The sequence below is a fragment of the Pseudoliparis swirei genome, chromosome 9 (assembly GCF_029220125.1).
Source record: "Pseudoliparis swirei isolate HS2019 ecotype Mariana Trench chromosome 9, NWPU_hadal_v1, whole genome shotgun sequence".
Taxonomy (NCBI): Eukaryota; Metazoa; Chordata; class Actinopteri; order Perciformes; family Liparidae; genus Pseudoliparis; species Pseudoliparis swirei.
This window is the reverse complement of record NC_079396.1, coordinates 8,069,578-8,185,845: the sequence shown is the minus strand read 5'-3', so window position 1 is coordinate 8,185,845 and position 116,268 is coordinate 8,069,578. Positions and strand designations below refer to the sequence as shown.

The window sequence follows — 116,268 nt, the reverse complement described above, 5'->3', positions numbered from 1 at the left end:
TTCTGAGCTCCTCCTCCTCATGTGCTTTCATCCCATCCGGAGTAGCATCTGTTCAGGATCAACAACGTTTATGGCCATCCATCAGGAAAAAACAAAATGTTCTGGCAGTCATTGGCTGGTCCGGTGTGTCCGAGTATATGATGTAATCTCCTCTATGGAGAAGTAATAGCTGCAGCCTCTCCTTAATTCCCGTCCGGCCCTTCACACATTATTTCGATGGAGTCACACACAGGATTTTTTTCCAAGAGAGCCTCATCCAGAGGCAAATTGGTTGATCGATTTGGAAAAGATTGATCACTTCAGATGTCCCCAGCTTCCCTCCCACAGTCTTGCCTCTCAGTCAGTCACATCATTCATCATGATGAATGGATTCAGGATCCATGGATTTCATTTGACAATGACATTTCATTCTTATTCTCTGACATAAAGTTTTTTTGGAAAGAAAAGGTCAGCCTGTCATCAGGATATCAGTCAGTGTCAGGTCAGGATAAATGCAGTCTGGACCAAGAACCAGAGACTAGAGAAGCAACTGACGTTGTCTCGCTCTCTTGTCAGACCACCCACCAAGAACACTGGGTTGCCCACAATACCCTTCCACCCCCTCCACCTGGGTCTCTCTCCATTCCATTGTCTTGTGTCCCATTTCCCTCCCTTTTTTCCCTTCGAGGGAAGAGGTAATGGAGAGGAAGAGGTGGCCATGATCAGACGTGTCATGCAGATTCGACGTTGTCGTCTGGTGGCTCTCTCTCTCTTCTCTCTCGGCTGAGCGGTTGCGGGGCTGTGTTCATCGCGATCATCAGGGTCGCCTCCTCAAACAGTCCAGGCAAAAAGGGCACTCTCTACCAAAGACCATCGCCTCAAAGAAACCTCAAAGAAACTGGGATGGAGTCCAGTCCATCAGTTCCAGTGTCCAGGGTGTCAGCCCCGCTCCCAGGCAACCCCAAGGACGAGACGTTTCACGTTAGTAAACCCAAAAGATTGCCGTGTGAGAGCACACACTTGTTCCGCCTCAGCCCCCTCCACCGCGGTATTTTGAAAAGGTGAAGTTGGGTAAGGTAAGCTCAGCTACTGAGTAATGGATAGGGGGCAGGCAATTCCTCCTAGACTGGAAGGAACGGTCCTCTGGAGCTAAGCTGCTGATCTTCATTTATTATGAACAAGAGACTTATACCACTTTTTTACAAACAATCAGCCTGGGCCATCAGCCCCTAGAGGAGTACTGTTGTGCACCGCGACAGAAGATATGCTAGAGGTTCATGTCATTTGTTTTCTTTTCTCTCATTCCAGGCTTCCTGTGTTTTCACCTGTCATCACACCTGTCTCTATGCTCATCAGTGTCAGCGCCCCCTGATTGGCCACCTGTGTCTGTGTCTTGTTGTGTTGTGCCTCCCTGTCTCCCAGTGTTCCTTGTCAGTCTGTCTGGTCTTTGCCATGCCAGTCGGGTTATGTTGTTGCTCTTGTTTTTGAAAGTTTCACTCGTGGCTAACTTTCATTTTGTTCACTGCAGAAAAAAAAAAAAGTACTTACAAATACTTTATCTCTGTCTCCCGGGTCGTGCAATTGGGTCCTACTTCCTAAGTGTCTGAGTTCGTAACAAATTTGTGCATGGCTAAATGGGCAGATCCATTTCCTGATGCTTGTTGGAAATGAAATCACATTATGCAAATACGTAAGCTTCAAATATCCTCCAATATTCACTCACCACCGTCAATACCAATGTATATGTGCCGGCTGGGTGGTGTATAGTTGTTCTAATGACACGGCTAGAAATGAACATGATTTCTTCCTGGGACTGATGGGAGGAGATACAAAAGGCGTGTCAGTCGGGGAGGCTGAGGAGCAGCCAAATATGAGCCCCGGAGCTGCGTGACCAAGCATGCGCGTGCACGTTCGCATGCGTTTTAACCTCCGTCCTCTGTTTTTGCCTTTTCTCTCTATTTAATATTGTGTCTCAATATGTCTGATTTCTGTGTTTTGTTTATTATCTCATTTCAGTGTCTAAGGTTTGGCCCAACGAACCACTCCTTAAAATAGGACCAGGCTTAAATATTGATCAGGTCTATAGCGGTGCGGTCTAAAGAAGGGCTTAGTATCGAACCTGAATACTCTTTGGTGTAAAAAGGTGCCTTTAGCATCATGTATCAAAAATGGCATGGCTATTCTCCTGCTTTTATTTGGGTTACGTTCTTAGTATTTGTAGAATTATTTTTTTGGCATTATTAATATTCCTGAACATATCAAAATAGACTGCTTATTTGTAGAAGATACATTGTTTTGTGTATAGTTTCATCTACTATTAGTTGATGTATACTTAAACAACAATTGTTTTTTAAAGTGTGTTGTATTGCCTGGCACAGTTAGTTGCAGCCAACTACTTATGACACACAACACAGTGTGGTAATGTGTGTGTCCCAATCCTTTTGGATCCTCGCCACGGTTTTATTTGGGGAGGAAAGGGGTCTCTTTCCCATGAGCTGGAGCTTGGAGGACAGCCACAGCAATATGGTGCTGCAAAATGCATACCCCCCTTTTCCAAATAGGATTTGAATGCATAAAAGAAAAAGGCCCTCCCTCCCTCCCCTGGGTGTCAGCAGCTTCCCTCCAACCTTGTGCTCTGTCACCAGAATTTGTTCGCGTTTGTCGACCGTTTCTCCGACACCCTCACACGCCTCACTCAGTCAGTGATTACAGTAGAATATAGGTTATTGTGGCACAGGCTGGCGGCGTTAACAGGATTTGGAATGGGTGCGTGTCGGGGGAGCTTGAGGACGTCTCGACAAGTTGTGACGAGGCAGCGTGTGAAACAGTCCGACAGGTATTGCCCCGTTTACCCATTAAGTAATGATACTTTAGATTTAATATTATATTTTCAACCACGGAGGGGAAGCTTCCCTTTTCTCGGTCACCCATCAGAGAGGTCAGACGTCAAAGTAGCCGTCAAATTGGCCCCTGCGGCTGTCAGTTATTCAATGGCCCTTCATTGGGGTATCAAACTTAAATAGCTCCGGTTGAATCAAGGTATTTCCTCTTGCTGGTCCTCCCCCAAAAAGTCAATGGTAATAATGTTTCAATGTTCTAATACTCTTACACTATTACTGTTTCAATTCCAGTGTATAGCAACATTACCTATAATTAAATCTCATTCTTCTCGAGGAGTAAGAGTTTAATTCAGTCAGGCAAAAGCTGCAGTACCCTTAATACGTCACCCACTGAAATGAGAAAAATGGCTTGAGAAATATTGCGTATTGCTATAATAAGCCAAAAAGTGATTGTTTTCTCTGGCAAGGTATACTGAGAACCCCCCCGCCCTTTTTCTTTTAACCAAAAAGTCAAAAGAAGGTGTCTTTGTATGTGGAGGGTGTAATATTGTATATAACAATATATAATAGAGATAATTACACATTTACCATTAAAACATATTCCAATTCAACATGAGAGAATATTTAAACTAGTCTAATCCTGATATGCCCTTGAAAGTCTTTGGGATATTAATAGTTTTTGGTCTATCAGGGAAAGCAAAATCCAGACATCAGTGAATCCGCCTGGGGAACATTTCTGTCATGAAGTAATTCTGATTCCTGTTCTGTAAGATGGACGGTTAATTAGACTGGATGGAAACTCTAATAATGTGAGAACGGGAAAACCTGAACTCTCGGTCCATTTAGGAGTCAGATTGTCACCCCCAATGTACATTAATCCCATTTGCAATTTTGTAGAATAGTGTTTTTTCGAGAGAATCAGTAGAAGTCATACATTATTAATTGCAACTCAAGACCCCAATAAAGAGAACTCATCTGGAAATGCAGCCTTAAATCATCATTAAATATACAGCACACATATGAAACACAATCCCAGTGAACACAAATACAATCTGTGAATGCACATGAAGGCTGGGAGGCGAAATGGAGAGCCCTCAATATACTTATTCGTACTTGACATTTGGGAAGTAGTTGCGAACTACATCACGAACAATAAGGAGGAGAATCCACAATTCACCCTTGAACATTCTTCAAAGCAATTCTGTCAAATCCAATCAAAATCTGCCATAGATCTACTGGGGCTGATCCCCGCTTGTCTGTGCTGCTCTAATTAAGTACACAAAACAATTCAGCATGCCTGATACACACACACTGACACACACATTCATATGAGACTTTTTCTTCTCTTATTTTCTTTTTTTAACTTAACCATAAGAAGTTATTAGAATTTTACATTCTGGATGTATCTGTTTCATATCCACCTTTATTTAAAATCTGAGCGGCTGGTCAGATTAATTAGGTTGAGTACGAAAGTCTAATAGACAAAGTGTTGAGTGACAGCGGTGAGGGAGTGCTGTGCCACTTTTTCACTATTTATAATGGATCAGAGTGGATGGACGGACTAGAGACACTAAACGAAGCGGACTGACAGGTACTACAGTACCCTGGTGGGCTCTGACATCAGAGGGAGAGAGAGAGAGAGCATGATGGGAAGTGAGTGTGGGAGAAAGAGAGAGAATGGGAGAATAGGGTGAGTGATGAGTGACGAGGAGAAGGGGAGGTGGTAGCGGAGGAAGAGAGAAGTGGGAAATAAGTGAGGAAGAGAACGTTACTGTAAGCCACCGCAACACATGGAACTTGAACAATTACAGGTGTGATTTAGTTTCTCTGCTGCAGGTGAGTTTTACATCAAACAATCAGGAAATACATCTGTTTCCTCTGCTCTTGGAACACATGCTGCAGGAGGAAAGACACTGAGATACACTTTTTTAGATACACAGTTTGTTCCCTGTTTTTGTTTTATTGAATATGAAAAAAAATGGCATGCGGTTTAAAGCTAATATTCATGAGAGGGGAAATATGCTAGATCCCCTTGATAAAGAACGTACAGAACATTTTGCTTTTATTTTACTGCAAAAAGAAACAATGACTTAAGGTAACACAAATTCAATAAACGCAGACATGCTCAGAGATTGAGATGGAGGTAAAGAGGAGGGAAAGCGACAGAAGTCATTAGAATGAGAGTTAATAGAGACTAACTTGCAAGTGTCTGAAGCAACTTCTTTAATTACAAACGCTAATCTTACAGTCAGTCCATCGACATCAGCCAAAGTGCTTGTCAGCAACCCACAGGCCATCTCATTCAGCTCTAATTACATTAGGCTATATCATTAAATTCCAAGCTATCAAACTCCCATTTACAGATTGAAACCTTGACAGGTGTGTATAGAGACCAGAGCAACCCCAAGACTTGATAGGTGAAGCAGGCTTTGACCTATTGCACAGCACCACTGCCTCCATAAAGGGAGAGGGCTGAAGGCTGAGGTCATGTTGGCCAGCAGACCCATGCAGTTATGGTGTTGTATCACCAGTTTAACTTGTTCAACTCCCAGTGTGGATTTCCAGCAGAATATGCATGTACTCCAGTAATACTTGTGAACACACTGGCCTGACCTCGACCTGCATGTATTTGTTTACTTCAGCGAGTAATTTCCAACATTACCCCTAAATGTGTTTCATTGCTTTCTCTTTACAAATGTGGAGAGAATAGAGTAATAGCGAGGGAATGTATTCTTCGCTTTTTATTTAATTTCTGGTCTATTATCTCACATGTCAGTGGAGTAAAGTGTAAAGTACGGTACTGCGTACACGGTAGGTACCTGCTTTTTATTGGGTTGAAAAGAGTTGGCTAGTTCAGGACCACGGACAGCTACTTACTGCAAAGCTCTTTTAAAATGTGATTTTTGACTTTGTCTTTCCTTCCAAGTGCAGTATATACAGGACTCTGTTCAGAAATGCGGAGAACAAAAGCAAACCGGTGTGGCGGAATCTATACAGGATGTACTTGAAAAAAAAAAACCTTAAGAGCCCAATTAATTTCACGCTTCTAAGTGCAGCGTTTCATGCAACTCACTATGGAGTCCTAATTCAAATGAGAACATCTTATTCCCAGTCTAGCTAAAGTAATGCGGGTCAGGAACAGCTGGATCCTGCTGCTGATCCACTCATCTGCCTTCTGCTCTGCAACCCATTAATCGGCGGGTTTATGCGCACAGAACCTAATATTGTTCTCGAAACAGGAAAATGATAATGCGTCCATGAAACTTTGTCTGACTGTGTGACAGGCTTAAAATGACAAGATGTATTTCTAACTCTGAGGACCTGCCGACTGCATCTGAAATAAAGGCATCTGATTAAAACTGTTACATCCTGAATGAAACAAACTATTTTGGAATAAAACTGGTGCAACTTTCTTGATGCTTAAGCTGCTGCAAAATATGAGTCTTGTGCGTTCACAGTAAACCAGAGGAGGGGGAGAACAGGATTTCATCTGCATTTTAGTTTTTTAATCGCTCAGCTTGGGGGAGCATGACAACATTTTTACAATTTCCTGTGTGTCACGCAAAAATGTCTTTAATGCTATGAATTGGATTTACACAAGGCCCCAGGGAAGTACTCGTTTCATTTCTCAACTGTGATGCTTCGTAGGATTTCATTGCGGGAACATTACAATGTTTGTTTACGTGTTGATTTTCCCAGAATTATCTTGCCGCTGTGTTTTTACATTTCTTGAACAGCAAAGGGCATTGAAGGCTTTTGCTTGTCAGGTGTTGCACGGTGCACCTGTTGCTTTATTTTCCTTCTTTTTTTCCAATAAAAGCGACAGTGTTTCTATTCAATGTTTAATTTTTATTGTCAATTGGTAAAGCCAAAAACGGAACTGTTTTGGTGGATTACCTTCTGTGTGTATGTGACTGTGTTGTGTGTGCGTGTGCACGTGTGTGTGTGTGTGTGCGCGCGTGCTTGGACAGTGAGCTCGCCTCCGTGTGCTGAGGGATCAATAACCGGCTGACTCCTCGCGGGAAGTCTCCTCCCTGCCTCGAGCCTCCAGGCAGGGGCCCGCGTGCTTTCTGTCGGTGTGGGTTTCCATGGGAACAGTCTGTGAAAGAGTGTATGCATATGTGTGTGTGTGTGAGTTGAGGGGGGACACTGTGAGACCGGGGGATTACTGCTGCTGCTGCTGCAGTAGTGTGTGTGTGTGTGTGTGTGTGGGGGGGGGGGGCTTGTTTGTTTGTTTGTGTGTGTGTGTGTGTGTTTGTGTGCTTGTGTGTGTGTGTGTGTGTGTGTGTGTTTGTGTGTTCCTTATCTGGTGGCCACATTATTAGATGAGAATGGCAATTTATTCGTTAAATTGTTGAGTCGCTGCTATTCTGCTGTTGCAAAAGCAAACCGACAAAGAAACAACAAACAAGCAAATAGTATCCCCTCTGAATCTGTCCTGCTGCAAAAAGACAATCAGTAAATAAAACAATCAAAAAAAAGTGAAATCAATGGTTCCGACATCCAGAAGATCAAACTCCCTCAGCAGATATTTTTGGAATAATAAATGAATGCAGGATGTTGAATCACTCATGTGTGTGTGAAAGAGAGAATGAGAGAAAGAGAAGAAAGGTGAACATAGAGGTTGAGGGAGACGACAAACAGAAATGCTAAAGAGAGAGAACGTGAGTAGAGGAAATGCACACACTTTCAAGTTTCAAGTTTTTATTGTCACATCCCCTTTTATACAAGTATAATCGGTTTGTGAAATTCTTATGTGCAAAACACCCGACAGCAGTAGCAGACTAAAAAAAGAATAAGAATGAGAATAAACTATACAATATCCACAACAACAAAAAAAGAAGAAAGTATTAACAATATATATATATAAAACAATGTAATAGAATATACATCATGACAATATATATATATAAAACAATGTAATAAAATATACACTTTTTTGAGACAATATATATATATATATGTATATACATACAATATATATATACAATATATATATATATAAACAATGTAATAAAATATACACCATGGCCATAGATATTCACAGAATATGTTCTGGTGTATAGTGTTAATGAGGGTCTCAGTCCTTGTTCAGCAGCCTGATGGCCTGACTGAAGAAGCTGTCCCTCAGTCTGTTTGTGCGGCACTTGATACTGCGGTATCGCCTGCCTGACGGTAGAAGGGTGAACAGTTTGTGGCCGGGGTGGTTATTGTCTTTCATCATCCGTTTGGCCCTGGCCACGCACCGCCTGGTGTATATGTCCAGGATGGAGGGAAGCTCACCTCCAACGATGTACTGTGCCGACCGCACCACCCTCTGTAGTGCCCTACGCTCCAGGGCGGTGCAGTTCCCGTACCAGACGGTGATGCAACCTGTCAGAACACTCTCGATGGTACTGGTGTAGAATGTTCTGAGGATGCGGGGGGCCATGTTGAATTTCCTCAGGCGTTGTTGGGCCCTTTTCACCACGTGAGTGGTGTGCGTGGTCCATGTGAGGTCCTCGGAGATGTGCACGCCGAGGAACTTGAAGCTGCTGACCCTCTCTACTGCAACTCCGTCTATGGAGATGGGGGTGTGCTCTCCTCTCCGCTTCCTGTAGTCCACGATCAGCTCCTTGGTCTTCTTGACGTTGAGGACGAGGCTGTTCTCCTGGCACCACTGTACCAGTGATCCAACCTCCTCCCTGTAGGCTGTCTCGTCGTCGACGGTGATCAGCCCCAACACTGTTGTGTCGTCAGCAAACTTGATGATGACGTTGGAGCTGTGCATGGCCGTGCAGTCGTGGGTGTACAGGAGTAGAGAGAGGGCTCAACACGCATCCCTGAGGGGCTCCCGTGTTGAGGGTCAGCGGCTCTGAGGTGGTACTGCCCATCCTCACCACCTGGCGGCGGCCCGACAGGAAGTCCAGTATCCAGCTGCACATGGTAGAGTGCAGGCCTAGACCTCTGAGCTTGGTGTCGAGCTTGGCGGGAACAATAGTGTTGAACGCTGAGCTGTAGTCCACAACCAGCATACGCACACAACAGTTCCTCTACTCCAGGTGGGAAAGGGCGGTGTGAAGTGCCATGGCTAATGGGTCGTCGGTGGATCTGTTTTGACGATATGCAAATTGCCATGGGTCCAGCGTGGCAGGCAACATGGAACAAATGAAGTTCTTGACCAACCTCTCAAGCATTTACTGACAATCGAGGTGAGGGCTACGGGTCTCCAGTCATTCAGGCAGGTTACCTTGGGGTGTTTGGGGACAGGCACAATGGTGGACATCTTGAAGCTCTCAGGAACAACAGCCTGGGACAGGGAGAGGTTGAAGATGTCTGCGAAGACTCCTGCCAACTGGTCTGCACATGCTCTGAGGGCGCCCGGGATGTGGTCGGGACCTGCCGCCTTCGGATGTCCACCCGCTTGAAGGCTCTGCGCACGTCAGCCTCTGAGATGATCAGCAGGCTGGTCTCCTCGGCAGCGCTGCCTTGGCGGGCTGCCGTTCACGTCGAACCGAGCAAAGAATGTATTTAGCTCGCCTGGGAGGGAGGTAGAGGAGTTCTCTTCACCGCTGGTTCTCCCTCTGAAGTCCGTGATTGTCTGTAGCCCCTTCCACACACCTCTCACGTCATGGCTCTTGAGCTTTTCCTCCACCTTGTTCCTGAACTCCCGCTTGGCAGAGCCGATGGTCTTACGGAGGTCGTAGCGGGCTCTTTTGTATTCCGCCATATTCCCGGAGTCAAAGGCGGTGTTACGCGTGCAGAGTGCAGCGCGAACATCGCCATTTATCCACGGTTTCTGGTTGGGATAAATCCGAACCGACTTGGTAGGAACAACGTCATCTATGCATTTCTTGATGAACCCGGTGACTGAGGACGCGTACTCACTGACGTTGTTGTCCGACGCGACCCTGAACACATCCCAGTCAGCACGTTCAAAACAGTCCTGTAGCATAGACTCCGATTGGTCCGACCAGCGTTGCACTTCCTTCACAGCGATTGGTTGCTGCTTCAGCCTCTGCCTGTAGGCGGGGAGTAGTTGGATGGAGCGGTGGTCCGATTTGCCGAACGGTGGGCGGAGGAGGGCTTTGTATCCATCCCGGAAGGGAGTGTAGCAGTGGTCGAGAATCCGCTCCCCCCGCGTGTTGCTTGTTATGTGTTGGTAGAACTTCGGGAGAACTTTCTTCAGGTTCGCTTTGTTGAAGTCCCCCGCCACAATGAAAGCAGCCTCGGGGTGTGCCGACTCCTGCTCGCTGATCGCCCACACACACACACACACACACAAACACACACACACAGATGAATACAATTACACTACATAGAGAAAGGACAAGAATACTAAAGGGGAGTGTGGCGGTAGAACGACAGGCCACAGGCTGTCTGTGACCCCCCCCAGCTAACCAAAAAACAAAACAGAACAGGGAGATCCTGAGCGGCAGGCCAGCAGGTGGCCGTTGGCCTGCTGCTCATCTGTCCGGTTTGAAAGCAGCAATGATGCATATTCAACACATGCAGGGTGACGGAGGTGGGACAGTGTGTGTGTGTGTGTGTGGGTGTGTGTGTGTAAGAGAGAGAAAGAGAGGGGGCAGACACATCCTGCCATTCAGACAGAAGAGCTACTTGCCGGAAACCGACCCCTCTCTTCACACATACACACACACACACACACACTCACAGAGGATGACATATGGCGGCAGCTGCCCAGCACGTGTTGTGATTCTGTGAATTAGAAGCAGCGTAGTGCGCGCACAAATAATGAGCCTAGCCTCTCGGCGGGGACGAGCCTCACGCGATAAAAAGATGAAATAATTATGGGAAGGAAGTAGGTGAAACCCTCCTGTAGAGCAGCTTCTCCTCCTGTGATCCATAACTATTGATTTAACAGCTGGCTACTCATTTCATTATTACAGTCTCCATTCGCAGCTCCTCTTCTCACACTCTCCGTCTTGTTCATATTCAATTTAAATGTGCTTAAGGAATTAAATGGCTTAAAGGGATTAAGCCATTTAATTCCTGTTCCATTTGAAAAGCAGGAACTTTTTACCATTTTCAATTATTATCATTATTTTGTTTGTCATTTTCAGATTGATTGCGAACAGTGTTGGAGAATGTTTTAATTTTTCACCCTGGAAGAAGTAGTTTAACAAAGTAAGCTCATGTAAAAATGTAAATACCCTTTTATTCTATTATATTGTCACACAAATGTATCCAGCACTGCTCAGTGAAATGTAATCTCTGCATTCACGGCGACTAGGGAGCAGTTTAGGGGTTTAGTTTCTTTGCTCAAGGTCAACGGGGCAGTGCCCATGCAACCAGTCCACACTCTGACTTACACCGGCAACCCTCTGGTTCCGAACCGAAGGACTGAGCTGCTGCCACCCCAATCTTCATAATCTTGATTTCACTAACAAAGAGCACGCTAATAGCGATATGGGTTTCAAATGGTTTATTGTGAGATGGAAAGAGATGATTTAGGAAGCAGAACAGGGTTGAGAGAGGATGGGATGTGGGTCATGGGCTGAAGGGATGTCGGGATGAAGGGATGTAGGGTAAGGGATGGATGGTTGTAGGGGAGAAGGAACAATGAGGGTGGAGGTGGTCGTGGAAAGAAGGTTGGAGGGGTTTGCGATGAGAGACTGGTGGCGTCCGGTGGCTGGTGGGAATGGTGGGAATATAGACTTGTGAGTGGGGGCCGTGTCTTCAGAAGCTCTCGTGGTGCAGAGTTCCCCGCTGATCCTGTAGTCCTGAGAGAGAGAGAGAGAGAAATAGGAAGACAAGAACCGGGTTAGGGGGAGGGATGTGGAGTCAAAGTAGAAGGGAACGGGTTTGTTGTTGTTGTGCTTTTAAGTACACAGTGAGTAAATGATGATACCACTTAGAGGAAAATAGACCACAAAGAATAATATGCTTTAAGTCGTGGCGACCTTGTGATTGACAGGTTTCTAACAGGGCGTTGTCTGGTCCTGAGTTGTTCTGTTTTTGCCTGTTTTCATGAAACCATCTGGACCCCTAAACGTGTCTTATTTAGAGCTCAGTTGTGGACTTGTATACCAAAATCCAGAGTGGCTAAACCAAAACGGGTAATATTGCAGAGCTTGAGGCTTCGAAATGTCAGTCGACAAGCCAATATGTCATGTTGATTATGTCCACTTCTTATGTATCTAGTTTATGATCTCAAGCAGATGGAGTTTGCTCAGTGAGCTCTTTTTGGTCTACTCACATCAGGTCTTTAATCTGGAGGAAATTAATAGCAATAGTGCTTTCCCATTACACACAATGTTATTGATTTTCAGTAAAAATTAATGCACATGAGGTCATATGTTTGGCAAGCCTTATTGGCTTCAACAGGTTTAAGTTGCTAAGACTGCTGTTGCTAGGTTACAAAACAGAACTCCTTGTTCCCTTCTCAAGAAGGACTAAATGATTGTGAGCTCCCTACATTCCATCTTCAGGGGCAGGGTACATAACAAAGGGAATTATTAACTATAAAATAACCATATTAAAATCATCAAAACAGCTCTCGTCCACATTTGCACCACGCAATGTTATTAAATTGGAAAGATTACATGCAAAAATAAAATTAATAAAATGTTTTTTTGTCAATATAGGACTTGTATTTCAACAGATGTTGACTGAGCACCCAGTGGGATGTTTCTCCATTTCTGCTATATGTGTCAGTAACTTGATGCCCTATACTGAAGCTTGTTGTAAGTTTGTTTTGAATTTTTCTTCCTGATTTTCTTTCTAATTAAAAATAATTTAATGCAGGTTATATTTGTGCTGAAGATTTTTATTAGATATTCCAATATCACATCTCAAAATGAGTCACAAAACCAAAGCATCTTATTACACATCTCCAACCTCTCTGTTTCTGTATCGCCTCTCCATTTCAACCCTTCTGTCTCCTTCGCCTTCCCTCTTTTCCACCAAACCCCTTCCTCCCTTTTCACACATGCTTTCTTTGTTCCTCTTTTACTATTCTCTCTCTCTCCCTCTTCATTACCTCTGGCGTCTAATTGGCTGGCATTGTAGAAGCTACAACCAAAAATGATCTCATTAATTATTTTGGTAGAGTTTATGTGATTAAGCTTTGTGACTGTGTGTGTGTGTGTGTGTGTGACTGTGTGTGTGTTTGTGTGTTCCTTATCTGGTGGCCACGTTATTAGATTCAAATGAGAATGGCAATTTATTCGTTAAATTGTTGAGTCGCTGCTATTCTGCTGTTGCAAAAGCAAACCAACAAAGAAACAACAAACAAGCAAATAGTATCCCCTCTGAATCTGTCCTGCTGCAAAAAGACAATCAGTAAATAAAACAATTTAAAAAAGTGAAATAAATGGTTCCAACATCCAGAAGATCACACATCCTGACCTCAGCAGATATTTTTGGGATAAGAAATGAGTGCAGGATGTTGAATCACTCACATTTTTTATATGGCATACTTTTAATTAGGTCACATGAGTTTTGTTTATGAAAAGACTGATGAGCAAGAACAGTGAAGGAGGAGCGGCAATAGAGAAATAAAAATAATTTTTTTTTAAATGAGGGGACAGTTTTGCCTAAATGCAAAGGATGGAGCAAATGTCAGGATATTTAGTGCTAGATCGTGATTCATCATAATGTGATGGGTGAGGGGAGGGGCCTGGAGAGGAGGGCAGCGTGTTTTTTAGGCCAGCTGTGTGTCGCCGTTTAGTCAGTCGGTGACCTAAATCACTGAATGAAAACAGAGGGATAGAATGAGAGAGGGAATGAGTGTTTGTCAAAGAGGATGGATGGGGGGAACAAAGAAGTGAGTAAAAGGCAAAGAGAGGAGGAGGGAAAAAAGGATGAGGGACAAAGGTTGAGGAGGGAAAAGGATGTTGATGGAAGGAAGGAGGGAAGGATGGGAGTATGAAATGAAGAGTTGGGGATGAAAGAGAAGAGGAACGACAGAAGGTGAACATGTATGAAACTGAAATTATGCAGCGCAGACATAAATATCTGGGCTTGTTATTCGTTCTTCCCTGCTTTACATTTCCAGAGTCCAAACCGCCACGCTGCTCACTACACAAATGTACACCGGCTCCCTGCAGCCACATCCTCCTCTCTCTGTGCGGCTGTTTACTAAACATAGCATCCCACCACAACATGCATAATGGAAGAAGGACTATTCAGGGCATGCCACGCTGCAAGTGCCACACAAGACAGAGGCATCATTAGCTGCATCGGAACGTGTCACTATGTTGAAAAAGTTACATTTATATGAATTACATTTCTTGAAATAGAGTTAGGAATCGTTGTACGGGCACACAACATACACCACTGAGAAAGAAACATAATCTGTTCTAGTTCCCCATGTTATGAATATTATCATGGTCAAATTATTTCATGTTTGATTCAGAGCAGAGAAGCACGCTAAGAGGGATCAGACACAAGGCTAGATCCATTAGCATCACTTTCAGGCTTCACATCTGTTTGCTGCCCCACCAGCTAAGGACCACAGCAGTGCCGCGGCTCCGGCACCATCAATAACTGTTTGAGATTCCACTCTGATGTCGACAAAATAAAAGATGTCAAATATTTTTGGTTTGAGTTTGGTGGTTTGTCAATAGTTTGTTGTGCGCTGCTCTCCACAGAGGCTGTTGTCAGGGTGGAGTCGTGTCGGTTACAGTATCAAAGTATACATCATCCAGAAAGAGATGGATTCAACAACATTTAGTCTATTAATTTTGTTATCATTCTGATCCCATTGGTTTCTTTTTCTTTCTTTTTTCATCACAGACCGACATTATGCCACTGTTTGAATTGTTTTGTTCAGGCGAATCTGGCGACGGTTGCCAAGTCATTGCATTGACTTTTTAAAAGAAAATGCTAATACAAAAGAAAGTCATGAAGTGAGAGAAATTACTTGTATTTGTTCTCGATAATCATTTGTATTTGTTTCTACCAACGCTGTGTTTTCCCTGAGGAAATCTGGGCAGCTGCCAGATGTTTAACTGTATGGAAATAACAAGCTGCTGCTATAAAAAGAGTTTGCTTCATCGGCAAAACCGTTTCCACCATATCATACCATAATAAGCTATAAGGAGTTTCAAATATTGTATTAATGTTGTAATCAGCCAACTCTCTCAGCGCTTAGCTTGATGAGCCTCGTCTTGGTTCCTTTTCTTCTCTTATGGTGCAATACATTCATATTTTAGACCCGTTACGGAGCTTTGATTTTTATGGGAATCCGGTGCTTGCGGATGACCACTGCCATAATCCATACCTACTTTTGCTGGGCTTTGTCATGTTTCCAGTTGAGCAGTCCACATGTTTGGGGGCATGGTGTTGACGATGCAGACAGAACCAGATCCAAGACACAATGGAGAATCTGGATCATTTGACTTCTTCCAGCTTCTGCTATCAGGGTGGAAAACCTGTTCGAACAGCTTGTGAAATACTTATGACCTCATATTATGAAGTCGGCATTGTTAGACTTTTTATTTAACAATACTGTGGTTCAAGATAAGAGAAGTATTTTTCAGAGTGGTTGGCAAATTCATGTAATTGAATGGAAACGTGTTAATTTAAGCCCTTGGCAATTCACACGACACGAATCAACCAAAACTGCTCGTCTAATTCAAATGACTCAGAAATCTGTTATTTGAAACCGATCCAGGATCTCAAGTGATGCAGACTTACCTAATTGTAAAGATTTCAATAATTGTCCAGTAAAAGGTGCCAATTGAGGTCATCTCCAGTGTGTGTAATGCTTTGTTTGGAATGAGTCCATCAAAGCATGTGAACACAGATGGATTGTTAAACTCTCCAACCAAATCTAATCTGAATAATGCAGTAAATTAATAGCTTTATTCATACGATTACATAAATGGTGAATTTTTAAAAACATTTTTACAATAAAACGTCTTGCAGGCAATAGAAATGCTTTTAGCTCGGTGGCATCTTTCTATAGCGACCCACATTACTTAATAACGAGATGTTGAGCTATAGATAATAAGTGATGGATTTGTTTTGTCTAAAATGTAATGATGTTTCGCTTATGCAAATGAAAATGAAGATAAACCTGATGCAATAAACGTTCATGAACTATTAAATAGTATTGAAGTGTATCAATTTTATTATCTTAAAGTACAAATTTGAATGCTGGGATCAAAATTCTTAATGGCAGATAAAGAGATGCCGATTTATATTCTTTGTTTGCATGGTTTTAAATATTGATTGCCAAAATCTGGACAGTCAAGTCCTTTTGTATTTGTTGAGCCTATATAGTTTTCGGTTTTTACAGGCCCATAGCAATGGTTTCAAGTTACACAATATGAACAAAAAGTTTTTCAAAAAAGTGTGAACATTGATATAAAATACCACAATTGTAATATTATCCAATAACACAATTTCTTAAATCCAGTGGTACCTTTGTAAATCCGACACAGAAGTCGTAGGAATTACCCTCCGATTGCATCGTCCAGTGCCAATGCAGGAAGGACTAAACGTTGATATAGTAAAGCAGAAAAGGGTCATATAGGACGGGACGGTTCTTTCATATCCATATTTATTTTTTACATTTTTCACCACAACTCACTTTGTCACGGTTCGCACCACGGGTAGCGAGGGGCAAGAGCTCATGTGCAGACTGTGCTGCTGCTACCCATTTTGGTGCCCTAAGCATAGCTCCTTCATGATGCCCTACACACAGCCCGTAGTGCGCATTATGCACTGTGTGCAGAGGAAGGAACAGGACTCGGTGTGGATAAATACAAAAAACAACAAGTTCCAAAAAGGGGCAAGCAGAGGATCGGAGGTCAGGGCAGCAGACACAGAACAGAGCCTTACACACTTCTAATAATCTTATCCATATCTCAACCATACTTGTAGTTGTAGAGATTACCGTGCATTGTCTGGGTTGCTGAATTTTGATATCAGAAGGTCCGATGATAGACCAAGAAAGAGGAGAAGATTGTTTGAAAGGCACAACATATTTTCCATCAAACTGTTTCCAATCACTGTGAGTATGCGACAGACATCGTCTCCCACTGAGCCAGCAGGACATCCAGGAACCCAGATTGGTTTTAAACTCGTTACAATGGTTACAGGGACAGACCTCCATGTTGGACAGAGCAACACTCAACAAGGAAATCTTTACTGCAATTATGGTTATGACAGTGATGCAGTTTGATATTCTGCAGAACTCTGCATATATAAGGAGCATCTTCAAAGTCCTAGTGGCCTTTACACAGTGGCATATCTACATAGCAATGCATGTGCACATACTTTCTTTATAGAAGGAATACTTTTCACATATCTGGATTAAAGTAAAAACATTGGATAGGAATTTACGAAAACAGCAGCAGGGACACTTTTGCTTTGGGTTGTGAATAAAAAGCCTCTCTATAAATAAACTTGCTTTAGTTCCCCTGATTACTACTGGTATGTCCCGTGTGTCAAAATCGGGTATCTTGTCTTTTATCTCCCTCCACTCCCTTCAGAACAAAGAATTGCACAGATCTTTTTTATTTTAGATTAATTTTTTATTTTATTTGGGGACCCACAGTCCCCAAAAGCGAAACTCTATTCACAATGGGAAACAAAGGCAGATGTGCACAATGGACCAGATCTCAGCCAATCTCTATCCCTCTCTTTCTCCATCACACCACTTTTGGATCAGCCGACTCAGTCTGGATTTCATTCAACATTGCTCCACATCCCTCTCGCTGCACACACAATATTAGCAAAGAGAGACACTCAGCAGTTCAAACAAATCAAATTGGTAATCAACCTCTAAACCAAATATGTAATCTGACTCTAAGTACCACTCATCACTGGATCCCGCTCAATTTTGATCTGGTTCAGTCTGGACTTGAGTCAAACTGCATTCATATTCAGATCAGCATATATTGTGTAGCTCTGGCTCTGCTTCCTCCATCCATCTGTTTGGCACCAGGCGAGTCGGTCTGCAGCCAGAGCTCAGATGGAAATCACACCTAATGTAATCAAAAGTGAATCCAGGAGGAAGAGCTGTGTCTTATTACAGCGCAGTATTGAAAAGTTGTGCTCCTAATTACCTGCTAACAATAGGATTACAGTAGCATCCAGAGAAAAAAGGCAACACCACTTCAACAAAGTCATTTTACTCACATGTTTCTACAAAAAGCAATAGGTTGAAATCACTCTGTATTGGTTCAGTATTTTGTCCAACTGGAGGACTCTGTCTTTTAACTGAACTGCATTAGGAAGTCACTCAGTTTGTGTAATTAGGATTACAAGATTATGGAAATCTGGTTCCAAAAAATGGTATGATACATTTTTCATAATAGAACTAAACAGCCCAATGAGGCTGATATACACAGCAGAAAACACAATTTTTAGATGTATGAAAAATTAAAAGACAGTAGCTTTTTTTACCACTATTGCGGCAACAAATGTAAAGTTTGACCCCAGAGTGACCCAAAAGGGGAGGTCATGCCACCTACTTGAAAGCAAGAGGGTCAGTATGTTGGTACTTTTAGGACATCTCACACTCCACTTGCTGTGAAGTCATGTATGACATTCACTAGAATTGAACTTTGCATTAAAGTCCACAACCCATAACCTTGGTCTCAGCAATTCCATTTCCACTTATTAGATTGTTATCCAAAAATGCATTGTTATTGATGTTGGATAGGAGATGTTGACAAGTTAGCCTCCAAAGGTTTTGCTCAACTAGAGACTGAAGACAATCGCAGATGTCGTTGCTAAAACTGGATGGAAACAATTATAGAGTTAAGAAGAAAACCAGCAACAAATCCAAAGTCTTAAGGGCGGCCCTTCATATTGGGGCAGAATTTGCGTCCTAGTAAAAACCTTTTTGACAGAAACACATGCACAAAACTGTTGCTCTCTATTCTTGGGCCACCAATTACTACCCCTTACGTCCCCAACCATGTAGACAAACAGTTGTGATTGGCCTGTCCACACCCAGGTCATAAGGGTTGGAGGTTTGTTGGCTATTCTCTCCGTTGATCTAGCAACAACTTTGCTTTTAGAAATCCCCTGACAATCTCCGATCTGGTGGCGTGAGACCAGAGGGACCTGGCCCTCAGACTCAGGTTTACTTTGTCAACAATAGCTGTACATTGTTTCAGCTGAAGCAGTAATAATTCAAACTTATATAGCACTTTCCTGAATACACAAAGATGCTTAAAGCAGTGAAGTTGTGGTATTTCCCTATACTTCTGCTTGTGTGGAGTAAAAAGTTAGACTTAAGTGAAAGAGACGTCCATAAAAGCTGCTTTAGATCAACATTTAGCTGTACCGGGTATTATGTCACTTCAAATAGGATGTGATTTGTGACGTGAAAAGTTTCATTTGCGCCGTCCACTTTTATTTCAATCCTTTGTGTCAAGCTGTTCTGACACAAATATAAAACATCTGATATTTAAGTCTTTGTGTCACAGTCGTCAAGGGGCCTGAGAAGCTGAGGGTGAAGTCTCTTTTACTCAGCAGCCAATGACATTCAACAAAGCACAAATAACTCTCCAACCCTCTATAATCCCACCTGTTCTGCTTTTTCTCCTATGGATGAAACCCTAACTATTATAATTGTCAACCTATTTTATCTATTGTTGTACACAATTTACATACTAATCATTCAGCTGCCAGGCTAATTGAAACCAATAACAGTGATCTTTCTAAAGTGGAAATGAACCCTCTAGGTTTAAACTTAGAAGGAACCAATTTATCTTAATAACATAATCACTGAATCAGTGAACATGGCAAGGCCTTGAGTTGTGCATTAGAGCAGAACAGAAGAGAGTACTCACCAGAACAGAGGGAACATCTCATCTGGTATTCTGTGTAGGTGTCTCCAGACTGCAAGGCATTCAACCGCATTTACATTTCTACATTTACATTTTAGCCCCATTACGCCACACAGCCACTTATCATAAGTGCATCAGCAGGAGTTTGGGGAGGATGCAAAGATCGTCACGTTATCATAAAACCCTTTCAGACAGATAATTGGGGCTCGGATGCAGACGTGAGTTCTCCTTAAAATATTGACAGGAGGTGGCATTATTTATCTCTCAATTACCACCTTTTGTCCCATGAATCGTAGAATAAAATGTGCTAACCACATCTGAACTAGAGTAACAGAACTCGCTTTGATGTGTCCGATGTGCAAGAATCAAACTCGTATGCCTCTAGAGCTCAGCAGTTTTATGGGTGACCTGCACCGTTGGCAGCCATTCAGCCGATTGAGCATGTTGAATCAGCAGTGGAGAGAGAGAGAGAGAGAGAGAGAGAGAGAGAGAGAGAGAGAGAGAGAGAGAGCTGTCTGACTGGCCAGTCAGGTGGTTTCTTCTTACCTTTTTAGTTTACACTCTTTTTTTCTTTCTTTCTTTTGCAAATCGTTTGCCGTTTGTTGCTTCTAGGTGTTTGAGACAACTACAATGTGGAATAATGGGTACAGAAATCAATAAAGGCAAATAAAAACGAGTCGATCCTGGAGAGACATATTTGGGTGCCGGTGTTTACAATAAGTAGAGAAACACCACAGCTACATTCGATGATATATTTGAGGAGCAAAATTATCAATTTGTAAACTTTTTCTTAAATCACACAGATCAACTCACGGAAGTGATCTAAATACTGATCTTTCTATATGGGCCACATACATGTAGCCAGGACAGGAGTCAGATGCCCCATAAATAACTGCAGAAACTAGGTTGGTGTACTGTACAGAAGCTGTGCATGCTGACATCCTCCAGTAAATATGTGTGTGACTCATCGCTCATTATGAGCGTATGAATATTTGCTCACACTTGGATTCACCGTGAAGTCCTCCGCGGTCCTGTGTAAATGAATGTGTATGAACATCCCTGCAACCAAATGAAATGCAATGAGCTAGAATAGATGCAAATCTAGAACGGTGAGTTGTTTTTTGATGTAATACAGGAAGAGGAAATATGAACATTTTGGTTGATGTGTGTGTTGTAAGGAAATTAATAGCTATTTTGATAACAGTTTGACATTTTAGATGACTTCTGAAGCAGAATTGAACAGTTGTGTGTGTCGGTTTTTTAATTGAGCATTTTTCTTTCCTCTGTTTTGAATAATTCCTGATAATTCACAGCCAACACATTTGAAGATGTTTCCTTGTACACTGGGAGAGTTCTAGTACCGTCCTGTCCACAGGATTCATCCTTTCCATTAATTGTCTATGTAAGCAGTCCAGCATTGCATTTCCAGAGACTGCGGTCATGTTGGCCGCTCCTCATTTTTATAACGTTGAGGTTCTAAGCTTATTCATGTAATCAGGGGCGTCTTGCGTGACTCTGGAAACTTTTCAACCTAATCGTTGTCAATCAAAAATCACGATGTATGTGTTTCTAGAGACACATGTCACACAAGTGAAAGCCTTTATCCAATCAGGTGCCCAATGCTTAGTAACCAGTGGCAGCCAACCAAGCACCCAATGCTGGGAACAGCTCGACCCCTCTTGCCCTGTGAAGAGAAGGGACATATTTGAGTCAGGCTCAATGACAACACAACAGTCACATCACCAGACAACATTTGGCAGGGCCTTGTCTCCACCCTACTGTGAAACGGTTGGCCCCGCCGTTCCTTCCTGTTGCTTAATATTTGCTTTGTGTCACTCGGACCAATGAGCATTGTCACTAACCAATATGCTGCTACCTGACTGCTGAGTTATATCTGCACCAACAACCATAATGGGAAACACATTTCAACAAGTGTGTGTACTCACACGCAAAACACATTTCTATAATATGCTGCACCATGTTCATCACTCTTCTCCCAGTTTGCCCATTGCTCTGGTATTAACATGTATGTTTTACTTGAAATAGGACCTGGCTTCATCTTCTTGAGTAAAATTTGTGTTTGTTTTTCCGTGTGTGTAAAATTGGTGATAACTGTACTGTATCCCACAGTCTTGGTACCGTTTCAGAAGTCACCTCCCCTTGCACACACTCGCACACACACACACACACATACTCACCCAAACTGTGAAGAGCTTTCAGCTCCATGGGAGTTTGTTGCACTCACACACACTCACACACACACCCCTCAACTCCCTGCTGCTTGTTCCAAATCCCTTTTGCTGGATATGCACTTTGAGAGGTGTATTCTGTATATGATGGCAAACGAGATGGAGAGAAAACCTGTCAGCTTGCATGTTTAAAGAGATTGTCTGTGCGTGTATGTTTGCATTTGTATGTGCGTGCGCTAAATGCCGTTCCATTCTGACATTAACTTATTTTTCCAGGTTAGATGTCAATATATAAAGTTATAACAATGAAATGGAAACAAGGATGGTAGCTGCTAAATATTGTATTGGTGTCTCAAACTTTCCCTTCAGCTGCTTTGCCTTTACTTTGATTCAGATGTCTATTTCCAGTATTTCCCTGCCTGCTGAAGAAATGTCTGCAGCTATTCAGACTCAGGATCTTCTGTTTCTTGATGTGTTCATTGAGCTCTGTTAAAAATAAACAAGTAATACATTAAAAACAGTCATTGTTACTCTGAGACACAAACCCTTTTTACAGGAGTTGTGAAGGACTGTATATTTTCCAGCATGATGTGCATTCTTATTGTGAAAACCAATCATTAAATCATATTTTACTGTACAACCACTGAAGGTAGAGAGATGCACCACGTCTGGGTCAACCTTTACATTTGAATACAATTTGTGTTTATGTACTGTCTGTTCTTTCATATGTAGTACATTTCATCAAAATGCCTTACAGCAAGCTTTACTTGATATTTCAATATAGACATTCTTTGCTGGTCTTTGAGTGAAATACATATGGTGAATATTCTAGTCAAGGTCCACTGACTACATTGGCAACAGACGTGCCATCTGATGGTGTAGATGTTGACTCCTGAGGAGCTTAACAGGTAGAGAGCCCCCCTTAGGGGCCAGCCAGCAGGGGAGGATGTTCCACACTGTGGGAAAAGGAGTGCACTTCATTTCTAACAAAAGACATAATGAGAGCATCCTTGCGAAACGTAATGCGGCACAATAATTGTTTTATCTTGATTATCTTGTTTTCATAATCATTGGAAGCCAACATTGTAATTTAAAATACAATTAGCTAAACGTACCCATTGTATGTGATTGCAGAAGGCTTACATAGATATATAGGCTTGTTTATCTATACCAGTGTCTTAAGAAATACAATGCAGTAGTGAGATGCATAAATTGATAGATATCCTTGAATCTGGTTTAATTAAAGGCAACAGCAAACAGAAAAGTATTTTCTATCTGGATTTAACAGTGCTGAGACCCTCAGAGACCTGCAGCTTTAAGGGACCTTGTTCCAGATATGTGGAGCAGAACAAATGAATGCTGATTCTTCATGTTTAGTTGTAACTCTTGGAACAGGAAATAGACAAGTCCCAGACGACCTGAGGGGTTGGGATGGCCGTAAGGTAGCAGCAGATCACAAATGTATTTAGGCCTTAAATCATTCAGTGCTTTATAAATCAGCAGGATTAAAAAGTCAATTCTTTGTGGACAGGAAGCCAGCGCAAAGACCTCAGAACTGGAGTTAAGTGATAACTTTCCTGGTCTTAGTGAGCACTCGAGCTGCAGCTTTCTCATTGACTTTTTACAGAGACCTGTGAACGCATCGTTACAGAAGTCAGGTCTACACAAGACACATGTATGGACAACTTTCTCCAAATTCTGTTGAGGAAGTATTTGCAAAGAGAGGGTTAATAAGTACGAATTAGTATGTATATGCATTATTGTGTGTTGGTTAACCACAGAAACACAAGAGAAATTAGGACAATTCACTATGATGGGCTGTGAAACATTCATGTCCTCGGATCACAATCAGCAGTTAACAGATGGATCGCCACTTCCCATGTCAGGCGAGGTGTGTAACATCAGTACCATCCAGTTACAGTACCATGTAACGACTTGGCGGGGGAGCCACGTGAAGTAGGACTCAATCTCAGACAGTAGAGACGAGGTAGTCAGACTTCAGGAACAAAAGATCTTTACTTGCCAACATTTAGAGACGAACCGACACAGACAAGAGGTCGACACAGAACTAAATACACAGGGGAATGAGGCACAGGTGGAAACAATGAGGGCGGGGTCTGCAATCACACAGGAGGACGGCACACAAGGGGGGAGGAGTCTGAAACGAGAGACAAGGTGAGTGTGGCAGCAGGGGTGTTTAGGCTCGGCTGCAGAGTGGGTGGAGCGGGGGTGGTGGTTCAGGGAACGGTGTCTGATTGTCATCAGCTGGACTGATTGGTAATCAGATTGGTAATCAGTCCAGCTGATAACGATCTGTGTTTGTGTATCTGAGTCTGTCTCCATAAAGGAGCTGGACAGAAGGAAGATCGGAAGCGTGGAGAGCAGAGACACAGTCTCCGGTCGGAATAAACTCTATTACTGAATATCCCTCTGGCTGCTGACTCCTTATTGGTGCTTAGGGGGGGGAGAACCTACTAGTGACAGCTACACACTTGTCACAGTGAGTGACAGACAGTGAAAACAGAACTACCCAGAGGGTCTGGGTGTAACAATCCGGGCCTCTGACACTTTCACGTGAACAGATCATGACTCATGATTCAATTCAATTCAGTTTATTTTGTATTGATCAAAATCACAAATTACAAATCTGCCTCAGAGGTCTTTACAATCTGGACACAAACGACATCCCTATCCCAGCACCTCACATCAGATCAGGAAAAACTCTCCCAAGAAAACGTGAAGAAACCCTCAGCAGAGCAACAGAGGAGGATCCCTCTCCCCGGATGGACAGAAGCTATGAATGTCATGTGTACAGAACAGCGTTACAGAGTTACAACATATTCAATGAATATTGCCCTTAAGGCATGAGGCACAAAGAAGGAGGCAGGGGCATTGGGAAGAAGGCCAGGTCCAGGCCAGGGGCGAGAAGCAGGGGCAAGGAGTAAGAACCCAAGAACAGCTTCAGACACAGGTCCAATTGACCCAATCAGACGAGAAGCCATGATCACACGTTGCTCATGTCTTGTCAGCATGTCAGCTAAGAAGTTTTATTTAAAGCTGTTTTTATTCGTCCCCCACAAGCCAACGAGTTCCTTGTTAACTCAGCAGGAAGGAAAGAGGATGCTGGGAAGGCTGGTCAGGCAGGTGGTTAACCTCTGCTGGTTTGGCCAGCACACTCACTTTGCATAATAGATGTAGCCTACGACTTGTAATTTTCTTCCGAATACCTAAAATTATTTTCACCTGCAGATGAATACAAATTGTACGCACTTGCGAGTTTTCTTGTGGGTGCAGGGCGGTGCGAGAGATTGACTCATGGGATTGGTTGAACAACATTTAGAATGGACATGTCGTTGAAAAATACTCCGCTTTGGATCCAAATTATGCTCTGATACCGCTAACTTTTGGAAAAACAAAATTACATGATTAAAAATCAGAATCCACAGTATGAATACGCCACTATTTGTTTATGTTGCAATCTTACTGCTGGACACAAGATGTCACATATACGACCGTAGTCCGTTCTCAGATGTTACCGCATCACACCATGACAGGCTTCTAAACTACTTGCAATGTCACAAAACCTCACACATCCCCTTCCACTAAGACTTAAAGGTGAGCACAGAGAAGCTTTCCTCCTTCAGCAGAATAAGAAAACAAACAGTTACATACAGTAATTCAAACATCCTTGTGATGGAACATTAAGCAAAACACATGTCTGAATGGAGTGGGGCTATAACATATGATTTTTCCTCATTGATGTGTGGCCAGAATATTCAAGATTCAAGATTCAAGATGTTTTATTTGTCACATACACACACAGGGTGTGCAGTGAAATGAAAGTGGCAATGCTCAGCAGGAATGTGCAAGGGCAACAAGTACACACTATTTACAAATAAAAACAACACAATATTTACAGTAAGTGTGTGTGTGTGTGTGTGTGTGTGTGTGTGTGTGTGCCTAAGAGGGGCAGTTGTGTGGGTCTATGTGGGGGTCCTGGTGAGGTCGGAGTTCACAATCCTGATGGCCTGAGGAAAGAAACTCCGTCTCAGTCTCTCTGTTCTTGCAGCGTGACTACGGAGGCGCCTGCCTGACCGCAGCAGCTGAAACAGTCTGTTGTTGGGGTGGTGAGGATCCTTCATGATCCTGCGGCTCTGGTTCTGCACCTCCTGGTGTACAAGTCCTGCAGGGTGGGAGTGTAGTTCCAATAGTGCGCTCAGCAACGCACTACTCTCTGCAGAGCCTTCCTGTCCTGAGAGCAGTTGCCAAACCAGGCTGTGATGCTTCCTGTCAGGACGCTCTCTACAGCTCCAGAGTAGAAGGACTGAAGGATCCTCTGGGAAACTTTAAATTTCCTCAGCTGCCTGAGGTGGTAGAGGCGCTGCCTTGCCTTTCTCACCAGAGTGTCTGTGTTTGTTGACCATGTCAGATCCTCGGTGATGTGGACTCCCAGGTATTTATACCGCTCACCCTCTCCACAGTAGTCCCGTTAATCCCCAGTGGTGAGTATGTCCTCTGTTGTTGTACTCCAAAGCAAACAGATCACACGTTGCTCATGTCTTGTCAGCATGTCAGCTAAGAAGTTTTATTTAAAGCTGTTTTTATTCGTCCCCCACAAGCCAACGAGTTCCTTGTTAACTCAGCAGGAAGGAAAGAGGATGCTGGGAAGGCTGGTCAGGCAGGTGGTTAACCTCTGCTGGTTTGGCCAGCACACTCACTTTGCATAATAGATGTAGCCTACGACTTGTAATTTTCTTCCGAATACCTAAAATTATTTTCACCTGCAGATGAATACAAATTGTACGCACTTGCGAGTTTTCTTGTGGGTGCAGGGCGGTGCGAGAGATTGACTCATGGGATTGGTTGAACAACATTTAGAATGGACATGTCGTTGAAAAATACTCCGCTTTGGATCCAAATTATGCTCTGATACCGCTAACTTTTGGAAAAACAAAATTACATGATTAAAAATCAGAATCCACAGTATGAATACGCCACTATTTGTTTATGTTGCAATCTTACTGCTGGACACAAGATGTCACATATACGACCGTAGTCCGTTCTCAGATGTTACCGCATCACACCATGACAGGCTTCTAAACTACTTGCAATGTCACAAAACCTCACACATCCCCTTCCACTAAGACTTAAAGGTGAGCACAGAGAAGCTTTCCTCCTTCAGCAGAATAAGAAAACAAACAGTTACATACAGTAATTCAAACATCCTTGTGATGGAACATTAAGCAAAACACATGTCTGAATGGAGTGGGGCTATAACATATGATTTTTCCTCATTGATGTGTGGCCAGAATATGCCTCTGTGGCAGCGGGGGTGTTTAGGCTCGGCTATAGAGTGGGTGGAATGGGGGTGTGGTTCAGGGAATGTGTCTAGTCTAATCTGTGTTTGTGGTTTGCTCCCATGCAAAGTCAACGTACAGACACGCGTGGTTGCGCTAGATGCGTCATTTTTCCGGGCAAGGCGTTTTGGGCGACGCAAATTTCGCCTGAGTTGAAATATGTCAACTTTGAAGCGATAATTTTACAATTCAGAACAAGATGGAGGACAAATTTATCGTTGCGGTTTGCTGGCACCCGGAGCTTTACGACACGGCCTCTTACGAGTACCGGGAACGTCCTAAAAAAGATGCTTCATGGAGAGCAGTCAGCGAGGTCGTGGGACTATCGGTTAAGTTTTTATCGTATGTATATGTGTTTAGTTCTAGCTATTTTTGGTACTTTACTATGAACCAATCGCCGGCATATGTGTTTCATGTCAGTGGAGTTATGGAAAAGGTGGAAAGGGCTGAGGGACACTAACCTCCGAGAAAAAAAGAAAGGAAACAGAGAGAGCGAGTGGTGCAAGAGCAAATGGCCATAAGAAATGGAAAGACTCTGCGGTACTGTCTTTCCTCAACCCCTTTATTACCCCGAGGGAGGCGAGTGGGTAAATGGGGCGGAGGGTCGAGGAAGACAGGACTGCAGAGTTGGAGGCAGGACCCGTCCAGGCCGGGCGACGGTCCAGAGGCAGCAGCAGGGACATCGGAGGTGGGCAGGGAAATTCAGTTGACAAGTGAAGACAGAAAATCACAGTCAGGTTATTATACAGAAAGGATTACTATGGCTGAAAAAGTAGCACCAGACCAACGTTTCTGCTGCTCTTTTGAGCTAGGTTAAGTCCAGTGTTTATAGTATCCTCCAGAGATCAGGGTCAAAAACTGTTATAGACTAGGGAGTTTTTTATTTATGTGGCTCCTCGATGTTTTAACAGCAGTCTATTCTGCACCTTCACCATCTCAGGATGAAATGTTCCTGAAATGCATGGTTCCTTCCCTGGAAAGGCTACCACCCCAGCAAAAGGAATATGTACAATTTCTAATTTATAAACTAATTTATGAAACCAGCACTGTGGTGCTGAATTTGGAAAATCTGGAATAAATGTCTGTGGGACAATCTTTCCAGGGAACGAACCAAAGAATTAAATTATTATGTTGTCATGTTATATTTATCTGTTAATAAATGCACTTTATTCGTAACATTTGTTCATGTTCTTTATTTTAGTTTTACAAGAAAACTCTTAACAAACAAAGGAAAATGTGATCATTAGTAATTAGAGCCGTTTTGGATGTGCTTGTGTTAAGGGGTGAGCAAGGCAGGAACCCAAAAGCAGCACAAGGAGTCTTTCTTTCCAAATAAAAAGGTTTCTTTTAATTGTTCACTGAGCAGAACCACAGTCTGGCAACAGGAGAGAAACAAACGATCCAACAACATAAAGGGGTATGAGGGCAGTTTAAGTAGCCAGCGTCCTAATTGATGATCAGTCACAGCTGCTCTGGCAATCACCGCCCAGGGGAGGGAGGAGACAGCCACACCTTCTTGGTGAGCCCTAGACAGACAGGGTAAACACACAGGAGACAGAAGGACAGGGAAACAGAGGAAACACACTTGTCTTGACGACAACATGACAGTACCCCCTCAACGAGAGCCTCCAGGCGACTCTCTGGGCTTGACAGGGTGCGTCTTGCGAAAATCTCTAATTAACTCCGCATCCAAGATACGGGAACGGGGTTCCCAGGACCTCTCCTCTGGGCCGTATCCCTCCCAATCAACCAAATACTGAAAGCCCCGGCCTCGTCGTCTGACATCAAGTAGTCGTTTGACTGTATATGCTGGATGGTTGTCAATGACCCGGGCGGGAGGAGGGGGATTGGTTGGAGGGACCAAAGGACTGGTGAGGACCGGTTTCAGTCGGGAGACATGAAAGGATGGGTGAACCCGGAGAGCCTTGGGAAGGATGAGTCTGACAGTGGAGGGGTTAATGATGCTCTCAATCACAAACGGTCCAATGAAGCGTGGTGCCAATTTCTTAGAGTCAACCTTCAATGGAATGTCTCTTGAAGACAACCAAACTTTCTGACCTGGAGCGTAGTCTGGTGCCTGGGTTCGGTGACGATCAGCAGTCCTCCTGTTTCTCTCGGTTGTCTTTAACAGCGCTGCCCTGGTGTCTCTCCAAATCTTGCGACAGCGTCGAAGATGATGTTGCACCGATGGGACAGCCAACTCCTCCTCCTGTGCCGGGAACAGTGGAGGCTGATAGCCTAATGAAACCTCAAATGGAGAAACACCTGTGGCAGAGGAGGAGAGTGAGTTGTGTGCATATTCAATCCAACTTAGGTGAGAGTTCCAGGAAGTAGGATTAGAAGCGGCAACACAGCGCAAGGCGGACTCCAGATCTTGATTTGCTCTCTCAGTCTGTCCATTGGTCTGTGGATGGAAACCAGACGACAGACTGACAGTTGCTCCCAGAGCGTGGCAGAATGCTTTCCAAACTTGAGAGATGAACTGAGGGCCACGGTCTGAGACGATGTCTAATGGAATGCCATGAAGGCGGAAGACATGGTTTGTCAAGAGGACTGCTGTTTCATGAGCTGAAGGGAGCTTGGGAAGACCAACGAAGTGGGCGGCCTTAGAGAACCGGTCTACAATGGTAAGTATCGTGGTCATACCATCAGAAACAGGGAGACCGGTGACAAAGTCCACGCCGATGTGAGATCAAGGACGGCCAGGCGTTGGCAAGGGGCGGAGCAACCCTATAGGTGGTTGATGAGAGGCCTTAGCCCGAGCACAAACAGAGCAGGCAAGGACGTATTCCTTAGTGTTGCTACCCATGGAGGGCCACCAGAAGTGTCGTCTGAGGAGGGACAACGTCCGACTAATCCCTGGGTGACAAGCGAATCGAGAGTTATGTCCCCACTGCAGAACCTGAGAGCGGGCAGCCTCAGGAACAAACAACCGATTTGCAGGTCCTGTGCCCGGATCTGGTTCCTCCTTTTGCGCCTCACGGACCGCTGACTCAACCTCCCAGGTTAGAGCTCCCACAACCAATGATGCAGGCAGAATGGTGTCGGGCCCACTCGGGGTCTCCTCAAAGGCAAACTGGCGAGACAGGGCATCGGGCTTGATGTTCTTTGAACCAGGGCGGTAAGTGATTGTAAAGTTGAAGCGGCCAAAAAATAATGCCCACCGGGCCTGGCGGGAATTCAGTCGTCTAGCTGACTGGATGTAGGCCATATTCTTGTGGTCTGTCCATACGATGAAAGGGGTCTCCGATCTCTCCAGCCAGTGTCTCCACTGATAGAGGAGAACCAGCATTTGAGTTTCTCAGGTCTCATTTAACCCACAAACATAACAAACATATCGGCGCGTTCGGCTCAATCTTTCCTCTATTGATTCTACTATTTTGGTGATTTGATCATGGTTTTTTTGACAGGGTTTAACAAATGCTTTTGTAGAAAATCCACTCGGTGTTTAGATCGTCTATCCTTCACTCTGGTTTCTCCCTCTCTTTCTTTATTTATCTTTCTCCTTCTGACTCTCAATTTCTTTCTCTCTCTTGATCTCACGTCTGACTTTTCCCCCTCTCTCTCATTTCTTGGATTGTGATTAATATCTTTGAATATTTAGAAGTTAAAGTTTTGCTTATCTTTTTCAGTTATACATTTCCACCCAATATGTTTGTGCTTCAACATTTTCAGCAGGAAGTTTCCCTTTTTGATATGTTCAGATGTTTAAGCTATGTTCAGCCTATTATCTGTTGGCAGCTATTTTAAGCTATGTTCAGCTTTAAAACATTTTTTATTTCAGCTAAATTCAGACATTTTCAGTTATTCATTTCATATTTCAGCTATTTCCAGACATTTTCAGTTATTCATTTCATATTTCAGCTATTTCCAGACATTTTCACTTATCCATTTCATATTTCAGCTATTTCCAGATATTTTCAGTTATTCATTTCATATTTCAGCTATTTCCAGACATTTTCAGTTATTCATTTCTTATTTCAGCTATTTCCAGACATTTTCAGTTCTTCATTTCATATTTCAGCTATTTTCAGCTTTAAAAAAAAGATATTTCAGCTAATTTCAGACATTTCCAGCTATTTCCAGACATTTTCAGTTCATCATTTCATATTTCAGCTATTTCCAGAAATTTTCAGTTATTCATTTCATATTTCAGCTATTTTCAGACATTTTCAGTTATTCATTTCATATTTCAGCTATTTTCAGACATTTTCAGTTATTCATTTCATATTTCAGCTATTTTCAGACTTTCAGTTATTCATTTCATATTTCAGCTATTTTCAAACCTTTTTCAGCAATTTTGTTTTTATTTTTCAGCTTCAAGCTTTCAAATGTTAGCATTCCAACGCATTTTCAGAAGGAAATGCATTTTCTAGTTCATAATTGTTTCTTGAGTCTGACACAATCCTCACTAATTTCACAGTAGTATTCTGCATGTATTTGATTGTAATGAGCACATTTATTCGCAATAACTAAACAACCGTCAAAACTGTATTAATATTTAAGAAGGCTAAGGTCAGCCAGCTCTCTTGATAATGTTTCCTATCATCAGGAGGTGATACCCTTCCTTCTCCTATAAATTCCTCATTCCAGTGTCTGTCGAGTGCAGAGCGCTGAGGATGGCGCGGCTGTGTCCAGTCGCCGTCGCGGCAGCTCCGCGGAGATTGTGCGCTCTTTTAGTTTTTGTGTTTATTTTTAATATTTTCTTTGCCACAAACACATCGGCACTAACAACATACGACCGCAGCACACTTTTGGACATAAACTTTTGCGCAAAACAAGGGTTTTTGTCCACTTTTTCCATCGATCCAGCGTGGCCGGCAGAGATTGTACGAGCGAACCAAAACAACAACAGTGGAGCCGCTACTACGGGGAGACGACGAAAACATCGAGGGAAACGGAGCGGAATTCGGAACAGACTGAGAGTTCAAGCCCACCGTCCACCTTTGCCCAGCATCCTTCTTGCTAACGTCCAGTCTCTGGAAAATAAGATGGATGATTTTAGGGCAAGGATCAGATTCCAACGGGACATGCGGGATTGTAACATCTTTTGTCTGACGGAAACATGGCTGACCCTGCTGGTGCCGGATCGAGTCATATGCCCAACCGAGTCCTTCTCTGTTTTCCGTGCAGACAGAACGGAAGAGTCTGGTAAATCTAAGGGTGGAGGGTTTGCTTCATGACAAACAACATGTGGTGTGACCCCAAGAACATTAAGACTCTTTCTCGTTCCTGCTCGCGAACCTGGAACATCTGACGATCTCATGCCGTCCATTCTACCTTCCCGGGAGTTCAGCTCGGTCATCACCACAGCCGTCTACATTCCACCACAAGCGGACACCGACGTAGCACTATCGGACCTACATGATGTGTTATGTCGGCATCAGAACAAGTATCCCGACGGCTGTGGTGGTGGCTGGGGACTTTAACAAGGCAAACCTAAAAAGTCATGCCGAACTTTCACCAGCACATTACGTGTGCTACCAGAGGAAAGAACGTTGGACCACTGCTATACGCCATTCAAGAGAGGCTACAAGGCTGTCTCTCTCCTCCGTTAGGAAATCAGACCATGCCGCCATTTTTCTGCTTCCGGAGTATAAACAAAGGATCGCGGGAAGCGGTAGTGACGAGGAACGAATGCGGTGGTCTGACCAATCAGAGGCTGAGCTACAGGACGCTCTACGTATCGTCGACTGGGACATGATCCAATCCAGTTCCAGTGACGCCAGCGAGTTTGGAAGTAGCAATGAGCCTCATAGCAACGCTTAGCGGACACCATCGTCCCCACGGTAAAAGTTAGGATCTTTCCTAACCAAAAGCCGTGGGTTGATAGATCCATCCGTGAAGCTGTGAACGCCCCATTGCTGCCTATAACTCCGGTCTTGTATCCTGCAACATGGACGAGTACAAGGCAGCGGTCTATGGACTGAGGAGGGCGGTGAAGGAAGCCAAGAGGAGGTACCGAGACAGAGTGGAATCACAGATGGAGCAGCGCGACACCAGGCGCCTATGGCAGGGGCTACGGACTATCACAAACTACCAGAGCAGACCCGCGCAATGGTGAGTGCCGACGCATCCCTAGCGGACGACCTGAACTCATTTTATGCACGGTTTGAGGCTAGCAACAACAGCGCTAGCTCGCCGGCTAACAACAACACCGTTAGCGTAGCCGAGGTGAGTTCTACCGCTGGGGACGAACACACACTCTCTGTGACCGAGCACAGTGTGAGGAGGGCTCTGTTGAGGGTGAACACCAGGAAAGCTGCAGGTCCAGATGGCATATCTGGGCGAGTACTGAAGACCTGTGCTAACCAGCTAGCTCCAGTGTTCACCACAATATTCAACCTCTCCTGGCTGAGTCCGTGGTCCCCGCCTGCTTCAAGAGATCCACTATTGTCCCTGTGCCCAAGAATGCTTCTCCAGCATGTATGAATGACTACCGACCGTGGCCCTCACCTCGGTGGTCATGAAATGCTTTGAGAGGCTGATAAAGGACTACATCTGCGCCTTCCTCCCTTCCTCCATGGACCCGCTGCAGTTTGCTTATCGCCCAAACAGATCCACGGATGATGCTGTCTCCCAGGTACTGCACACCACACTCTCTCATCTGGACAGCCAGAGGGGGCTATGTGAGACTGCTGTTCATTGATTATAGTTCAGCTTTCAACACCATAGTCCCTCCAGACTGGCCGGCAAGCTGATTGAGCTGGGACTGAACACCCCTGTGTGCTTGGATCCTGGACTTCCTGACCGCCAGGCCACAGGTGGTCAGGGTGGGCAGACACCTCCAAATCCCTCACCCTGAACACAGGATCCCCCAGGGTTGCGTCCTCAGCCCCTACTGTACTCCCTGTACACACATGACTGTGTGGCCAGGTTCAGCTCCAACACCATCATCAAGTTTGCGGATGACACAGTGGTGGTGGGCCTGATCTCCGACAACGACGAGAAGGCCTACCTGGAGGAAGTTGCTGATCTGTCACTCTGGTGCCAGGACAACAGCCTCATCATGAATGTCACCAAAACTAAGGAGCTGATTGTGGACTTTAGGAGGGTACAACAACAGAGGACGTACTCACCACTGGGGATTAACGGGACTACTGTGGAGAGGGTGAGCGGTATAAATACCTGGGAGTCCACATCACCGAGGATCTGACATGGTCAACAAACACAGACACTCTGGTGAGAAAGGCAAGGCAGCGCCTCTACCACCTCAGGCAGCTGAGGAAATTTAAAGTTTCCCAGAGGATCCTTCAGTCCTTCTACTCTGGAGCTGTAGAGAGCGTCCTGACAGGAAGCATCACAGCCTGGTTTGGCAACTGCTCCGCTCAGGACAGGAAGGCTCTGCAGAGAGTAGTGCGTTCGGCTGAGCGCACTATTGGAACTACACTCCCACCCTGCAGGACTTGTACACCAGGAGGTGCAGAACCAGAGCCGGCAGGATCATGAAGGATCCTCACCACCCCAACAACAGACTGTTTCAGCTGCTGCGGTCAGGCAGGCGCCTCCGTAGTCACGCTGCAAGAACAGAGAGACTGAGACGGAGTTTCTTTCCTCAGGCCATCAGGATTGTGAACTCCGACCTCACCAGGACCCCCACATAGACCCACACAACTGCCCCTCTTAGGCACACACACACACACACACACACACACACACTTACTGTAAATATTGTGTTGTTTTTTATTTGTAAATAGTGTGTACTTGTTGCCCTTGCACATTCCTGCTGAGCATTGCCACTTTCATTTCACTGCACACCCTGTGTGTGTATGTGACAAATAAAACATCTTGAATCTTGAATCTTGAATGTGAATGGCATCCGCTGACAGGAAGTGAACATGTACACAAGCTGTTTCCTAACAGTTACATTCAGTTGAAACTAACACTTGCCACCAGGCCAAACAACTTCTCTGGCAGAAATCAATGAAATGTGATGCAATGATCTGCCATTGTATTAAACGTGACAGCGACAGGAGAAAAAAATAACTTTTACACATGTGAGCGATCATGACCTCAACGCTTCCCCTTGACGGCGCTGATTGGAAGAGACGTCACAATGTGACGTCGGTACACACATTTCATCTTGGAAGGTGGAGGTGAAACCAGACTATCTATGATTCGGTTAATATGTAGTGTAATTCACTCTTGATGATAGGTTATTGTTCTTTGTGATTTATTTGATTAATCATGTGAAGTGTCTTTGGTTTGGCCAAAGCAGCTCAAAGTATGAAAGTGTGTGTGTGTGTGTGCGCGTGTGTGTGTGCGCGCGTGTGTGTGTGTGTGTGTGTGTCTTTGGGGCATCAGTTAAGTGGGTCCCTCTCTCCCACAGCGGAGATGGTCAGATTTAATCTGATAAACTCTCGATGCAACAGCTGTCACCCAGACCTGGCCTGTCTATGACCCAATCTGTGTGCCCTCCCTCCATCCCTCACTCCCTCCCTCCTTCCCTCCCCTCCCCCCCCCCCCATCTCCACTTAATGCCCCTTTCAGCCTCTATACCTCTTCTGTGTCCAGACCTCTGTCAGTATGTTGCTGTGTGCATGTGAGTGTACTTAGGAAAACACACATGCACACACAGGCAATCACACACACAAACACACCTATATAGGCACCCTCCATTATCCATCCCAGTCCCTAATTCAGCAGATGAGGATCTTGTTTGATAAAGATTTATTTTTAACAAACAGAAACAAACACGCTGACCCGCTCACGTATTGTTGGATATTTTAACAGATGTTCTGATAGAATTGATACGAGTGGGCAGCGAGGACATGCCGTGTTCTGCTGAAAGACACTTTGACAGCTGATGAACACAACATTAGGTTGTGTGGGTATCGAACGTTTGACCTTTTCATCGCGCCAGAGTGTCAATGGATCGACCTGTTTCCCCATCCTCCCAGTAAGCTTTACTTTGAGTAATTAAGTACTCTACTGTATCGTTGTTATAAGGGTCAAGGGCCTTAAAAGCAAAATTATCACATTATCTGCACTGCAACTTTTATAATGTTTTGCTTTTTGACTGTTTCTAATGTTTAAATGAATGTTCTTAATTGTTCCTAAATCTTGTTTACTTTCACATTATGTTTTAATGCTTTAATGTGAAGCACTTTGAATTGCCTCGTTGTTACAATGTGCTTTAAAAAAATTAACTTGCCTGCATGGCCTTTCACTTTGTGGGCTGATGCCACACTTCTACTCTCACCCTTCCTCTCTTTTAAATGTGCTTCTTTCCAGCTAATTCCTCGTCACTGTCCCACCATTTCCACCTCATGCATTTCCTCCGTCCTATAGTTTCTGTTATCCTCCTTTCTCTCACTCTATCAAGCCGTCTCTCTCTTTATACTCAGGGGCATCCCTGACCCCATTCATTCATCTCTCTTCAAGACAGTGGATACACTCTCAGCGATTACTCTACATTCTCCGCTCCCTCTAACAACCCATCCCTGTGTTTATTAACCACTTTCACGTCCGTCCCCCCCTGTGTATTCCAGTCCTCCTTTCTCTCGCTCTCCTTCCTCTTTTGTCTCGCTCCAACCTATTGCCCGAGGGGAGTGATTGACAAGCAAGTGGGGGTCTTGTAAAGGGGAGTTTCTGATTGGCGTAGAGGAAGATGAGAAGGATGAAACCTCCTAAACCTGCACTGACTGCACTGCAACAACAAAACAGAAAAGATTAATTCTAATTTATCTTGTGCTCAGTCTTAATGCACACTTACATCAAACAAGTCTGTGAGGTTAGCAGTGCTTACTGCTGTGGTTTGCTGTGTTTGTCCAGGTGAGAACAATGCCATCGGAATCTGAGACGGCAAAGTGATCAGCATAAAAGCATGAGAGTTACTCCTAGAAATTTATGGACAACATGGAGAGAGCCACTGAAAAGTACAAATTAAGCTTTGTCTTTGCAACCTGAGCAGCTGCTAATCCAAGATTATGTGTGTGTGTGTGTGTGTGTGCGCAGGCACGTGCACAGATAGACCCCTAGTGGTGCTCAAGCACCTGCCCTTTGCCCTGGATGAGACAAGTGCCCTTTGTCAACTCTGTCACAAAACATTTTTGGCAATAGGTGCCCTTTTTTGGGATTTGAGCACCTGCCCCCCAAAATGTGTGCGTGTGTGTGTGTGTGTGTGTGTGTGTGTTTTAGAACTCGGAGTGTTTGTATTTTGTGCACAAAGAATTGCTCAATTAACTGTCACACTTTTTCCATTGAACAGTTTCCCTGTTTTTTTAATGGGTTATAATTCACCCAAATATTTCTCATCAGGAACTTGTTTTTGGTGTGAAACAACACAGATCTAAATTGCACATACATCCTTGTATTGCTTAAACCTATCAAAAAGAACACTCTGCTTTAGTTAAAGTGCATATACAGTCAAAGTAAGCTATTGCAAAAGGCACATAACACATTCGGACAATAACACAGCTGAATGTGAGTTAGTTGTGGTATAACACTTGTAAAAAGGGTCATCTGCACTATTTTTGTACAGCTGTGATGTAGTTGATTAGTACTGATGTACTGACATAATAAACAATAGAAAACCCTAAAACCAATGCTGTTTTGTTACAATTGTTAAGCCAGCATGTTAATACGTTTTATTTTGAAAAACTGGAAATGTCCCGTAACTTCCGGTAGCTTGTAATCAGGAAGTAAACAAGAGCATGGCTCAGAGACGCTTGTCTTCATTAGTTTTGTAATCCAGTGGAATCTGCATACATCTTGTACCTTTTGATAGCATCGTTGTTTTACACTTTCCTATGTCAATAAACCTGTGGACAACGGACAAGGGTCTTCAGAGTCATGATGTCAGGAAGGAGTTCGTCTAACTGCCGAGGTGTATAACAGCACATATACTGAGGGCAGCACAGTAAAACAACGGCTTTCTAGCGGGCAAGATAACGCAGCCAGCTGACAGACGCTACGAACAACGTCATCACACGCAGCCAGTGGATGACCATCACAGCGGTTTCTAAACAGGGGTACGTCACCAGACAACGCCATGGCCGAGAAAGCAAGTTCATTAAAGACGCAGTCCCGCGCTACATGTTCCGCTTCACACTCACGTGCATCATCAATGGGGTCTGCTGCAGCAAAGGCAAGAGCAAGAGCAGAGGCAGCAAAGGCACGCATGTCCTACGCCGAAGAGGAAATCAACCTAAAGCTAGGAAAAGCTAAGCTAGAAGCCTCAATAGAAATGCTCAATTACAAGAAAGAGACAGCCGCAGCCGTAGCTGAGGCTGAAGTCCTGGAAGCTGCGGTAGATGCAAATAGTGAAAGACATTTCATGTTAAATTTGGACTCCAATCCTTTGGAAGCTGCACAACGCACAGAACAATATGTGATTGACCAAGCTAAATCACAAAACACAGAAGCTCAGCTGTTTGATGATGGTGTTGTAACAGAAAGAGGCCCAAGCCCTAACTACGAAACTCCAGCTGCATCTATCAAATCAAGCCAACTCATTCCATCCAACCCAAGCCAATATAGCTTCCCATCATACGCATAGCCACAAAGCAGCTTTTCAACCAACTCGCCTCACCTCACAGCAGCCTTACATCTATGAAGATGAAAATGTCGATAAGAAACGCAATGTGCGGTTTGACAACCATAATGCCACTCCTGAGCAGAGTCTTGGACCTCAAAACGGCAAAGGTCATCCTGCCCTTAAATCCTATGCCACATTTTCAAACACCAATAATGTCAATTCCAACATAAGCGACTTCGTGAGATACTTTGCTCGTCGTGAGCTTGTGGCAACAGGCCTACTCCATTTCAATGACAGACCTCAGAACTACAGAGCCTGGAAACGTTCTTTTCAGAACGCAATCAAAGGTTTAGACCTGACACCAAGCGAGGAAATGGATCTCCTGTTTAAGTGGCTCGGCAAAGAGTCAGCAGAACACGTCGAGCACATAAGAGCGATACACATCAATCGTCCAGCAGCAGGTTTGGCTATGATATGGGACAGACTTGAACAATCTTACGGCTCCGCAGAAGTTATAGAAGATGCTTTGTTCAAACGTATCGACGCCTTTCCAAAAATAACAAACCGAGATTATTCTAAACTAACAAAGCTGAGTGATCTTTTAATGGAACTAGAGTCAGCCAAAGCTGAAGGAGATCTACCCGGCCTCTCTTTCCTTGATACAGCGAGGCGTCAACCCAATTGTACAGAAGCTCCCCTTCAATCTGCAGGAAAAGTGGGCATCAGTTGGGGCATCCTACAAACGGCAATATCACGTTTCATATCCCCCATTTGCCTGCTTCGTAAACTTTGTTAGCAATGAAGCTAGTGTCAAAAATGACCCAAGTTTCAGCTTTGTCTCTCACTCAGACATGTCTCCCAAGACAGAAAAAACAGCTTGGAAGCCAAACAGACAGCGAGAAGTCTATATTAACAAAACAGAGATATTCCCAAAAGCCATCTCTGATTCTAGAGAGCCTCCAACGAAATTCGATGAATGTGACAAACTGTGTCCAATCCATAAAAAACCTCACCCTCTACGCAAATGCCGTACATTCAGAGAAAAGCATATCGAAGACCGAAAGACATTCTTAAAAGAGAATAACATCTGTTTCAAATGCTGTGCTTCATCATCACACATTGCAAGGAACTGCACATTTAATGTTCGATGTTATGAATGTAAAAGTGAAAGGCACCACACAGCGCTTCACCCTGGACCTGCACCCTGGGTTGAAGGCATGGACTTGGCTCCAGAGCATGGCGGGGAGCAGGATAGCTCTCCACAACCCCATGTCACCATCAAATGTACAGATGTCTGTGGCGGAGACGTGGCGGACCGATCCTGCTCTAAAGTATCCCTTGTGAAAGTGTATCCAGCCGGCCACGCTGACAAAGCAGTGAAGATGTACGTGATTCTGGACGAACAGAGCAACAGATCACTAGTTCGTTCACAGTTCTTCGAAGTCTTCAATGACCAAAGTCCAAGTGCTCCTTACTCATTGAAAACGTGTGCTGGAGTAAAGGAAGCGACAGGAAGAAGAGCCAGTGGTTACATTGTGGAATCTTTGGATAGGACCGTCAGCATCCCACTACCCAGCCTCATAGAATGTGATGACATTCCAAATAACAGAGATGAGATTCCAACTCCCAATGCAGCTTTTCATCACACGCACCTAAAGTCAGTTGCACACCTCATCCCAGATATCGACCCACAGGCCCCAATTATGCTTCTCTTAGGTCGGGATATTATCAGAGTCCATAAAGTCCGCAAACAGGTCAATGGCCCACACAACCTACCTTATGCTCAGAAGTTGGATCTGGGATGGGTCATCGTGGGTAATGTATGTTTAGGCTGCGTTCACAAACCACAGACAGTCAGCACCTTCTTCACGAACACCACGGAACGGGGACGCCCTACACTCTTTGACCCGTGTCCTAACGTGTTCAATGTAAAAGAAAAATACAGTGACACCCAGGTCACAAACCACCTCCAAACACATCCTGAGGAGATATCAAACTGTGAAGTTGATAGCCTAGGATATAACATATTTAAGCAGACCAAAGATGACGACAACATGGCTCCATCTATCCAGGACATCTCCTTCATGAAAATAATGGAAGAAGGGCTAAGAAAAGATGCAAACAACAGTTGGGTAGCTCCATTACCTTTTAAATGCCTACGTCAACGGCTCCCCAATAACAGGCCACAAGCTTTAAACCGTCTCAAGTCGCTCAGGCGCAACTTTGATAGGAAGCCTGAAATGAGAGACCACTTTCTCATTTTCATGGAAAAGATGTTCAAGAATGGTCACGCTGAGCTAGCCCCTCTCTGCAGTGAGGATGAAGAACAGTGGTACTTGCCAATATTTGGTGTGTACCATCCAAGAAAACCAAACCAAATACGAGTGGTCTTGATTCCAGCGCCCAGTACAACGGTGTGTCGCTCAACGACGTGCTGTTGACCGGGCCTGATCTGAACAACACACTGCTCGGTGTACTGATACGCTTTAGAAAGGAAGCAATTGCCTTTACAACGGACATAGAACAGATGTTCTATTGTTTTCAGTAAGGGAAGACGATAGGAACTTCCTACGTTTTCTATGGTTCCAAGATAACGACCCCTCCAAAGACATTGTGGAGTATCGAATGACGGTCCACGTCTTTGGAAATAGTCCTTCCCCCACAATAGCGATTCATGGACTGCACCAGTCTGTTCAGGGTAGTGAGCTCCACATCGACCCTGACGTCCAACGTTTTGTGATGCGCAACTTCTATGTCGACGACGGGTTGAAGTCTCTGCCCACAGTCGAAGCTGCCGTCAACCTGCTGAAAAAGACACAGAATGTTCTCTCCAAATCAAACTTAAGGCTGCACAAAATCGCAGCAAACAACAAGGAGGTCATGGAGGCCTTCCCAGCCGAAGATCGTGCAAAAGACCTTAAAGACTTGGACCTCAATGCAGATGCGCTGCCAATGCAGCGTAGTCTTGGAATCAATTGGGACTTCCAGGCCGACTGCTTCCACTTCAGCGTCTCTGATGAGATAAAACCCTACACTCGACGGGGTGTCTTGTCCACAATCAACAGCCTCTACGATCCTCTAGGGTTCGCAGCGCCGGTCACAATACAAGGCAAGGCTATTCTGAGAGAACTCACAACTGAGAACGGCGACTGGGACTCAACTTTACCCCAAGAAATGGAGGAAGCATGGACATCTTGGAGATCATCTTTGAAAGATCTGTCCCAGCTTTCTATTCCCAGAGCTTACACTACAACTTCACCCACAGCAGCTGTCAGACGGGAATTGTGCGTCTTTTCTGACGCATCCACGAAAGCTATCGCCGCTGTGGCATATCTAAAAGTAACTGACTCTGCTGGAAACAACCATGTGGGATTTGTAATGGGCAAAGCCAAGCTGACCCCTCGTCCTGAACAAACAATTCCAAGACTGGAACTTTGCGCAGCAGTGCTCGGAGCGGAGTTAGCAGACTTAATCTCGTCAGAACTAGACCTTCAGCTCGATGCTACAACCTTCCACTCAGAAAGCAAGGTAGTCCTTGGCTACATTTCTAATGAAATCAGGCGCTTTTATGTATATGTAAGTAACCGGGTATTACGTATCCGAAGATCCTCTCACCCAGATCAATGGCGCTACGTGTCAACAGAACAGAACCCTGCAGACCACGCTACACGTTCTGTTGCTGCAGGCCATTTGAACGACACAAACTGGCTGAGTGGACCCAAATCTCTGTACACACCGGAGACAAGTGCTGCAGAGAGCACCTACGAGCTTGTCGACCCGGGTTCAGACCCAGACATTCGCCCTCTGGTGTCCACTTTGAGTACTACAACAACGTCCAAGCAGCTTGATTCTCAACGATTCGCAAAGTTCTCATCCTGGAAGTCTCTAACTCGGGCCATTATTCGTCTCATACACATAGCCTGTCTTTTCAACATGACCTTGAAGAACAGCCCTTGTAAGGGCTGGCATCATTGCAAAACAGGATACACTGTTGAGGAGTCTGATCAAGCGTCGCACATCATCATTAAAGCAGTACAGGAGGAAGTCTACAGTCAAGAGATCAAATGTATCCAAAAACATGAGCAGATCCCTAAAAGTAGTCCTCTCAAAAATCTGGATCCTTTCATTGACACACACTGCCTTCTGAGAGTCGGAGGCCGCCTCTACAATGCAAACCTTGATCAGAGTGAAAAGACTCCGGTGATTATTCCTGGTAAACATCAGGTTGCAACCTTACTCATCAAGCATCACCACGAACAAATCTATCACCAAGGCCGTCTCTTTACAGAAGGGGCTGTTCGTACAGCTGGCTTTTGGATAGTTGGTGGCAAAAGAAAAGTGAGCAGCATCATCCATCAGTGTGTAACCTGCAGAAGGCTTAGAGCCCCACTTACAATTCAAAAGATGGCCAGTCTTCCAGCGGATCGTCTCTCGACGGAACCGCTTTTTACGAATGTCGGGCTTGATGTGTTCGGCCCTTGGAATGTCTCTTCACGTAGAACAAGAGGAGGCCATTCCCACAGTAAACGATGGGCCGTGATCTTCACGTGTATGAGCGTACGAGCGGTTCATATTGAAGTCATAGAATCCCTTGACACATCCAGCTTCATCAACGCGCTAAGGCGCTTTCTTGCTGTGCGCGGTCCTGTCAAACACATCCGCTCAGACCGTGGCACCAACTTTGTTGGTGCTTGCAAGCAGTTGAAGATACCTTCAAACATTGACGACACAACGATAAAGACTTACCTGTCAGGCCAAGGTTGTTCTTGGACCTTTAACCCTCCGCACGCTTCCCATTTTGGCGGTGCATGGGAAAGAATGATTGGTCTTGCAAGGAGAATCTTGGACTCCATGTTCCTTCGTCTGAAGGACAAACTTACTCATGAGGTGCTAGTGACTTTCATGGCAGAAGTGACAGCCATTATAAATGGCAGGCCTCTTGTTCCAGTGACAACTGACGTTGACGACTCATTTATACTTACTCCAGCTGCTCTTCTCACTCAAAAAGTGAATGTCCTTTCTGCTCCTACTGGAGAGTTTGGAGTTTCAGACCTCTACAAACACCAGTGGCGGCAGGTCCAACACCTGTCCAACACCTTCTGGGACAGATGGCGAAAGCAATTCCTCCCGACACTACAGGCACGCAAGAAGTGGCAGTCCACTCATCCGAACATCAACCCAGGAAGTGTTGTTCTCCTCAAGGATAGCCAAGTACCAAGAAATGAATGGCCACTTGGACTGGTAACGCAGACCTTCCCCAGCGAAGACGGGAAGGTGCAAAAGGTCGAGATCAAGGTCACACGAACAGGAGTGACTAAACTTTTTCTTAGGCCTGTTTCTGAGATGGTGCTTCTTCTCCCCCCAGAGGCCCAGTGAAGAGAACTGTCTAGGATTTATTGAGTGGCGTGTATTCACGCCAGGCGGGGAGTGTTTTGTTACAATTGTTAAGCCAGCATGTTAATACGTTTTATTTTGAAAAACAGGAAATGTCCCGTAACTTCCGGTAGCTTGTAATCAGGAAGTAAACAAGAGCATGGCTCAGAGACGCTGTCTTCATTAGTTTTGTAATCCAGTGGAATCTGCATACATCTTGTACCTTTTGATAGCATCGTTGTTTTACACTTTCCTATGTCAATAAACCTGTGGACAACGGACAAGGGTCTTCAGAGTCATGATGTCAGGAAGGAGTTCGTCTAACTGCCGAGGTGTATAACAGCACATATACTGAGGGCAGCACAAATGCAATTGTGGGAATGAAGAGGCAGATGTTCACATCTGGCAGACAGAAGTTCCTCGTGTTTGGAAAGCTGAGCCAAACAAAAGGAGCTCAGGATCCGAACCAGTGATGCTTATTTTCCTCGTGTGTCCTTCGAGGAGAGTTGTCCAAGTACAGCTTTAGTCACAGGAATATATATATATATATAAATTATTGACAACCTTTATGATTATTCGAAAAAACGTTAAAAACAAGACATCATTTGACAAAATTACCAAATTATACAGAGAAAAAAAGCCTTTTTTGCATTGTGTCTGGCTGGGTTAAGGACGTGGGTGTCGGCTGATTGAAAACATGTTCAAACATTCCCACCATGTGGTGAACCTGTGGTACTGCGGTGAGATTGCTCTGCATGCCTTCCACACACACATATATATGTATGTACGGTGTATACTGTATACATATATATATATATATACTGTATATATATTTATACATATATTTATATTTATATATACATATATATTTATATATATGGTATTCCTATTCTATTTCTATTCTACAAGTTATGAGTATCGTGGCCTATTTCAGACGAGACAAGTTGTGGAGTGCACACGCCAACATCAGAAACGTTTGTGCAGAACAAACTTTATATTTTAGAAAATATAAATATGTTCCATAAACGAAAGAATCAAACAGCATTGAGAGCATATGAAGTGCAAGGCTTAACAAATGAATTTTCAAATTTAAGAAAGCTATGTGGGAATATAGTTCATGTAAATATGCAGAAACTGAGAGATGAATTACGGAAGAAGCTGTGATGTCGCTGCTCCTGTTAGGCACACAACTGAGACCCAGGAGCAGATGATTCCCCAGATGAGGACAATATTACAGTGACCTCTTTATCACCTGACTCATGAATCTGGGTACACATGCATGCCTGAATTTGTGAACCACCACAACGTCTATAGCAGAGACCGACACAGCTGACTGCAGCTCATTACTACAGGTCAAGACAGGTTGTGGGAAAGAGGAAACATCAAGTCTGAAAGTTATCCTGTTATTCTGTCTGAAAATACATAGCTGTTGGTTTTCCCTGAAATCTTGTACTATTTAACATCAATGTTGTTCGCTGTGTTTTGCAATAGGATGTATCACAGCTGCGAGGTCTCAGACCATCTCTCTCTCTCCGGACATTCCGAGAAGGAACACTGGAAGAAGAAGCTGCCGGAACTGCTGGAGGATACTTATGGATATACCATAAGAAGGAAAGTTCTGTCTGCAAACATCCTCACAACATGACACTGAATATGAACTTATATGTAGATGCAGAAAATAACCAAGTATGTACTAGTCGTATAATTCTAGGGCCAGGGTTTTTAATAGAATATATAAATGAATATCAGAGATGTTATGGTTTTACTTAAGCAAATTAAAGAATTCATGTAATTACTATGGCAGTCTTACTGTAGTTTCTGGAATATGATATTCCATGACACAATGGTTACTTTTGAGCTCTAAGTCTTTCAACTTTACCACCAACAGTGCCCAAATGTAATTGAATAAAGCTCACAAATGTCACTTGACAGCAGCTTTTTGTCTACCGTGCTCGTTCTCATTTCAGGACAGATACAACATAATCAGCCTAACTATTACGTTGCTTATAATTATCCATTTTAATGGACGATTAAAATGTGTGTTCCTGCATCGTTAAGTTGAGCTTATTGGGAATCAGCTGTGCAACAGGATTACTGTAGGCATGAACCAATACCGCTGAGTAATCATCTCCTCTTAAGGAAATTGAGAGGTTTTCAGTAATTGCCTGCATGGTCTCCTCTGTAGGCTGCAGGCTAATTGCTGACAGTGACCTTGACCATGGTGAAAATCCCCACTAACAGCATTATTATTAAGTCAATCAAATGATTTGATCTGAGCTGCTCAGTTAATTAAAACAGGAACAATTAGTCTAGTTATTAGCTCTCATCATAAACCTGCTAAGGCCACACAATCGTGTGTCCCTGACTCTTTGTTTCATTGCAACACCATGGAAATAATAACCAACATGTTACAGATCAACACATCAACCAGTGGATGGAATCAGTAATAATTTATTGATCCCAAATACTCGTACAATTAGCATAGCTTGGAAAGTACATATTTGATTCAATGCTGAGATGGGGAAGGTTGAGACATAGCCATGTATGTGTGTGTGTGTGTGAATATGTAATGTAATATATATTGAAAATCAGCACTGACCTTAAAAAAAAAAGTTTATCGCTCCCTAGTTTGCGTGTGTGACAATTGGCACAGAAAATGAATTAAATACTGAAAGTTTCTAACTTTTTCATTCCATTTTCTCCTCGTTTCTCTCTCACTCACTGAATGCAAAGAGGGAAAAATGGAAAATCGGAGCGAAACTCACAAAAAAAGACACAAAGGAAGAAGGAAAAGAGTTATTGGTAGAACAACATATAGAAGAAAGAAATGAGCGTCTGGGTATGGATACATATACAGAATATCATGTTTTAGAAACTCCTAATCATTTGCATCTGTATCTAACTGCACACAAAATGTGTTGGCATTTCCAATTTGAATGCAGCAAAACCAACACTGACACTGTTTCACTCACAAAAACAAGGATAAAAGAAGAATTGCATTTCAGTAGAAGTCAAAGGACACAGTACACAGGTCCATGTGTTGACAGTGGAGATACAGGAGCAGATGGAGGAATACAAATCAGCAAGGAGTTTCAATAAAATATAATAAATGTTTCTCACATTATCCATTACAGTGCACTGCAATTAAGGAAAACAGCCTGCAATAAATCCCAGCAGACATTATTTGTAGCACACAAAACGTAATGAATGGAGGTCCAAAAGAGCAAACGTAAGGGAGAGGAGTGAAACAGCAAGCGAGAGGAAGGGATGCAAATGGAGAAAAGGGGCAAAAACAAATGGCACGCCACATCCGGGGTTCCATCTCCAGTGATGGATCCCCGATAACAACATGTATATCCATGCAGTGTGTGTCATGTCTCGTCATTTATGTTAAGTTTTAAGTTTTAGTTCTGTTTTCCATGTCCGCTTTTATTTTGTAGTAACTGTCCTCTCTTTTCAGAAACTTTATTTCCTGCCCCGGTGTTTCCTCGTTAGTGTGATTGTCTGCTCCACCCCTGATTGTGTCCACCTGTTCCCCGTTTCCTCATGTATTTAAGCCTGTGTCTACCTGTGCCTTGTGTCAGATCGTCTTGTCTCTTGTCTCGTCCTGATCGTTCTTGATAGTGTCGTTTTTTTGTCCTGGTTTGCTTTTCCAACATAGTTGTGATTTTGTTTTGTACTTTGTTCAAGTCTTTTTCCAGCAGAGCTGTGATTTTCTGTGTTCTTATAAACCCTTTTGATAACCCCTGAACTTTGGAGTCGTGCTTTTGGGTCCTGTTTTTTGAGTCGTGACAGTGTGTTGGTTATTGTTGGACCCACGTAGCCTCAGGGCAGTGTGCTGTAGTGGGAGCAAGAGGGGATTTATCTACAGAACAACAGAATCGGTATGTACATCTCTGAGATAAACACACAGCGGGAGAGTCCGTCATGGTCATTTTATTCTGCAGACCGGAGAAACACAGAAACTGTAGGCAGATAGATGTGTGTGGGAGAGCGTGACAGTGTTATTTACATTCAGATGGGGGGCGGGTACACTTGACGGTCAGAGGCATACGGGGAGACTTTAGGACAGGAAGGAATGTCCCGTAAAGGGGAGGTGTAAATGTTACAAGCAGGTGCATGGTCGTTGTACTGACTGAGTTGGTTTCATTTTCAGTATTCAGAACACTCTCCCAGTATTCAGAACACTCTCCCAGTATTCAACCTCTCCCTGGCTGAGTCCGTGGTCCCCGCCTGCTTCAAGAGATCCACTATTGTCCCTGTGCCCAAGAATGCTTCTCCAGCATGTATGAATGACTACCGACCGGTGGCCCTCACCTCGGTGGTCATGAAATGCTTTGAGAGGCTGATAAAGGACTACATCTGCGCCTTCCTCCCTTCCTCCATGGACCCGCTGCAGTTTGCTTATCGCCCAAACAGATCCACGGATGATGCTGTCTCCCAGGTACTGCACACCACACTCTCTCATCTGGACAGCCAGAGGGGGGCTATGTGAGACTGCTGTTCATTGATTATAGTTCAGCTTTCAACACCATAGTCCCTCCAGACTGGCCGGCAAGCTGATTGAGCTGGGACTGAACACCCCTGTGTGCTTGGATCCTGGACTTCCTGACCGCCAGGCCACAGGTGGTCAGGGTGGGCAGACACACCTCCAAATCCCTCACCCTGAACACAGGATCCCCAGGGTTGCGTCCTCAGCCCCTACTGTACTCCCTGTACACACATGACTGTGTGGCCAGGTTCAGCTCCAACACCATCATCAAGTTTGCGGATGACACAGTGGTGGTGGGCCTGATCTCCGACAACGACGAGAAGGCCTACCTGGAGGAAGTTGCTGATCTGTCACTCTGGTGCCAGGACAACAGCCTCATCATGAATGTCACCAAAACTAAGGAGCTGATTGTGGACTTTAGGAGGGTACAACAACAGAGGACGTACTCACCACTGGGGATTAACGGGACTACTGTGGAGAGGGTGAGCGGTATAAATACCTGGGAGTCCACATCACCGAGGATCTGACATGGTCAACAAACACAGACACTCTGGTGAGAAAGGCAAGGCAGCGCCTACCACCTCAGGCAGCTGAGGAAATTTAAAGTTTCCCAGAGGATCCTTCAGTCCTTCTACTCTGGAGCTGTAGAGAGCGTCCTGACAGGAAGCATCACAGCCTGGTTTGGCAACTGCTCCGCTCAGGACAGGAAGGCTCTGCAGAGAGTAGTGCGTTCGGCTGAACGCACTATTGGAACTACACTCCCACCCTGCAGGACTTGTACACCAGGAGGTGCAGAACCAGAGCCGGCAGGATCATGAAGGATCCTCACCACCCCAACAACAGACTGTTTCAGCTGCTGCGGTCAGGCAGGCGCCTCCGTAGTCACGCTGCAAGAACAGAGAGACTGAGACGGAGTTTCTTTCCTCAGGCCATCAGGATTGTGAACTCCGACCTCACCAGGACCCCCACATAGACCCACACAACTGCCCCTCTTAGGCACACACACACACACACACTTACTGTAAATATTGTGTTTTTTATTGTAAATAGTGTGTACTTGTTGCCCTTGCACATTCCTGCTGAGCATTGCCACTTTCATTTCACTGCACACCCTGTGTGTGTATGTGACAAATAAAACATCTTGAATCTTGAATCTTGAACTGACATCTGTCTCAAGGCTATATTGGATGATTAATTATTTATTTATAAGGCATTATTTTTACTCCAATTGTTAAAAGCATTTGAGTCGTCTTCACGTGGAGAATTCCATCGTGTTCTTGAAAAAAACGGAGAGGAAAATACTTGAACTTCCAAAAGCCAGTGGGAGTAAAATTAGGACAGGCCAGTTTAAGCTCTGAATATGAGTGCGTCATACAGCACAGGATAAAGGGAGCCAGAGATTGGAGTAAGGGTGGAAAAGGAGGCAGAAAAGGATGAGACAGGATAAGGTCAGCGCTGTAAAGCCTTAGGGGTTAAGACATCAAGAGAAACACAACAATGGCTAAAGTGAACATAGTCTATATTATATATACTGTACAGTACATCTGTTGAAAGATACAGTGAGACAATGAACACTTTAAAGGTAGGACAAAAATAAAAAGTCCCTCATTTTGCATCGCTCACGCTTTAATGCTGTGGTAATTACAGCTGTGGTTAACATGACAGCCATTGTAAATAATCAGGATATTCTTAATATCCCATACAAAAATTCCATAGGGACAAGCAACATTTAGTGCGAAGTGAGTAATAGATCTGAAACTTGTGTATGTTAATTGTTTGAGATATTCACCGAAATAACCCACCAACCTACACAATAATGTGTAGCGGAGAGTTAAAACAAGCTATGGCACATTTCTGAAGGTAGCTGAAAAGGGAACACAATTCACATTTCAAGGATCCATTTTGTCATTTATAAAATGTATAAATAATATTTTTTTGCCATAAAAGTCTTCATATATATATATATATATATATATATAAACACACACACATATACAGGACTGTCTCAGAAAATTAGAATATTGTGATAAAGTTCTTTATTTTCTGTAATGCAATTAAAAAAACAAAAATGTCATGCATTCTGGATTCATTACAAATCAACTGAAATATTGCAAGCCTTTTATTCTTTTAATATTGCTGATTATGGCTTACAGCTTAAGAAAACTCAAATATCCTATCTCTAAATATTAGAATATCATGAAAAAGTATACTAGTAGGGTATTAAACAAATCACTTGAATCGTCTAATTAACTCGAAACACATTTTCAAATGTTTGATTTTGTTTTGCTGTTATAAATCTTTTTTTTTACTTGGTCTGAGGAAATATTCAAATTTTATGAGATAGGATTTTAGAGTTTTCTTAAGCTGTAAGCCATAATCAGCAATATTAAAAGAATAAAAGGCTTGCAATATTTCAGTTGATTTGTAATGAATCCAGAATGCATGACATTTTTGTTTTTTTAATTGCATTACAGAAAATAAAGAACTATCACAATATTCTAATTTTCTGAGACAGTCCTGTATATATATACACACATACATATATGTACACATATGTATATACACACATATATATATATATATAAATAAAAATATATTATTTTCATGCATTTCCTAATGTTATGGCACAATGCCCTAATGCTGCTAATATACTGCTTTTGTAATCAACTCATGAACACCTGTTATATCCGACACATGGCTGGTTGATACTGAACATTTGTGATTTGTCACGTAAGATAACTGATTGGTGGGCTCTAAATAATCTTATGAATACAGCAATTAGGACTCATAAGCAGAATATATATTCTGTACCCCTTTTCTTTCCTTTTTAAAAAAAATGACATTTGTGTGGCATTGAAAAATACAACGTGGGTAACATACATGAAAGGGCACAGATAAGCAAGGCAAAAACATTTTCTGCAGGCAGTGACTAAGACACGTTTGTGTTTCAGAGAGGAGAGATGTTTAGCAACAGAACGTGGGGATTGAGTGATAATAATGAGGGACATTTAGAAAGTTGGCTCAGTTTTGTGTTTTTTTTGGAAGCATTAGAGCAGATTTGAAAAGCATCGCTTCTTTGCCAACTATTTCTCGAGTGGGACCATTAACTTCTTGAAGTCTCCTTGGAACTGATCCCAGTCACAAAATAGTTTGACAAAATGAGGGGAAAGGGCGACGTGCACGTAATGGAGCTACAATTGCAAAACATAGTATTAGATCGTTGGGTAAGTCGGGCCAACAAGTGATCACGGGTGAGTGGACTGGCACAAGCTATAGTTGCCTGATGGGGGGAAGGTTAAGGGTATCCAGGGCACTGTGATAGAGCTCTCTCAGCGCTCTCAACAGATGCAGACGACAAAACATCTGGTTGAAGAGATGAGGCAGCGGCTCCTGGGAGGAGAAACAGAGAGAGAAGAGAAAGACAGTGTGTGTAGGGGGAGTAAAAGGAAGAGAAAGACAAAAAGGTGACAATGGCAGGAAAGAGAGAATTAGATTTTTAGAAAGAGACAAAGAAAAATATTTAATATTGCTAGCCTCGGACTGAGCTGATGGGCTTTTGTTTTTTGTGCGCCGGTTATCACATTATATCGGTGGCCTATTAATACGCTAATCTCCATATGATGTGAAACAGGAAGCGCGGGCGGGCACGACGGGCATGCACACACACACACCAAAAATGAAAGACTCACTGGAGGAGTGCTCATAATTCCTTTTCAGTGAATAAATGACTGCATTATATACATACATATACTATAATAAGCATTGATAAATATATACAGCAAATGAATCCTCACCCCCAGCACATGGACTCTGTTGTAGTATGAGCTGAAGTCTTTACTGAGAGAAACCAGAAATTTACAGATCTGAGGAAGACAATACACATACATAAGTTAGATAACCGTATGACAGCAGAGTTTGGATCAATACACACCTTTGATCATAAATCGGTGAATCTCAATCCCCTGACCTGTTCGGTCTTAATATTGACTCTGGCTCCACTCCCTTCACAGTCTAATGCTTGTCCTGATTGGTCCAGCAGCTCGGAGAAGGTGATGAGGTAATTGAACAGGAGAAGCCACTCGCCCTGTCAGTCAAAACACAGACACAGATAGGAATAACGCTGACACGTTGGTCGGACTTCTTACGGAAATATTTGTTCATGGAAAAAGTAGAAGAGAATAACGTAGTACCTCTTCTTTCAGAGCAGAGAAGTCTAGCTGGGAGCATTCAGGGATTTCAGGGTATGAACCTGCAGATTAAAAAAAGTAAGAAAACTACATGAACAATATATGAACAATACAATGTTATATAATCCTAAAACAAGAAGTTGTGTGAAGTTGTTTTATTCTTAAAATGTAGTATAACACCACAAAAAAGAAACATGTATCTGCTTGGTAGCTTGTGATTTACCCCCCTTGATCAAGAAAATGTCATCTAAATTTACAATATTACCATCACACTTGTTCATTGTATGTTTTTTTATTAATCTGAATCTGCAAATGAAGGAGTGTCTTGCAGAGCACAGCTCTTACCCTTCTCCACTCCTCTCTCGTAGCTGTCGAACAGAGTGTGCAGCCTGGCACAGTTATACATCACAAACACTCCTCCTCTCGGCCCTTTGGTGGACACGCCCCCTTCCCGATGGACGTCCAGTGTCACCTAAACAGACAGCTTTGTCAGTCATTCCTGCTCAACCAGTTACATTAAAAGAGGAAACTGTCATCAATTTCGAATTCAGGTCAGTGAAGTCAAACTCAGGTGTTCAATTGATCAACACAGCCATTGGGATAAATGCACAGCCCATAACCACAGCATCCAGCTCACCGATCAATTTCATCTGAAGTAATAGCTCAGGGTGTCGCGGATTTGTGGTCCAGAGTTAAATTACAAGGGCCAACAATGTTTCTGTTTCTTTGTTGTCCCAGGATCAATATTCTATGTTTGAATTGCCATGCATTGATAGTATTTGTTTGCATGTAGGCAGACACATTAATGCATGTGTACAGAACATGTATGTGTAATTCAAACACTGGTATTTGTCATGCATGTTTGTTTTTTTGTTAATATATTGAACGTTCTTCATATTCAATTATGTCGAAATGATCGAAATGTTATTCCTTCATTTAGTAGATGTACTGTAGATTTCCAAATGGGCAGTTAAAAGGTCTGAAAGTGTTCATTTCAAATCCTGCCTGCATGACACATACAGGTGTAAACACACAGGTGTGACTCACGGGACTGGTGTGGACCGTCGACAGCAGCTCAAATCTGACAGTGGCAGAGGTCATGACCCGGATGATGTCATCCCACGTCTGACCTGCAAGACAAAGAAGAGGTGGTATTTAGCCCCATCTGTAGTTGATGCCAATTAGTATCAGTCCGGTCACTTAGATAAGTAAGGCGTGTTTAATAAACAATGAGTATGTCCAGAATACACACACCTTCTACTTGATCTCCATACTTCATCTCTGAGGCCTCCTTCATCTGACCTCTTCTCAGCCTAGAGCAAAGGAGAAAGAATGAAACGATAGGAGCCTCATTTACACAAGACAGCTGAAAATATGCAGCAACAATAGAGATGAAAATAGCGCCATAATCATTTTGTTCAATTAGAGCTGCAATTATACAGTGCAGACGAGATCCTTGTGAGAGTGTCTCAGGTGATAATAAACGCCTGGTGGAGAGCTGGGCAGCGCACATGGAGACGAAGGAAAGAAGGGGAAGGGAAAAGAGACTGGAAGGGAAAGTGGAGACAGAGAGAAGATGAAAGGAACCTAAAGACTAAGACAGACATGTGTAGAAAAGACAAGAGAGGAGACACAACCGCAGACAGAGACATGGTGTGTCTTACTGCAGAAATTGTGCAGCAGTGAGGTGAGAACCAGGAGTCTTCACAGGCCCACACACCAGATGTCTCTGCAGACAGAGAAAGCAGAGCAGGATAAGAATAGGAACACAATGCAATACATGACGTGTGTTTGTTTGTGTGTCTGTGTGTGCGTGCGTGTGTGTGTTGTTACCTGTGTGTTTGCCGCTCCACTAGCTCTCCACAGCACTGCTATTTGCTGCTGACGGAACTCGTCCTGACAGGAAGTAACATGTAACGCTGTTGCCATGGCTACCTATAAAAGAGGCAGCAAGGAAATATGAATCAATCAATTTTCTGTAGTTTTCAGATGGAGAAAAAAGGAAATCATCAGTGTGAGAGTGAGTCTTACTGTGCAGTCAGCAGTGGCGAGGTCCAGTTGCGCCAGGTGAGAAACGCTGTCTCTGTGTACTGAAACAGACACACCAACATTGTGTTTCAAGTAAACACACAATACCAACTATCTGTTATCCTCCTCATCTTTTCTCTTATAGAGAATATTAGCTGACTCGGATATTCAGGCAAAGAGATGCCCGCCCAAGGGAACTGTACAAAAACCTCCAGCAAACACCAACTGGTGGTGCCTTCGCTCAAATGTGCCCTCTGATGCCACCAGAAGAATCATTCTGCTCTAATGGATGTCACAGTGGGCAGTTTCTTTGTTGGATGCTGACGCTGAAAACGAACCCGAGAGAGAGTATGTGCATTACTATACATGAAAGTGGTACTCCTCATTGGACAGAGATTTACCTTGTTAGGTATCCAAAAATGAACTGGAAAAGACAACCAGCATTCTAAAATGCTATTTTCAACGAAACTACATGGCTCTATTGTTCAGCAAGCACAAATCTCAGACAGACATCTCAAAACTTATGCTTAAGAAAAAAATAAAATCTCATTGTGACCTCACCTATGCAGGTACCAAGGCTGGGGTCGTATCCCAGCAGTCCCTCCTCCTGGAACACTCGTTTCAGGTTGACCCTGAGAGCTTCCTCGTTCTCCCCCTCCTCTGCCTTCCTCCTCCTCCTCCTCCTCCCTCCTCCTCCTCCTCCTCCACCGCTGGTCCTCCTGCCTCTCTCGGTTTCCCTCTCTCTATACGGGGAGTTCTCCAGAGCCTCCTGTATCTTCTCCTCCCGCTCCTCGTTGGTCCAGTTGGCTGGGGCTGTCGGCCAATCAATGCCCAGAGCTCGGAGGAATGTGAAGATGTCGCTGTCTTCAGGAAGCGTTGGGCAATAGGACACTGCGAATCTGAGATAGGTACAAAGGTTGGTACTGATCACAGCCGCTTAATCTATGGCAGCCTTTAACAATTAGAAATGTGTTTCCAGTGACAGTAACATAACATGTGGATGTGTGTGGATAATTTTGAATTCTGTAAATAGACCACCTAGACTCCTAGAGACTCACCCCTGTCTTCTCAGGAGCGCCCCCATGTGGTCTGCCAACAGAACGGTCCTCAGCTGGCCCAGAGTCAATGTATCAGGAGTGGGTGTGTTGGGTTTAGGGTGTAGTGCAGGGCAGTTGAGCACCACACAGCCTTGCCTCTGACCCGAGGGCTTCAGGTACTCCGTGGCTCCCTCTGCCAGGACAGCCTTGAAGGCTGCGGCCCGGTCCACCCTCACCCTCAACCCCTCACCCATTACCTGCCCACCGGCCACGGGGAGAATCCCACTGCCACGGAGGGAGAGTACCCTGGACATCACTGCTGGAGGGACCTGGGCAGATAAAGGGAGCAATTGTGTACTTGTAGGTAATGTATTACTCTTAATATACTTAATAGCTTATAGCTTAGGATGTCTGTCTGAACAACGTTTGCACATGCATGTGTGCTTATAATCTTACAAAAAGATGCATATCACTCAGGTAATGGAAAGATATCACATGGTGGTTATCTGCTTCCAAAACCCACTTCAGTGTATCTGTAAAATCGTCCTGCATGCTTATGATGAGAGTGTACAACATGCAAAAATATCAGCAGCATCTTGTACGAGGATGCATGAACACGCCAACGTGTACAACGTGCCAGGGGTGTGGGTTTAAAGATACATTATTTGCACTGGGACGTAACTGAAATAACGCCACGTTGTCAACAGACTGGCGTGAAACAAGCAGTGGAAAGAGGTTTCCAGTTGCAGCGCAGCTTAGTGAGCTGTGCGTGTCTGACCCATATTGCGTGTGCAACTCATGGGTTAATAATTACTGCCGCAAGGCTGTTGAGGTTTGGTCGATCATGATGAGGCAAAGTCAGCGGCCCCGGGATGTAGCTGTCTCATTGTCTCTCAAACCTATTCAGGTTGTTGATGATTTGAAGAACTCCGAGTCGAGCTCCCACCTGGTTAATCAAGCAGCCAATTGGCCTCCGCTGAGCGTTAATTAAGTAGATAGTTCCGGTCACTGTCCCCCCGTTTAAATATCACTGCGCCGAACAAAAACGCACTCGCACCATTTAGCAAACTGTCACGGACTGAACTATACCGCCGAGAGGAAGGATACAATGTCAAACGCGTACGAAGTTGAACGAGTCAACTAACAGCTAGCCATGTTTAACATGCACGGCCGTGATTCCAGTTAAAAACAAACACACAAACAAAATACGCCTCTTTCATTGTCAAAAAAGAGGCAACAATTGCAAAAAGAGCACGGTTCAATGAGGGGCCAACCCAACAGGTGTCCGTTAAATGCACCTGCCCGTCCGCATACAGCGTGTTCAGCATCGTGGTCGGAGACAAGAAGTCCCGGTTACGTAGGTTTTTAGCGCTGCTTTCCTTGAACCAAAGCTTCTCCGGTTCAGGGGAGATCCGGTCGCCGTTCAGCTGACTGGAATCGGGGACATCGTCACGCTTCCCCCGCAGTGCGGAGCTCAGCGCCCGGACGGTCGGGGTGATCCGGAGGGTCGCGGACTCCTCGGTATTCTCCATCTCCACCGCCACACGAACAGGTAAGCGTGCTACCAGCTATCGGCACATCCACACCCTGCTCATCGTCGTCTTTCCAAAACCCGTCACGCTGGTCCGCGCTGCTGCAGGCTATGAACTCGCACTGCTGAATTACATGCCCCGTTTCCAGCCGTCCGGTTAACCGCTCATCGATGTCAGATATTGACTGTAGAGGAGCACTGCATTGGCTGTTTTCTTTTTTTCCTCTTTCCGGAACCAGTGAGGTGCAATCTGTTTCTTCCGAGCTGAATTGCGTGTAGGACCAGTGGGATTTACCTAATAGCGCCATCTAGTTTGTGGCTGAGTCACTGCAATCCTAACTTCACGGTCTGGACAAAAGTATGTGGACACGTACCTTTTTAACAGTATATATATATCAAGCTGCTAGAAAAATCGAGTGTAAAAAGATAGATATATACTTTATTAATCCCCAAGGGGAAATTTATCAAAAAATGACATGCACGGTAAATATATTACTCAATGCTTAGTAATTGTGGACATTTTACAAAAATGCTATTTGGATTTTTTGTGAATTTACAGAATATAAGACTTTCAAAATGATAAATACAAATAAATAAATAAAAGCATCAAATTGTATGATGATGAAGAATAAGGCCTGTTTTTTGTACTCATGATGACATTATTATTACATTACAAGTTGATTTAGCTCACATTTTTACCTTCGCATTCTGAGAATGCGGAAGGTTATGTTTTGATCGCTGTGTATTTATGTATTTATTTGTATGTGTGTTATTCGCATAACTCAAAAAGTATTGAACCGAATCGCATGAAATTTGGTGGGATGATTTGTTATTATCAGGGGACCATTTGATTAGATTTTGGGATCGATCGGGTCAAAGGTCAAGGTCAAGAAAAGGTACAAAGAAAGTGGCTGCGGCGAAGGTATGCGTTCTACCGAGTGCCCGTTCTAGTTTTGTATGTGTACCTGATTTAATTAATATTGTTATTTCTGTATTAGGTGGACTACGTCAATTCAATGTTTTATTTTTATTTTTTTAACTATTCAAACAAAACTGAAATCAAAGAGCTGCTGACCATCCGGGCGTCAGAGGCAATCCGGAACCAGATCACAGGCATGGTGAAGGTCTACAAACAGGATGACCACGCTGCTGGCGGAGAAGGGGGGCGGGCATCCCGGTGAAACGGCTCATGAGTCCCACGCCTCCTCCTCCTCCTGTCATCAGCGACAAACACCAGGTTGTGGTCGGACTCTGGGACGAAGTAGACAACCGGGAGCTCAACAAGAACCAGGGTCCAGTTGAGGAGAGGCAGTACAGTCCATCGGAACGGCTCCAATCCATCAACACCAGTAAGCATTTGTGTTTTCTATCAGTACCGAGATGAGGACAGATGGAGCACCTGCAGGGTCGTTTGTCCTGAGTTCCCAGAGAACACCAGGGGCCGGAGATGGATCCCTTTTATAACCGTTGGATTGTTACGAGTATACTTGTCCCATGAAAGACCACATTATCTATTGCTTGATAGTTACACAACTCGTTGTTTAGCTTACTGGTTTGTACATTCCTCTTTGCATATAAAAACAGAAGATAAATTATTCTGTAAAAGTTTTGTCTGACGAGATTTGAGATTAATCATATCCAGAGACCCCTTTTTTAAAAGTTATGGGTCGGTGGCTGAGCCTGGAGCCCGTTGACCTGTAATGACGTTAACCTTGTTTGCTGAGTCCCATGAACTTTCTGTACGGGGAAACCACATAATGTGTGCTATGACTACATGTAACAACAACAGACAGCACACACCAAATTATACAAAACCTGATACCAACCGAAGAAAACTCTGGAAATAGAGCAGAAATTGGCGCGTCCTCCCGGATGTCATGTTTCCACTTCTGACGTTTGGAGTGGGAGCCGATAACCTGCAGAGTCAATTCTCCCCAAAATGAATTCAGATATTCGTTTCCCACTGAAGCCCGATGTTAGTGGGCGTTAGTGGTTTCTTTGTTGTTTTTTTGTTCAGTGGGAAAGCAGCTTTATGTGCTCTCACATGACGTTAGAGCCCACATATTACATGTCTAAAAAACCTCTTTAACTGAGCACTGCTGCCACAAGCAGCCACAGAATGAGGAAGTATTTGTCCCGATTCCTCCTCAGTCATGTGAAAAGTAACTACTCCTTCTACTTCTCCAAAATCAAGTTATGATAAGTTTGGAAAGGGAAGATATGACAATGTTTAGTGAATACAGGCCTTCATGCTCTGTTTCCATTTACTATTCATTTGTTAAGCCAAAAACAGTGGTGGCAATAAATTGAACAACAAAATATAAACTGAACAATAAAGCTGCATAAAAAAATCAATTGTAGCCACAGTCTTCAACTTGAATATGTTAATGTAATTTATTCATGATTAATCATACAGTTCTACAACATTTATAACTCTAAACTCCAAATGACGAAGTCCTGTGATGCAAAATATCCTCTTGTAGCACTTATTCTCTCAGCCATCTCTGTGATGCAGACTTCCCCCCAAAGCCTCTCCCGGTGCAGGCATTGGCCACTCTGTTGTGCCAAGATAATTTATTATTTATTTATTTTTGTCATTTTCATTACTAACCATTTATTCATTATTTCAGTGACAGTGCAACCCTCAGGTGACACAACATTATGAGCACTTGAATTTCCTTAAATCTGACACTTAAGTTTTTTTTTTTTTACGTCTACGAAAGAACATCTAAGTTTTAATTATTTTGTGCCATTTTCATGAGTGCACACTTATGGGGCCGGTATGTAGCCCTACATTGTATTATAGGGGCGGAAATGGTGCTAATTTACAATCGTAATTCACACTTATGTGTACACAGGTTCCAGCGGGCATGGGCCGGTTATTTACTTGGTCATCTAAGGTGAGGAGCGCTTACTGACGTGGCTCACTCGTACGAGACCACCGTATAAACAAAAAGTACGAAAGTTGAGATAAGTATGCAAATGTTCTTGCATGAGACCCATAATTATTATGACATATACATTTTCTGACTCAAAACATCTCTGAATGTGTTAATCAAGAACATCAGCTCTGTGTCTTGAGTAGAAATTCAACCCCAATTCCAAAAGAATCCCACAGAAGGTAATGTAGTGTCTCCTTCAGGTCGGCCTGACCTGTCAATCAAATTCAGTGTTTCCCCTACCATTCTATCAGGGTGGAGGCCCGCCCCCCTGAAATCTCAGCCCGCCACCCTGTAATTTTCTCTATAGCGCCAGATTACAGCAGAAGTAATGTCAGGTCCTTTTCTTAAAGACGTCTTTGTTATTTTATTAAACTAAACGTCTGTTATTGATCGTATCTACACAACAGCATGTCATTTCTGTCTCTACGTGTCGCGTTAACACTTCTCGGCTCTCCGTCTCGCGCGCCGCAGAGCTCCGATGCCGGCGCGCTCGGTCCCGATGCGCGCAGACACGTGCGCGCTCACAGATGAGCACACTCCCACTAGCTAACTATTTTTTAGAACAGGTGGTAAATGACGCCTGGGGATGGGTGTTGTAAGAAGAATACACACAGTGAGTGATGGTTTAACATTCTGGGATTTATCTTGAGCGCACCCCATTTAAAACCGTGCAGAAAATCCCAGAAAATGTTATTCTACGAGTAGAGATGAGAAATGTTTTGCAGTGAGCGCTCATGTCGCGGTGTCATTCTTGGCTGACACAAAATTCCCGGTTGCGTTTTTTTGTCGTCAGCAATCCGGGAGAAAACGTGTCATTGAGGAAAAACACCACCTGCGTCAGAGAAACTACAATCCTAATTTATTCTGTTAAAAAATGCCAGGCATCATTCAACACGGGCCATACTGCTAGTTTCACTTTCCTTGTTTCATTTTTAAAGGAACAATACTGTCATTCCACCTTGAATGCACCATCTGAATCAGAATGGGTCAAAGGTGAGCTGAAGAGGCTTTGGTTTTACATGTAGTTGCTGTGTTCACTTCTACTGTTCTCCACTGTTACCAGTGGTCCCAATTGTTTGGTTTTCTTTCCCTTTTTTAAAGATGAATCAAGTTTTACACTGAAATGATATCCATTTTTAAACAGAGGCGGACTTATATAGACTTATTAGAAATAATGTAAATGATTTGTGTCATGCTTATGGAGACGTACTCGACGTCAGACGGTGTCCTCGGGATGTCCTGTGCATTGTGGGATTGAAACGGACCCCGTAACCAGCTGGAGCTAAGAATCACAGCTGCATTATGGGTTCCGTTACGATCCCACCCACCAAAACGAGCTTCAGGTCCGCTCGGGTCAACACGGATATAAAAAAAAGAGAGATAAAAAGGTTAATAACAGGGGGACAAATGTGACAACATTTCATAAGTCTGACTTCAGTTCCTTTAGTTGCAGCGGTTTATATTTTTGTATATACCGTCTTGAAAAACCTGTCCGTTGAGCGACAGGAAGAAAAAAGAAAAGAAAGCAATAAGGGGCACAAGAGGAACCTGGCAAGGAAGAGCTGATATAACGATAAAAGGAAGCATAAAAAAAGCATTAAAAAAAATAAACAGACATTTGACATAATAGGACTCATCCTCTGGAGACACAAATAGCTTTTAGACCCTGATTTAAAGTTGCATTGATTTCTCAAGTCCTCAAAGGATTACAAATAAATAAAGAGAACTAAACCTTAAAACAAAAGAGGCAGTTGGAAACAACTAGAGGAATGAAAGGCACTTTCAATGTGTTACTTCAACCCTTGCAGGCACTTGAAGTCTCAACCACAGGCAGTTTTACAAGCAGTGAAACAATACATAATGGGAAAGAGTGTGAGGACAAAGACCAAGCTGAAATGAGGTGCTGTGAAAGCAAAGTGAAAGTACAAAAAGACACCAGTACAAAGTATTCTCGTGGTTCTAAAGTTTGTCTAAAAGTTCTCCAGCTCACCAACATGTCAGAGCAGCACGTCCTCCTCTTGTTGTCTGCCAACATCTGAGTCCAGACTTCCTCTTTAAATACTGGAGATATTCGTTTCACTTTCACTTCTCAGACAAAACTCCTCCTTTCCTTTTTTTCCTTGATCCACTCCCTCCTGTCCACTCCTCTCCCTGCTGGAGAGACACCATTACTACTGTCTGTTACACAAGGTCAACACAAATGCTCATTTCAAATCCAACCTGTATTGATTAGGTATCATTTGAGTTTAGAGTCTGAAAGATTTCAGATCTTATGAGTATTCAGATTGCTGTTGGTCTAATTGCTTTTGTGTTGTGACTGGATGCATTTATTTTAGATGCTGTATGGGAACCTTGACTGGCTGATTTACTGCTTTATTCTGATCTTTTTGAACAGTTCCTCCATGTTTGACCCATAGCTAACATGCCAAAACACTGCTTCAAGTATTCATTGGAAATATTTTTATACTCGTGAAAACTGTCATTTTTCAGAGCTCTGAAGCGCCACAAATGAAATGTCAGACAACATTTAAAAAGCTGGACAAATCAAACCTAATGCATCTACTGGAGGTGAGGGAGTTTAAGTGTAATTTGAGTGAATCAGTCTTAACACACAATGCTGCTGAGCTGACCCTTTAGTCCCCTGGACAATTACATTGTTGTGTCTGTGCTTTTGTTCATTCTTATTTTGTTTTTCTATGTAAAATGTCTCGAGAAAAATCATAGAAATTACAAATATAATGTTTAATTTAGTGTCTTTTATTTGTATTTTTGTCAGATGTTATTTGCTAGGTTTTGCCATAGAAACTGCACATTTGTATCTTACATTTTTACGACACTTACGTCTCATTTTATGATTTTGTTTTGGTATTTTTAATTGTGTACCAGTTAATGTTTCAATAATTGGTGCTCTTTGTATTCCACATAAGTGCTAAGCAGCAGCAGTAATGGTGATTTAGTGCTCGAGGGGTTAAAGTAGGGGTCACTGGAGGAGCAAGTACTCTGATAAACATAGCAAAAAGTAACAAGTAAACATCCTGCATTTAAAAAAAAACTTATGAAAAAGTACAAACATATTTGCCTCACAGGATACTTTTAGTATCAAGAAATTTAAAACAATGTTACAACAACCGTCGAGCCGCATTGGCCTGATGTGAGGTCTGTCAGCTTTGACCAACTTTAGTGTAAAATTAGATTATTACTTTGAATAAGGTACATTTAGAAGAGTTTGTTCCCAAAATAGTATCAACTAACATACTATTTTGACTGAAATAACATGTTTTATGTGGCCAATGTATTAATATCCCCAAGGGACAATTGTAACCACTCTTACTTCCTGTATTGCATTTATTATTATAGTCTTGTCCCTATTAGATAAAATATGAATGTCTGAGTTATGAAAAATGTAACAATTGCCACCGGTCTCTCCTACTTATGTAAACACATGTAACTTTCAACCACTGGTAATGATACTGGTCCTATAGTAACTAGTCGGCTTTAATTTGGTGATGTGCATGTCAAAAGTAGTAAAGTGGGCCAAATTTGGAAAGGTGCATTTTATTTGTAGACATGTATTGTACTTTAGGCCACCATGGTTTAGCATTGTAATGATTTGATCCAGTGGCTTTTCACCAATGTGTTAACAAAGGCTAGTTGTATACATTGTCATTGAAAGTTATATGCAACTTAACCATAAAAAAAATCAAACATATTTTCAGTGGTAATAAATATTGTAATGATTGTGTGGTTCCACATATACAACACACATCTGACAGTTGTGCTAATTTGAGGCCTGTAAACTGACTATTTCCAGGTGCGCTAATCAGCGTGTGACATGATGGACGACGTGAGACAGGTGTGACCAGCGGCGTGTGACCGGAGGACTCCCACCAGCCGGGCTGGGTTCCACCCTGGAAAGTCCGGTGCATTTGGCGGAGTACCTGATCCCCCTGGAGATCTCCAGCAGGAGGCGGCTGCTATCTGATTGGACGCATTCAGTATCTGGTACCCTGCTGTCGTATGGCATTTATTTGACTTTATATTAACATTAATTTATGGTGTACGATGAATTTAACAGAATACGATAATATTTGTATGACCTTTTTTAGATACATATTTTCTAAATACTATACATTTAGACTTTTAAAAAGTCAATTAAAAGTACATTCTGTTTGTCTCAAAGTACTAGATGTTTACTAATATAAAAGCAGAGGTGACAAAAACAAACACAGCAGCTCGTGGAAAAAACACATGAGCTTTTATTATTGGACAACTTCTTTTTTGCCTCAACATGGATATTCCAGACATTTATTTTAATCACAACTTGAGGGACTCAATCACGCGTGCACTGATTGATAAATGCTTGATTCCCATCCTTCATAAACGCACACGATGCATAGATGACACTGGCAGGAAGACTGGATGGATCCTTGGAAGTAGAGTGGGTGTGAGAGCCCATCTTTAGAGACCAACTTGTATGAACAGTTAGTGGTGAATGAAAGGTGTGTTTGCATAATGTGTCTGTCGGAGGGATTCTCAGTCTGGCGTCTTCTCAAAACAGACGTTTCTCATAACTGTGGGGAGAAAGAGGAAGTTTAACTGATCATGTGTTGGGTTTGAGAGAAACATTGACACTAAGAACGTTTTTAAATGTGTTGAAATATAAATCCAAACCAATAGGCGTATGGTTTCTTGTTGTGTGTACCTGTGCATGCTGTGGACTCCTCCCTCCATTTGAGCTGAAGTGGTGCTCTTTTCAAACTTTAGGTCTCCGGAGTACATCATGGCTCTGCAACGAGGGAAGAAATGTTGTTACCCATATCAGGCTTCAAGGGAAAGAATATAGTGCAGCATAGACGCTGGGCAAGTACGGCTAAAGCTGAGTCTCAAAATCATACAGAAAGTACAAAAGTGTTATTGGTGCTTTTTTACATGCGATGACATTTTTATGACTTCTTTTATCTATAATCTTTTGAAAGGACTATAGACCATAAGAGCCTTTTTTAAACAAACTACATTATGGTTTATTTATGATTAGCATTCTATACTATTTAATTGATTTTTTTATGACTGACATTACACTGACAATACCTGTGATTTTTACTTCAACATGGGCTTCTTTTTTCCGCTGTACTCTTTAAATTAATCGGAACATTTAGTTCAGATTACAAATCTTCTAAATATTGTAAACTACAGCCTTTTGGACAATCAAAGAGCAATAGCTCAACACTTCTGTGACTTGCGTAATGTCATGTAAAAGAAGATATTTAAAGTAACCTGTGGCCAATATTTTATTTCCACTTTGATGGTTTACCATGAGATCAGTGGCTGTTGTACTGGACTGCTTTATAGTCGGGTGTTTCCAACACTATGCACTCTCCTCAAAGTAACAAGCCTCTCCTAAGTTTTGCTTATCTTATCTTTACTTACTGCAAACTTTGCTCCGTTTGTATCAGATGTTGAAATGTGAGCAACAGCATAATGGTGTATATTTAGTGTTTCATTTTCACAGATAGAAAGAGAGGAACATTTTATTTAAATAAAAAATGATATTTAAGTTACTAATGTTATTACCCATATCTGTACTTTGTCTGATTTAAAAAGAACATCTTGAAATGGTAGAATGTATGGCTGTTGTATTGAAATTCAATTGATCGCACAGGTGTACCTTCTGTGTATTTCATTATTTTGTGTGCACACTTTCCAGATCAATTATTTGGACTTCAGTGAAGTACAAGGCAGTTCTACATAATCGAGTGTTTTCACCTGAGCTGTGTGAGGCTCTTGGTTCCGATGTCCTGACAGGAGTGCTGGATCCCAGCCAGCAGGTAGGGAACAAACTTGTGAATGGAGCCTTTGTCCTGCACTGCTCCAGAAACGCCCTGAGCCACTTTGATCTTGTCACACTCACTGGGAGGAAAGAGAACGAAAACTAGTTGAGTGATGGCGTCAGTGTCATAGAAAGCGCACCGAGATCATGCGGTGACATTTAAAGCAGGTGATCGTGTACAACCTGTGTACTGCCACCTTGTGGCTAAAGATCCATAGTAAGGTGATTCAATTAAAGCAGTTTTTTTCTTTTGAAAATTTTGTGATGTGATTAAAATAAAGATTTAATTTAAGCATCATTGGGTAAAATGTTTGCAACCCATTGTATGTTCTAGTGAGCTCATCATTCATTAACCTAAGCTATGTGGTCATGTGTAATGTTCTGAAAAACACTTTGTAGGAGGAAGCACTCATGTCATCTGGCAAAAAATGGTCTGACATTTTAGTGAGATGGGGATCTACTGCATTTAGATTATACAAATCTAGATTTGATAAAAGTAAACAAATTGCTTGGATCATGTGTGCAGCTGCATGTTTGTGTGAAATGTTTTGTTTTCTCGCATAGAGCTCCTAATCAGATACTGAAATGTAATTAATTACATGATAGATAATATGTTAAAGGATTACTTCATCCCTGTAGACACTATTTATCAATCTAGATTGTTTTGGTGTAAATTGCGTGTCGTAGATATAATCTGTAGAGGTGTCAGTCTTCTCTCCAATGTTATGCAGCTAGATGGCCCTCGACTTGTGGCCTGGTAATACATTTATAATATTTTAATGGCCAGTAGTATGTACTGTACAAAATAATATAGCATAACAACAAAGTGTGCTTTCATAGTAATTGGAATGAGCCGAAAGTGTAACCTTTACCAAAATATTATCATATATATAAAATACCAAAAATAGAACAAATTAAAATGTCACTCTGCTGGATGTATAAAGAGCCAACTGTTTGTTTACAAGATCGCTATAAAAACTTAAAAGATGGTGATATGTTAATATAGGTTTCACAAATTATGCTGCTCCTCAGGGGAAACTTCAAGTGACATTTCTGCTTCACAAAGCCTAATTACTATCAAAGTTGAGTTTAGAATGTGGTGCTGTGAAATGGAATTGTATCACAGAACAGGGGGTTATAGAATGGAATGTAGAACGCCCAAGCTGGAGTGACCCAATTATCAGTGTTTTAATTGGAGCAATTTCTCTGGCGGTCATGAAAATGTATAGAAATTAATTGGGTGAATTTCGCTGACCTCGTGACTTGACGTTGTGTTGTATCTTTAGATTAGGTACATCGTGGAGACTCAGGGTCATCCACCGGACACCCTGCTCACCCTCGAACACAAAACCGGCTTTTTTTCCCAACAAGATGGCAACTCCAAGAACAGTGGCGGGAGTGCGGGAGTTAAGACCGAAATGCGTGAGTCTCACGCTCAATGCGTGAAACTTGAGAGCCCTGAGAATGTTTAATATTAATTATTACACCATTAGACCACCATTACATTTTTCCTCTCGCGCACCCCCTAGAGGCAGCATCAATTCACCACATGGTCAGCAGATACCATCCTCGTAAGTTGATGTTGAGATTTCAGTTATTTAACTTGTATTGGTGTGTGTAGAAGAGAACACTTCATCTATCTTACTTCATCTAAATGTTTAAGTTTATTCATGTAGTTCATCATTTGTTTGCAGTCTACGGTCTTGTTTTGAGACAATGGACCTCTGTCAGAACCGGACTACTGACAGTGGGAAAGCTGTGGGTGGGTCTTTGCAGTGGTCATCCTCATGTCCAGCAGAACCTTCCTTCTGCTGAGAGATGTGTCCTAAGCAATTCACAAGGCATCAACCCTCATACCTGCTCTACTACCCAGACCTCAGCTTCAGTCAAATCAGGGGTGAAAAGAAAATTTATGACGAGAGACAGGGAGTGAAACCCCTCTTCCGTCAAAAAAGGGTCCAGTGCAGATGACTCGGGTAGGCTCGCCTTCATCATTCACAGTATTATCAGTCAGGCAGTATATTTGCAAAAATATTTAATGTTAACCTCCCTTTCATTAAATTATAGCGGACACTGTGCTTGTCATCAAGTTGATGAAAGCAACAGGATCTGGAGGAACCATCCACCTCAAGCAGCAGCAGTTGCTGCTCACCAAGCGTCAAAAGAAAGATGGCTGATTGTGACGACTGACAACCAACAGTTGACCAATCATAAGATAAAGAGGGTTAGGAAAAACTCTGCAGCGTCCCCTCCGAGCATCCCCGCCACCATGCACACTTCAAACAGCACTAAGACTGAGAGCCTGCCACCCTCAGGAGGACTCGGGTCTGCAGTGTGATAGAGGAGGATAGGAGGGGAATTTAAGCTGCAGATATGCAGTCACTACTATGGTGCTGCCAACTGTAAACTCGGATCGGCTTGAAAGATGCATTTATGTGAGGCCAGTTTGTGTTTTTGTACCTGAAGTATCTGGTCTGAGAGCCCAGGTTTTTATCCATGGCGTCCAGGGAACCCATGCCGCGGTATTTCTTTAGCCTGATGCCGTCGGAGAAGAAGTATTCCCCGGGAGCTTCACTGGTGGCAGCCAGCAAAGAGCCCATCATCACTGGACAGAGACGGAGTGAACATTAAAGAGGAAGTGATGCGTGAAAGGGGGGAAAAGGGCTGCTTTCCCTCCCCCATCAAATCTCGATTCAAATGGAAGTAAACCACTTAATCGAAATTCAAATGAAAATCTATAATATATAATCCTCTGTAATACAAATACTTTTTTATTTTTAAACATGACAAGAACACATACAAAATGAATCCATATGAACAATATTTTCTTCAAATGTTGTGCATATCGCAAGCATTTTAAAATATGCTCTCTGCCTCTGAAACTATCCATACCTGTGGATGCTCCCAGTGCCAAGGCTTTGGCAATGTGCCCAACCGTCTGGATGCCTCCGTCAGCGATGACCGGCACACCAAACCGCCTGGCGTACTCCGATACCTTGTAGACCGCTGTGGCCTGGGGTCTGCCGCACGCCAGCACTGAAGAGGGATGAAATAGGATTAAATGATGTGAGGAAAAGTGTACCACTGTTGAATTAAATCATTTTAAACACAAGTTGCTAGTATCGCGCTCACAAAATGCGAACACACCTCACAGGACAAAGTGTTACAGATTTCTGTTCGAAATTGGAATAAAATGCTGACATTTTCCATCTTTGCCAGCAAATTATTCTTTCCCATCAGTATATGTTAACAAAAACACTGTCAACATGAATACAAATTGGAGCTATGGAACCAGGATTCATCAGCTGGCTGTTAATTGGATAAACTGTCATCAAAAACCTCCCGACTGAGCTTAAGAGTGCTGTTGATGAGCATTGTGGAAACTTGCAGTGATCCAAGTGATAAGAAATTAAAAACAATTAAAACAATCTCACACACGGTGACGTAGCAAACAGGCTGGGAACAAATCTCTAATGTCGTGTTAGTTAAAGAAAAGTGACCACAGGGAAGTTACTCTTGTCACATCAACAGATGAATCCCACACGACGACTCCAAACCCGCTTCTCATAACATATCCTGCCTCTATTCAACTGAAGACGGCTAGTTAAGATTTAAATTCTAATTTACAATGTAACCAATAATCTGTCATACCATCAAAGTAAGGGTCACAGACAATAAGATTCACAAATGGAACCGGAAGAGAGGAGTTTTCTTCACTGTGAGCTCAGGGGTCCGGACTGCCCGGTACAAGTTATCTAAATCTTTAAGATAGAACAAATAGGTACCAGTGGTTGTTGTCACTGTCACCATAAATAAAACCGAAAAAACCCCAAAATGGATTTGATCACACAAAGACACGACCGGTGTTTTTTGTTTTTTTACTGTAATGTTAAGCACGCGATCAAAGCAAAATATAATAAGACACATACACAACAAGAATAAAAATACCTCATCCTTGCACACAAACGCACATCTAAAAAGGAGGCGCTGATCACTAGATGTAGACTTGAAAGAAGGACTCTAAGCCATTCCTAAAGATCCACAATCAAAACAGCCTTTTATACAAACATGCAAACATTCAAAAGTACGTCACTTTAGGTACAACTATCAACTGGCAGCACTTGGGAGGTTCTGAATAAACTATGTTGATTATTAGAAAGTGAATCACAGGAATTAGAATATAATGCAAATGGCTGAATAAAGATACATGTATCACGGCTTCCTTGTCCTTGATTATGATGATTAATAATGAAGCAAAAGTGCACGCTGAAATATAACCGGGCGGGCCCTGCCCCCCTTAGCAGGTTCACACTGTGGCTGATAACTACATTACTGAGCCAATTTTTCAAATGCCATACGTTAGGAATGGGTGTTAGAAATGGATGAGCACTGCGGCCTACAACTGATCCAGTCACCAATTGACCAGTGGTATCCATAGGCAACCAAAGGACACAAATGGATAGTTGAGACACTATTGGCTGATGTCATCAAGACCTGAGCCCATAAGGTCAGTTAAAGCGGGTAGAGGAAGAGCAACATTCGCTCATAATGATTGACAGATTAGTGAGGATACATGAACAAGCAAAACCCCCAAACCTCAAAAACACCCACGGTCAGCTCTATGACCTATGACCACTACCTCTTCTACCGATGCATAGCTGTTAACCAATCAATGCAGCAGGCTGTGAAGTGGGGAGGGCGGGCACACTGTGATAGTGGAGCCAATGGGCGCCCAGCGCAGGCCAAAGAAGGACGGGGAAAACTTACTGGAGTATCCCGTAACAGTGGTTGGGGTTTTGGGGCTGTAGAGATTTATTACTGGTGGGACATGGGGAGGAGCTGGACATGGACACACAAACAAACAAACAAAAAAAGGGTGGGAAGTAAAAGAGAGAAGGGGAGGTGACAGGTTGGAGGACAAGATGACGGAAAAAAGTGAAGTAAAAAAAAAAATCACAAATATTGCGAATGACTTGAGAGGAATCTTGGGACAAGATGAGAGACAACAAGAAATATAGACTTACAATATCTACTGTAAACATATTTGCTCTTCCTGACAAATTACAGCATCCCAATGACAAATCCTTACTCGGCTGTAAGCGCCATAACTGCACAACTAAACACTGGGTCTTAAACATAAAACAAAGAAGCATGACAACCACCGTCCCAATGATAGACAAGGCGATCAAAGTACCCGACGCGACTTGGTTGAGAGAAATGTAAGACTACACACTGAACCCCGACCGGTCACGGCTTGTGATCTTTAACAATCTTGACTTTTAATCTGGCGGGAGATGCCAGAAACAAACTACTGGGATCAGAAATGTCCACGCACACGCCGTGCACCTGAAGCACGCGTTATGGACTGTACGAAAGACGACAAAACAACTCCAACAGAACCGTCTTTCAGCATGAGGAGCCTTAGACGAGCAATCTGACCAACTGACATGTCGTTTACAAGCGAAACCGCTTTGTTTTCTGCCAAACCAAAGTCAATCAAAATGACAAACGGCACATGCTTTTCCCTAAGAGTTTCCTTTCTAGGTTGGCACATTACAAGGTTCCAGAATGGCTGACGGATGCTTAGCGGGTGGAAGCAGTTAACAAGGCCAATGGCGTTTGTTGAGTTCTTCAGTCTCTCACTTACCTTCCTGCGTTATGCAGATCGAGCCGCTGCCCATCCCCACTCTCAGCCCATCAACTCCTGCGTCTATCAGGTTTTTGGCCTGAGCTGCAGTCACCACTGCAGCAGAGAGGGACAGACAGAAAGGCTGTTAAGAGCTGCACAATAACTTGGGGTCGGTGTAAAAACATAGATTTTCTCATTCGAAACAAACTACATTTGAAGGATCCAATATCAATTCATAAAATACAGAGCTCCATCTTTTACGATATGTTTTTCCCATGAATGTGTGATGCTTGAAATGGATCAAAACATATCCCGTATTTGAAAATATGGGGGATGAATATATATATAATTGAATAAACACCTCTGGAATTCATATTTTCAGACTTACAGAATTCTCAACAAATGGAGTAAAGAAAATTGAGCTACAACTCACAATCATAATATTAATGTATTAATCATCAATCAGTAATTTATCAATAAAATACTAATTAAATTAATCTCATGTCCTTCAGATTGCAGTTTTGTCCATATGTTTTCCAAATATATTCAATAAAAAATTATATTGAAAAGAGAAAAGCAGCTAAACGTAACATTGGTAAATTGGAACCAGCAAATAATTTCATGAGAAGCCATAATAATGAAAAAGTTCTCTGAACATCAGCATCTCTAACTGGAAGCAATGTGATCACTTGGGATGGATAGCTGGGTTCAATGCAAATAACTTAAGGCATAATTACCATTGCCTCCAATGACCTGTAGATTTTCATACTTTTCTTTGATATATTTGATCATGTTGATCTGGAAGATTGAGTTGCCTTGAGAAGAGTCCTGGAGAGATGAAGCACATGACACTGTTATTTACGGAGCATCATCGCAGCTTTTAGACTTAATTCTTCTGTTTCTTTCCATGGGAAACAAGTTTCCACCACCAAGATCTGTACTAAAGTCCTCCATACCAGTACAACCACATCCACCCCACTCTGCACAAGCAGGTCCAGGCGATACTTGTCGTCGTTGTGGGTGCCGATGGCGGCGCCACACAGCAGCTGTTTGCGCGAGTCTTTGGAGGCCAGAGGGAAGTCTCTGTTCTTCTTCAAGTCTGTGCGGGCAATGATGGACACCAGGGACCCCTCCTCGTTCACTATGGGCAGCTTACCTGTGGGACGAATCAGAGGGGTCAGAAACATTAACACCTGGATGCATGGCCATACATTTTATGTCACGTTTTAAACTGAATTGTTACAGAAAAATCCTTCGAGTTAAAAATGACAACTTGAACAGCCCCCTCACCTTTCTTACTCCTCTGGAGGATTTCATTGGCTTCTTTTAGTGTCACTCCAGCAGGGGCAACCACGAGATCTTCTAGTTTCGTCATCACCTGTCAAGACATTAACACACACGGAGTATAAAGAAAGGAAGCATCCAAATGCTGAGAGTCCCTACATTATATTTCTATTTAAACCTACACACATTTTAATGTTGACCTTCCAGTTTATTTTACCAAAGTCTGTTGAATAAATAACTTCTTATTCAATGGTTGCTCAGAGAGATCTGAAAAAAGCCACATCTGGTTGAACCAGTTGCGCTGCATTTGTTCTTCTTGTCCAAGACATTGCGTTTTTTTGCAAATCCTTCATACATTACAACCTCTACAACCTAGAAGCATGAAAGACAATTCAGCAATATAGTCGTCCTATCTGCCATCTGACTAACAAATCAAGCTTTTGAGCAGAAAATCCCAACCTTTTTTGGTTTTGCAGTGTAGTTTATTACTCAGCTGTGGAATACCCCTAATATCATTCTCAAAAATCAATATGGATCAGGATCCGTGTTAAATTCATAGCTATTAAATATGTCTACTGTTCTCCATTGAAATAGCGACATGTATTTCAAAATCCCTATTCATCAATTACAAATGTCTATTTGCATCCAACATCATTGTAGTTTTAGTGAAGAATAGCAAACAACTTATTTATGCTCCACCCACCTCACTCAGTGGCAGGTTGTGCTGCTCCTCTTTCAGGAAGTCGATGTCTCGAGACGAGATGATGCCCACCAGCTTGCCGCCCATTTTTCCGTTGTCCGTGATGGGGATTCCACAGAAGCCATGACGAGCTTTGGCCTGGAAGACGTCTCGAACGCACTCGCCGGGGCTCATCACCACCGGGTCTGTGATGAAGCCCTGCTCATAGCGCTGGTGGTGGAGGGTAGCAAGGAGAAGAGGGGAAGGGAGGGTATGGAAGATTATAGAGGTGTAGGAGGGTGGTGTGGAACAAAAGTAAATATATATACGGGAAGTGAATTTAAGAGCCAGCGATGCAGAGAAATGGAGGTTAATATGAGGGGTTAAGAACGCAAGGGATTCAAACAAGGGTTGAATCAAGATTGTACTCTACACTCGAGAGCGGAGGAGCAAGGGATGCAGGGAAATATAACTCCTACATTTTTCAAACTAAGAACAGCAAATAAAAATAGAGAAATACAAAGAGATGCTGACGTTAGATGACAGAAAAGTGAAACATCTAATTAATAGCGATGCACCGATCTGATCGGCGCCGATCCATATCGGCCGATATTCCCATTATCGGTTTTGATCGGCGTTCTCAAAACGGCCGATCAAAACGACAGATCAGATGACGTAACATCTGCGAGAACATTCAGACGTTTCAATCGCCGCGCATCGCAACGGAGACGATGCGCCCGGCGAGGGCCGCAGAGTGCAGAGGTCCACGAGGGGATCCTCACGCACCGAGCGGCGTCCCCGTCCCCCGAGTTGAATCACTGGGTCAACTCAGCCGACATTCACATGTCTGCCCCTCTAGACTGATGTTATTCGATCGGGAGCGCGCAAGGGTTTTGATAAAGTTAGCGGAAGGATTTAAGTGACAACATCCGGTTTTGCAAAGTTAGCGGAAAGAACCACGTGAAACAACATCCGTTTATCAAAATAAGATGTCGACAAATCATACACTAACATATAAAAGTAAACAATGAACTGATTTTGTATCTTTATAGATCGTTTCTGAGATTTAGCTTAAATTATGCTAACATTAAAACATTTTTACTGGACCAAGGAAGAGTTTATAAAGTAAGTCAGACTTTTGTATGTTAAAAAGTCCTGTAAATAGATTTCCCAAGAGTTCCAGGAAATGAATAATGCAGATGTGTTCCATACATATCTGAAATCCCCTACAATAGCAATCAAACAATTTTAATGTATCAATTAGGACATTTTTCAAAGTAAAAGTCCTAAATGTTTAAAGAAATCGGTAATTTCTTTAATGTTTGAGTTGCTTTATATATGTATTTCCTCATAGTCCTAGGCAATAATGCTACACAATAAATCTAATGCTTCAATCGACACCGTGATCGGTGATCGGTATTTTCGGATCGGCAGATACTGATTTCAGTGATCGGTGATCGGCACCAAAAACCTGATCGGTGCATCTCTACTAATTAATGTTGTTTTTTAAAGTAATATTATGTGAGGGGAAACTCGTAAAAGCAGAAGAGACAAGATAAAAGAGTGGAAAAAAGATAATTAAAACAAGTAGAAAAGGGAAAATAAAACCATCACTACCTTGACTTTGCGAACTTCATTGGCCTGGAACTCAGGCGTGCAGTTGTGGTGGATGAAGCCGATGCCCCCCGTGAGCTGCGAGGAGATGATACACCAGTGTGTTTGTGAGGGGAGACTCAGTGTACCAACATGATAGCAGGAACAATAAAAAATCTCTTCATCCAAAAGGAAAGTTGCACTACTTACTGCCATAGCGATGGCCAAGTTGGCCTCTGTGATGGTGTCCATTGGAGAGGAGACAAAGGGCGTTTTCATGGTGATTTGCTTGGTGAGCGCCGAGGTCAAGTCCTACACAAGAGATCAGTGGGTACGTGTGCCAAGTGTTCACCTGAGAAACTATTTCTAATGCAACGTAACTGAGGATAATCAAAGTATCTGCTCCAGCAGATAAAACCTAGAAGACCGGAAATCTTTTAAAATGTTTATCCTGAAATATTAACGTACAATTAAGCTTTATATCCATGTAACTGGCCTTTTTTATGTGCAATACAATGATTGCTCAATTCCATGTAGTTGCTTTGATTTCAAGGTCCTGCTATTGTACATGATATCAATATTGATCGTGGGCAAATTTTCTCACTTAAGGACTGTGTGTCGCTGTTGCGCTCCATTTAATAACCAACCATCATCTCACAAATATCAAAGAGGGAACCCATTATTTACTGGCCTTGTTGAGGCATCAGTAGTCGAATTAACGGAATATGTGCTGGGAGGCAAACATCCCGGACATCATCCAGCAATTGGATTAGTTTAATACCACCACAGCAACATTAAACCGATATTCATGCAGTGGCAAATATTCATCCTTTATTACAACTCACCACTTGTTCTGATGTGAAGTCGATGTAGCCTGGCAGAATCAGAAAGTCACTGAAGGAGAGAGAGAGAGAGAGAGACGAGGTCAGCTTTGAATCCGCCTCAGCCAATCAAACACAAAGACACAAAATAAATAAAACCTTAAAAGTAACACTGAACCATACCTATTTGACATCACATGGTTCACTGTAAAATTGATTGAAAAGAAGAAGTGTGATGTTTAAAGGTGTAGCAAACAAATCACACATGTTCTAGTTCAGAAATAGAACACCAAGAAGGTATTCAAGGACCAATGTGACTTAAACTGTTCTGACCAGGACATCAACAAATCTATTTCTGTCTTGGGAGGTGTCATGTCACAAAATAACGTGTGCATGTGAGAAACATTTACACAAATAAAGCATGTCCATCCTCGTACGAGACGTGTGAGGATGAGACTAAAGAGATGGGGCATGCAATCATCACAACACTTTAATACAATTTCAAAAGCATTCAGAGCACTCAATTAAATCCGGAGTTCAGTGGGTCATCACTGCACATTTGTTTTAGTGCTAATAGTGTTGCCCATTCATCAAACAGTAACATGTTTCATTATCAATAGATCCGTCATTTATCTTTTCTGATGTATTGCTGAATCGCTTCGTGTCAGCGTCTAGTCGGTACACCGCACTCCTATTTTGTTGTACAAGTACAGCCTGGAGCCGCACAGCACCGCGTCAGTCAGGACCTAAATATGGAACCAGTGTACTAGAGAAGGAATGTGTCCCTCCCCTCCATTTCATTTACAAGGACATGTATTTCAGACTAATGTTTTTCACTTTTCTTTTTTTTAAAGACAGGTACTTTACTCATCAGCAACCTTCTTTGCCTGGCACTGTATCGTTTAGAAATGCGAGACACACATAAGTGTCTCGCATTTCTAAACGACTTTTGTGCTTTCTAATGTGGACACCGGTAACGAGCATTATCTCAACCTGTGAAAAACGTTATATAATGTCTTCTGTGGTTCTGGAGGAGCCTTCTAACGTTCACCAAGTAAACCTAGTCATCAGTAATAAACATATTACCTGTTGCAATAAGGGACGCGATGCATGCAGTGTTTGGTAGAAAATGAAGTAAAGGGGGGAACTACGTGTTTATTTTAATACATAATTGATCGATTATTCAGTCATTAGACTTTGGCTAACTCCGGGTCCAGTCTCTTGAAAATAGAAACACTCACGGTGACCACGCGGGCTAGTTTACTGTTAGCACACGAAGCTACTGGACATTACAGGAGTACTCGCGGGCTGAGGCGGGAGTCTTTACTTGTATGTGAGCCCGTCTCCTCCGTTGAACAGTTGTGTTCCCGACAGCCCGTCGTCAGGGATGTAACCGGTTTGACCGCTGATCAGGTAGTCCGCCATGATGTCCAATGAGTCCTCGCTGGTCCTTCAGTGTGATAACTAATTAACTAAAATAACGACACAGGTAACAAGAGGCCCCGTAAACAAGACAACACACACGGGCCAGGGAACAGAAAACGACAACTTTCTTCCTTTCGCCCCGCGCGTGTCGTACTTCTTCTCGGTCACTTAACGGTCAGACCGGTGTCCTGATTCCCACGTCTCCGAGCAGCCGGGGAGAGTTCTGCTTCCGGTTAACGGGTATGAAATGTCGGTATGGACGCTGCTCTGTCAGTACTGAGGTCTCTCTAGCAGCCAGAGCTGAGGGCTCATGTTCTTTCTGCAGCTCACTCAGACACGTGCATTGCTTCCGAAACTGACGACTGACGCCACTTCCGGTCGACCCGCCCCCTTAATTTTGTTCTCCTATGGTCGCAGAAAGAACAGCTTTTGTTATTGTAGGTGTAGGTTATTGGAAATGCAAATAGACGACTATTTCGCGGTCAAAGTTGAATGATAGTCCGCGCAGTGAAACACAGATAACTCAATATCCCAGCATGCTCTGTTGATAGGTTTCTTTCAAATCCAGCTCTCGAAACTCAAGCTGCATTTAAAATGTATATTTGCGCCATCAACATATACTTTTCATGTTTCAAAAGTAAGAGTACCCTATTGGCAGAAATTACTCATCAGTTTAGCTGATAAATGTGGCACTATTTTACACACTTTTCATAATATATCAGTTGATTGTATTTAGTTTTAATAATATGAATCTGCAAACTAGGTCTAACAGGTAACTAAAGCTTTTCCATCTATGAAGTGGAGTACAAATTACAATATTTCCCTCTGAAATGTAGGGAAGTATAACATAGTAGGCTATGATACTCAAGTCGTCTCTAAAATGTAATTAAGTAGAGAGCACTTAGGTATATGTACTTAGTTAGTCTCTACCACTCTTAAAAGCAAACAGGAGTATATTACTCTGAGCCATCATTTTTAAAGAAGTTTAAGGATTTCCCAGGTGATAAAAAAAAAAACAGTTTGTTCCCACTTTATCTGAACACATCACATTTCAGTGGCTTCCAAGCACTGCAGCCCATAGAGCTGTTTTTATAACGGGACTGCCTCCATGTCCTGCTTTGGAATAAACACCTGAGGGTGCTATCCTACCCCACACACACTCCGTGGTACAGAAGTTGAAACTGGGTGACACAAACTTGAGTAGCAGAGTTATTAACAACACCGTGGCCCGCATTTATGCCTGACTATATTAGGCCACTAGCAGACAGCCTGGGCTCCGTTAGAAAATAGGTGCCAATCTCAAAAGGTCAGCGGCGACCTGGTCTATTTCAGCAACAATGTAGTGAATGCAGAGAAAAACCTGAAATATTTGGAATGTGTCGAACTGTTTTTTCCCTGATAAAATCATTGTGTGGCACATTAAGTAATTACGGTAGAGGGCTGGACAGAATGATGGAAGACATGGCGTACTGCCACCGCCTGCAAAAAAAGATTCTATTTATACATTTAATCTGCATTTTAACCCCAAAAGTTAATAGTTCATTCTGCAAAAATTAATCTCAAGTATTTTCATGTAGGGGTTCAATCTCTTCAGGCATCATATGGACCGCTTATTAAGGGGGTAGGACATACTGAGATGTTAACTCATCACATTTCATCATGCAATACCGGTAAAAACTACCACATGTGAAGACGCTTATTCATTTAAATGCAAGTCAAATTGTAATGGTTTTGATCATCCTGTGTGTTTGTGTGGGTAATGAACTCACGAGACATGGTCTGGTTTTAGAAACTCAGTAACTATTTCTGTATTAATGTACAACTGTTGAAAATAACAATTTTTTCCTTCTTTTTCCTATTTTTTTTTACGATCTATATCAACAGCCGATTTACAGAAGAAAACTGAACAATGTAAGAAAGAAGCAGAGAAAAAAAATAATAAAGTGAGGGAATGAATCTAAAGAAAGAGAAGCGAGCACAAGATGGGGGAAGGAGACAAATCAACTGTTACCGTTTATTTTCTGCAGGAGTGTTTAAGCGTGAGCGTGTCAATGTGAGCATGGTATGTGTGTGAAAATGCGATGTCAATGTTGGTGCGTGTGTGTGTGTGTGTGAGAATGAATGGCTGAGATTACACATGGGTTCATCATCTGATCACTGGAGGCGCAAATGTTAGATGTGTATGGAGGAGGTCCGGCTCACGCTGGTTTGGATCTACACTAGCTGAACACAATCAAGCAACAACATCATTATGTAAAGAGACAACGGGTATTTCAGTAGTTGTTGTACTTGGACAAAAATGACTAGCAACTATTTGTCAACAGTAGTAGTTCAGGTTAGGTAAAAACAAACAAAAGGTGGAAGGTGTGTTTATTGTGAAAAAAAATCAAATAAAAGTTGTACTTTAAATACATCCACCTTATTTTTCTGTACTATGTTTACGTGATCATGCATGATACGTAGGAAAATACTGTATAATATTTTAAAGGAGTATGTGGGACGTGGGACTATGAAGTCACCATTTTTCCACAGTAAACACACCATATACACTTTTATGGCATAATATATATATATATATATATATTTTAAACACATCAACACAATGAAAGGTCTCCATAACCTGCCATGACAAATCCTGGAAGATTATGTAGTTAGTTTCAAAACAAAGTGAAGGCAGTGACACGTTCTATTTTGAAGTATCACACACTCCATGAAAAGCTTCCACAGCTACTCAATCATCTTTGCAATTTTTTTTTTATTCATATCAATTAAACTTTTGCAGCTTAGGAGAGGTAACTAAAATGTAAATATGCTCGGGGAACACAACTTTAAATGTGTTCTGGCCTGTTCGTCTATATGGTTCTGGCCAATCCAATAAGTACTACAGGTACAACTGCCAGCAAGTACCCCTTATTCATTATGGTCAACTTGAAACCACCAAATACATATACACAATCAGCAGTCTCCTTAAATAAATGTACTCCATCCACAACATCTTCCTGAAAAACAAAAGCTTCTCGATCATTTCATCTTTCTCTAATGAATTTTCCAGCGCCACAAGATATAATACAACTGCTCTGACTCTTTCAGCACACAACATGTTATTTTGAGCTGCTTGTGTCAGTGTCCAAATGCTTAATGTGGAATTAAAGCATTCAAACAGTTTTCAAACACATGGCAAGACCTTCAAATGTGACCTTCATGATCAGATCTGAAAAGCTGTAATGTGACGCTTGTGGAGCCAAAACATGTAAATGTGCTGTGTCATGAGCATGAGAGGAAGAAAGGGAGATACAATCGTGCCATTCTGTGACCCTGCAGCATTACGGGAGCAATAGGAGGGAAAGTCGGAAAGAAAAGAGCGAATGAACCAGTGTGGGAGCAAAAAGGAGGGGTCGGTATGACTGCATGGTCATTGAAGGAAGCAAAGATCGGAGGCAAGGAAGAAAGTAAGGAAGGCGGGATGGAGATGCTGGTGCTTTGAAGTCGCAATGCAGCTTCAGGTGTCTTGGAAACCGTTCAGCAGCGTGCGTCGCTTCTTCTCAGCAATGTGCATCTGATTCTCCAGATCCTGTAAAAAGAACAACAAAAAACAGACAAGACAAGTCAGAAGTGTTTCCTTTGCTCTTTTCTTAAATCCGTACAAAAAAACAAACAAAAACTAAGTCTAAACTGAGTTAACAGCCGAATGAGCGAAATCCTAATTTCAAGGTGCCATTGACGAGGTTTGCATACTGATAAGGAACTGGTTCAATATTTACCATGTTTACCTAATTAGCACGTGACACACAAATGCAGCTCAGGCTAATGTGAACATCAGAAGTTTTGCAACCATTATATCATAACCCAAAATATTGGGCAAATGAAATGTTTGAACCGATGATGGTGCGAGATGAAAAGTCAGGATCACCAAAGACGCATCTTTATCCAACAAAAAATTAATTCAGACAACACATCCAGTAGCTCTTACCCCTCTGTCACTGGCGGTGAGCTCCCCCTCGACTCCCACCATTCCCCTCTCGTAGCTGTCGGCCCTCTCCACCTTCCACGACAGGTTCTCTATCTCCGCCTCCAGCTGGGCCTGCTGGTACTCAAACTGCAAGGTAGGACAGAGAAAGTACGATTACATGCATTGTAGTTGTAGTCCTCTAGGATCAGCATTATGGTTCTCTGTCAAATCCAAAGGCATTTGGATATCTGATATGTTCAGATGTTTAAGCTATTTTCAACTATGTTCAGCTTTTAAAAAATATATATATTTCAGCTAATTTCAGACATTTTCAGTTATTCATTTCATATTTCAGCTATTTTCAAACATTTTCAGCAATTTAGTTTTCATTGTTCAGCTTCAAGCTTTCAGATGTTAGCATTCCAATGCATTTTCAGCAGGAAATGCATTTTCTAGTTAATTTGAGAAATTTGTGTGAAATTGTCAGTTCATCCTTGAGTACAAGTGGACATTACAGTGGGCCAATAGGGCTCCGACATTGTTCTACAATATGTGTTCTGCAATAATGGGCATGCGTCAAGAGGCATTTGTTTCTCACCAGTTTCTTGCGTGGGCCGGACTCCATGTAATAGGCATACGGGTACGTATACTGCAGTGTGTAGCGACACTGGAAACAAAATAAGTTTGGAAAATGTCAGACTGGGTCAAAATAAGAAAAGGCAATGTATCAACAAGGTCTTCCACCGACTAGAGCACATTGAACCTCAGAAGAATGGGAGTCATACTGTAAGTCATGACACACAGGACAGACACACAAGACACACACTCAATGTTCTCTAGTTTCCCCCAGAAAATTTCATAACATGAACCAAGTGTGACAAGGTTGATAAACATACATTTTCATCCCAGTGATCCAAATTCCTTGAAAGAGTGCTGATGTCTGAGTAACATTGTAACACTTTGCCATAAGTGTGAGTTGCAGCTAGAAGTTAGTCATCTCATTGCTGAGTAACTCACTTCCAAGGAGAGAAATTTAACAGGAGTTTATATCTATATATTTTTTTAATGAAACAAACTTACTGTATTCAGTTTCCTGACTAAATCCTAAAACAAAATTACCCTAACCTCACCAACATACTACATCTGCATTTAGCACACACAAACACTTCAGTCTGCAAGTACCTTAGCCAGTAGCCTTGACGCGTTATGCAGGTACTGCCAGTCGATCCAGGTTCCCAGGTTGTTCATCACTCTCTCCTGAATCTTCTCCTGAATCCTCTGGTAAGTCTGAACCTCCAACTGTAGAGACTTGTTGTGATTCTCCCACTGGAGGGGTAAAGATATCAACAACAACAAAAAACAAAAAAAATTCTTTCTTAACCATTATGCATTTTTGCTCTGAATAACAGTTTACATTTTGTTTTGCTAAATATAAATGGGTGTACATTTTTTTTTTTTAACTCACCCTCTCAAAGTAGAAGAGGTACTTCTTGAGGGCCTCTCTGGCCTGAGCCTGCTGGCTCTGGTTGACGATATCAGGGTTTTCTTTGTAGCGGCTGCACTCGTAGTATTCACTGCCGTGAGTCTTCCAGTCACCAAGACACATCCAGCAGAAGTCTTTCAGGACACAAAAACACAAAGTTTTGGATTCCCCACTATGTAACGTAGTGGGAATTGTGTGACACTTTTGTATCACAGCTCTTTTTAAAAAAAAAAAGGGGAGTGTGCGGCATTTAGGAGGATATATATGTATCAATATATAATCTACTAATTATATGCTCCCTTAAGAATGGCCGCGCTTAGCAAGAATAGATAAAAATGCACAGATAAATAAGACTTTTGGTCGAAGGACAACTTTTCACTAAGAATTTCCGTTTGCTGGCTTCTTTTTGTGTGGCGCATCGTGCCACTGGGTGGATGGAAAGAGGTCAGAGGTCACGGGATCTTACTGGAGGTGTGAAACTATTAGGCAAACTACTTACCGTGTTTGCACTTGGAGCATTGCTATAACAAACACAGAAAGTCAGATTAGTGAACCAGAAACGAGACGAAACAACCACGTTCGGTCACGTTACTTAATCTGATCAAACGTTTTCATACAAAACCGTTTAGCGCTCAATTGAAAACGAATGCATCGTCATACATGCAGTTTAAAAACTGTATGATAAAATAAGCACATTCCAGGTAACATTCGACGAGGAGAGATCTAGCCACGTGTCAAACTACACTGAAATTAAGAACTTCAGCTCTCAAACTTGGATTATATTTTGAGCATTTCCTGTTTTACGAGAAAGGGAGATTTCCATCTTTGACTCACCATGTGATTGCACCCCCCGTTCTTCTCAATGCAAATATTGCACTTAGGACACTAGAGGAGAAATACACATACAAATATGATCTAGATTAAGGGATAGGTTACAGCACTGTATTGCAGATAAAAAGCAAAATGCATTTATATTTGTTTTTAAACCGTCTTTTGTCAAAACCCGATCATGTCCCTACGTATGCATGTTGATACACCAATGCTGTTGTATGTGCATGTGTATGCGCGTGTACATGTACAGATTCATCTTACATCTTTAGTGTGTGCGCTGATGTAGTTGGCCGTCTCCGAGTCATCTGCACATTTTGTCAGCCATCTCCGGATTGTTGCACAGTCCGTGGGTGCGTGGTACAGCTGACGGCATTTAAAACTGAGATGGAGAAAGAGACACACAAATACAGCGCTCAAGACAATTCTGGATTGATTCAGAAATCATAGAATTTCGGAGTGATAGTCAAACCACACAGATATTTACAAAGCTTCAATGAAAAGGAAACTTTGAGGGCAATAAGCATTTAATTTAATTCAGGGGAAAATGCAGCACAGTTTGCAACACAGTCCGAAACTTTCTCAGCATTCATATTTAGGAATGTCATTTTCCCCGTTTGATAGTTTTTATAGTACAAAGTTCAATCTTTGAGCAGCATCAAGTGCATGGTGCGATGTTGGCTAACAAGAAGTACAAGCTGAAGTAGTTAGTAGGCAAGGAAGAACTACCAAGGCGATAATGGATATAGGAACAGCAATAGATTATGCAGTAGGAGCTCTGATTCGACGTAGCAAGCACTGAGAAATGTATCGCTTCAGCCAACTTCGTTCACCATCAACACCGTTTGGACATAACGGGTGGAACATTTATCCTTCAATACACCGTCCGCTCTGTGGCCATCTGTCAAATGCTTACATTCAACTCTTGTTAAATCAGTTTTTCTCTCAAGAATGTATTCTTATTCTTGGACCAGTTAAAAATGTTAATAGATAAACCCCAAAAAAGGAAGCTGCCTAGGAGGATAAAAAATTTAATTCAGACCCTGTGAGATAAATAAATAAATACAACTGGCAAGCAAAGAAATCTGACCAACTACAGTTGTATTACGTTTAACTATTGCTTTGTTAAAGAAGAAATCCGCATGCTCGTTCTGTGTGTACATGTGTGTCCTACCAGAAGACTTCCCTGCAGCGGCTACACTGCACCCTGCGCGCCCGGGGCTCTTCCACCTTGATGACAATGGGACAGTCGGCACCGGGACATAACTGCAATTGGAAGTGACTCTGATTGAGAAAGAGAAAAAGCGTTAGTAATAATTCACAAAATTAACAGCTGCACCACGACAATGACAATCATGAGACACTTCTTCTTCACCCTAAACCAGAAGTTGGGGAGAACAATGTGTTCTGTGGATTTACAGAGCACCAGGGACATTGTTTCTGGTTGTATGTCATTTTGATAAATGTCATTATCAGAAAAATTACAATTCACATAAACTGGAAGCAGAAATCTCAGTCAGTTAACTAAAAACCTGTCACAAAACTGGAAATGTTTCAAATGTGAGTGACTGCTCCTTTGCGAAAATCCCAATATCTAATTTGATAAATATCACACATGAGACCTTAGAGGCATGTATTTCCACATGCCTCTAATGTCTCATTTGCTGTAAATGCAGACCGTGGCGCAGCATCTGAGCAAACAGATTAGCACGCAGACACACACACCTCGACATAGTCTCTGAAGAGGTAGCGTCTGTATTTGTCCTTCAGCTCCTCTCCTGGCAGCAACGGCAGGACAAAGTCTTCTGGCATCTGCAGGGAACAGTCCTGAGCCATACATGAGATACCTGAACACACACACAAAATAATTCACACACACACACACACGCGCACACAGGGTCATTTGTGCTGTGAGGACTGGTAATATCTTGCTTTGCCAAGTCGTGTCTAAGGTTGGTCCCATTTGTTCATTTCCATTACTGAAAAAACTTCTAAGATTGCAAAAAAATGTCCAGACATTATAAAAATCTCAGGGTTACCAGCTAAACAGGTCACATGGCTTGTGAAAAAACTTAAAATGTTGCATTTAAAATGCATTAAAATACAAATGAATGGTCTTGAATCCACTGCGTACATGAGGACACGGCTTAAGTGATTGAAAAAGCTTTCCTTGTTAAACTAAATACCAGACTGCAAACCCTGCTGGTCGGGCAAAAAAGCATAGGCCGGTATAAGCATACAAAAGGATCAGAAGTTGAAACTGTGATGAGACTGGACGGACCAAGACACAAACAACAAAAACAAAAACACACACACCAACACATAAACAAGAACAGGCCTACATATGCACAAACAAACATTTGGGAGCTCACAAAAGCTCCACTCACCCACTCTAATATAAGCTTTGACGACTACACAAATGCACAAACTCACACACGCACACCCACCCACACACTTTCTGCTCACCCACTCCCAGGCCATCTTTGACCAGGACAGTGCAGTGCTGCTCCCAGCATCCTTTGCAGAAAGAGTGCTGGCAGGGCAGCGCCAGCAGGGAGTCTCTCCGCACAATCTGTAGACACACGCCACATTGGAGGGACTGAGGAGCCTGAAACAGAGAAACCATGAACATATAACGTCCCATGACTGCACTGGAGAGCCACACACAAACCCCTGATACTCGTAAAAATTCAAATAAACCAGAAAAAACATATTTGTTTGCTAAAACACCAAACCATGATCTGAATTTTGCTGTAAGCATAAGTAGAAAATAAATCAACTGCTTGACAAGACTATTAAAAACAAATGATGCTATATTGCCATCTCAAGTTACCAGTTGTCTTAAAAAACATATTTTTAAGTTAGCCTTTACTGAAATCCTTTATTTCTAATGATTATTTCTCAATCAACACGTGAATTCAAGGGATTGTTTCGCTACTACTGGATTATCTGATGCAACCAGATGACAATATGTCCTTATAATTACTTAATTAATTAGTGGTGAAACAACGTAATATTGATTCTAGGTTCAAACTACTAATTTATTCAAAGTGAACAACATTGTAATGGATTATATTTCCTTATTTTAGGTGTAACAGAATATTTACCAGTGGCCTGTTACTTTGTACTTGTGTGAACACAAAGGCCACAAGAACCATGCTGGAAACCAATAAACAGTTTTATAGTCATTCTTAGCTGGGTCACAATATATGAAGGATGTAAAAAGATTTATATATATATACAAATATACACACATCGAAATACAAAAGTATGAACAAAGCATGAAAGCTGTGTGCTCAAGTCCATGAGTGAGTAAGTCATTTTTTATTGCACTTACAGTGACTAATCTGCAGGTGCTGCTGGGCTGGACCAGAGCGTCTGACAACAGCAGCGACGAGTTGGACTTAAATCTGGGAGGTGGGGGTGGACAATGATAGAACAATGGGTCATACAAAGATGAGACGGAAAAATATCGAAATGCTGTGCAAATAGTGAGGTAGAGAAAGAAAGGAAATGAGGGAAATGGGACAGGGATGTTTATATGTCCAGATTGTAAAGCACTCTGAGGCAAATTTATAATTTGTGAGAATGGGCTATACAAACAAAATAAACTGAATAAAGAAATAAGTAAAGAGAGCGAGTAGGAAGAGGTACAAGAGAAAAAGTAAGCGCCATGAAGGAATTGAGAAAAAGAAATAATGAAAAAAGCGTGTTTGTGGGAGGGGGGGGGGGGGGGGCTGAAATAAAGTAGCTTAAAGGGGAGATGAAAAAAAAGACTGCAAAAATGAAAATGAAGGCGAGGGGCAGCAGAAGAGACATACCTGTCCAGTATTTGTGTAATCCGCCAGTGCAAATGCACCAGGATCAGTTTTGCAACTGCCGGTAAAACCTAAGAGAGAACAAGACAAAGATCGCTGTGAATGTTGCTTCAGTGACACACGAGTGACTTGGCTGTCACGACAATGTATAATAAACGAGAAGGAAACCATTCATAATTCTGAACCGAATTTGGACTGCAATATTGTTGTAAGATTAAAAAAATCAATAAAACAAAGACAAAAATGTATTCTGTAGAGAAGATGGTTTCAAAACCAAAAGCTGCATTGACTCCATTAACCCCACGTTTGTGTCGATTAATTGGCAGCCTAGAAAACTGGATACACTGGAGGTCAGGGACTGACCTGCCTGCTTATGACTTGATGTGTTATCCAGTTGACATGTGCGATGAAGTTAAGCATTACTGCAAAACGGCATGCAGACACAAATATGCCTTTTCACAGCAGACATTTTGACTTGACGTGGTAGGGGAAGCAGTGTTGTTGATAACATTAATGAGGGTTCTGCTATATCCATGTGCCTCGTGACAGTTAGACAGTGAGCCAGCAGACACCCTAAAAGTGAAGCAGCTAAATTGAACTCAGCCACTGTTCAACTTGAGTTATGAGAGTGCATCATGCAACACAACTAAAGACAAACTCACCTTCAGTGCAGCGGCCACAGTGTTAACCTCCTCTATCAACACCCTCTGACTCTCTTTGTAGGTCAGACAGGTGAACAAGTACTCCTCCGGGTCAAAGGAGTCAGCGCTTTGTTGCTCCACATCACTGGCTACCCCCTCATAGTAGGTTGAGATGTCGCCCTGATCCTCCTCCTCCTCCTCTCCTTCATCGTCGTCCTCATCTTCCTCCTCTTCAGAGTTCACCCCAAAGTCTTCCTCGTTGCTGTCCGACGCCTGGCTGTTCATGTCCACAGACATCCAGTCGATTGAATCGACCACCCGGACGGCCTGCCTACCTGTCGGATCCAAGTGGTTCAATTGGTGAAAGTGGGTTGTTTGAAGAGACACCTCGCTGTCTCCCTGGCACCGCAAAGTGACACCCTGCCTTCCTGTCGGCCTGAGGCACGCTCAGCAGCAGCGAAAGAAGCAGAAGAAGTCACACTCCCCGTCACTCATTTGGAAAGCTGGTCACAGGCTGATCTTAACAGGGGAACAGGCCGAATAGAAGGAAAGGGAAAAAAAGGAATTAATAAATAAATAAGAGAACAAGAAAAAGAAAGAAGTAGAGGAACAAAGGAAAAAGTGGGAAGAAAAAAACATGTAAATGATCAAAGTTGTTGATTATAGCTTATTTTTGTGTACGTTAACGTAATAAAAAAATGTAATTCATAATCTAAATATGTCAAGTAGGAAGTGAAAGGGCTGATTAAAAACAAAAGTCTGAAAATGTCCCCCAACTTCTCAAAACATATTTTCATACGTGTACACAACATGTAGGATTTATACTAGGGCTGTCAGCATTAACGCGTTAATCTATGCTATTAATTTGGCCGCGTTAACGCACTAAAATATTTTAACACAATTAACGCAACTTTTTTTACTTCCGGTGTTCGTTGAAGTTTTTACACTCCTCTGAGTGTCAAACCGCGGCAGTGCGGTTTAACACTGTTTCCATTTTAAAACAATTATTTCTCCGTGAAAATAAGGAGCAGAAATCAGTTTAAACTCGTGGATTAATCAGTCGGGTTTCCTCCTGCTCCTCCATCCTCCCGTCTCCCCCTCTGATACACAGAGGAACGGAGGGGCGACGTGTCGGGTGACGCGGCGCGGAAAGAACTCGTCACACGAAACCTTCAAAGTGATTTGTCAATCCGTTTGTCTGTCAACATTTTGCGAAAAAAACAACCAATGAACACTCAGTAAATCACAAAGGACCTCCCACCTCACAGGTGAGGCTCATTAGCAGCCTGTCAGTCAGAGAATCAGAGAACACGGCGCAAGGACAAATGTGCCTCATTGAATAGAGCTGAGATTGTTCTGGAATGTTTGATGTATAACACATGGGCATGTGTCATATGCAAACGCCTTTAAAAGGTGAATTTACATTTTTTTGTAAAATGGAGAACATGAGCCCAGCCTCCAGAGGGTTAACGTGACATATGTGAATGTCAGTCAGTTTACCAAGGCCACTGGTTCTGCTGTTGTCCAATGTTAAAGGTGACAGGACCAATGGGGTCTCAAATATATATATTTTTTTACTAATCTGGATGTTTCACTGAAGAAACAATTTATCATCCACAATATTAAATACCTCGCTGGCACTTTATAGGTAGGAGCCTCTTTGAAAACACAGCTCTGTGTGAAGTTTTGTCTTTAAAAAGAAGAAAGAAAAAAAAACTTTTAATCGCGATTAATGAATTTCAAAATGTGCGATTAATTAGTTAATTTTTTTAAATCGATTGACAGCCCTAATTTATACTAATAACCAAGGTGAACACTTTCCATTATCAGAATCAAATGGCAATATAGGGTTTATTTGCTCGGGGTGTTTTTAACATTTCCATTTTTGCAGATGTCTACGAACTTTTCAAAAGTTGTGCATTGGTAAGAGGAATCTCTAAATAATCACACATTCTCCAAACAGTTAGAAGCTCTGTCATTGACAGGAAGCCCAACGCTTTGCATTATCACTACATTAATTGGATTTCCTGAACACAGATACTTTATTCTCCCTCGCACACACGTGGCTTTATCCAAAAGGTCAGTATACACAATATCAGTGTTGTATTTCTTTCATTACCAACTAAGAGTTTCTACACAAACATACTACACAATAGAATTAAGTCGTGATCCCATAACTACTTCTTTGGGTCATGTGCAAAGTTCAAAATCACGCTGTGCTGTGTTTTCTTAATATCTCATATTGATATAATAAATGGGCATTTCTACGCAATTAAAAATGTTGAGTGCCTTAGAGTACTGTGGAGTGCCTCCTTCTGACTCCAATAAACATGTTTTTGGAGCACAAAAGGCGGTAGACTTTGGGAGACGCATTACTTTTTAACACTGTCTGAAAGGTAGGTTACTAGTTGGTAATATTCAATTGTCCATGTGGCACATGTATGGAAATTATATAATATTGACAACGCCACACAGAACAACAGAGGTGGTGTTTTACATACTTTGGAGAGTCTAATGACAATATCAACCGAATACTTTGGGTACTAATTTCTGAAAATAAATGTTGGGTCAATCGAGCTCACAGAGCAAACTCAACCCATTTTAAAATAGTGCAGTCGGCAAGCAACTCCCCTAAATGGAGCCTTCGGACAGATTAAGCAGGGTGCCTATAAAGTACAGAGTAAGTGTTGATTTTGGACTAAAGTCTGAACCGTCTCTAATTTTCCACAAATAATACATGTCTATTAATGAAGACAACTTCATCAGTCACTCTGTGGTGGGTGACAACATTTGTCCTATTTGCCCGTAGCTTTCTAAGAAAAGAAAATCAACCATACCATACTGTAGCATTTGTTGCAGCCTTTTTAAACTGGACTCTTCTTACACATCATTTCTTGCATAACATATTCTGTCGCAGGCCAATACAAGCTAGTACGTTACCAGACAGGTGTTGCTAAACGTTTGCCTGTGCTTTTCGTCACATGGCTTTTCTACAAAGCACTTGAGCTGTTCTTACAGATTGTCATATCCAAATCTGCTTAGTTGGCCATGTATGTGTGCACAAACAAGGAATTTGATGACTGCTTTAAGGTGCTCTCAAAGTATTGACACAGTTTGAATAACTACTCAAAAAGGAAAATAAAATATTCTGCCTGCACAGTTGATCAGATATCAGCTACATCTACTCTACTCACCATTTGACTCACTGCTCTTTAATGCTATGAACCTTTACAATCCTACTCCCTACTTCCTTCCAAACAATCCTCTTTTATTGTCTGGGTGCATCTCTTTCTGCTACTCCACTTTTGTTTCTAGTTTTGGACATCAACAAGACTTTAAAATCAGCTCTTGCTCATATATTCTGCATTTATTTTTTAGATGCACTGTATATCTGATAAACATGTGTAGGGCACACGGCATGGGTTAAGCCTTAAGACATGATTTAGAGCAGCGGTTCCCAAACTTTTTAAGCCACGCACCCCCTTCTACAACACGACCGGGTTCACGCACCCCCTATCCCCCACACCTTGCGAGTGACTTTTTCTTTGCTCCGTCCCGATGCGCGCGCAGACCGGCGTCGGAGCTCTGCGGACGTATTGAGCACCCCTGCATTCAAACATTAAATAGCCAAGAGTTTTTTTCAGCGTGAGAAATACGTTGTGTGGCGGGAGTGCGTGAGTTAAGACCGAAATGCGTGAGTCTCACGCTCAATGCGTGACACTTGAGAGCCCTGAGAATGTTTAATATTAATTATTACACCATTGACCACCATTACATTTTTCCTCTCGCGCACCCCCTCGAGACAGCTCGCGCACCCCAAGGGGTGCGCGCACCACACTTTGGGAATCCCTGATTTAGAGGATTAGCTGAAGATGCTTTGGATTTAGGGATGAGGAAAACAGAACACCTCAACAGTAGTTAATTATATGACCAACCGGTAAGTAATATTGGACACAGCAGGACAGGAAAGCCCATCTCAATTGAGTTAAAGATTCTTGCAATGCAAAGCAAGACCTGATTGATATTATGAATGGTGACAGGGGGTAGTACACACATGTACTTTGTCTACAATTGTCGTCTAATTATTTTTGCGGATTGTCTTTTATAGAGCCCAAGAACATGAGGCACAATATGCTCATTTTACACAGCTCAGCTTCTGAAATAATTGAATATGTCAGTTATATATATATATCTCCCCAGGGGGGGATTTGTTTGTAGCAGCAGCAAGCAAAGTTACAGAGTAAACATACATATTAAGTATGAGTGACTAAAGTACTAAAATCACAGTGGCAACTTGAGATTGGATTGCACATATTTAATGCAGATTGGATGATATGTATTTCCTTGTTCCACTCCAACATTACTAATCACAATCCATTACATGTATCTTGCGTTGCTAGTACAGCACTAGTGACATGCCCTTAATGTGTCTTTGTCAGGATGGTGGTCCCCTTCCACAGTGGTATCACTGTTCTATTGTGCTTTTTTTCATAAATGTGGATGATAGCGGGGTTTCTCCTTGCGAAAACGTGTCGACACAATGAGTCTAATTGACTTTGAAAGGAAAGTAACAGTTAACATATACCCTAAAGATAACACAAACGTTAATACCACTATCGGTTCATTTCGACCTGTGATTTGCATCCAGGATGGTCGAGAGACACCGGAGCAGAGCAGTTTGCCGGCACCGTCAATCCAATGTGACATCGCAAAAAATATCCAGCAGGATCTAAAACAAGGTTAGCCGGCCCCGGTGCCAGGCCAGCGACATTCCGCCCGTTCCAGGCTAAAAATAGGCCGCCAACTGGGTGACACACATCTTGCTAATGTTTCACGGCGACTCAGCAGCACCGAGTCTGATAGCCCGTTTTGGGGGATGGGGAGTAAGAGGACGGGGGACAGATTAAGCAACGTAAACAAATAAATAATAACAAAAACACCCCGGCATGGTTGTTGCTGGACATCGGCATGGTGGTACGATTTCGGTGACGACGTAGACACAACGAGGACCAGGGGTTAACGCTAATTCAAATACACAAATCGGCTGACCAGTTTACCGTTAGCCGGATTAGCTTCCTGGCTAGCGTACCGGCAGTAAACGTTATATTCAGCAGCGGAGACACGGCATGCCCAACCCGCGAGTCGCACGAGTCAAACTGGTGGGTAACTCGCAGAGCAAACTACCCCAAGCTTTTGAAAAACATTAATTTGTTGCGTCTCTAAAATGTCCAACATAAGAGCTAGCCCCGTTAGCCACCCCACTTATCGTTGTCTCCCGCTGTGCCGCAGCCTCTCACCCACTCTAACCCGGGGATTGAGATGTAAACAAGGCCCTCTGGAGCTCGGGACCAAATCCACAAATTTACACAACCGTTGTGTTTAATCCCGCAGGTCAAGGGTGGTGGTGTTTACCTCTCTGAGAAGCGCCGTCTCTGTCTGCGTTGACAACCAGGAGTGTTTTTTGTGTGTTGGGGTAATCGTAGCAACTTTCTGTCCGCTTGGCTAGTCAGCGGAAGATCGACAGTTAGAGGTACTTATCAAACACGTCACTTCCGCGTTTCCTGTGTCTACATCCTCTCTCTCTCTTCTACGATCTACGACATGCAGCAATATCAATTTATGCATTCGTGCTGCCATTACTAAGTCAGCTGCAACTTTACAATAATGAAGCAACATATTACAAATAAACAACAACAGGCTCTATTACAGGAATTCCAGAGATTCATTTAATAGCAATAACCTTACAACAACTTGGATTTATCTTCAGCTGATGGAAGGATTACTGTTTTGAATATTCTTATATTCCTGTGTATTGTATGCATATGCCATGAATCAGAGAAAAAAAACTATCCTTCCCATAATGTCTCCACGCTTTTGTTCTTTATCGTTGTGTGTATTTTGCACCAAAAAAAACATGTATCTATCTACATGAAATGACACACTTCTTTAAGTACACACACTTAATGTGTTGCATAGGCATTCCTCCTCTTGCAGTCTTTATTTTTGGGGTTTGAAGTTCAGTATTAAAGTAAACATTTTAAACATCATAGATACTTTTTTGCTGGTTTAACCAGGAGCAAGTAGACCATGCACAGGTTGACCTTAAGGTGGGTCCGCATCCCTTCTGGTAGGCTACGTGTCACATCAGCATGATGTGATGAAGGGAATGTTTCCATATTAATACACAAATCATCATCATTAATCCAATTAAATGATCTGCATTGCTATGTTTGATATTCAAATGATCACATCACCATCAGTCCCCATATCCCCAAATTTACTCAAACGTATTGCACTGTTCCTTTATCATACACTGTTACATTGTTGTAACATTGTTCCATCCCATGTACATCGACTTAATTATCATAGTAACTTTAACATCTGAATATTTTTGAAGTTTAGACATTATTATAACAAAACATGTGCAGTGCAAATTGGTTGCTGCTCTGCATTGGGACGAAGTGTTTGCGCTCTAATGGTATGGGACCGGGGACTTTATGAACAATCCATTTACCCTCTACTTTGCTTCTTCGCGAGTGAAACAGAGGGTTGAGCACCTGGGTTTAATGCTTTGATGACTGGTCTTGAACTGTTAAGAAACATGCATCCGAATCTCAGATGACGTTTGGTGTTTATGCACACACAATTTCATTTATAACAGTTCCGTCGGTCGTTTTTGAAAATGACACACATATTACTTTTTTGTGTGAATGTTCACTGTTAGGAATTGTGCAAATGTATTGAAATATATTTTAATCTTGTGAGAATTCAATTAGAATGTATGTAGCAATATAAAAATGTTTAGTCTTACGGTCATTAGTATAATCACATAATTGGTCATGCTTTTTTTTTTAGGCTAGACATCATAATTTTAAATTCAAACTTTGCTTTAAAAATATCCAAGAAATACAACAAAAGCAAACAGTCAACACGATATTTTTAATTTTGTTTTGTTTTTTGCTTTTAACTGGTATTATATCTTAGAAAAAATATTTTTATACAAAAACAGTTTACCATTTTAAATACAGCAATCACCTGCTGTGTACAAAAACAGGTAGAGACGCGAGGTGTGAAACATGACATAAGCGATGAGTGAGAGGCTGAATGTGAGGGCTGATTCAGAATACAGCAGGAACCCGTGAACCTATAGGGATGTAGCAGACTAACGGGGAAAGAGAGACAGGAAGGAAGTACAGGATTTGTGAGAAGTCGAGACAGGCAGTGAGTGAGCTGAGAAATCATTTACCAACTTCTTAAATGCAATGTTCATGCTTTAACCTCAAGCGACAGGTTACATGGTCCACATGTGCTTCTGTCTATCTGTTAAATACGTGGATCCAACAACCCCAACATAGCTCCATCAACTCAAAAGTGCACAGTAGCCGAGCGGTTTTGGGCTGGTTCCTGAAAACACTTTTTCCACTGGAACGACACTAACAGTACAAGTTTCTGTTTTCATTGAGACAAGCTACATAGAGTACAGTCAAGTCAGTAAGAATGGCTGTGGTCCAGTTGTTTGTCATAGGGGAAAGCGGGCAGTGGATGCGCCACAAGGTATGGAAAATAACTTTATTTCCCAGGGTGTATTCACCTGTATTGTTTGTATTGTTGTTGGCATACTGGGTTGTTGGTGTTTACTTGCCACTTATCAAATCGGCATGAGCTGTATATGCCATTTTCTGGTGCTGAACTGAAAGGGAAACTATGTCCACCGGGCTCAAACCAGCACCACCACCAGTAGTGCTGCAGTTTTTGAGCACTGAATACTTGCAAGAGGGCCGAATGTATCTCAGCCGACTCAAGCACAGTGCACCTTTATCCTATGTCAAACAGGCATCTGAAATTGTGACGGCACCCGTTCTCACATTCATGTTGAGTTTGTTCTCTCCTTGGAACCTGATAACACTCTTCTTCCCAAGAGCATACGTGAAAACTGGCCAGATTTCATGTCACGTTCTATGTTTATTTTTTTTTCTGGCATGTGCTGCATTTCTAATAAGAGCTCATATAAAAGACTAACAACAGAGTACATGAGCTAATGAGAGTATGCACAGTGATGATGGGGAAAGAGCAGGTTTAATGCTATATTATGACAACTGGAAGAAACCGATTAATCTGCAGATCAGTTCACTACTCCTTCGTCCTCTTTCCTCTTCTGATAATGTTACAGCCAAAGGTTCCAAGGATAAATAACCATGTAAAAATCGATTTAAAAATATGTTCCAGCTTAGGCACACTGCTTGCAAGGAATGTGACCGTCTTCCAAAGTAAATACCAGGAGCAGCAGTCAGACCAAGTAATTAGCTTTGATTGAACTAAACCAAGGTGTGTTTTTGGCTCCCTGAAATCACGCTTTCTCAAAGGGGAACAAGTGCTTCTCTTGTCCTCTCTTTTCTCGTTTTGTCGTGGTCTTCCTCTTCAGTCCACTGATGCTCCCTCCCTCCTCCTCTGCTTGCCTGTTCTGGGGCCAGGACATGGCCAGAGTCTCTGATGCCGTCTTGGCTGAAGGGCTTCCAGCCTCAACCTCTTCCTCATCTGACGAAAGCCCACCAGTCTCTCCGAGGCTCCCGAGTCCGTGGTTCTTCTTTCCGTAGCGCTGTTTCAGTCTTTCTCTGATCAGGAGCCCCTTCACCAGCAGAGTCCAGTTGGATATCACCCTCTTTTCTTTTTTCTGGAAAGTAAAAGGGAGGAACCGTCGACGTAGTGTTTTAGTGCCCAACGGGTTACAAACGACTGATTGGACTTTAATTTAAAAGTAAAACACACACCTCTTTCTCCTTCTGTTTGTGAATCTCTTGGTCTTCCAACCAGGCCGCTCTGAGAATCTCCTCATGCTCCTCACACACAATGTAACCATCAGTCCTTAAACACACACACATTTAGTCATTTACTGCATCTCAAAAGCATTAATTACATGTGTAAAACATGTGAGTAAAAATCACTTGCAATAATAAAATAAATGATGGCAAAAAATCAGATACAATGCAGCGAGAACGACTGACATACTCCTGTACTGATCACAGTCGCCTACTTCCTGTTGTTTAATAAACCCCACCCAGTGTTGTCTTACACAGCATGCGAGTATCCTGCATGGAAGTCGAAGCCCAGGACTGCAGGGGCGGCGTCCATGTTCAGCTTCTTGGCCACGCGGTGCAGGTTGGGCAGCATGAGGTGAATACAGCCCACCGGTAACATACAGGGCTTAAACAGGTAGACGTTGCCATAGTCGTTACGTGGAACCTGAAGGTCACAGAAAACATGTCAACAACACTTTCCACGTTAAACTTCCTCCGAATGTATTGGTTGTTCATTAAATTAAATTAATATTTAAATATGTTTTGCTGCTCCAGTGAGCGCATTCTCTCCCCGTTATCGTTACCTTCCCATCCACAGCTATCGGCGGCTGGTACTCTTCAGTCTGCCATTCTCCAAACAGAGCCAGGTCGTTCTCATCCTTCCGCTCAGACGCCATCCTGGCTTTGCGGGAATGATTCGAGAAGCCCCTCACCATCTGACAGAGAGTGAGACAGTAGGGCTTTTATACAGATCGTCTCCTCACAGCAAACAAACGCAGCGATTTAAGTCCCGCCGCAGTTTCAATCACAGTTGAGTCTGATCAGCCAATATGTCCTCATTCACTTCAATGTTAGGAAAATAAACTATGATGGAGGAATGGTGGTTGTTTGAAGAGCGGAGTGTTGATTTACATACAGATTGTGATCAAGTTCTCATTTAGAGGTCAACCGCTCTCACCCTGGACACAAACTGTTCGAGTTCCTTCCCTCTGGCAGGAGGCTGTGGTCCATCAGGACCAAGACTTCACGCCAGAAAAACAGTTTATTCCTGTTTGCAGTTGGGTTCATCAATAAAGACCCCCATTAACACTTACATGCCCAGGACAATTTCTTTGTTACACACTCTTGCATTTTTTATGAGGTCCTATAGCATTGCACTGTGTTTATTGTTATGCACCATTCAACAAGCCAAGTTACTTGTATGTGTAAGCTACTTGACAACACACAGTTCTTACTCTGACTCTGATTTGATTCCGACTCTGTTCTGACTTTTCATGAAGTTGTTCACCTTATATAACATCAGTCATGAATCATGCAAATAAAAGACAGCTGGACTGATTTGGCATTAGTGGAATTAAGTAGAAGGGGAATATGCACTTTATAAAAAGGGACAACGCAGACTCTTTCAGCTGAGGAGACTGAGGTCCGTTGGAGTACAGGGAGCACACCTGAAGACCTTCTTTGACCCTGTGGTGGCATCAGCCGTCTTTTATAGAGTGGTCTTCTGGAGCAGCAGCATGGCAGCGGCTGACAGGAAGAGGCTGAACAAGCTGATAAAGAAGGCCAGCAGCGTGCTGGGGTGTCCTCTGGATACTGTGGAGGTGGTGGGGGACGGGAGGATGATGGCAAAGCTCTCGTCCCTGATGAACCACACCTCCCACCCCATGCATGACACTCTTGCTGCGCTGCACAGCTCCTTCAGCCACCGGCTGATTCATCCCCGGTGTCTGAGGGAGAGGGACCACAAGTCCTTCCTTCCTGCTGCTGTCAGGCTGCACAACACACTGCAGTAGATCGCTGGAGATCCTGGCAAACTCTGCACTTTACTCAGCACTTTACTTTATTTTCCCCGTGTATATTTAGTATTAGTATTAGTATTTAGTCTTTTAGTATTGTGTTTTGTGTTTTATATTTATTTTCATTGATACTCCGATGTGCACCGCTGCTGTGATTTTTGAAATTTCCCCACTGTGCAACAAATAAAGGAATATCATATCATATGATATAGTAATAACAGAGAAACAAATGAGGAGAAGTGATTTCAGAAAGATATTCCCACTCACCTTAAATGGTTCCTCTCCTAGTAGGACCGTCCGTGCCTCTTTCAACCAAGTGTCTTTGGAGTGGATCGTATGCACACAATCCCTGAAGAGAAAGACGATTTAAATATGATAAGAATATTGTGAAATAGTTTATTCTTTAGACAAAACAAGTTTTTGCTCATGGCTTAAGCCAAATGCACACATTATTTATTTAGGTTGCATCTGTAAATTAACATCCTGAGAAACACCAACAGTCAGCAGCAGATGTACTGCCATCAGATCACTATGAGCATCTGAACCTCACAGCTGCACCACCAGGTGGAGACAGGTGCGCGCCGAGAGAGCCACCCTGCGAGCGGCGGAAAGAAAATGGCGCAAATCGAATCAAGCGGAAGACTTGCTCTTCTATCAATCTCTCCTCTCCTCCTTCTCTTCCTCTATCTCTGCAGCCAAAAGCTCGTTCTACCTGACCAAAATTCAGTCTTCCTTCTCTAACCCCAAAAAACTCTTCTCTATCTTTTCCAACCTCCTTGATCCCCCCTGTCCCCCTCCTCCTTCCACCCTTTTGCCGAGCCACTTTGTCGACTACTTTACAAACAAGATAGACGACATACGCTCCTCCTTTACAAATCCATCTTCTATCACCTCACCAACACTAACTTCTTCATCCCCCTCTCTTTCCTCTTTCAGCCCCTTGTCTCCCAATCAAGTTCTTAGCTTGGTGACCTCCGCCCGACCGACCACCTGCGCCCTTGACCCCGTCCGTCTCCCATTCTCCAGGCTATTGCTCCTGACCTTCTGACCTTCCTCACCCATCTTATTAACAGCTCCCTCTCAACTGGCTGTTTCCTAACTCTCTGAAGGAGGCGAGAGTCAACCCTCTCCTGAAGAAACCCACGCTCGACCCGTCTGAAGTCAGCAACTACAGACCGGTCTCTCTTCTTCCTTTTCTCTCCAAAACTCTGGGCGAGCTATCTTGAGCCAAGTGTCCTCCTATCTCCACAGTAACAACCTTCTTGACCCTCACCAGTCTGGATTCAAGGCCGGCCACTCGACAGAGACGGCCCTCCTTGCTGTCTCTGAGCAGCTTCACACTGCTAGAGCAGCCTCTCTCCTCTGTCCTTATCCTTCTCGACCTTTCTGCAGCATTTGACACCGTGAACCACCAGATCCTGATCTCTTCTCTTCAGGACCTGGGGATCTCAGGCACTGCACTCGCTCTTTTCTCTTCCTACCTTAAAGACCGCACCTACCGGGTAACTTGGAGAGGATCTGTGTCTGATCCTTGTCCTCTCACTACTGGGGTTCCTCAAGGCTCCGTCCTGGGTCCCCTCCTCTTCTCTCTGTACACAAATTCTCTCGGCTCTGTCATTCGTTCGCATGGCTTCTCCTACCATAGCTATGCTGATGACACCCAACTGATCTTCTCGTTTCCACCGTCCGAAACACAGGTGGCGGAGCGAATCTCTGCCTGTCTGACTGACATCTCTCAGTGGATGTCTGATCACCACCTGAAGATCAACCCTGACAAGACTGAGCTACTATTCCTTCCAGGGAAAGGCTCCCCCACCCACGACCTGACTATCACCTTCAACAGCTCTGTGTTGGCCCCTACCCGGACTGCCAGGAACCTCGGGGTGACACTCGACAGTCAACTCTCCCTGACGGCCAACATTGCTGCGACGACGCGTTCCTGTAGGTACATGCTGCACAACATCAGGAGAATCGTCCTCTTCTTACTCAGAAGGCGGCGCAGGTTCTGATCCAGGCTCTGGTCATTTCACGCCTCGACTACTGCAACTCCCTCCTGGCTGGTCTACCTGCTAAGGCCATCCGACCCTGCAGCTCATCCAGAATGCAGCAGCTCGACTGGTCTTCAGCCTCCCGAAATTCACCCACACCACTCCGCTCCTCCGCTCTCTCCACTGGTTACGGTGGCTGCTCGCATCCGCTTCAAAACACTGGTCCTGGCGTACCGTGCTCTGACGGATCGGGCCCGTCTACATCCGGGATATGGTCACACCGTACACCCGGAACGTTCGCTCCGCTCGGCAACAGCCAATCGACTTGTGCCTCCTGCACCTCGAGCTAATCACTCGAAATCCAGACTGTTTGCTGTCCTGGCTCCTCAGTGGTGGAGCAGGCTCCCCACTGACATCAGGACAGCAGAAAGTCTCTACATCTTCCGTCGGAGACTGAAAACACACCTTTTCCGACTATATCTGGATTAAAACACAGATTAGCACTTCAGTGGCACTTAGATAGCACTTACTTATGGTACTTTTGTAGTTCGACTATGTTGAGGAAATGTTACTTCCTGTATTCTTGTTGTTCTTAGTTTGTACTCTAGGTTGAAATGCACTTATTGTAAGTCGCTTTGGATAAAAGCGTCTGCTAAATGACATGTAATGTAATTAATTAAGACACGCAGGTCCCAATTCAGCTGATCTTCCAATGCATCTGACCAATGAAGGTCCAGACACTGACACTGTAATCGTACCAGAACAAAATGCTCGAACCTCTCAAACACCAAAACTCATGCTGCATTCAGGTGCTTACTATTTTCAAGTTTATGACTAGGACCACTATAAACTTCCATGATGACCTTCTCGCAAACAGTCAACCAGAGAATGGTCTGTGTGTCCATTCACAATGAAAAACAAATAGGGGATTTTATTCCGTAGTGAGCGGTCTAATAAAGGGGACTTATTAGAGTACAAATCTATAAAGGGCTGAAAAGTATATGTCAAATGAATCCCATATCCCACTGCATTGCACTGCTGACTGTTTTGCCACTGACCTCGAGTACACCGGCTCTCCCCGGCAGTATCCCATAACAGTGGCTGTTGATGGGTAGACGGCTTCATATTTCAGCAAGTGTCTCTTTAAGGCATACAGCGGGTGGTTCTTATACTCCGTTATTGAGATGGGCAGGGGCTTGTTCAGCAGTTTGTTCTGAAGCTGGGTAGCCAACATTGGCGGAAGAAAACAGAGAGAAGAAGGGTAGAATGAATCAGTGTTGTGAAAAAAGTAAGATGGACATTGTTGGTGAAAAAGATCTCACCTCCTTCTCCTCCTTTTTGTCCCTCTCGTCCTCGAATCCGAGGAAGGACCCAAGCGTCTCTTCCCACCACTCTTCATCCACCCGCCTCTTCCTGGAAAATGTCAACCAGGTGGGGTCGTACTTCCTTCCCAAGTCCTTCAGAAAACCGTTTCCGTCCACCGACACAACGTACGTAATCGGCGCTGTTGCATTCTGGGAGCAGAGGTGAGGCATCCCGACACCACGCTCCACGTCTACACAGAGCCAGGATGACGTTTTCACCAGAAACACCTCCAACCACTCGTCCGCGCCAGGCCCCTTATTCTTTCTCACACTCCTTCGATTAGTTTGGTTGTGCATGGTTCCTTCTTCTTTCTCATCCTCCTCTTCCTCCCACTCTTTGCCCTCCTCGTCTTTGAACTGTTTGTTCCCTCCGTCACTCCTCCTCTCCTTCGAAGCAGCAGTGTTTGTTACGTTGGGTTTGCTCTTTCCTCTTCCCTTCTTCCACTTTGTGGATTTAGCTCCTCCTTCTGAATCCTCACTGGTCGCCTGGAATTCCTCCTCTTCGCTAAGCCCCTCTCCCTCCTCCTCCCTTTCCCCTCCGCTCTCACTTTCTTCCTTGTAGCTTACTTTAGAGGCGATGCTGCGACGTTTGGAGTTCTTTGGTCTCTGCCCTCCCGATGTTTTAGGCTTCTTCTTTACCTTGTCACACTCTTCCTTTATTTCTTTTGTCTTTGCTTTCTTTCCCCCTCGGCTTCCCGTGATCTCCCCCCCTCCAGCTGGTCTCTTGGTGCCAGGAGAGATCTTCTGCTCAGGACAGACGGTCTTGGAGGGTTGCTGGCTTGTGTTGCTCTTTCTTGGGGTACCTGTAGATGTTCTAGCCCCATGGCCCTGCAGAAAGGACAAATACATTTAAATGATGTGTCTGAGAGCAGAATAATAATTACCAGCCTATATTGTGTCATCAATCTGTAATGAACCAACAGCTGCAGAGGAAAAAGTATGTGTACAATTTGTAGAACAACAGAGAGGTATTTTTTGGCCTAACACTGATGGATTTTGATAATTGACTCCTAGAAGTGAAACTATGCAGAAGTTAAGAGAATCAGAAAAGTAAGTTAATTACTAAATGATAAGTTACTCCAGATGGTAGTGGTATAAATGCAAACTTGACCATAACAACCTAAACATTGAACGCTCCAACAGTATGAAAAATAGCTCCTGTAACCACAAACAATTATTTACGGTTTACGGTGATAAAGAAAAAAAAAGATTTTCCAATGAACTTAAGTTCATCAGTAAGGTGCTGTTGTGGTACATCAGACAGGAACGGTTAGGAACCACTGGTACGGACTATCAACAAGTTAACTAGGGAAAAGAAGGATTGCATCTGATATTTCTTTCTAATATATCCCTAAATCTAATGATACAATTAACACATTAACAAGATTGTTCATTCAAGATCACATTCTCAACTGCATATCAAATTATAAACACATTAGTAAATCATCTTTTTTCGACATGATGATTGCAAAGACTTACATTTTAATAGACATGTCTAAGCAATTTTACTGATGCACTTGACTTAGGTTAAGGCAGTGGTTCTCAAACTGTGGGTCACCGAGGTTTTACAGGTGGGGCGCGGGGGGGCAGTGCGGAGAACTTCACATATTCCAAAAGTATGTGTAAATATTTACATTACGCTTACGGCGTTAACAGGTTACGCTTGCGCATGCACGATCGTAACGTCCAAGCTCCTTTGCGACTCACGTGTAGCACAGTAGTGTCCACATCGTTTGGCAGGAGGGAAAAGAAAATCAACCGCAGGCGATGCAGGTGAGGAGAGACGAGCCTGTGTTTTATGACTGAAAACTCAGCGGACAGTATGAAGCCCAAATAAATTAAAAAGACCCGTGGCGACATTACACCCCACTCACGTAAATAAGCCACGGGAGTTCTTTCAGAGGAAACTTGCAGGCAAATCACCTTGTAAAAAGTGACATCAGCTGATGAGCTCTTTAGGCTTCTGGACAGTTACCTGACAGAACACAGGAGAGTTGTGTGGCTTTCTGCACATATGGTAGGAGACCATGGCAGGGAAAAGGAATGCAGGCGTTGATCAAGAGTGTCTACAAATATGCAATGGACACACTGTGTCACTCACAGAGATGCGCGAGCAGCACGACAGATGTGCCGTGAACGACACTATCAGCGTGGTCAATTTCATTAAACCCAGGTCCCTGAAAGCACCACCGTTTTCACTCTAGGAGGAGACGGGAGCGCAGCCTTCAGCTGTTTCACATGCAGCTCGGTGGCTCTCACGAGGAAATATGTTGTGACATTAAACATCCGTCATATGATGACATATGTCACGCAGGACAATAGAATTGAAATTTTACACATATTATCCATACACATATTATTCTGCCAAGAGGAGGTGGACTCTGTTTATCATTTATTTAATCTTTAACCCTTGTGTTGCCTTCGGGTCAATTTGACCCGATTCAATGTTTAACCCTCCTGTTACCTTTATATTTACTAACATATTTTACCCTTGAGGTCAATATGACCCCAGCTATTAAAATCTCCAGAAAATTATTAGAATTAATATTGTTTTCCAAGTTTAAGTGTGAGGTACTTTATGTTTGTTTGTTGACTCCCGAAAGAACACCGACATTAAACATTGAATCGGGTCAAATTGACCCGAAGGCGACACAAGGGTTAATAACATCTGCAAAACATGTTAATTGCAGCCACAAAAAGCTATTCACCAAATATTAGTGCTTTTTTGTACAACTTCATGTGCATTGTTCTAACAAAGTGATTGCACATTTTATTTGTTTATGTCTGTGGAGCAATCTGGTTTAATTAAAAGTGAATGCAATTTTCTTTATTCTATTATTTGAAAAAGCACAGACGGAGGAGTCACACAAAGTTGTTATTTGAAAAAAAATTCAGCAAGGACCATTTAGTTACAATTTTGTTGGGGAGGTGGGTCACGAAAATGTGTCTTCCTCCGAAGTGGGTCGTGACAGAAAAGGTTTGAGAACCACTGGGTTAAGGTTAACCGGTTTAAATGAGCCCTTGAGATCCTGTTTCATGGAGAAGTAATGCTGAATGTGTCAGTATGCAAGTGTGTGGATTTCAAAATATTTTCTTTTCAACACCAGTCTGTATTTAGTTGTTGGCCATCATACTAAAAACTTGACTTGAGACAGAGTTCTCCGCACATTAAAATGAAGCCATTGGCTAAGTGAAGTTGCTGTATTGACATCTGTATTTACATCTGTATTGACGTACCTTGGCTGAAGGGGGTTTGAGAGGAATCGGCTGCAAAGAAATAACCAATCGGCAGAAAAACTGCAGAGACCTCAGGACCAACAGAAACAGCTGCAGGACACACAAAACACACAGGAACATAATTATTCAACAAGTTTATTCCATCTTTGAATGTCAAAAGACTGAACTTTTTTATTTTAATTGGACTAATCTTGTTCCAAAACACCAACATGAGTCATCTCCTGGTGGTTTCTGGCAGACAGGCTGGCCAACCGCCTCTCCAGCAGAGCGCGGGGGTTCTGACGTTCCTCACAGGGAAGACAGGGGTTGAGGGTGAATATTGAACTGAACCTGAAAAGGGAAGAGAGAGAGAGAAAGAAAGAAAGAAAGAGAGAGAGAGAGAAAAAAATGGAAATAGAAGATACAGTGGTCACTAAATGGTACTAGTGACTGATAAGGTGACATAGATGACTCTGGAGACGCACTGTTTTACACTGTCAGACTCGAAAAGTAGCTTCAGACGTCATATTTGACGAGCACACACCATTTGAGCAGTCCGGAGAGGTAGTTGTGGTCGATGCGCTCCTTGGCGACCATACTGAAGTGGGCGGGCAGCAGCGACAGAGTAATGGCCAGCAAGTCCGGTTCAGTGCACAGACGGCCGCGGAACATTCCACTGGCTATCAGGCACAGCAGGTGGACCTGAGAGACAAATCGGAGGTTTGCAATGACCAACTAAGGAATCACACTGTGGGGACTTCAAATCAGACAGAGTAAAGAGACGGCGGAAAGAGAAGGGGAAGGTGTCTTCACCTTGTGTGTGTCTATCAGCACGTCCTTCTTGTATCGGTTCACCATCCGCCTCATGTAAGTCTCCAGCTCTGCCTTTCTCTTCTGCCTGGCCAATGAGAAATTAGGAGTATTAGAGTAAAACAGACTTTTCTCAATAGTGTATACTCACACATCTATAATAAATACACATAAACTTGCACCCCATTGGCTGTTGAAATGCATACAATGCAAGATTGTAATCGAACAAATGTGCAATGGCTTCCTGAATATCGCAAAAAGATGCAGTGTTAGCGGGTTTGAAATAGATCAATTTAGGGTTAGTTTTTTTCAGGTGCTACCAAGCGTTTGTCCAATCAGTGGTCACATTTTCAAAACTCTAAACACAATTAGCACAGCAACGGTCTTTTGTGGCCGTACCATTCACACATTTCATGTCGTTTTCAAACAATATGCAGTCAGTGAACACATTTTCACAATGCTTACATTTTCAGACAAGCTATACCTCCCAACAAAATGATGGATTGTTCTTGTATTATTTACGAATGTTAACACACAACATCCCACAATGGCAAACACAATATTCCAAACCTTAGATACAGTCTCAAAACCTGTTCTGCAATGATATCAGTAATAAAATAATATATCTCAGCTGATAATAAACAAACAATTGATTCCCCATCTCCTCCTGATGGTAGGTAAGTTTGAAATGTTTTTGGGAAATATGTTTTAGCAAGTTTTGGATTAGAATTTAAGTTTTGATTATGACCGGTTGAGATGTTGTTCACACAGACACCGCCTACATTGACAAACCGAATGTTGTTCTATTGCAGCCGTTGCCCCAAAACAGTTTATTTGTAAAAAAAATAAAAAAAAATAAAAAACTAAAGAGTTTGGATTGAACTTTTTTAAAGGCACAATAGTTTCCCCCCTTTTTATCTGGACTTGCCGTTGTGTTTTTGTTCAGAATGCTCTTGTGTGTTTCTTGGATATTTTGTTCACTGTAAGCAATACTGTAAAACTTTTTATGTTCCATCATACTGTAAACAGTATTTATACTGTACCTCATGTAGTAAACAGTAAAGAGAAAAAAACTGATTTGGTTTTTACTGGAATGCTTTTGAATAAGAACATTACATGTGGACATACAGTTCCCAACCAAGAAATGTAGTGTAAAGACAGTGGATTGCATGTTTTGCATGCAAATACCTGAAACACTGAAATATAAAAGTCTATGCAGTTTTTGTAATGTCAACAACAGCCAGTGTTTTGCAACCTGGTGTACTTTGATTGACTGGAAGGACCTTGTGAAGTGAAAACAAGAGTTATTCTTTGACAGAATAATTTCATTTTGAGTCAGAATTCCAGTGTTTTGGTAAAGTTAGTGTCTGCAGAAAAAGATGTGTTCTATTTTGAAATGAAGAGTTAGTATATATTTAACAAAATGTGCTTTTGACAAGAAAATTATCGATTTGGCCAATTGTGCTTTGTAGGTGTGAGTGTGTTAAGAGTTTAGAAAAAGTATCTGAAGTATGGGTAAGCGCTTGTTAGCGATTGAAAAAAACTGTAAGATGAATACGAAGAGAACCAGTCTTACATGAAGTTGGTCCACGGAGCCTCAAGGCGCTCTTAACAACACAAAAAGTGGTCATAGAACAGAAAAGGTTCTTGAGGCGCCTTGAAAAGCACCCTTTCAAAGTCTAAAGATGCTTCTGGACACTACACTGAACTGTATTTAAGAGGAGATTGATTTCACTGAAGAAATACGGACCATCAGCAAGTTAACTAGGGAAAAGAAGGATTGCATCTGATATCTTTTCCTAGTATATCCCTAATTTAAAATGATACAATTAACACATTAATGCGATTTTTCTCACATTTTCAACTGCATATCAAATTATAAACACATTACAAAATCATCTTTTTTCTATCTGATGAGTGCAAAGACTTACATTTTAATACGTCTATAAATAAATAAATGAATAAATAAATATATTTGTTCAGTGAAATCAATATATATATATATATGTATTTGTTTCAGTTCAAACATCTTAGTCTTTGAAAAGGTGCCGTTCTTCAGGCACTCTTCTGACCTTAAAAGTCAGCCCTTTAAGATTAAGATTTATTTATATATCTATATTTTTAATTCAAAATAATATGTATATGAGGCTCTACAACAGTTCACCTCTTGCCAGATCACCCTAACCCTTCTTATATTTGTGTTTTTTATTTTTATTTTTATTCTTGTGTGTTGCTGCTACTGGCTCGACAAATTTCCCCTTGGGGATTAATAAAGTATATATCTATCTATCTATCTATATATATATATATAAATAAATTAAACAAATATCAAACAGAATACTAAAACATATAACTTTTTTTTTTTAAACAACAACCTGTATTTAACTAAGACATAAATGACAGCTTACTTTTTCCTGACTTCTGGAGTCTCGATCTCTATCTCAACCGGCTGGGAGGGCAGGACAGGTTCTTGTGGTCCAAGTGGACCCAGCGGCCCAGAAAGCTCTGATCACAGACACACTCAATTATTTTCTCACTTCTGTTTCCTTCTTTCCTTCCAACATGCTACAATATATAAGTGAAAACAATATTTTACAACTTTCTTTGCCCCTTTTTTAAATAAAATGAAAAATAATTGGAAATGTATTCTCACACAAGCTGTATTCTACCGATCCATCGCTTACCTTCCACTTCCTCCCAATCAACTTCATCTTCCTCGCTGTCCTCATCCTCCTCATCTTCTTCTACTTCTTCATCGTCGTCTTCTTCTTCTTCTTCTTCTTCTTTCTTGGTTTTCGTGGTGCTCACTGTAACCGCAGGTGGTGCTGAGGTCACCATGTCAAAGTCATCTTCACTGTCAGACTCCTCCTCCTTCACTGGCGACTGGAAGTATTTACTGGTTTTGACAGTTGCAGATGTGGTGGAGGAGGTGGTCCCCAACGCTCGTTTTGTGGAGCCACGTGGTTTGGGTTTGACCTTCCTTTTGAGCTCCTCCTCTTCCTCTGTGATGACATCACCTGGAAGGACAGACATAAGGAAATAGTTTTACATTTCAGGGTTTGAGTAATGATAAAGACTGAAGGGTTACGGTTTGGTTTTCAGTCTTCTACTTCTATCTTTTTCTTTCCGTATATAGTTGGAATATTTGTGATGTAAAGCCATCACATTTAGCATCAATGACTCTCAACCACATTAATGCAAGACTGAAGTATGATCAATCTAGACAAAAAAGAAGGTTGTAGTTTATGAATCACTTGTCATAAAACATGAAAGGCAAGAAACACAAGCTACGAGTCATCTCAACCAAAACCTCATCTAAATCAAAGCCTCATTTGTAAATACAGCCAGGTACGTGTATAACGACCACTCAAAGTGCATTAACACTACTCGTCATCATTCACCCATTCACACTCATTCATACACTGATGGCCCATCAGGACACTAACATTCACACACCGTAGGAACAGGACGTCTTGCCCAAGGACACATCAACATGGACTAGCGGATTGAGGGGAGACCCTGCTCTACCACCTAGCCACAGTTGCCCGGTATCGATGATGATGATGATGATCGAACAAAGATCACATTTGATATCACGCACAACATCTGCATTATGTATGGTGCAGACCTTACACGTGAACACACTCAGGACATACATGGCCCCCATGTTAGTTCATTTTTGAAGACAACTTTAACAGCACTTACAAAAGATAAACTTCATTTGTATTTCATCATTTGTATTTATTTATGGCATTAAACATCTTTTACGTTACGACATTGTCCCAATATCTGTATGATGATAATTAAAAAGAATCGCAGTTTATTATATATCTGGTAGTTGACATGTGTCACTGAACCTGCAGTCAACAACAACAACAACAACAACAACAACAACAACAACATGCAGAGATACCTTTAGCTGCAACGACAATCAGCTGCGATTCATATCCTTATAACCAGGGGGAACGGGATGCATTTAGCATGTGGAGTATGCATAAGGACATATCTATAGTGGGAATGAACAAACTGCTCCCCCTTTACTTTACAATCAGTTATTTTCAGGCGGAAAAAGTAGCACTACTACTACTCTCTTATTTTTTTAATAATGCAAACTTCACATATCCTTCACACAATCAGGGAGGAAGAGCACTTCGGTCCAGGCTTTCCATACCTGCATCTTTATTCTTCGCTCCGCCGCTCTTCGCCTGCGGTACTCGCTTCAGCTTCTTTGTACGGGCCTCTGTCTCTGCACAGCCTCTCCGCTTGGACATGCTCCCTTTGCTCTCCTCTTCTCGACTCGGGGATCTTTCTTTGAATCTGAGCGTCTTTCGGGGAAACACTAGACGGGCGGAAGTCGCTCTGCTTTCCACATGTCGTTACGTAAGGGCAGGCAAACAGAGTTTATCCACCATTTCCACCTGCAGCTTTCAGAAGTCATGAAACAGCACTCTGTTTGGTTTTAGAGGCAGAACTCTGACGTCACGTCCGCTTCTTCTTCTTCTTCTTCTTCTTCTTCTTCTTCTTCTTCATCTTCTTCTTCTCCGCGGCTAATACTGCACTTGCATAAAGTCGCTCAACTTGCCTTCTTCCTCTGAAACCTAATACATCTCATCTCAGCTTTTCAGCCCAACACAAGTCCCATCTGCTGTTTTGAGTGTTTTTTGTGTGTTTTAAGCGTTGTAGGCTAATATCACTTTATGGCCACTTAGGGGCGCAGTTGTGCCATATACGAGGCTTAACTACAGCATGTCACACACAAGGTGTTTATCCTCCTGATATTAAAGTGTCTTAAAATGTGACAGTTTGCGGTGACACGTATACAGCTACCTCCATGGTGGCTCCTCCATCACCGTCTGGCACCCTGCAGCCACGGCCAAAGACAAGTGCAGGCTGCAGAGCATCATCCGCTCGGCCGAGAGGGTTATTGGCTGCAATCTGCCTTCCCTCCAGGTCCTGTTCACCTCCAGGTCACTGAAGCGGGCCAGCAAGATTGTCGCTGACCCCTCCCATCCTGGTCACTCCCTGTTCGAGTCCCTCCCCTCTGGAAGGAGGCAGCGGTCCATCAGGACAAAGACGTCCCGCCACACCAAAAGCTTTTTCCCGACGGCAGTCGGGCTCATCAATGGAGCCCGGATCCCCCACTGACTGACTCTGTCACCCCCAGGACTCGTGTTGATTTTTGTTTGTCATGTCTAAATGTTGCACCTTCCGCCAAAAAAAATTCCTCGTTTGTGTAAACATTCCTGGCAATAAACCCGTTTCTGATTCTGATTCTGATTCTGATCTGGCAACAATAGCATCTGTTATTTTGAAGTATTCAAAATAAAGTAGTATTATTGGAAGTATTATTTCAAGTCAGCAAGAGGCACATGATGAGTTCAAAAGTAGAATAATTCAGTATCTAGAGCCACAGCTGACCTCAAAAGGCCATACCAGGTTTTTGAAAAATTGTGCAATATAAGGCATAATGTATAAACGTTAAATAACACATACAAAACCACCAAAGCAATAGCTCTCAATGTCCGAGGGGCAGTTCCTATAAAGTGACGGAACATCATTAATAAGGACTTCAATTCTGATTTCTCATATATTAGTGATTTGTGTCACTTTCTCTTGTGATATGAATGGTTTTTACCACATATTTAGTGAGCAAAGATTGAGCAATAATGTAATTTTCAGACATAGGCTATAAGAAAATAATATAATTTATGGATTCTTGTATATATTTTATATGAGTATAATGGTGAATGAGTGCTACAGTGTGCACAGACATATTAGACCATTAGCCAATGCTGTACAACTTTTTGGCAAAACCCCCATAGGTCTGAAATAAGTAGTCACAGTCATAACATTGACTTTTGTTTAATATTTTCTGAAGCAGATGTGTATGTCTCTATTTAATATAGTTTATTTCTTTCTTATAAGTAAATGTGTGGTAGGAAAAATGCAATGTTTCAAGTATTTACATGTGTTCCATGTAAAATGTGTCCTGTGAGTCTGTGACAAGGTTTTCTGATTTTGTTTGATATTCTTTTTTTTAAAGTCTCACCTCATTAACCAAAATATATTCATTTTGATTTGCATGGGCTTCAGGACCTCAGACTCTTGCTCTCATTCACTTGCTCAATAAATTACAATATTGTGGATATAGTCGTCTCTGTGTGTTAGCATTTCCAGGGAATTTGAAAGCCTTACGCATGCTGGCATTATTTCTTCATCCCATTTGGGACCCTGAATAAGAATTAAGCGGGTAAAAGACCATGACTGAATGAATACGAGTTATGCGTCTTCAGTCGGAATCAATTTAGTTAATTTCTGTTCAATTCAATTTTCATTCAACTCTGTTGTGATCCGTATCGATCATGTTATGATTCTCCAGCAGATGTGTGTGTTTCACTTCAGAGAAACGTCTGTCAGCTGATACAGTCAGGCAGCTTCAGACTGACTCGCTGCAGTATCGGGCTTGATGGGACGAAGGGGCAACGTGTGTATGCATAACGCATGAACAACACACATGCTGTATATGTATAAATAATTTCTAGTTTATGTGGGCAGTGCGTGCGCCTCCATATTTCTGTGTGACACGTTTTAGCTTCACGGTCTCCTGAATGTGTGCATGCATTTATTGCCTCCCTTGAGCGCGGAGGCTCTCGAGAGTGTGCTTGTACATGTCGTTGAGTGTGCTTGTGTGAGAAAGACAGAGCTTGAGTCCACGGTCCAATGTGCTGTGCTCCCAGCGCGGTGCATGGCTTCCATCCCTATATGAGCCATCAGTACAGTCAGATAGGAATAAAAAGCCATACAGCGCACTGGGTATTGGGAAGGCTGGATTTGGAGAGAAACACACAAACACACAGTCGCACGGACACGCACACACACATGCACACACACACACAGACACACACAGCTGGAAAGACATTCAAATACCCCTGGGGCCTGTTAAACTGGAAAATGGCAGCAGGGGAAGGACGCCGACACCTCGAGAGGGCGAGAGAGCTGATGAAGGATGACACTGGGGCCTGTATACTGGGTAATGTGAGAAAATACGGCAACATACTGGGAAGAAGACTGCACTGACAAGAAGAGAGATAACGTGTCAGGGTGAACATGTGAAGCGATGCCATCCAGTGTGTGTGGTGTGGCATCCACTGTTTATCCCCTCAGCGTCTCCAAGCAGCTGGCTTTTCAAGTGTGAAGCTCCCGGCCCTGTTGTATTTGTTGATTAAAGCTGCTAGATTGTTAGTCTGTCCTGTTTTAAGGAGTTGTTTTGGTAGAGAGGTGTGTCCTGTGTTCCGACACCTGAATCTTCACTGATTGATGACGATCGACGAATCGTCACCTGGTTTCTATTGAGTGTCATTTGAATACCAAAAGCCAAGGGGCGGTGTCAACGCGGCTGGAGGTAATTGGCACTAACTTGGGCTCATAACCGGGTGGGGTTTTAGCGTCAGTGTGACTCATCGGACGAAGACTGGAGGACAAAGACATAGGAGTCTTCCGTTGGAGTCAAGACTCGGAGGACAAAGACATAGGAGTCTTCCGTTGGAGTCTTGGGGTGGCTGAGTATTTCCCATTTTTGAATATGTGTGTCTTTTCCATACCTGTGCGTATCTCTACTCGTAGTTACTATAGGACTCGCTCATTCATGTGCGGAACCCCTCCTCTGTTATCCTTCCTACCCGTTCTACTCACACCCAGCACCTGGTCACAGGAGGCCTCTGGAACTGTCAGTCAGCCAACCGCAAGGCCGACTTCATCTCTGGCTTTGCTGTGGAGCAGTCGCTTGACTTCCTGGCTCTCACTGAGACCTGGATCACAGTAGACAACACGTCTACCCGGCTGCTCTCTCCTCTGCCTTCTCCTTTAGCCACACACCCAGACCCTCTGGTCGGGGTGGAGGTACAGGTTTACTCATCTCACCCACATGGTGTTTCTGTCCCGCTTCCACTCTTTATCCCACTGACTTTTGAGTTTCATGCGGTGACCGTTACTCATCGGTCCAACTTCACATTGTTGTTCTCTCCCTGGTTCTTTGGGAGATTTCTTGGGCGAGCTAGGCGTCCTCCTATCGAACTTAGCGGAACCGGCCCCCGCTCATCCTTCTGGGTGACTTTAACATCCAGACAGAGAAGTCATGTGATCTCTTACTCTTATTGTCTTCCTTTAACCTCTCACTCAGTCCCTCCTCCTACTCACAAAGCCGGCAACCACCTTGACTACATTTCACAAGAAACTGCTCTACCTCTAACCTCACTGTGACTCCTCTCCATGTCTCTGACCACTTCTTCATCTCTTACTCTCTCTCGCTCTCTGGTACTGACAACCCACCCATATCTACAGACTCTGCACCTGCGCCGCAACATTCGCACCCTCTGTCCCTCCTCTCTTGCCTCCTCTGTCCTATCTGCTCTCCTCAACTGACTGCTTCTCACTCATGCATCCTAACTCTGCAGACTCTCCTCTCTTCCCTGTCTTCATCTCTTGATTCTCTTTGTCCTTTGAACCGGCCGGTCGGAAATCCTCTCCGGCTCCGTGGTTGTCGGACCGGTTCGCGCCGAGAGAGCCACCCTGAGCGGCGGAAAGAAAATGGCGCAAATCGAATCAAGCGGAAGACTTGCTCTTCTATCAATCTCTCTCTCCTCCTTCTCTTCCTCTATCTCTGCAGCCAAAAGCTCGTTCTACCTGACCAAAATTCAGTCTTCCTTCTCTAACCCCAAAAACTCTTCTCTATCTTTTCCAACCTCCTTGATCCCCCTGTCCCCTCCTCCTTCCACCCTTTTGCCGAGCCACTTTGTCGACTACTTTACAAACAAGATAGGCGACATACGCTCCTCCTTTACAAATCCATCTTCTATCACCTCACCAACACTAACTTCTTCATCCCTCTCTTTCCTCTTTCACCCCTTGTCTCCCAATCAAGTTCTTAGCTTGGTGACCTCCGCCCGACCGACCACCTCGCCTTGACCCCGTCCGTCTCCCATTCTCCAGGCTATTGCTCCTGACCTTCTGACCTTCCTCACCCATCTTATTAACAGCTCCTCTCAACTGGCTGTTTCCTAACTCTCTGAAGGAGGCGAGAGTCAACCCTCTCCTGAAGAAACCACCTCGACCCGTCTGAAGTCAGCAACTACAGACCGGTCTCTCTTCTTCCTTTTCTCTCCAAAACTCTGGAGCGAGCTATCTTGAGCCAAGTGTCCTCCTATCTCCACAGTAACAACCTTCTTGACCCTCACCAGTCTGGATTCAAGGCCGGCCACTCGACAGAGACGGCCCTCCTTGCTGTCTCTGAGCAGCTTCACACTGCTAGAGCAGCCTCTCTCCTCTGTCCTTATCCTTCTCGACCTTTCTGCAGCATTTGACACCGTGAACCACCAGATCCTGATCTCTTCTCTTCAGGACCTGGGGATCTCAGGCACTGCACTCGCTCTTTCTCTTCCTACCTTAAAGCCCGCACTACCGGGTAACTTGGAGAGGATCTGTGTCTGATCCTTGTCCTCTCACTACTGGGGTTCCTCAAGGCTCCGTCCTGGGTCCCTCCTCTTCTCTCTGTACACAAATTCTCTCGGCTCTGTCATTGTTCGCATGGCTTCTCCTACCATAGCTATGCTGATGACACCCAACTGATCTTCTCGTTTCCACCGTCCGAAAACACGGGTGGCGGCACGAATCTCTGCCTGTCTGACTGACATCTCTCAGTGGATGTCTGCTCACCACCTGAAGATCAACCCTGACAAGACTGAGCTACTATTTCTTCCAGGAAAGGCTCCCCACCCACGACCTGACTATCACCTTCAACAGCTCTGTGTTGGCCCCTACCGGACTGCCAGGAACCTCGGGGTGACACTCGACAGTCAACTCTCCTGACGGCCAACATCGCTGCGGACAGCGTTCCTGTAGGTTCATGCTGCACAACATCAGGAGAATACGGGCGCGGGTTCTGATCCAGGCTCTGGTCATTTCACGCCTCGACTACTGCAACTCCCTCCTGGCTGGTCTACCTGCTAAGGCCATCCGACCCCTGCAGCTCATCCAGAATGCAGCAGCTCGACTGGTCTTCAGCCTCCCGAAATTCACCCACCTCTCCTCTCCGCTCTCCACTGGTTACGGTGGCTGGCATCCGCTTCAAAACACTGG

At 42.9% G+C, this 116,268-nt stretch overlaps 4 protein-coding genes across 8 annotated transcripts; all 4 read right to left on the bottom strand.

The window, feature by feature from the left end:
* Window positions 1-49,483: 49,483 nt before the first annotated feature.
* dalrd3 (DALR anticodon binding domain containing 3) lies at window positions 49,484-57,448 on the bottom strand. The gene is made up of 13 exons (XM_056423711.1): window positions 57,014-57,448; window positions 55,737-56,044; window positions 55,240-55,577; window positions 54,682-54,740; window positions 54,484-54,585; window positions 54,315-54,379; window positions 53,905-53,963; window positions 53,698-53,780; window positions 52,996-53,122; window positions 52,654-52,712; window positions 52,431-52,547; window positions 52,258-52,326; window positions 49,484-51,853 (listed from the first exon to the last, which is right to left on the bottom strand). Exons 1-13 carry the CDS (start codon window positions 57,245-57,247, stop codon window positions 51,734-51,736), a joined length of 1,740 nt encoding a protein of 579 aa, XP_056279686.1. The 5' UTR covers window positions 57,248-57,448; the 3' UTR covers window positions 49,484-51,733.
* Window positions 57,449-64,421: 6,973 nt separating this feature from the next.
* On the bottom strand, window positions 64,422-77,783 carry impdh2 (IMP (inosine 5'-monophosphate) dehydrogenase 2). Of its 2 annotated transcripts, XM_056422121.1 has the most exons (15): window positions 77,349-77,783; window positions 76,046-76,094; window positions 75,411-75,512; window positions 75,225-75,299; window positions 73,632-73,838; window positions 72,935-73,022; window positions 72,601-72,800; window positions 72,382-72,472; window positions 71,663-71,758; window positions 70,783-70,854; window positions 68,908-69,051; window positions 68,476-68,620; window positions 65,952-66,095; window positions 64,891-64,974; window positions 64,422-64,759 (listed from the first exon to the last, which is right to left on the bottom strand). In XM_056422121.1, exons 1-15 carry the CDS (start codon window positions 77,444-77,446, stop codon window positions 64,738-64,740), a joined length of 1,617 nt encoding a protein of 538 aa, XP_056278096.1. In that variant the 5' UTR covers window positions 77,447-77,783; the 3' UTR covers window positions 64,422-64,737. The 2 variants fall into 2 exon arrangements, with proteins under 2 accessions (XP_056278096.1, XP_056278097.1); XM_056422122.1 differs by lacking the exon at window positions 70,783-70,854 and having other exon boundaries at window positions 77,349-77,780.
* Window positions 77,784-79,446: 1,663 nt separating this feature from the next.
* arih2 (ariadne homolog 2 (Drosophila)) lies at window positions 79,447-93,681 on the bottom strand. Of its 4 annotated transcripts, none has more exons than XM_056422123.1 (15): window positions 93,578-93,681; window positions 88,187-88,684; window positions 87,528-87,595; window positions 87,044-87,116; window positions 86,173-86,314; window positions 85,432-85,553; window positions 84,881-84,990; window positions 83,971-84,088; window positions 83,713-83,763; window positions 83,378-83,399; window positions 82,861-83,012; window positions 82,578-82,721; window positions 81,994-82,062; window positions 81,417-81,542; window positions 79,447-81,017 (listed from the first exon to the last, which is right to left on the bottom strand). In XM_056422123.1, exons 2-15 carry the CDS (start codon window positions 88,460-88,462, stop codon window positions 80,946-80,948), a joined length of 1,545 nt encoding a protein of 514 aa, XP_056278098.1. In that variant the 5' UTR covers window positions 88,463-88,684; window positions 93,578-93,681; the 3' UTR covers window positions 79,447-80,945. The 4 variants fall into 4 exon arrangements, with proteins under 4 accessions (XP_056278098.1, XP_056278100.1, XP_056278101.1 ...); XM_056422125.1 differs by having other exon boundaries at window positions 88,187-88,679; XM_056422126.1 differs by having other exon boundaries at window positions 88,187-88,500.
* A 1,404-nt stretch (window positions 93,682-95,085) lies between these two features.
* xpc (xeroderma pigmentosum, complementation group C) lies at window positions 95,086-112,473 on the bottom strand. Its single transcript, XM_056423594.1, has 15 exons — window positions 110,962-112,473; window positions 110,306-110,732; window positions 108,819-109,151; window positions 108,543-108,639; window positions 106,138-106,222; window positions 105,869-106,026; window positions 105,555-105,675; window positions 105,346-105,435; window positions 102,067-102,936; window positions 101,803-101,963; window positions 99,024-99,105; window positions 97,545-97,676; window positions 97,236-97,405; window positions 96,934-97,027; window positions 95,086-96,836 (listed from the first exon to the last, which is right to left on the bottom strand). Exons 2-15 carry the CDS (start codon window positions 110,403-110,405, stop codon window positions 96,513-96,515), a joined length of 2,817 nt encoding a protein of 938 aa, XP_056279569.1. The 5' UTR covers window positions 110,406-110,732; window positions 110,962-112,473; the 3' UTR covers window positions 95,086-96,512.
* Window positions 112,474-116,268: the final 3,795 nt, after the last annotated feature.

What these genes read in the sequence shown, in the direction of transcription:
- dalrd3 (XM_056423711.1), bottom strand. Translation starts at nt 57,247, where the DNA reads ATGGAGAATACCGAGGAGTCCGCGACCCTCCGGATCACCCCGACCGTC. An exon ending in GCGCTCCTGAGAAGACAGGG is followed by an intron (nt 55,578 to 55,736) that starts GTGAGTCTCTAG and finishes TACCTATCTCAG; the next exon opens with ATTCGCAGTGTCCTATTGCC. An exon ending in CAGCCTTGGTACCTGCATAG is followed by an intron (nt 54,741 to 55,239) that starts GTGAGGTCACAA and finishes TGTCTGTTTCAG; the next exon opens with TACACAGAGACAGCGTTTCT.
- impdh2 (XM_056422121.1), bottom strand. Translation starts at nt 77,446, where the DNA reads ATGGCGGACTACCTGATCAGCGGTCAAACCGGTTACATCCCTGACGAC. An exon ending in GGAGACGGGCTCACATACAA is followed by an intron (nt 76,095 to 77,348) that starts GTAAAGACTCCC and finishes TCTCTCCTTCAG; the next exon opens with TGACTTTCTGATTCTGCCAG. An exon ending in ACAACCTGCCACTGAGTGAG is followed by an intron (nt 73,023 to 73,631) that starts GTGGGTGGAGCA and finishes ATGTCTTGACAG; the next exon opens with GTGATGACGAAACTAGAAGA.
- arih2 (XM_056422123.1), bottom strand. Translation starts at nt 88,462, where the DNA reads ATGTCTGTGGACATGAACAGCCAGGCGTCGGACAGCAACGAGGAAGAC. An exon ending in ATTACACAAATACTGGACAG is followed by an intron (nt 87,117 to 87,527) that starts GTATGTCTCTTC and finishes CCCACCTCCCAG; the next exon opens with ATTTAAGTCCAACTCGTCGC. An exon ending in ACCTCTTCTACTTTGAGAGG is followed by an intron (nt 82,722 to 82,860) that starts GTGAGTTAAAAA and finishes TTACCCCTCCAG; the next exon opens with TGGGAGAATCACAACAAGTC.
- xpc (XM_056423594.1), bottom strand. Translation starts at nt 110,405, where the DNA reads ATGTCCAAGCGGAGAGGCTGTGCAGAGACAGAGGCCCGTACAAAGAAG. An exon ending in TCAAACCCCCTTCAGCCAAG is followed by an intron (nt 102,937 to 105,345) that starts GTACGTCAATAC and finishes TCCTTTCTGCAG; the next exon opens with GGCCATGGGGCTAGAACATC. An exon ending in ACAAACAGAAGGAGAAAGAG is followed by an intron (nt 96,837 to 96,933) that starts GTGTGTGTTTTA and finishes TTTACTTTCCAG; the next exon opens with AAAAAAGAAAAGAGGGTGAT.